Here is a 136,300-nt window from a genome sequence, read left to right as displayed (position 1 = left end):
GATGAGGCCAGCAGCCCACCCCGGCCGTCCCCTGCCCGCTGGTGCCCTCTGCTGCTGTGGCCTCAATGTCCTCTTGGGACCAGGGCCAGGGCTCACCTTAGTGGGTGGTCGGGGCAATGGAGCCCCAGGCCCCCACCAACCCCGCGATGGGCAGATGCGCCCCCACCATCTGTCTACACCGTGCCCCCGAAGAGTTCGTGGGAGGAAGGGGCACTGTGCTGGGGAAGAGGGGCTTCTTCTAGCCCCAGGAGGGTGGCCCAGGTGGCAGCACACCCTCCCCTGACGGGGGCCTGCCTTGGCCTGTGGGTGCCCAGAAAGCGAAAAGCAGTCAACAGAGATGGGCCACGAGTGAATTCAGACAGACAGGGAAAGCCGCGCAGAAGGCGGCCTGGACGCGGAGATGGAGCCACTGGGGGCAGTGGCAGGAGCAGGGAGATGGGCGCCGGGGGCCAGAGCGGGGCTGAGCGGGCGGGTGGGGCTGCCGCAGGGGCTCAGGTGCCTCCTTGATGCAAAGAGCTTGGGGGCCACGGCGGGTGCGGGTCTGCTCGCGCCTCAAGTCCCCTCTGGCGGCTGTGGAGGCCGTGAAGGAAGTGGGTGGGAGGCCAGGGGTGATGGGCTGGGTGGCGGATTTCAGAGAGAGTTTTGAGGTAGAACTGATGGGTCTGAGATAAAAGCCAGGACGGTGCTCAGGTTTCCGACCTCCTGCGGGGGGAGGGTGGCGGGAAGACACGGAGCCCACCTGAGAGGGGACACCAGGGCCTGGAATCAGGGCCCCTGGGGAAGAGCCCCTCCTCTTGCCTCTCACCACAGGGGGTCCAGAGTGGGGACCCTGGAGCTCTCAGTGTGGGGCGACATCAGTGGCTCAGCCTGGGCGAGGGGCAGGGTGCCTGGGATGACACGCCTCTCCTCCTGTCCTCCCAGCTCCGGCCCCCCCCCCCACTGGCCATGCACCAGGTGCCAGCGCCCACCTGGCCAGCAGACTCCCACCTCCCCTCCACTGTCCTCCCTGCTGCTCTCACCTCTGTTCCCACCTTCCCCCATCCCTGGCCGAGGCCCTGGGCCTCCCTCACTCCTCCTTCTGCACTTCCACCCCAGCGCCTCCCACCCTCTTCTGTCCAAATCCTGCCCAAGCCGTGCCCCTCCCCCGGGACCACCACCCCGGACCCCCAGCCCAGCGAGCTCAGGGCTGCCGAGGTCTGCTCCTCTGGGCTGGAGGGGAGGGCAGAGCACGGTGGGAGGCAAGGGTGACCCCTGAAAGGAGGGTGCCCCGAATGGTGAGGAGCTGTGCTCACAGCAGCCCGCCCACGCGGCGGGGCAGCACAGGCTCTTCCAGGGACCCCCCTGGCCTCCTGGCTGCCCGTGTGACTCCCACTCGTTGGCTGGCTCAGGGAGAGGGGCACCGCCGGGGTGACGTGGCCTCTGTCCCGCCTGTGCTGGCACTAGCTGGGTGCACAGCTGAGCTGCACAGGAGAGGGTGGCTCTGGGCACCCAGGGAGCTGGTGGGGCCGTGCCAGGCAGTGCCACGGTTTCTGGGGTGTCCCTCAGGGCTCAGCCAGACCCCTGGGCCCCGGTGAGGGGGAGGTGCCCTGGCTTTACTGACATCATGGAGCTCCCACCCGCCGTGTTCCTGGAGGGGCTCAGAGGGAATCGTGAGGCGTATTCCGTCGTGGGGTCCGTGAGCAAGCGTCAGGGGCCACTGGGAAACGGGTGGGGAGACAGGGGCGGGGGGGGGACATCAGCACCAGCGTGAGGGTCGTAGGTCAGCGAGGCGGGTCCCAGGTCCTCCTCCTTGAAGCAGGCTGAAACCTCCCTCCTCGGCTGTTCTCTGCTCAGGCCGCGGGCTTCGCCCCGGCCCACCCCCTCACCACAGCCTCTGCTCCCGCCGGCGCCCGTGCCCCCCGTCCCTGCGCCTCCTCCCGTCTCCTCTGCGGCCGAGGATCCCTCCCCACCCCGCCCAGCGCAGTGCCCCACCTGCCCGCCCGCCCTGCTGCTTGCCGCCCTGGCTGCCCGCTTCGCTCTGCTTTGCAGTGTTGTGTCGTGAGCCCGGGCCGTGCAGCCGCTGCCGCCTGTCACAGCGCACAGCGGGCTGGTCCTGACCGTGGCCCCTACCTCCCCCAGGGCCTTCGTGTACCTGAGCAACCTGCTGTACCCCGTGCCCCTGGTGCACCGTGTGGCCATCGTCAGCGAGAAGGGCGAGGTGAAGGGCTTTCTCCGCGTGGCCGTCCAGGCCATCTCAGGTGCGTGCGGGGCGGCCCAGGCTGGCTCTGTCCCTTCACCGATGGGGCCCCTGGGTGGGGAGACCTCTGTGGGCCTCGCATGGTGGTCCGCGTGCATCCAGCCCCACCCAGGCCCCCGGCCTCCTCTGTTTCTCCCTGTGGGAGAAGCCCCTGCTGCCCGGCTCCTGGCTCTAGCTTCCTGGACTCTTCCTGGTCGGCTGGGACCTCCGGGGCTGTGCAGGCCGAGCCCACGGCTGTCTGAGCCCACTCCGGCTCGGGCCTGCCACCAGGCAGCCCCAGGTGGACCCACGGAGCCAGCCTGGCGCAGAGGTGCCCCCCGCCACACCCCCTCCACCGCCATCTCTGCCCCAGGGCAGGCGCCCAGACTTGCAGCCCTTAGCTCCGGCCCCGCCCACTGCAGCCCCCAAGCCTTTCCTGACTCCCCAGCATTGCCCCCTTTGGACCCCTTGACCTCTCATGTGCTGGCCTGTGTCCTCAGAGGCCATGAACACCCCCTCCACCGTGGGCCTGGCGATACAGCCCCTCTCACTGCAGAGGCAGACACCCTCGCCCTGCCTAGTCACCTTCCCAGCACCCCCTCCTGGCCTGGGCAGCCACACAGGCCTTTGAGCCTGGGTTTGCTGCCTTGAGAATGGCGTCCGCTTTGAAGCTTCCTAGAGGCAGGAGTGCGGAGAGGTCACTGGAGAACACAGACGTGGGCGCGCTCGGCCAGAGGGCCTGGTGCTCGCACCCTAACGGCCGTTCCTCCCTTCTCTGCCCTCGGGCCCCCGGGGCCTCCACGGGACTCTCTTTCCTCTACACGTCTCAGCAGCCCAGGCACCTTGGGGCCAGAACGGGGCAGGACAGACAGAGTGTGTGGCAGTGGAATGTCTCCAGGCTGAGACAGGGAGGCTCGGAGTGTGAGCAACCTGGGTGGCCTGTGCTCCCACTGGACAGCTCACGCGACCCCACTCTGGATGTCTGGTCCCCCCTCGCCAAATTCTCACTACCCCGTCATTCCAGGTGCTCTTTCCGCACCTCCCAGTCATGTCACCATGGTGCCGAGGCCCCTGGGGACCCAGCTGAGACGGGGGAGCCTGGGCTCGGGGGGAGGGTGGCTCTAGGTGGCAGGGATGCTGGGAGCACCTAGCGCCACCTCATGCCCCGGGGCACGCTGCCCCCGCAGCCCCCGGGGGCCTGTCCTCCCTGGGCTCTCCCTGGGCCCTTCCTGACCCACTCAGCGCTGGTGAGTGGGTCCCCCTGAGCCGGCTGCCTTATAGGTCGACGCTGGCTGTGCTCGGGCCACACCTGGCGTCCCCTGTCTAGTGGCTGTGGTGGAGGAGAGGGAACGTTACAAAGCCACAGGGTGTTGTTTCACGGTCTCAGAAGCCACACCTGCCCCCGCCCTCGACCATGGCAGGGCTCGACTGATCCAGCCTCCCAGCACGGAGCCCGGCTGTGCACAGGCCCTGGGCCGGCCCTGGGTGATGGTGGGACAGAGCCACGGCCCCTCGGGCAGCCAGGGTGGAGAGCATGGTGGTGTCAACACCCCGACAAGGCCGCGGAACAGAGGGTTGGAGCCCCCTGGGGTCTGTGAAGTCTGCTGGGGTGGCATCTAGCCAGAGTGGCTGGACTTGGGGGCCAGGGAGTCTGTGGGAAGTCAGATCTGGGGTTCTTTAGGCAGCAGGAGGAGGGTTAGGGTTTTGTCCCAAGCACAGCGGGGAACCCCAAACGCTGTGAAGGACGGGGTGTGAGAGCGTGTGGGGCACTGAGTGTCCAGATGGGTGACGGTGGCGGCAGAGGGACAGGTGCGATTCCCAGAGGAAGCCAGGAGGACCTGGTGGGGCAGGCCCTGCTGAGGGGGAGGTAGGGTCCGGAGGACCCCTGGGTTCTGCTGGAGCATCTGAGTCTGGGCCAGGGCAGGTGGGGGCAGGCGGGCGGGGCTGGGGGGGAGAGGGGCAGGGGTTGAAGATTTTGTTCTGAAAATGTGGAGTTCGCGGGCCCGTCAGAGCAGGCCGTGCTGAGGACGTGGCTGCCTCTGGGCCCCGGGCTAGCACAGGCTGGGGGTCAGTGTGCCCAGGACGGCGCCCTCATTCTTCCAGAGCCAGTTGACGGTGTCGGGGTTCCCCCCAAAGTGGGTCAAAGCCCGTCCTGGTTCCCGTGCCCTCCCCGCACCGGGCAGCTCTGCCACTCCCCCCGGGGGGCCAGCTGGGCCCTGACCACCTGCTCCGTTCCCGTTTCAGCCGACGAAGAGGCCCCTGATTACGGCTCCGGCGTCCGCCAGTCGGGAACCGCCAAAATCTCCTTTGACGACCAGCATTTTGAGAAGGTAGCGTGCAGGGGTGGTGCAGCCATGGGCGCCACTGGATGGGCCTCCGGCCTGTCCTCAGCACTCCGGGCCTCACTCGGAGGAAGGGCAGACGGTGTCTCCCTCCCAGGGCTCCCATCTGTGCTCTCAGGCGAGAGGGCGGAGGAGGGGGTCCCGCTCGGTGCCCCCCCGGGGCGGGCAGCTCCTCCTCTCTCCTCTAGGCCCCTTCCTAACCTGACACCACCCAGCCACCCACCGCCCCACCCTGAACCTCAGTGCTTCTGAGGCCTTGGGCCCAGAGCCCCCCAGCGGTCCCTATCGGAGGGGTCGTCAGTGCTGGGGATGCACAGGAGGGGCAGAGGGCATCAGGCAGAGAGTGCGGGGGCACGGACGAGGCAGCAGAGGCTGTGGGGGGACCTGGCCAGGGCCCTGAAAGCCAATGGGAGAGTCTCACTGCGTCCTGCCCACAGTGGGGAGGAGCTGCGGGAGGGGTACTGGCTGGGGAGAGGGGACAGAACTTAAGGCCAGAGACCGTTTCCCACCTTCCTTTCCCACTTGGTAGGCTAATATAGGCCGTGACAGCATGAGAGACAGACCTGGGGAGGTGGGTGCCCGCCCACGGCAGGGTAGTCCTGGAACGAGGCTCCCGGGGTCCTCGACGCCGCTCTAGTGGCCGCACCCAGGCCGGCTCTGTCTGACTGTGTCCCCTGCCCACACAGTTCCAGTCCGAGTCCTGCCCCGTGGTGGGGATGTCCCGCTCGGGGACCTCCCAGGAGGAGCTGCGGATCGTGGAGGGCCAGGGCCAGGGTGCTGACGCGGGGCCCTCGGCCGATGAGGTCAACAACAACACCTGCTCAGGTGGGTCCCCGCGGCTGCTGGGACAGGCTCTGGGACACGGCCCAACCCCGCGAGGGCCTGGAGCTCCTCCTCGCCCCCCCCGCACCCCCTCCCCGCCTCTTAGCCGGCACAGGCGGTGAGGCCCAGCCCTCGAGCCCGGGCTCTAGCCCCTTCGGGTCCCGCCATGCCCCTCTGCCCTTGGCTCCCAGCAGCAGTGACCCCGGAGGGCCTCCTGGACAGCCCCGAGAAAGCCGCCCTGGACGGGCCCCTGGACGCCGCCCTGGACCACCTCGGCCTGGGCAGCACCTTCACCTTCCGCGTGACCGTCCTGCAGGCGTCCAGCATCTCCGCCGAGTACGCCGACATCTTCTGCCAGTTCAAGTGAGTCTCGTCGGGGCCGGGCTGTGCGGGTGGGTCTCGGCAAGGTGCGGGGGGCGCTGGTGACCCCCGGGAGGCTGTGGGTACCCGTGTCCAGGCCCCACACCCCCCGAACGTCTCCTCCCCATTCACAGCTTCATCCATCGCCATGACGAGGCCTTCTCTACGGAGCCCCTGAAGAACACGGGGAGGGGGCCCCCACTCGGCTTCTACCACGTCCAGAACGTACGTCCCTAGAGCCCCTTCTCCCCGCCATGGCCGGCCCCTCCTGGGCCCGGGGCCTCGTGCAGCCTCCCCCAGCCTCATTTATTCTCTCCGACGCTGCTTCTCCCTCCTCTGAGCACCAGCCCTGTCCTGGGCACCGGGGGCCTTGGTGGGTTTAAGACTGGGGGTGGGGGCAGATCAGAGCCCCCGAGGGCTCCCTGCGGCGAGCCTTGGGCAGATGTGGACGTGCAGTGTCTGGGCTGCCTGGCGAGGCCACCCTGGCCTGGCGCTGGGGCTGAGGCCGGGGCAGGGCACGCGGAAAGCTGCAGGGTGCCCGGGCAGACGCCCGAGAGGCCAGGAGATCTCCGGGCCGGGGAGTGTCTCCAAGCCAGGCTGTCAGGAGAGCAGGGACTTGCTGCTGTGAGGCAGGAAAATGGGGCCATGACGGAAACTGTCTCGGGTGGCGAGGCCTCAGGGGCCTGGCCAGGGAATGCGAGTTTGACCCTGGCCGCCCGGCTGTGGGTGTGTAGCATAAGCAGGCACAGGGGCCTTGCTCAGAAGGGCCTTGCGAGCTATGGCCTGTCCTGACCCTCGGAAGAGGGGCTCCCGTGGTTTCTAAGGCAGGGAAATGGGCCAGGGCTGAAGGTGTGCTTGGTGGACTCCTTTCCTGTTGCTCCAGCAGAGCCCCACGCCCTGGGGCTTCAACAACAAAGACTTAGCAGCTCTCGGCCCTGGAGGCTGGAAGCCCGAGACCCAGGTGGGCAGGGCTGTCCCTCTGAGGCTGTGATGGAGGATCTGTCCTTCGCTCGTAGACGGCCGTCTTCTCCCTGTGTCCTCACGTCATCTCTCCGTCCGTGCCTGTGCCCCAATGTCCCCTTCTTACAAGGACACCAGTCATGTTGGATTGGGGCTCCATTCTAACTTGATCACCTCTGTGAAGACCCTGTCTCTAAACATACGTGCGGGGGGCGGTTAGGACTTCAGCCTATGAATCAGGGGGGACACAATTCAACCCACAACTCTTGGTGAGTGGGCGAGGGCCCGAGAAGGGTCAGACCGGATCACAGAGGCCCCTCCTCCAGCTCTGTGTTCTGAAGGATCAGCTGAGCCTAGTGGCCCCCAGCCCCATCTGTCCCGGGGAGCGAGCCCTAGGGCTGCTGCCCGATGGCCTGTCCACTGGGAGTGTGACAGTAGGAGAGGTGGGCTGGACAGACCTAGGCAAGGAGCACTGCCCCCGTCGTGGGCACAGGTCAGCCCGGCTGGGGGTCTCCAATGTGGGCCTGGAGTGCCGAGTCCTTTGTGGGGGCTGAGCGCTCACCTCTGTGCCTCTCCTTCCCCCCCTCGACCACACCTCCCTCCAGATCGCAGTGGAGGTGACCAGGTCCTTCATCGAGTACATCAAGAGCCAGCCCATCGTGTTCGAGGTCTTCGGTCATTACCAGCAGCACCCGTTCCCGCCCCTCTGCAAGGACGTGCTCAGGTCAGCGGCCCCAGGCCGGGGGGTCAGGGCCTCTCCACCCCCTGGCCAGCAGGGTCGGCCCGTGCCCCGGACAAGCCTGGTGTGGCGGCCGCAGAGCCGTGCGCCTCCCACCGCCTATCTCCCGCCTACGGCGGCCGGTTTCCCGGGTCGGCAGGACCCAGAGCGGGTCAGAGATGACCCCTGAGGACCGAGGAGGGGTTTCTTAAAGGCCGTCGCTGTCAGAACCTCAGCCTAGGCTGGGCATGGACCGCGTACTGGGGCCGAGGGGAGCCGGGTGCTGGGCTGGAGGAGGCCGGGGTGGCCCACGGGGAGACGGCTTCTGTGGCCCCCCGAGAACTCCGCCGAAGGGTCCCTGAGTCCTCAGCTCCGCAGACTGAACGGGGCCCTTCGTCTGCTCCCTCGTTGCTGCAACCTGCCGGGGGCTCACTCGAGGGGGGGCGAGTGCCCTCTGGGCCACCCCACCCAGAGCGTGGGGGGAACAGCCGACGGGCGTCAGGGGCGGTGGGACCCCCTGTTGCCACCTCCGTCTCCCCTCAGCTGACACGAGGGGCCCAGAGCAAAGCGTCTGGGGTGTCGAGGAAAGACAGGGCCCAGGGAGGAGCTGCTTTCGGGGCACTTGGCCCCAGGAGCCTTGTCGGTCCCTGGGAGTGCCAAGGGGGCCCTGTCCCGGGAGCCCCTGGCCCTTGCCCCGGTTCTCGGGGCCTCGTGGGGCCTCGCAGGTGGGCTCTGGGGTCCTGAGGGGCCCCCCTCTCACTCCGAGCTGGTGGAGGGCCTGAGACCGGGCCTTCCCCGGGCCCTGTGGGAGGGAGGGAGGGAGGGAGGGAGGGAGGGAGACCCGGGCTTGGCGCCGGCAGCCTGCTAGCCTCCCCGGCCAGCCCCTGCCCTCGGCTGCCCGCTCCACCTTGGGGGCCTGCAGACACCAGCCTCTGGTCAGCTCACACGGGTGCTTCTGTCCCCACAGCCCCCTGAGGCCCTCGCGCCGCCATTTCCCACGGGTCATGCCACTGTCCAAGCCAGGTAGGCGGGGCCCTGCTGGGTGCACGTCTGGGCGAGTGGGTGCCCGTGTAGGCAGCCCCTCCAAGGCCGAGCGCAGCCCTGGTGACGGGTCGGTGCTCTCCCGGCCTCCTGGGGCCACCCTGCCCCTGCTGGGCCTCATGGGGTCCCCATGGAGTAAGGGGCTCACACCGGAGCGGGGGGCACAGGGCGAAGGTACAGGGACGTCCTTTACCCCTTGGCACGTACAGGGCAGCAGGGCAGTGGTCGGGGGTGCCTGCCCAAAGCCCCGTGAGGCTGCCCGGAGCCGACAGTGGGGGGCAGGGGCTTCAGCGGGGCAGGGACATCTGAGCTGAACCTTGCAAGATGGACGAGGTTTGGGGTGGAAGGCAGACCCAGAAGCTGGTCCACAGGAGGCTGAGGCTGGTGGTGGCCAGGCCAGTGGGGTCCCTGGACGGTCCGCACCTTGCCTGGCGCCCAGAGCCCCTCCCCGGGAGCAGGTGGGCGGAGCAAGGGCTCTTGAGATCGGTTGGGTTTTAGTTAAAAGGGGTTATAGGGTTTTTTCCTGCCCTCACGACAAGGGCTGAAGTCCAGGGACACAGTGTCTAGAAGGCTGGAGCATCAGCACGGGGGCGGGCGGTGCAGCTGAGGCCCTCACAGTCCAGGAACCCGCCTTGAGGTCGGGGGGCGTTGTCTCCGGCATGGGTGCCCGAGAGGGGCCGTGCAGGAGGTGCGTCTGCTGCTTCCTGGGCCACGTCCGCAGTGACCCTTGCGTACCCGCCCCCGAGTCCCCGTAAGATGGTGGTCTTCGGACTGAGGGCGCCGCAGGGGGGCGCACGCCAGCCCCTCCAGGCCTGCAGACCACTTGTGGACATTATTCTTGGCCTCTCTGTGGGTCTTAGGTTGGCCCCTTGTGTTTCCTGGGCTGTTCAACCTTCCCTGCAGCCTCCAGGGGGACACCCAGATGCACATTTGTGGTGGAGCGGTGGGGCTCAGGTGGGACTTGATGGGCAAGGGGCTGTGGAGGGCAGTGGGAGCCGAGGGCCGGGGCCTCTTGAGCTGGAGGCAGGTGCTCGGGCTGGTGCGGCGGCTGAGGGTGAGGGTGGTGTAGCAGAGGGTCCTGGGCGGGTTGTGCGGCCTCCGAGCAGGCAGGGCTCCTCCGTCCTGCTGCTTCTGTGTCGCTCAAGTACCGCCCTCTGCAGAGCCTGTGCCAGGTGCGCGTGGCTGAGCGCTCCTCCCGCGGGGCACAGAGAGGCCCACGGTCACGTCTGTCCCCAGGCCCATCGGTACCCAGAGCGGGGCATACCCTGGGCCCTGGGGAGGGGTCCGCTGGTGCTTTATCTTGGAGGGCAACGACCTCACTGCTCCTGAGGCGTCCCCTCCCTGGCCTCCCCTCTGAGCGCACCCTCGGCACGTGGCTTCTCAGTTTCCCATCAGTGTGTGCTTCTCCCCTGTCGCCCCCAGTGCCCGCCACCAAGCTCAGCACGCTGACGCGGCCCTGCCCCGGGCCCTGCCACTGCAAGTACGACCTGCTGGTCTACTTCGAGATCTGCGAGCTGGAGGCCAATGGCGAGTAAGTCCCAAGGCTGGTGCAGCCCACACTGGGGATGGGCTGGGGTCCTCTGGGGTTGTGGGGCAGGGAGGGGTCCGGGGGCTGGGCCAGGTGGCACGTGGTGGCATCTGGTCTCCCTGGACCGGGCCGCCCCACCTTTGATCTGTTTTCCTGTGTTCACCCCTTCTGCTCCTGGGGGCCGGGTGTGTGTGCTGTGGGTGGGGGGCAGGGAGGAGGGGCGCGGCCCTCAGCTCTCACGTCTCTCTCCCAGTTACATCCCTGCAGTGGTGGACCACCGTGGCGGGATGCCGTGCATGGGGACCTTCCTGCTTCACCAGGTGCGAAGCGCTTGCTGCTCCCGCCGGCCTCCAGCGCCCCCTCCCCCAGGGACCCCAGGCCATCTGACTGTGTCTTCTCTCCTGGTGCCTCGCAGGGCATCCAGAGACGGATAACCGTGACTCTGCTGCACGAGACAGGCAGCCACATTCACTGGAAGGAAGTGCGAGAGCTGGTCGTGGGTGAGTGGTGCGGGGGGGGGGGGGCTCGGGGGAAGAGCACAGACCACCTCCTCACCCCGGGCCCTGGCCAGACGCCTGGGTTCTAACCGCGGCTCTGCCCCTGTTGCCGTGTGCCTCAGCCCCTCACCTGAAGAGAAGGGCTTGGCCTCAGGTGACGAGTCCAGATTTCTATTTAATCGCTGTACTAACTTGCTAGGGCTGCCGTAACAAAGTACCAAAAACTGGTGGCTTAAAACCACAGAAATGTATCCTGTCCCCGTTCTGGAGGCACAAGTCCTGTGATGCAGGTGTCAGCAGGGGCCACGCTGCCTCGAAACCTCAGGGGAGAATCCTTTCTCGCCTCTTCCAGCTTCTGGTGGTTGGTAGGGACTCCTCGGCTTGTAGACACATCACCCTGCCCTCCGTCTTCACAGGGCCTAGATACTTAGATGACGGCCCACCTGACTCCAGCGTGATAGCATCTCGACTGAGCACGTCTGCCAAGGTCCTATTTCCAAATGAGGTTCTGGGGGTCAGGGCTGCAACACGTCTTTTTGGGGGGACACAGTTCAACTTACAGAAATCACCCAGGAGCTTAGACGCTTTCCTTCTGTAACTTCAAGTCCTGAACTCTTTCATCTACTGGAAACATTTCCTTTGCTGATTCTTCGTAAAGAATTTGTCTTCCCAGTTTCCGTTCAAGGATAGGGACCACGGTCCATTCCAGCGTGTCATCAGCATGAAGCTGCCCACCCCACCCTGGCCTGGAGCTGAGGCCCCGTGGGGGGCCCACCCTGGGGCATTGCTGTGGCCGGTGGGCAACAGCTCCAGGGCAGTGTCCCTGGGGCTTGTAGGGGGGGTTCTGAGGGTGTAGTAACAGGACTGTGACAAGGAACCCATCGTCCTGCACCCGAAGTGCAGGATTGTGGGCAGGGAGGTTCTGGGGGCCCCAGGACAAACGCTTTTATTTTAGACGTTTCATATCTATTTTCACACAAATCAGAAAAACAGTCGAACAAGCACACACACCCCCATTTCAGATGTTGTTTAGGGTGAGTCTAAAAACTCTGCATCAATTTAAAGAGAAAGATGAAGCAGACACCCAGCTCGCTCGCGGACGTCCTGCACGTGGGTGGGAAATGATGCCGCCGTCACCCCGAGCCTGTTCTGCCCAGAGGGAAGGGTCTACACCACCTACTGACCCGGCTCTGGTCCTGGTGGAACCTCTCCCTGACGCCCCACCCCATCACCCTCATCCCTAGGACTGTGTCTGCACAGAGGCTGCACCCTCGCTGGCCTTGGGGAGCCAGGCCCTGGTCCCAGGATCCCACCTTTCTCTCTGCTCTCCGGGCCACATCCCATTTGAAAATGCAGACAGGGGTGTTCGCCTATGTGTGTGGTGAGGGGATAAGGGTGCTATTGAAGGGGATTCGGGGAGATGCTGGCAGGAACACCAAGGCCCCCACTCTTGGGCTAAGGGGGTTGGGCTTTGCCGCTCTGGGCTGCATCAACCTCGCAGACCTGAGTGGACGTCTCGGCCTGACCGGGGCTCCGAGGGCATCAGTTTTGCAGGTGGAGCCCTGGGCAGACTCTGAGCCGACAGAGTCCCTCCGAAGAGCCTCCGCTGAAGCCCACGCCCGGGGGGTGAGGAGGGGTGAGGCTGGCACACGGGCCAGGTCTCTTCCTGCAGCTGAGCTGCCCCAGCAGGGGCCGTGTGGCCCTCCCCTGCCTTAGCCTCCAGCCATGGGGGACACACCCTTCGGGGACACGTGGCTGGAGGCCCACACCTGCCTTCTCCCAGAGCTCAAATGTTGCTAGAGGCTTCCAGGAAGTGGAGCCCCAGCGTGTGGGCTCAGAATTCTGTCCTGGTGCTGGGTCTTATTTCAACTCTGCATGGGGGGCGGGGAGGAGGGGAGAGGCCAGGGATTCCTTTCTGGCTTAACAAAGAAAAGTCAGTATTTGTTTATTCCTCGAGGAAGCAGAGCAGTGAATTTAAGGATCTCTACAAGGCACGAAATTATTACTGAAACCACCAGGAGGGAGTTCTGACTCAGTGGTTCTGGTGCCGTTTACAGTCACTCCCGCCCCCCACCCAAGTGCGGGCGCCTTGGAGGGCGCTGTTGGAGATGCTTCTTACAGGGAGAGATTTTTGATGCAGATAGTGTTTCTTTTCTTTCTTTTTTCCTTTTTTTAAGTGTAAAGAGAAAAGGGAACATTTTCTCCTTCTCATCTTGCTAAGATTTCCTTTTCCAGCAGGTAGGAGGGCCTGTGAGTTCTAGGCTGAGGGACTGGCGTCTATCAGTTGGGGTGGGGGAGATACTGCGAGAGTTATCGATGGCTGAAAGACTGAGAAACTCAGAACTTAGGCCGCAGGGAAAGATGGCAGGACGCCCACTGACAGGCGGCACCACGTGCAGGTGCAGACCCCGTGTGGGCCTCCCTGTCCCCACGCCCCCGGTGTTGCCTTTTGTCAGGTGCTCTTGTGGCCACGTGGGGAGCCACGTGATGTGGCCTCACAGGTGGAGGCTCCGGCCCAGGCAGAGGCGGAGAGCAGGGACCCAGCCCCCCACCTGCCCTCCTGGGCAGTGACACGCGGCCTGTCCCCTTTCCTGTAGGTCGCATCCGAAACACCCCGGAAACCGACGAGTCCTTGATCGACCCCAACATCTTGTCCCTCAACATCCTCTCGTCTGGATACATCTACCCGGCCCAGGACGACCGGTGAGTCCCCTGGGGGCGGCGGCAGGGCTGCTCCCGACTCCCTGGAGGAGGGTCCGCGTCAGAACCCAGGGTGCATTCTCAGCTCATCCACTTGGCCCCCCCGGCCACAAAGGGCCCAAAGCTTTCCAAGCCCTCCTTTCTGAGCCCTCCGGGAAGGGGTGCAGGGAGGGGTGCCTGTGGCTGCGACTTCCCCCGGCAGGATTGTCTGCGCACCGTCCTGTCTCTGGCTCACTCGGTCACCCGACAGAGGGGCCGCGTGGGAGTTGCCGGCGGATGAGCTGGGTCCTGTCCTCGGGAGTGTCGTGGGTGGGTGGGCGGGATGGGGCAGTGGGAAGCATGGGGCGAACAAACAGGTTGGATTTCCCAACCACACCACTGCGGGCAAGTCTGTACCCTCTGGCAGGGGTGCTGGGGCCGAGAGTCCTGGAGTTCAGGGTCGAGCTGGGTCGGCAGTCTGGCGTCCCGGGGTGGAGGTCTGCCCAGCGGCACAGCTTAGCCCACGCTCCTCGTCACTGGGCTGTTCCTTTCCAAGCTCCCAGGTGATGGCCGAGATCTCTGCAACCTGGGCAGTCTGAGCTTGACCGCATCAGGGTGGGTGGATGTGGCCCCCCGGCAGCCCCTGACAAAGCAGGCCTGTCGGGGTTTGCCAGGCCGGGCGGGTATGTGAGGCGGAGGCCTGTGGGGGCCCGGCCGGGGCAGGCAGCTCATGACTGAGAGCCGCCCTCCCGGGGGGAAGGTCGGAAGGCTTGGCTGTGTCTGAGGTGCTGCTTTCTGGGGCTTCGGGGACACGGGGAGGGCGCTCCCGAGTCCCGAGGGCTCGACCAGGCCCAGGAGGAGGAAGCCGAGAGCTGACCCTGCGCTCGAGCCATGGGCGTCTCCGTGGGCTTCGCGGCTGTGTTTGCAGGAAAGATGTCTTGAGGGCTGGGTGTGCTCAGAGCGGAGTGCGGGCACCCCGCACGTGCTGGGAGAACTGGATCCATAAGGATAAAGGGTCCTGGGACCAGACGGAGCTCAGTTTCTTTATTGACTCCCTGGAGAGTGGCTGTAGGGAACCATCCCTTGGTGTGGGCAGCTTGGGGGGTGGGGGCAGAGACCCCAACAGGGGCAGGTGTGGCTCTGGTTCCAGCCCTGCCCCAGAACCTTCCAGAAGAAACTCACCCTGCACTCATGTCCAGAGCGGGGAGGGATTGGGTGAAGAATGCTGGGGGGGTGTTCTCACAGGGGCGGGGGACACCATGACAGGCAGGCGGGGCTTACCTCGGGGCAGGGGCCAGTGAGGCACAGTGCGGGGGCAGGGGGGGCCTGTTGCCATGAGAACACACCCTGGGGACATGGCAGAGAGGGCCTGGCGCCCACCCGCACGGGCTGCCTGCAGGGACACGGGCCGCTGTGCCCGGGCCGTCAGGGGTGGGGACCCCGGGGGAGGTGGGGCCCGGGAGGGCTCTGTCTGCCATGCTGAGTGCCGCTTTGGACCTGGAGAATGACCTCAGCATTCCCCTGACCTCTGACCCTTCCTTTGCCTCGGCAATTCCTAGATTCTTGGGGCAAGAAAGGGTGGGGGGGGGAGAGAAGGGGGCGGGGGTGCCTCTGGGCCTCCCGCCCTACACGGTCTCCCTGCTCTGAGGAGGGAGACTGCGTTTCTGGGTTCCCGTCCTCCGGCCAGCACGGCTGCTGCAGGGCACAGGGGGACCTCGTCCTGGGCTCAGTCCCCAGGCAGTGGAGGGGACAGCTGCTCCTGGCTGGACCTCGGGTCAGTGGGGCTTTGGCTAAAGAGGTTCTCCCTGTTCCTGGAGGCCAGAGGACCCATCGCTGACGGGCTCTGTCCTGTTCCCTGGGGGCTGTGGGCAGTGAGGCCGGCCAGCTCTGGGCTGGTCCGGGCCCTCACGGCTCAAGGACGTCCTTGGGCTGGGGCTGTAGTCCTTGCCCGTAGCTGCTTTGCCCCCTGCTTGGCTTCTGCCCGTGCCGTACGGCCCCAGGACTGCCCCGACCCCAGCCCGGCCTGGAAAATCTCAGGGACGCTCCTCGGGGGGTGGCCCCCGGCAGGAGACATTCTGAGGCTTAGCTGGCCAGGCCGGCGGCTCCTCCCGAGGGCCCTCGTCTTCCCTGGACGGTGGCTGACGTCCGCGGAGCCGCGATGGGCCCGGCTGCTCTGCGGGGGACCCGGCAGGCCCTTCTGCCCCCAGAGACGCTGAGGCTCAGAGACCCAGGTCTGCTTGGGCCTCGGAGCCTCAGCTGCCCACCCGCTTTGCCGCGGCCTCAGCCTCCTCCCCGCTCAAAGGCGCCGCGCTTTGCAGCCTCCCCGGCTCAGAGTGGGCCTGGGGCTGCGGACGGCTTCTCTCCGCGCCGCCCCGCCCCTCTGTGGCCGCGGACGGCTTCTCTCCGCGCCGCCCCGCCCTCACTAACCTGTGGTTGTTTGTGTTTTGCAGGCAGTTTCTTGATTCGGACATGCCTAGGTACCATTTGCGCCCCTTGGTCTCCTTCCAGCCTCGCCTCCCACCCCCGCAGCCCTGAGATTTCATTTCCGCTTTTTGGATTCCTTCCACACTTGCTCACCTCTCCCTGCCGTCTCTCCCATTTCTCCTTTCATTTTATTTCCTTTTGTATTTCTCTCTTCCTACTGCTTCCTTCCCCGTCACCCTCCCCTGGCTGCGTCCCTTCTGCCCCCACTCTTGATTTTGGCCGCTTTGGTAGTTTCCTGCCCTCGGTAGACACTGGCTGACTTCCTGCTCCCCTCCCCCCCACCCCACCCCTGAGCCTTGCCCGTCCCTGCACCCCAGCGGGAGCACCCGCATGCAGGCTGGCCGGCCAGGCCCACTCCCCGCAAAGTGAAAGAGAAAAGAGGGAGGGGGGAGGGGCCGTAGACAGGAGCAGCCCGGCTGAGATCCCCTCGCTCTGCGCTTCCCAGGCCTGGGTGCGAGCCCCTTGACTGGCCAGGCGGGTGGCTCCAAGCGCACACCCTTTTTGGAAGTAGGTGGGTGGGCCCAGGCTCTGGACGCGCTCGGGTGGCCCCAGGTCCAACCCCCCGAGGCACGGGCTCCTGGGCCGGGGACAGCAGATCCCTCGCGACTCGAGTGAGGCCCTGGCGCGCGGTGACTGGGTGCAGGGTCCTTGAGACCCTGGGGGCGGACAGCCTCACGGTCCCTAAGTCAGACTTTGTCCGTGAGACTCTAGTCTGTTCTGAGCAGGGGGGTCAAGGCCGTAACTGTCTTGCCAGGCTGGGCGGCAAGGGAGGGAGAGGCTTCTGGGGGCCAAGCCGGGGCGGGCAGCTCGTGGGTCCCTGTGGATTGTGGCCAGAGCTTGGTGGCCCTGGGGGTCACTGTTGTGAAGGATGAAAGGAGCGGCAGGAAGGCTTCCAGTGCCGATGTTTGAGGCTTTAAGCCGCGGGGAGGGGAACGGGTGGCACCTGCCCCTTTGTGAGGGGGGAGCCCCAGGACCAGGTTGGGGGCACAGCAGGACCTTCGGAGGCCGTGTGCTTGTCAGGTCATGGGTGTGGTGTGTCAGGACAGATGGTCACTGTGAATGTGCCCCGGGCAGTTGTAGCTGAGGCCCCCTGGGGCAGTGAGCAGACTGTGGTTCCTGTCGGGGTGTGCCCGAGGACGTATGCACCCACTCCAGGAGCAGATCCTTGCCCTCCCTGGGGACACGCAGCTGGGTGCGGCCGAGACCTGGTCAAGGAGAAAACGGCAGTGGACTCTGTACCAGGGGAGGGTCACAGCCCTGCGGAGCCCAGAGCAGGGACCTGCCTCTCGGGCAGCCCGGAGGGCCTGCTGGAGGTGGCAGCTTACCAGCTGGTCCTGGAGGTGGAAGTCTGCCGGGTCTCAGAAGGCGCTGGGGCGGGATCCCATCGGCTCGGGTTCATCCCTGCAGGGGGCCCGATGTAGGGGCTGTTTCCCTGATGAGTGGAAACTTCCAGGCCCATCAGTACGATCGCACGGGGGTGTGTGGGCATTCTGTTCAAGTTTGCGTTTCCACAAGCAGCCCAGCATGATAGAGGGTGTTCAGGCTGGTCCTGGACACCCCCCTACAAATACCTCATGCCTCCAGGAGGGTTCTGGGTAAAATGGAAACATACCCTCTGGCCAGGAGGAGACATGGCACCAGGAAAGGAAGGAGGAGCCCCTCCTTCCCGGCAGGGCCTCCTTCGCCAGCCCCTAGACTTCAGGAGGACCTCACCCCTGCACCTGAGCAGGGGGCCCCAGCCCCCAGTTTCAGAGGTGGGCTCATCGGCCCCCAGTGGACTTGGCCCGAAGAGGAGGCTTAGGGCGCTCAGAGGGGTGAGGGGTCAGCACCCCAAGACTCGGGCTAGTGCCTGCTTCATGGGGCTGTGTTTTGCGGGGCGGGAAACCACTGTGGTGGGTGGTACTGGGGACTAGCAGAGTCCCCAGTACTGGGGACACTGGCAGTGCACGGTGACCCCCACCCATCCCATCTGGAGTGGGGTGGGGACTGGGGCTGTACCGACTGGGCTGGGGCAGCCTGGCTGTGAATGTGGACAAGTGGCAGAATCTTCTGGAACCTTGGTTTCCTTCCGCCTCAGGATGGGGATTTTATTAGGGCCTACGGTTGTGAGGTTAAATGAGATGAACGTGAAAAGCTCTTAGCAGGGGTCTTGCGTGTGGAACTTTACTAATGTAAGTTGTGTGGTTATTTTCACTACTACCTTGTTAGTATTTAATGTAAAATACTCGTAATTAATTTAAAACACACACCTCCTGAGCAAAAGCCTGTTTTTTCTAACCACTCCAATTTTGCCGAAGGGGCCCCACTTAAATACCAGGGACTCGCGCCCACCTTGCGGAGCCCCCGAGACACGCAAGAGGGGTTGTGACACAGCCTGTGACCCATGAAGAGCTGGGTCAGACCTTCCACGCTGTCCGCGCCTCTTACCCCAGCTCACGCTCCTGCCCAGGGCTCGGGTTTCCACCCGCCTGGAGCAGAAAGGGTCCTCGTGACCCTTTAAAGCACAAAGGTGTTGAGGAGAAGGCTGGGGGACACTGGCAGTGCACGGTGACCCCCACCATCCCACCAGGCGCGGGATCTGATTTCCCCAAACAGGTGGCCCAGGTGCCCCAAAGGCTACTCCAGCCTCCCCGGAAGGGCCCAGATGTGGGATCTTGTTGAGTTTCCCCTTCTGTCCTGCCATGCTGCGCCACTTATGGGGCCATGACCCTCCCTCACTCATTCATCCATCTGTCACATGTGAGCCACGTTCTTTGGGGTGTTAGAAAGGGGGATTAAAGACTAAGACCGGAACAGTCAGTCCCCAGGAAGCTCAAAGCCTGGCCCGGGGGTTCGCTTGTCCCCTCATCCCCTCGACCCTCCGTCCCCTGTGTCCCTCTGGTCTAAGAGCTCGCTCTGCGAGGTGGGTGATGCCACTTGGCCGAGCACGTGTGGCATCCAGACACAGCAGAATTCCTGAGGTTCGAGGCCGTTCCACTGCTCTTAGCCGCGTGGGCACGTCTTGGGATCACGGTCCCCACCGGACAGGAGGGCTGCCCTGGTTGCAGTCCGGGGGCTCAGTCCTGGAAACCTGCCCATCAGATCACCACCCCCAAGAACCTGGGCCACTCCTGCAAGTGTGACACTCTTTCGAGAAACATAGTTCCCAGAGCATCACGAGTTTCAGGTTGAAACCTCGAGCGTGGGGTTTAATTTTCAGATTCTCGGCAGACCCATTCGCCTTAGGATGCCCGCCACGCCGGCCTGTTGCTGCACGATGGCTGTGACGCACGTCAGAAGTTTAAACGAGCTCTGATGGGCCGTCGGCAGCAGGCGTGGTAGAGTCTCATACAGAATGACCAGGTGCTCGTGTCGAGAGCCCTGAGATTCCATCACCTCCCACCCGGGCAGCCCAGGGCCTCCCGCGGACCCACACGTGCTCACAGGCAGGGTTCCCGCTCCACCAACCCCGGGGAAAACGAAACAGCTGCAGCCTACTTGTGGCAGGACAGAAAAGATGTTTACAACATGTGGCATTTTCTTCGTCAACAAAACTTTCTGAGTTTTCAAGTTTTCCCCGTGTGGGTCCTCGCTTGTTTGAGCATCACGCTCTCGTCCCAGAGCTAATTTGGGGTGGTTCTGTTTCCGGGGCCTGCTGCCTGACCCCTTTGGCTGGAGGAGAGCCGCCAGACAGGCCTCCTCGTCCAGGAACCCCTCCCTGCCAGGCTTGGAAGGCTCGCTTGGAGTCAGGATGTCAGCCGGAGGCTCCCGGAAGTGGACCGGAGGTGTCTGAGTGGGGGACTTCTCCATGCTGGGTCCCCACTCTGCTGCAGAGGGACTGTGTTGATGGGCATTTTCCGTCCGGCTGGGGGCCCTGCAGGAACCCCCTGGGGCTCTGTTGTGGGTGCAGGCTGGCCTGCCTGCGGCCCCTTTCTTTAAAACGGGGTCCCAGGGCACGGCACGCAGAGGGAAGGGCGAAGGACCAGGATCCATGGTGGAGCCCGGCACGGCCTTGCTGGAGGGAGGGACTGGCCACTTTCCCCAGAATGGGCTGGATGCAGAGGGTCCACAGTGTGACAGGGCTGAGCCGATGGTGAAGCTCTGATGCTCTGCCCTTAAGGTGGCCCCACCCCAGCGTTTCTGCTTCTGTGAGTGCGGGGGCCCCGGAATCTGCATTTCTGATCAGTTCCCGGTGGTGCAGATGCTGCGGGTCCAGGGACCCCAAGTCTGGGCCACACATTCCCCTCGAAAGTGTACCTGGGGGCTGACTGAACTTCGCTCAGGTAGAGTGAGCAACACCGCAGGGGAGGGGCGCCTTCCGGGTGACCTGACCCTAGAGGGTCCGCTGGGGCTGCTCTTACGTCGGTCCTGGCGTGGTCTCCCCGCAGGCCAGGCACCTCCGGGATGCACCGCGGCTCCCTCCCAGCCTGCGGGGTCTTAGTTTCCTGCCATGTGACACCCTGCCCAGGGGTGCTGCTTGGGTCCCATGTCGGTGGGCTGCCGCCCTCCCGCCCTGCTGGGCTGGGCTGGGTCCTCACGCCCCGAGCACTTGCGGCGGGAAGGAGGCCGGCAGCGTCCTGTAGCGACATTTTAGGCAGGTGGACAGAGGTGGCAGCGCTGAGCCAGGCCCGGGGCCAGCGGGAGGCTTTGGGGCTGGCCAGCCTGCCAGGGCCGGGGCCTCAGGCTGGGCCGTGCCCAGGGTGCGGCTGGGCCTCCTGGGGAGAGGACTTGTAATAACAGTAATGCCTCCCAGGCCTGTCCTCAGCTCCTCCCCGGCTTACTTAACCCGCAGGACGTCTCAATGAGGCGGGGCAGTGACTGCCCATCATTGGTCCAGGAAGCAGGGCACAGAGATGTCTGCTGTCAGCCCGAGGTCACGTGCTGTGAAGTGGCATTTGGAGCTGGGCTGTCGGGGTCGGGGGGCGGGGGGGCATTTGTTCTGAGCTGCGCTGCAGCGGGCCTCTGGCTCTGTCCGCAGACCTGGGGCATTTGCGGACCCCTGGGACAGAGGGCATCCCTCTGGGTCTGGGTGGCAGCTCCAGGTGCGCCCGGCTGGTCCTGCTGGAGATGGACCCAAGGCTCTCCCTGTGGACACAGGGGAAGGGGTGTCTGCAGGTCCCCGGGCTGGGGCTTAGAGTGGGCCCCACCCACAGGGAGCCCCCCACCCCCGTGGGCCGCGTCTGGGCCCCACGAGACGGCAGTCAGCAGCTCCGCGGCTGGTGTGGCCCAGCCCCACCTGCTCCGTATCAGTTAGCTGGTACCTGGCCGGGTGACGGTGCTTGTTCTGACATGTGAATTTCTTCTGTGTGTGTACGTGTGTGTCCTGGCTGCCACCGCCTTTAGCGTTTCGTTCGGAAATGACACTAGGTACAGCTCACTTTTCTCTTCCGCGCTCGCTCGGTCTGTCCTCTTCTGACTTTCAATTTCCTTTCTCCCCCGGTGTCTCCCCGCTCTCTCTGCCCATTCTCTGGTTACCCCATTGTCCTCACGTCCTGCCTCTGGAACTTTCTCCTCAGTGGCGTGTCCGGCAGTGGCCCTGCCCTGTCCCGCTGCTTCTCCCGCGCCCCTGGACTGCGCCATGGAGAGAGGGGGTGGCCGTGGCACTGTCCCTGTCCCTCCGCGGCTTCCCTCCTCTTCCCCTGCATTGCCGGGTGGGCCCGGCTCCTCCGCAGGGGCCGGGCCGTGTCAGGGCTGCTGTGGTGATGCGTTCCTCAACTGTGTCTGTGTGAGGATGCTTGGATGGAAACCGGGTGAGGCTGGGGGCTGCCAGGGCCCACAGAGCGGCCACACTGTGCCTTGAGGCACAGCCCCAGCTCAGATACGAGGGTCCTCAAAACACGCACCCGGCCTGAGGCAAGAGTTTAGAGCTCTGCCATCAGATGCTTGAAAACGGAAGCTGTCCTATGACGGGAAACCCTGCCCTGGAGGCCACCAAATTGTCTGGGCCCTGGGCCTGCCCTGAGCTGCGCTCAGAGGGGTTTCCTGGCCCCTGGCTCATGCACTGGTCATTACTTTCCGGGTTAGAGACTCGGGACAGGAAGAAACCACCACTGCCCGCTCTGTACTACGTGGGGCCCTGCCTTTCCACGGGGCCTGGCTGAGGTGGGCGGAGGCCATGCCGTCTGGGAGAGGGGCCACCCCGGTTTTCACCCCCAGCATCCTCCCCCAAGGGCGAGTCGGTTGGTGGAGGAGATGGCCATGGAGAGTGTCGGCAAAGCCGGGCGGGCTCCCTTTGAGGCCAGGGAGAGGCCAGGGTGCCTCCTTACTCAGGCCGAGACTGGGTGGAGTTGGGCACCCCTTCCCATGGTCTCCCCACCACCACCGTCGCCTCTGCCCCCTTCCCCCCTCCTCCCTCCCCTTTGTCACAGCCCCCTCCCCTTTCCTCTCCTCCCCTCTCCATCCTCTCACTCCTGCCTCAGCTCCAGGGGACCCCTCTCCCCCTCCCCCAGGGTGGAGCTGAGAGGGCTCCGCACTCACCCTGGGGGGCGCCTGAGTCCCCCACCTGGCATGGTCCTGAGTAAGGAGGGCTCCATCCTCCCTGGACACCAACACCTGGGCCTCTGACCTGTGGCCCCAGTGGCTCTCCCTGCGGGTGGCCCACACGTCTGTCTGTCTGTGTCTGTCCGTCTGCATGTCCCCATCCCCACCAAGAGCAAGCCACATCCGACCTTCTACCTTGTCTCTGCTTCCGTCCAGGACCTTCTACCAGTTTGAGGCTGCGTGGGACAGCTCCATGCACAACTCCCTCCTGCTGAACCGGGTCACCCCTTACCGAGAGAAGATCTACATGACCCTCTCTGCTTACGTTGAGGCAAGAAACCTGCCCCCAGGGCACTCCACCAAAATCACCCGTCCCCCAAGCCTGAGCTGCTTGCCAAGGGGCAGTGAGGGTGCTTGTTAGCCCTGGACAAACCCAGTCAACCCTATTCTCTTCTCAGAAGCCTTCTTAAGTCCTTGAATTAAATCTATGTACTTTTAATGGCTGTGCTCGCAGTTAACTAACGCTGCTACCTTTAGTGTATGGGTTTGTCCTTGGGGTTGCAAGATGGCTGCAGCACCGCCAGACATTGCATCTATCTTCCAGGCAGCACAAAAGCAGAAGCCTCCCATTCCCCATCCCCAGGATCTCAGGCCGTGACCTCCCTTTGAAGCACAGGAGGAGGCTGGGGGCGTGGGCGTTTCTTGCTGTGCACAGTACTGAGGAATGGGGGCGGGGGTTTGGGGTCGGCAGCCAGCGGGATGGTAGAGACGAAGGCGTCCACCCCCCTAGAGCCTAACTACTCCAGCTGTAATATGGGGACCTACATGTGTGACTGCCCCACGGGATGAGGTTGGCTCAGGCTGAGAAAACACTTGCAGGGCTTTGCCCAGACAAGACACCAGCTTTGTCAGCAGTTATCCCGGAGCTTCGGGAAAACCAAAGAACCGGCTGTTTAAGACAGCACCTCGCTCGCTGTGCAGTCATTTCCTGTGGGGTTTGAGAGTTAAACTGTGGGTGCACAGGCAGGGTCTGGTCAGATCCTCACAAATGTTTTGGGGAGTGTGTCACCCCGATTTAATGGTGAGGCAGCTGAGGCCCGTGTCCGGGACACTTGGGGCCCCCGGCAGTGGGTGCCCCGCTGTCTCTCCCTCGTGGCTGTGGTTCGGTGCGGAGGCTCTTGTGCCCCGAGGGGGAGATGGCTAGGTGCGGCTGGAGCCGAGCCCCCTGGGTGTCCTTGGGTACGAGCCCCTCCCTGCCCTCCGCAGATGGAGAACTGCACACAGCCGGCCGTCATCACCAAGGACTTCTGCATGGTCTTCTACTCCCGCGATGCCAAGCTGCCGGCCTCACGCTCCATCCGCAACCTGTTCGGCAGCGGGAGCCTGCGGGCCTCGGAGAGGTGAGCCTGCAGGGGCGCCCTGGGCGCCGCGGGTACCAGACTGGGCTCTGCGCGGAGCAGTATGTCACGTGGTGCACTCTGGGCCGGCTGGCCCATGAGACGGAGGACCCGCCCCGGTCCCGTCGGGCCTCCGGCTCTGGGGTCCATCTCACTCGGACCGTCAGTGGACGCCGCCGGGCACTTGTGGGGACCCCGATGTCATGTTGGGGGGTGTGAGATAGCCAGGCTCTCCCCACAGGGCACAGTGGGAAGGCCTGAGGTGTCCACTCTGGGGCCTCCCTGGGAGGTGCCGGTGACCTTCCTCCCCAGGGGCCATGCGGATCTGTGCTATTGGGACTGCTCCCCCCACTCTGTGGGAGAAACTGGGTAAACATGGGGCTGGGCGGGAAGGGGGACCCTGGACAGCACTTCCTGAGAACTTGTGCTGAGCCAGTGCTCTTGGAGGCTGGGGGCACGTGGGGGAGTCGGACACCAGGACCCGCGTCCCTTCTTGCGCTCTGACCTGCATTCTTGGGGGTCACCACTGGCAGCCTTCAGTGAGGCTCCCCACGCACTGTCTCGTGGCCCCTGTGTCCCCGCTGCCCTGGCACAGCCGGGAGGAAGGGGGGGTGGGGGTCCTGGGCTGGCCATGGTCCTGTCGTCCAGGAGGTCACCCCGTGAGCGTGAGCCCCTCTCCATGAGCAGGTTAGCGGGGAGCCCTTGGCAGAATCAGTGGTCCCAAGAGGAAGGGGGGCCCAGCGGGAGTCTGGGATGGAAACCGTGTACAGGGACTGCATCGCGGGGAACCAAGCCCCTCAGCCACCTCGTGCAAGGCCGCTTGGCGTGGGCGGCTGCAGGACTCGTGCCCAGTGTGCGTTTGGTGGTGGCGAGAGTCGGTGCCTGGCCGACGCGGGGCCAGGTGGCGACGTTCCTCCTCCCATCCCCCACCACTCCTGGCAGCAATCGCGTGACGGGCGTGTACGAGCTCAGCCTGTGCCACGTGGCCGACACGGGCAGCCCAGGTAAGCGTCTGCCCTGGGCTCTCTGGTCGGGGGTGGGGTGGGGCACCGTTGGAGGTCAGGGAACCCCGTCCCTGGGACCACCTGGGTGACTTCAGCCACGCTGCCATTTGGGGGCCCCTCACCTGGAGACTCGAGTGCTCACCTCATGCCCCCCGGAGTTGCTGGGGGGCTGGAGGACAGTGAGGGGAGAGAGGAAGGGAGAGGAGGGGCAGCCGAGACCCCGCGGGACACCTGGCTCTGGGGCGGGGGGTCCTGCCTCCCTCGGGGGATAAGCCTGCAGCTAGGGACACGTCTGACGGGCGTCCGCTCCAGGGATGCAGCGGCGGCGCCGGCGGGTGCTGGACACGTCTGTGGCCTACGTCCGGGGCGAGGAGAACCTGGCAGGCTGGAGGCCGCGGAGCGACAGCCTCATCCTGGACCACCAGTGGGAGCTGGAGAAGCTGAGCCTCCTGCAGGAGGTGAGAGGGCCAAGCCCACCAGGTCCCCACCCCACCCAGGATGGAGCGCGTGGCCCTCGAGCCGCCCGTCACAGGGCTTAGGGCCGCATGACGCCACCGGCTAGGATGGGAGGTTCATTCTTTTTTTTTTTTTTTAATTTATTTATTTATTTATTTATTTATTTTTGGCTGTGCTGGGTCTTCGTTTCTGTGCGAGGGCTTTCTCTAGTTGCGGCAAGCGGGGGCCACTCTTCATCGCGGTGCGCGGGCCTCTCACTGTCGTGGCCTCTCTTGTTGCGGAGCACAGGCTCCAGACGCGCAGGCTCAGTAGTTGTGGCTCACGGGCCTAGTTGCTCCGCGGCATGTGGGATCTTCCCAGACCAGGGCTCAAACCCGTGTCCCCTGCATTGGCAGGCAGATTCTCAACCCCTGCGCCACCAGGGAAGCCCGGGAGTTCATTCTTGACCCAAGCGCAGACTGTTGGGCACGTAGATGAGACAAGAAAGGAACAGGGAGGGAAGCTAGTGGGCGGGGCGAGGCCCTTCTGTCGCTCGGGCCAGGACGGCCAGTGTCCAGCAGCGGCACTGACTGCTGACCCGGGGCGCGGGTGGGAAGCGGGCATCAGGGGCCATGTCCACCCTCTGGGCCCTTCCCGAGTCCGCAGCTGCAGCGCGCACGGCCCCCCGGAACGCAGCTGCGGGAACACAGTGTCCGTCCCGTTGGCTCACGGCGGCGCACGGGCAGGTCTGTTGGCGCCACGTCACATGCCACAGCCCAGCAGGGCGGCCGGCTCTCCCGGGCCTGAGCAGGCCTGGGGCTCAGAGCAGCCGCCCGCCCTCCCCGCCCTGGCGGGAGCAGAGGCAAAGCCACACTCGTGCTCCTCTGTGCAGGTGGAGAAGACCCGGCACTACCTGCTGCTGCGGGAGAAGCTGGAGACGGCCCAGCGGCCTGGTCCCGAGGCCCTGTCCCCCATCTCCAGCGAGGACTCCGAGGCCCACAGCTCGTCCAGCTCCCCGCTCGCGGCTGCGGGCCGGCCGTCGTCCCTGGAGGCTCCCAACGAGAGGCAGCGGGAGCTGGCGGTCAAGGTGGGTGGCAGGTGGGCGGCGGCCATGCTCCTGGCCCTTTCCTGGTGCCAGTGACTTGTCACGGCCACCAGGACCTGGGAGAATGAGTCCGTAGGGTCACCTTGACCCCACCCCCACCCCACCCTACCCACATTGGAACCCGGGGACCTCTTATAGCCTCTACTCCCCCAGGCAGTGACCTGCTCTCTCTTGCATACCTGTGCTGATGGGGAGCTCGCCACCTACACCAGAGCTGGCCTTTCAGCTGCTGGGTGGGCCACGGGGAAGGCCTCCCGCACTTCAGGGGGTGCTGGCCCCACCCCCACCCCCGCCCAGGCCCCAGGCCTGCCCCGGGGGGCTTCCTCAGACCGCCGCATTACCTGGGAGAGGTGAGGGTGCTTCCCACCTTGACCTGGGGTGCCTGGCCCCTCGGCCAGTCTCCCGTGTCCTGGGCCTGTGTCCGTGGCAGAGCCGGGTCCCGGGAGGTCCCTGACCAGGCGTTTGCTCTCCCGGCAGTGCTTACGGCTCCTCACCCACTCCTTCAACAGAGAGTACACCCACAGCCACGTCTGCGTCAGCGCCAGCGAGAGCAAGGTGGGCGTGGAGGGGCCGCCCACGGGGGGGCGGGGGGGGCACTGCTGTGGCCGAGAGAGGGAGATAAGGGTTTTCTTAGGAACATTCCTCTCCCAGCCTAAAGGGATGCCTTACAGCTAAGGGGCTGGCTTCCCGGGGCCTGAGGCTGGGGTCCGTGGAGGGCCGGGAGCGAGGGGCCCGCCGGGCCCAGGGGTGTCCACTCGGTGTCATCCCTGGCTCCCACTCTCCCCGGTCCCCGGCCCTGTCCAGGCTGGCCCTCACCCAGCTGCCTGTGTCCTGGGCTGGCCAAGCCCCCTCTCCTCGGCTTCCTTCCCTCACCTGGGGGCCCACCCTGGTCTTGCAGCCCTACACCCACGCCCAAGGCTGGGGCGGCTCTCGTGCTGGAGGCTGGCCCTGGCCCGTGTCAGGCTCCAGGCTTCCCTTCCAGCGCTCGGGCCCATCACCCGTCCCCCCTCAGCCTGGTAGACAGCCCTGCCCGGCTTTTGTGCTCCGCACCGGCCTCTCCCTCTGCCCAAACCTCCTCTTGCCGCGGCTGCCAGGCTGCGCACCCTGAAGTCGGGGCTCAGAGGCTACTCCTTCCCTGACCCCCACCCAGCGGTCCTCGCTCCGTCTTTGGGGCTCCACAGCCTCGAGGACCTCCTTCAGCAAAAGGCAGAGCCTGAAGCCCTGGGCGGGGTGGGCCGGGGGACGGTGGGGGCTGGGAGAGGGTGGGAGGCTGGGAGGAGAGCCCAGCCCGCAGCTGGAGTGGGGTTGCCCTAAACAGAGGGTAAAATGCAAGCAAAGGTGCCGCGGCAGGGATGTCCCCACCCGCAGAGGACCCTGAGGCTGTCCCTGAAGAGCCGTCTCTCCTCCGCAGCTCTCTGAGATGTCTGTCACCCTGCTGCGGGACCCGTCCATGTCCCCTCTGGGGGCGGCCACGCTCACCCCCTCCTCCACCTGCCCCTCCCTGGTCGAGGGCCGGTACGGGGCTGCTGAACTGAGGTGAGTGAGCTCCAGGCTCCCGGCAAAGCTTCCACCTGCACAAGCTGACCGACAAAACGGCTGTGACTGGGGCACAGAGCAAGAAGCCAGGGCTCGAGGGGCTGCGTGTCTGGGGACAGCTGCACACTAGGGCAGGGCCGGGCGAGGGGGTCTGCCCTGCCCAGCTGATGCGGCCCTGTCCAAGGTCATTTTCTGCTAAAGCATAGATTTAGAATACAGTCGTGAATAAAACCAGGAATGGGTCAAAACACTGAACAAAAAGCCCTTTTCAGTGGCAGCTCTCACAAAATACTCAGTGGGAAAAGTGGTGACAGAGCGGAGCCTAGAGGACACCTGAGCCCACCTGACACCTGCCGAGCAGTGTTGGGAGCGGGGCGCACGTTGCTGACAGCGCTCGTGTCTGACCCATCAGGTCGTATAACACCTCAGGCTTTCCAGATTTTCTTCTTGAAAGAAAAAGGCATCAAGCCCTCTGGGCGCCATCCTGAGTCAGGCCTCCTTGGCCACCGGGTCCGTCGCTTGGGCCTGGTGGCTCCAGTGGACTATAGCAGCTCCCTGCACGCACACGGTCCCTGAGGAAGTCGGGTCAGCTTCAGTTTAACTTTGGAGACAAGAGATGCAGAAGCCGCTTTCACAGGGGGTGGAGGTGGGGAGCCAGAACATGCCACGGGAGAAGGCGCTGCGTCGGCGTGGACCCTGCCCGCCACACAGCGCGGCGCAGCGGCGGGCCGGCCGGAGGTCTGAGCCAGCGTTGGGGGCAGGCCCAGGCAGGCGCCCTGGCGGTTCTGAGCGGGTAACGCTGGCCGTCGGGAAGGCGGGCCGGAGAGGCACCTTCTGGCAGGAGTGCAGGGGCTTCACTGTGCTTTCCCAGGACCCCACAGCCCTGCTCCCGGCCGGCCAGCCCAGAACCTGAGCCCCTGCCGGAGATGGATTCCAAGAAGTCCCCTTCCCCTGCCCGGGCAACGGAGGCCGACAAGGAGCCCCGGCGCCTGCTGGTGCCCGACATCCAGGAGATCCGGGTCAGGTGCGTGAGGGCCCTTCTAAAGCACCGGCCAGCCCGTTCTGCTCCTGCAAGGACAGCTGGGCCGCCCCTGACCTGGAACGGAGACAGCTGTATGCCGGGGGCCCCCTGACCTAGGACAGGGGACAGCTCTGTGCCGGGGGTCGGGCAGGGCCCCCTGACCTAGGACAGCAGTGGAGAATAAGCAGACATAAAGGGCAGGAGGGTGGACCAGAGCCAGAGCCAGTGCTGGGCGGGGGCTGGGCACCTGGTGGGCAGCTGCAGAAAGATGGTTTTGGGGCGTCCCCATCCCCAGCCCGATCGTCTCCAAGAAGGGGTACCTGCACTTCCTGGAGCCGCACACGGCTGGCTGGGCCAAGCGCTTCGTGGTGGTGCGGCGGCCCTACGCCTACATGTACAACAGCGACAAGGACGCCGTGGAGAGGTTTGTGCTCAACCTGTCCACAGCCCAGGTTGAGTACAGCGAGGACCAGCAGGCGATGCTCAAGGTGCGACGCGGCCGCGGGCAGGGAGGGCGGGAGCCGGGACGGGTCCTCCTCTGCGGGCCCTGCGTCTGCCCACTGCCCGACTGAAGCCGGGCCCGTCTGTCACGGGCAGGGCCGTTGGGGTCAGCCTCACTGTCTCTCTGCCTCTCGTGTCCCGGGGCCGCTCTGCCCACCCACGGGGCTTGTAGTCCTGGTGACAACGGCGGTGACGGGTGCGGCAGGCGTTAATCCTCTCCCATTTGATGGCTAACGACAGTCCCCTCTTCCTGGGGACGCCCACAGTGGGTGTCATGGAGCCCTGTAGGGCCAGCGGGGCAGTGGGCCCAGGAGTCCAGCGCCCTGTGCCTGGCTTTGCCCCTGCTCCTCTCTGAGCAAGCAGTGGCCCTGGACGTGAGTAGCCCTGACTCCTGGCTGGTGGCCACAGGGCCCACTGGGCACTGATTCCCTGTGGTGGGGGAGGGGGAGGTGTGAGCTCAGCCCGCCACCCACGCCCACCACGTCGAGGGCTCGGGCCTGAGAGAAGACGCCAGGATTAACGGGCCCCAGAGGATACATCTGGGCGAGCAGTTGAGCCAGGGTCCCCGGGGGAGGGACCTTGGCCTGTGAGGGGTTGACTCATCCCACGGGGACACAGAGCAGTGACAAGGTAGCCTCGGGCATGGCCACGGGGATGACCAGAAGATACCGGCTTCCGGAGGGGAGCCACCGCCTGCAGGGTCAGGACGGGCTGTGCGTGCAGCAGCGCTGCCCCCTCCTCGGGGTCTTCTTTTCTGCTTCCTCATCCTTGACGCTCCCCCTGGGGGGGAGGGCCCTTCCCCCCCACCTGGGCCCCGGGGGAGCGGCGACCGCCCCTAGCTGACCGCGGGAGGCCTGGCGCCCCTCACGGCAGCGCCCCTCCACAGACCCCCAACACGTTCGCCGTGTGCACGGAGCACCGGGGCATCCTGCTGCAGGCCAGCAGCGACAAGGACATGCACGACTGGCTGTACGCGTTCAACCCTCTCCTGGCGGGGACCATACGGTACGTCCTGCCTGCAGAGGGAGGGGCGCGGTCTTGAGGACGTGGATTCTTGTTTGCGGGCCGTCGCTCCTCACCGAGTGTGTAAATCCCCGACTTTCAGAACCGCCACTCAACCAGGGCGGGCCTCCACGTCGGGGACATGCTGCACCAGGCTTGGGGACAGCCAGGCCCCAGGTGGACGGAGCCCCGCCCCTAGTCAGTGACTCACAAAGGAAGCTGGGGCGGGGGGGGGGCCGCTCCCCGCGAGTCGCAGGGACAGGAGACAGAGGTTACGGCTCTTGGGCGACCGGGGAACCAGAGACGCTAATGCCGGCAGCCTGGCGCCCTGACCGCCACGTCTCTCCCGCCCCCGGCAGGTCCAAGCTCTCCAGGAGGAGGTCTGCCCAGATGAGGGTCTGAGCCGAGCCCTCCTGGACAGCCAGCAGGCCCGGCCCCGCTCTCCCACCCTCGTCACCATCTGTCGTGTCATCCGCCGCCCAGCCCTGCTCCCAGCAGACAGCCAACGCGCCCCCTCCTCCTGGGGATGCCCGCGCTGGGCCCCAAAAGACCTCTTCTGGCCGGGGACCTGCCACACGACCTGTCGTGCTCCCAGCAGAGGCCGCGTTTGTTGTCCTTTCTTCATTCAGAACGCACCCTGGGTGGGAAGAGCTGGGAGACGCCAGGAAGGCCAGAGGACAGGAGCCACGGGGGCATCGCTGCCGTTCTAATATTTTTTTAAGCATAGACAGACTCTAATTAATATACATCAGTTAGTGACACTGAAACAGCCCACTCGGAAGTTAACTGTAAGACTGTGTTTTATTTATAAGTGTGCATCTCTAATGCCCTCACCTAGACCCGCAGGGCTCAGGTGGACCCACCCCGCTTGCTCCCAAACGCACCTCCCAAGCTTCTTGGGGACACACAAGGCGGGGCAGCCGCCTGGGAAGACCACAGTGAGGTGGTGTCTGGACAGGCCGGGCGCCTCCTGGTTGGCACCACGGGGCACCTGCCCGGCCTGAGCTGAGGCCTCTGCCCAGCGGCACGTGGGGCAGGCCCTGGTCCCAGGGCGTGTGTGTGTGTGCGTGTGCGTGTGTGTGTCTGGGGGGTCTGATGCCTGAGGTCTGAGCAGCGCAGAAGGTGGGTGCATCCTCCTCGCAGGAGGGAGGACCCACGTCTCACCTGGACAGCAGCTACCTGAGGTGTGACTGTCCCGGTGACGCCGGCAGCCCGTCCCTGGCGGCATGTGGGACAGCCCGTCCCTGGCGGCATGTGGGGCAGCCCGTCCCTGGCAGGATGTGGGGCAGCCCGTCCCTGGCAGCATGTGGGGCAGCCCGTCCCTGGCAGCATGTGGGGCAGCCCGTCCCTGGCAGGATGTGGGGCAGCCCGTCCCTGGCGGCATGTGGGAGGTGAGGCAGCAGGCACCTGGCTGGCAGCTGTCCTGGTGGGAACCAAACGGGAGAGTGCTCAGGGTCCCACCGGGAGTGTCACGTGTCCAGGCCGGCTGGGTGCGGGGAGCTGTGTTTAGAGGTGGTCCAGGCAGTGAGGGGCTTCTGGTGCGGCGTCTGCAGCCACTGTGAGACCCGGGGTGAGCTCCAGGGAAGGAATCGTGACTTCCCCTCTTTGCCCCAAGAGTGGAGTTTCTGAGTCCTGGTGAGAAAACTCCATGGGGTCAGGTGAGGGCAGCCAGTGCTGGGGTCATCCGTCATCAAGGGGGCTTCCTCCTGTATCCGAGGGTGTCACCCTTGTCTTGTTCTGCCCTCTCGTGACAATATCCATTTCGTCCCCTTTGCAGACCCCATGCCTGAGGGTTGCCCGGGACCGGGCAGGAGCCAGCCCCGGGCTCAGAGTCTGGTCGTGTGTCATGCCCAGGCCATAAGCCCTTCAGAGAAACCACGGGGTCTTCAGTGACCTGTTCCTACACTCAGAGGCACATTCAGCCACCGCAGCACAAGACCCGCCCCTGCCACGTCCCCCAAGAGGGGGTGACGGAGGGTTCACATTCCAGACTGAAGTCAAACACTGTCCAGAAACCAGCAGGCCTGTGCCCCCCGCACAGGGCTTCCCTGGAGGCAGAGGCCAAGACGCAGAGGCAGAGGGGACAGCACACTCTGGAGCAAGCGCTGACGCAGGCCACCACGATGGCCTTGAGGGCAGGGAGGAGAGACAGGTGGGGTGAGTTGCTCTAAGATGGGTCGGTTCCGAGAGCCCCTCCTTCCTGCGGGGAGATTGGAGGTGCAGGGCCAGGCCACGGCCACTCAGGTCAGCCAGCCTGAGGCGGAGGCCTCCTGAGAGTCTGAGGCCCTCTCACCCCAGGCACAGGTGTCTGGGGCCAGCCAACCTGCAGAGCACCCGCTGAGTGGGGCAGGGGGCCCCCGGGAGGGTTTCTGGGAACCGCCCCCAATTCAGGGGCCTCCACGGCCATGGAGGCCTCCAGGGCTGCTTCGTCTGGGCCTTGCGCCGTCTTGGCAGTGACTCGGAACCAGATGTGGCCCACCTGGTGGCCCCTACCCGCCACCACTTCCTCCTCTCAGGCCAGCTCCACGCGAGGGCCTGGGTCCGAGAATTCCGTGTGTAGTCAGGAAAGCTGCTCTCTCGTGCCCGGTGTCACGTAAGCCAGAGACGAGTGGTTTGGGACTCAGTTGCCACATCTGTGACATGGGAGGCTGGTCTGGAGGCCCGTGAGGGTCCTCAGGTTGTGGGGTGCAGACAGGAAAGTCAGGTCTGGCTGTGGCTGCTGTGTCCTGCGAGTGGGGAAGGAGAGAAAGATCCAGAAAGCCGTCTCCCTTGGACGGGTTTCGGTTCAGTGCTTGCTGCCGCCCAGGCTGCAGCCTCATTGTGCTTGAGGCCGTGCTCGCCTGGAGAGGGCTCTCTGTCCCCCAGGGAGGGGTGGGCTCCTTCCGCTGTGGGCCTAGTAGGAGCCCCAGGGAGGGAGATGCTGGGCTCCCGGCTCCAAAGCGATCCGGCTGGTGCCCAGGGCCGGCTACTGAGACGCTCGTAAGCTTCAAGGCCTCTCTGTTCTGAGTAATCATTGTCTCACTCACCGACAATGCGCGCGCGCGCGCACACACACACACACACACACACACACACACCAGGGCGGCTGCAGTGACGTGGTCTCCCGGCAATCCTCGTCCCCCCTCGACACCTCTGGGGCGGATGTCGCAAGGCACTCGGGGAGGGTCCCCAAACGTCGCCCATGCTGCAGGCACGGGCAGGGTGGCCACGCTGGTCCTCCGTCAGCTCTCCTCAGTGTGGGGACCCCGCAGGCACCCTCCTGTATCCCTGGGGCTGGGCCACGTGTTCCCCTGGGAGAGACGACAGGCTGTGGCTTCTTCCCAGGTCCGTGCGTCCTGCGGCCAGCTGTCCCCTGAGTTCCCCTGTGGCTTGTACATACGTGGTTGTGTGGCACACCCCAGCCCCTGCACTGTAACTGCCATCCTGATGTAATGACTCTAGTTCCCTGATGTCCGAAACCCAAGTGTTAGGCTCTAAGCTCCTGTACGATGTGTGTGCACTTAAGGCTCTGTCCAGTTAAGAAATAAACATGGCTCTTCATGCAACACCAGACCCGCGGGTCTCCGCCTGGCTTTACTGATGCGTTAGGTCTGTTTGCTGGGGCCTGAAATAGCCACAGGGCCAGGTGTCCAGCGCTGTCTGGAGACAGCACGCATCTCCCAGTGGCGAGGTGGGGAGGGGAGAGAGCCTTGAGGGGTGGGAGGTACAAGGTGGTGTTTATCGTGGTCGCATCCAGCTGCTTCCCTCAGTACCTGGCTGCACCTGTCTGAACAGCTCCAGGTGCCCTTGGGTATGCCACCCCTGTACTGCCAGCCTCATGCCCAGGCAACCCCGTCATTTTATATGGTCAGCGTTACCTGACGGGTGCTGGTTAAGCCCCTACGCTGTCCCCGTGCTGGCCACTTAAGGAACGAGCGCCGCTAACCTGCTCCAAGGACCTTTCCTTGGTCCCCTGGCTGCGCCCTCACAGCCCCCTGTGCCGGAGAGGGGGGAGAGGCTGACTGACCGCGCGGTGCCGTGCCCAGCCCAGCCCAGGGCCCTCCAGGGAGGAGGCGCAACGGGAAAGAGGTCAGTGGGAGGCCAGAGAGTCCGCTGCGCAGCCGAAGGAGGCCTTGGGGCTGCCCTGCTTCTCCGCGGGGAGCGCCCCAGGCGTGGGCTGCTCCGCACCTGCTGCAGTACGTATAGGAATCAGGGCAGCCCGCTGTGGGCAGCGGGCGTTAACCGTAGCCTGGCTACAGGGCGAGAGGGGCTGCCCTCTGCTGAGGCCTCCAGGCACAGCCCTGGAGCTTTCTCTGCACCCCTACTCCTCCTAGACCCTCCAGCCCCTGATGGTCTAAACTGCCCATTTTGAAGGCAGGAAGTGATCAGGGTAGTGGTGGGAGGGGCGCTGGGGGGTGCACTCCAGGGGCTGGTCTCGTGGGCCTGCAGCGAGGGCCGGGCTGCCCTGCAACACCTCTGGCTTCCTGGGCTCCAGACACCAGGCCCGACGTCCAGGTTGGCTCCAGCAAGAGCTCCCCCATCTCCGGGCCGCTGCCCCTCCCTCCCCCCAGCACACTCCCACCCGTCCTGGCTGCGTGGGGTGTGGGAGCCCGGCTGCGGCGAGGGAGGGGTCTTTTGGAGAGGAGTCCGGTGCCTGCAGAGAGGGCCCAAAAGCACCCCTCCAGCTCCCAGAGCTTGATTTCTAAACCCATCCTCCGATCAAAGGAACCAGCACTTCCTGGAGAAATGGCTGCTTCTAGGGCTGGGGCTGGAAGTACACAAGGTGAGCCTGCAGCATCTTGTAGCGCCAGGAAGGTAGGAAAACCCCCCAAACACCCACACTGGTGGGAGTATGTCAAAGGGACAAGGACCCAGCTGAAAAGGGTCCCCAGTGGCCAAGACTGGAACAGTCTGGGCAGCAACAACAACAAAAATCTACTCACAGACTTGTGGTCACCAAAGGGGAAGGTGGGGGAGGGTAAATTAGGAGTTTGGGATTAACAGATACACACTCCTATATATAAAACAGATAATCCAAAAGGACCTGCTGTGTATCACAGGGAGCTCTACTCAATATCCTGTAATAGCCTGAATGGGAAAAGTATCTGAAAAAGAATAGATACGTGTATATGTATAACTGAATCACTTTGCTGTACACCTGAAACTAACACAACATTGTAAATCAACTAGACTCAACATAAAATAAAAATTTAAAAAACAACAACACAGGGCTTCCCTGGTGGCGCAGTGGTTGAGAGTCCGCCTGCCGATGCGGGGGACACGGGTTCGTGCCCCGGTCCGGGAAGATCCCACATGCCGCGGAGCAGCTGGGCCCGTGAGCCATGGCCGCTGAGCCTGCGCGTCCGGAGCCTGTGCTCCGCAATGGGAGAGGCCACAGCAGTGAGAGGCCCGCGTACCGCAAAAAAAAAAATAATAATAAAAAAAAAAAAAAAAAAAAAACTGAGTCAATAACCCACAGTATAAAATAAATATCCACGAATCCACGCTGATAAAAATAAAGTATCGCATAAATAAATGAATGAGGTAGAAGAAACTCCTGTGTGGAAGAATTCCAATTGACGCAGATACTCTGCTCTCAAGGAGGGGAGCCTATCCCATACTCCTTATAGGTGTGGACCACTCTTAGTGACTTCCTTCCAAAGATGACATGATGGAAAGAGGGGGAAAAGGGCAACTTTCCAGTGGAGACACCTGACATGCACTACCTGAGGCAGGTGACCGCGGTCAACACCCACGGTGATCTATCATGCTGCTAGTACGTACACCGATATGACGAGAAGCAAATAGCACTTTACCTCTGTGTCTTCCTCCCCCAGCCCACGATCCCAGTCTAATAGTGAAAAAAGGCCAGATAAATTCTAATAGGGGGACATCCTACAAAACATGTGCCCAGGTCATCAACAACGAGGAAGTCTAAGAAACCGTCACAGCCAAGGAGAGCCCAGGAGTTGGGACAGTTAGATGTGACGTGACATCCTGGATGGGATGCTGGGACGTGTAAAACTACACTATAGGAATGAGCTATGGACAGGAGTCAATAACAACAATCATATTGGTTCGTTGATCGCACCAAACGCACCACACAGATGTAAGATGCTAACGATGGGGAAGCGAGTACAGGGCACGTGGGAATTATCTGTACGATCTTCTCAACTTGTCTACAAACCTAAAACTATTCTAAAAGTAAATTCTACAGAAGAAAGACAGAAACAGAAGGAACGAACAGTAAATAAAATGGCAGAACAAAGCCCTATCGTGTCAACATCCACTGAGACGTAAATGGATCAAATACGCCAGTTGAAAGAGCCTGGCTGGATGGACATGAAAACACTAGTCCATGTCGCCTTTCACAAGCCGACTTCAACCCTCATCAGACAAGGAGGCTGAAAGTAAGAGGATGGAGAGAGATACGCCGTGCAAACATGAACTAGAGTCAGAGTGGCTATGTTCATATCAGATATAGACTGCGGAGCAAAGAGATTACCAGGGACAGAGAGAGACATTACATATTGATAAGAGGGGTTAAATGCACTAAGAAGACAAGGCAATCCTTAATATATGTGCACCAAACCGCACAGTCGCACTAGAATCCTTCCCCGTTTCAAGTCTTCCTAGACTTGTATAGCTGGACGAGCTTCTCCCTCACCCCCTTTCCCTGGACCCCCCAGAAAAACACAGGAAGCTCTCTGGGAGGAGCTGCCCGTGGCCCCTAGCACACACCGGCCCTTTGTGCCACATCTCCCCACCGCTTAGACAGCCAGTGTTTCAATCGCCTGCTCCAATTCTCTGTCAGACCATTACTCTGAAGATGAAAGTGTCTTCTCTGGCCTGAAGAAACGGAACTTGACCGTACAAACTGGTGCAAACCCTGCTGGCACTCTGAGCGCTTGCATCTACCACTGGGCCCGCAAAGCCCAGGGCAGGGTCAGCATCTGCTCCTAGTGGGACCCATTTGTGGCCACCTGGGGCCATGGGGCATCAATCTGACTTGTCAGCCCTGTGGGAGCCACCGCCAGCTGGGAACCTACCCCCAGCCGTCTGCAGTCTCAGTCTCTCTCGTTGATGGACACACAGCCTTTGTCGGCACTCAGTGCCTCAGCGGGTGCAGGAGGCCCCTGTAGAGATTCAGCCCATCTCTGCGTGGCTGCAGTGCCCACATGTCCCCTCATTTCATGGGCCCCTGTGGCCACCTTAGGCAAAAGCACCGGGATAGCCATTTGCCAATTCCGATCACCTCTGATCCTGGAAGGGGGTTCTTCTGATGGGTATCGAAATGCCCTAGTTTAATGCACCCCTTAAATTTCCATAGTGATTTGCGTGGGACTGTCTCCTTAACAGGTCAGTTTTCTGTTGGTCATCTACCTGATCGTATGGCCAGGCCATTGGCCACCACCCGCGAGTCAGTAAAAACTCAAACGCAGAGGCAAACCGCATGCAATTCAGCCCGCTGAGCTGATTCGTTTTTACCTTCTTTGATCACATGGTGACCATGCAAGCAGGATGCTGCCCATCCCCCTGGAACTGCCGTCTGTAAACCAGGCAGCCCTCTGTTGGTCTGCTGAGAGCTGTGTACAGGGCACCGTCCATGCGGCAGTGGCGTCTGGCGGCTCCTCAGGGGTTCCAAAGTCAGTGCAAGGGGGAAACAGTCTCCCTGATCATGGATGTTCCTCTGGGAGCATGCACCTGTATAAATAAGTAAATAAAATTTCCATCTTATTGGGGAGCTCTTCCGGTCACGGACCTCCCCACTGGCGGTTTCTTTGGCATCACTTAGGATGTTTCAGAATTACTTTATGTCCCAGGGTAAGAGGAGTGATCTCAATCAAAGCCCAATAGCTGACCAATCATCTCAGACGGAAATGTTCCGGTCCAGCATCCCAGTGGTCCCCGCTGGGTGGCGCTCACTGACTTTTACCCTAAGGCCCAGTCTGTGCTCCACATGGGGCAGTAGTTCTTGTGCCTTATAGTTCAATTTGTCCTTACTGCGCTCCAGCTTCTACCGGACATAATGAAGACGGTAATCCCCTTTCGTCCATCAGGCGTCCTATACTATTTCATATTAATAAGCTCTGTGGGCTGGACAATCTCACTGACCCCCACTTAGAACTCCCGATCGATGCTGGCTGAAGGCTGGGTTTACACGCCTCCTGTGTTATGGGATTAGGGGATGCCGTCCCCAGTCAGACACAGTACATATCCCCAGAATACGTTCTGCTACAGCAGATGCACCTCCCCTGCAGTCTGTTCAAGCATTCCAATTTTCATCCAAAGTTTCACTTCAATCTCATCAACTCTTGCGTTCCTTTCTCCTCCTAAGATCTAATGTTCGCTTCTATTGGGACTTCGCCCACAGGTTTTGGAAACACAGGGCATGGGCTCTAGGTCAAGGGGTCCCAGAAATGAGTCACCTCCGAGTGCCCCCACCTTCCCACGAGCTTCTGAAGATCTAGAACCAAGAGAGATGCTTTCGCCCACTAAAATCATTTTTATTTTCCCTTAGAAGGTCAGGGCTTCCAAGTTATTCCATTTGTGGGAAGTGTAATTACAGTATCTTGTTGTCGCAAACAGGGTAATAAAATAATCCAGCCCCACAGCAAGAATTTTGTTTTGTCTTCTAGAATAATCCTGATGTTTTTCTCTTTCAGTGTTAATGCTACCGCCTAAGTGATCAAACAACATCTCAAATGGGGATCTGATAGAATTATAATTCTTGGGATAGAGTTTTATAAAGGTACCTGCTATAAATGTGAATCTTAATAGTCCCCCGCTGCAGTGAGTAATAAAACAGATGCTGGGGGCTTCTCTGGTGGCGCAGTGGTTGAAAGTCCGCCTGCCGATGCAGGGGACGTGGGTTCGTGCCCCGGTCTGGGAAGATCCCACATGCCGCGGAGCGTCTGGACCCGTGAGCCATGGCCGCTGAGCCTGCGCGTCCGGAGCCTGTGCTCCGCAACGGGGGAGGCCACAGCAGTGAGGGGCCCGCGTACCACAAAAAAAAAAACCAAACAACAGGTGCTGGCTGCTGCCGGAGGCTTCCTGGTGATCTTTGGCTCTGACCTCGATGCAGGTGACCGTTTTATCAAAGGTATCGCCACTAAATCTCATGGGTGGCCATTTATCCTGACTCTCTAACGCCTTCCCCATTTCCAGGCCTGAAAGCCAACACCCGAAACTCAAGCTTTGCCTGGGGTTCTCCAGGCCCACAACCTTCCCCGAGTCTGATGCAGAGCTGCCTCGTCATCTTGACAGGAAGATAGTGACCATTCGTGGCAATATTACGTACAAACAGAGGGACCAAGGCCTGCGGTGCCTGGACCCCCAGGGGCCTTGCAGCACGTCCAGGGGATGGGATGGGAGGAGCATTGAAAACTGCTTCTCAGAGTTGCTCAGAGGGACAGTGCAGGCGGGACATGCCCTTCCCTGTCCTCTGCTCAGGTGGTGGTTTGGGGGAGTCCTCGGGATCCCAAGTATGAAAAGGGGTGCCTGAGGGAGGCCACCCTGACCCCCGTCATTCCCAGCCGGGGAATCACTCCCAGGAGTCCTGGGAGACCCTGAAGTTGGGGATATGCCTCAGGTTCCCGGGGAGCCCTGCCAGGGATGGGGCCTCCAGGCCTGGGGACCTGGGCTGGGAGCTAAGGCCAGACTCCGAGGGTTCGGGTGTAAGTTCAATACTTGGACGTGCCTGGGTCTCACCTGTACTCCTGTCCTTGGCCCTACAAATGTTAGCGGCGACCCTGGATCCAAGGATCCCAGGATACAGGCGAGAACACTGCGGCTGGTAAGGAAGCCACGCGAACCTGCACGCAGGCAGCCAGGCTGCGGGACCACGCTCTGGACTGCGGGACCTCAGGCTATCCTAAGGGCAGGTCAGAGCCTGCCGGCCCTGGCACACTGGGCTCCCAGCTGAGGCCAATAGGGCAAAGGCGGGAGGGTTCCAGAGGCTGTGGCAGGCTGAGGACAGGGCAGCTGGGGTGGAAACTTTGGAGGTGGTAGGAAAGGCGAGGGGAGATGGGCCTTCTTGTGTGTGTGCTGGCCGGGACGCAGGGAGGGGAGGGCAGGGGCCCAGGGCTCAGCTTTGTTTCTCTTGGGTAGAACTTCTCACTAACAAAGTGGTTCTCATCTAGGGGGGCTTGGAAGTTCCTAACAGACACCAGCACCTTGTGATACTGACTATGTCCCAGGCAAGCTCTAGGTGATGACCGAAGTCAAATCACTTGCCCCTTGCTATGGTCACAATGTCGGTGTGTCCCCACAATTCCTATGTTGGAATCCTAACGCCGGGTGGGATGGTACTGGGTGGGACCTTCGGGAGTTGATTAGGTCACGACAGTGGAGCTCGGGGACAGGATTAGAGCCCTTATGAAAGAGATGCCGGGGAGCTCCCGCATCCCTTCCACCATGTGAGGACCCAGCAGAAGACGGTGGTCTGGGAACCAGGAGCCTGCCCCACCAGAACCCGGCCACGCCGGCACCCGGACCAAGTGGGCACTGATGTCGGGGCTCCGCTTACAAACCACCCAGCCTGTGGTGTTCCGCTGCAGCGCCCCACCGCCCGGCAGACTGGGACAGTCCTACAGGAAGGAGTTAGGGCCGAGGGACAGTGGCAGGCAGGACAGACCCATGACCCGAGCTGCCTGTGTGCCCCGCTGGGTCTCTGTTGAGCATGCCATCCTCACCCTGTCGGTCTCCGTCGCAGTGCAGAATTCACATTCCCTTCGTAAATTAACTTAAAACCTTAAGCAGAGCTGGACACAGCTGCGTAGTGAGAGGCAGGTGAGGGGGAAGGCAAAGCCCCGGCCCTCCTCCCCCTCCCCACCAGCGCCGGGAGCCGCCCCCCAGCTCTTTTCCTGGAGCCTGAACAGTCTTTGAGGACGGAAGAGGGGTTGCACCAGAGGGCCCCAGCCCTACGGGGCGCGGAACCTCCTAGAAAAGGAGGGGAGGGGGCGGGGCGGGGCGCTAAGGGGCGGGGTCCTGGGCATGGGCCGGGCCTGGCGCCGAGGGGCGGAACCTGGAGCGGCGGGGGACGTGGGCGGCTCCGGTGGCCTGGCCCCGCCCCCATCACCGAAGCTCCGCCCCCGCCCGGCAGAGCTGTCCTGTCCAGCCTGTCCCTGCCCCGTGCGGGGCGCAGGGCTGGGACCAGCAAGTTGAGCATCGTCAAGGACAGCGATTCTGGCCTCCAGTCCAGTGTGTGAGGCGCAAAGACTACAGAACCGGTGGGGGTTCTGCAGGGGTGGGGGTGGGGTCCGGGGTGTCCTTGAGAAGAGACAGAACTTAGCGTGACCCTTGGGCAACCCCGCCCCGCTGTTCTCCAGAGAGCACCCTCCTGGTTACAGAGGGTCACTCCGCTGCCTCTGCCTGCTGCCTGCTTCCTCCGGCCCTCACACCCCTCCGCACTGGAACCAGGACACCGGACTCCTGGGGGCACCCTTTCTTCCTCCTTAGCCACGCCCCTCTAGCGTGTCCCACTGAGTCCCATGTTGCCCCTCATCACGGTCGGAGCCCTCATCCTGGCCAACCTCTGCCCTTGCCACCCTGGCCCTGGCCAGCCCTCCCTTGGACGCCCCAGCGCAGCACGAGGAGAGGCCCGCACGAAGAGCGCCTCCGGCTCCTCTGACGCAAACCCTCCCCCACCTTCAGAGCACCCGTGGAGCCCGCATCCCCCTGCAAGGCCCCATGATCCTATCTGGCCCACTTCCCAGCTTCTCTCCTCCCCGCTCCCTCCATGCGAGGCCTCAGAACGCAGCCCTTGAGGCTCCGGGGTGCACGTTTTGGGGTCCAGTACCTGTCACAGGGCTGGTTTTATCTCCACTTGCTGATGAATAAGTCAACTCGGGTCTGGCCCTCCGGGGGTCACTCGCAGCTCAGGGTTGTCTTCCAAGGCGCTGCCTCTTCACGATGACATGGCGGTGCCCCCTTCAGGAACCCCCTCCCCACCCACCGGTGGTCAGGATTGGACCCCGTGGGGCGGACTTCATGCCCTGCAGTTTCCAGAGGGGGCGATGCCGGGCCAGGGCCACACCTCCTTCTGCCAGCCAGCTGCCACTCTGGCCAGCAGGCAGCCCCGAGAGGAGACGGGGGCAGGGGCTGTGGCCGTGCTCTTGGCACCCCGAGAAGCTCTGCACTTGATCCAAGGACAGGATGGCTGCTCTTGACGTCCTCGGCCCTGGAGCAGCGGCCAAGGGCACTGATGCCGCCACCAGCCTTGGCTACATAAACGGCCTCTCTGAGGAGCCTGCTGACGGGCCATCTGAAGCGTCCCTGGGCCTGGGCCCAGAGCAGTGCGCCCAGGGGCCAGAGGTACTCACCACCTCACCAGAGCAAGTGCGGGAGGGGGCAGGTGAACTGCTGCTGGCGGGCAGCGTGGCCAGGGCCTCCAGGTGAGCCTGGACCTCCTGGCAGCGGAAGACCCCGGGGCCAGGCCATGGGTGGGGCACCTGCATGGGCAGACGGGGGTTTACCAGCAGGCCACGCTGACCACCCTGCAGGTGCAGGGCCCTGCTGCTTTGTTTCAGTGCCAAGAAGTCTGTCTCCCTCAGGTTGAGGCTGGTGGCCAGGCAGGAAAGCAGCTCTGGCCTGGGACTGCCCTGCCTGCGGCCTGTCCGCCCTCATTCTGCATGAACAAATCTCCCTGTGTGGCTGGGGAGGCCAACGAGGGGCCTGGGCCTCCCGATCCTTCTTCCAGTCACCTGGCCACCTGAGGTTCAGGGGAACCCACCGCTACTGCCCGGCCCCGGTTTGGGGGTTCCGGGCTCTAGCACGAGTCCTCAGGACGGTCGCCTTCCTGGGCTTCTTAGTGCAGGTGTTTGTGCTGATCCAGTCATTTGGTTCCACGCCAGGCCCTCTGGCCCCAGTGGAGTGGACACATCCTGAGATCCATGACGATCTGGGCATCGCAGGGTCCCCCGGAGCTTCCCCTCAGGCTGCGCTGAAATGACGCACCTGCTCCTGTAGGTGTTGACCTAGGAGACACTGCAGGACCTCGCACGGGCGGCCTCCCGGCCCTGGGGGCAGGATCCGTCCAGCTCAGCAGCAGCGGGCGGTCACCACCACCTGGTTGACCAGGTGATGCAGGTCTCTGTCAACCTACGCCGACAGTGGCAGAACACACAGTGTGCCGGGCCGCTGAGGGCAGACCCAGCGCCATGAGGAGGCAGATGGAGACACTGGTCACCACCTGGACAGGACACTCCTGCCCGTACTGCAGCCATTGGAGTCGTTCCCGGGGGCAGCGGCCACAGGCGCCGAGGCCAACGGCCTGGAGCGGGCGGGGGAGACGGTGGGAGCTTCAGCGGGTCAGGGGCCAGCACTGCCCCAGCTGGGTTGAGCTTCACCTGGGCCAGGGAGGGAGATGCCGCCGCCTTTCTCTTCCCCCTCCCCCAGCCCCTCCATCTTTCTCTCCCTCTCTCCCGCCGACTTCCAGTGCCAGCCCCAGGGCTCCCGAACAAGCTGGGTCAGGGTGCCGCTCCCTGAACCTCAGGGGGTTCCACCAAGGCCCCCTCCAGCCTGTGGACCCGCCACCTCCCCTACCCTGCCCCGTGGGACGAGGGGCCCCAGCCCCTGGCCTTGTGCCTGGGCATGGACTGTGGCATCCTTCCAGGCAGGGGGCTCTGTGGGGGGTCCTTTCTGGGCCTCTCCACCCAAGGCTTCTGCTCAGCCCAGCACCTTTGCCGGTCCGCACCTCCGCCCGGTTACCCTGTCTGCCCAGGCCACGTGGCCCCTTGTAAGTTCCATCCTCCTGCGGCCCTAGGCGTGGGGTCCCCAGACTCCTGTGGCAGGCAGAGCTGGCCCCTGGCCCTTCTTCAAGAATCCAGGACCCCCACCCGCTCTCGGGGACCCTCTGAGGGACCAGAAGGGCTCCCAGGCCAGCCCTTGGGGCTCCCGGTCTGCAGGAGAGCGTGAGGGCCTGGCGCCTCGGGGAGACCAGGCTGACCTGTCGTCTGTCTGTCTGTTAGTCCCTCGTCTCCGGCTCTGCCCTCGTGCTCCCTCCTCACCTTCCTCGGATGCCCCTTCTCGCTCTGCTCAACGTCTTCCTCAGTCTCGTCTCTGGCCGGGCCTTCTCTCCTGCTCTCCCTATCGCTCTCCCCCCGTTGCTTTCTGTCCCCCTGCTCCTTTCCTCCACACTTCCCACCCCCATTGCCTCTTGCCTTCTCGTCTGTCTCTCATTCTCTCCCATCTCTCACTTTTTCTCTATTCCAGAGATTGTCTCTGTCTCCAGGGCCTCCTCACGCCCCGGGCTGAGGCACGTGGGGCTCCTCCCACCTCTGGCCCTTACAGATGCTCGCTCGTGTCACCTGCCAGACACAGACGTCAACCGTCCCCTCCGCCCCTCCTTACACTTGGCCTGGGAGCTCAGGACCAGCTGCCTACACTCGGCACGGCCCGGGCCTGGGCCTGGCAAGGCAGATGAGAGCCAGCCCTCCAGGGCGGCCAGCGTGGCCCCTCCAGGAACTGCCAGACGGATGTGGAGTGTGGGCAGGGGTGGGAAGCAGGTGGCAGGGCCCGAGGAGAGCCCCCACGGGGAAAGCTCTAGAAAGTTACCTGGGAAGATGCCCCCAGGCCCCCACCTCCCGCCATGTGAGTGTGGGTGGCACACACAGAGCCTTGGTCGAGAGCTTTATTCCGGCCCCTGTGGGGCAGCAGCAGAAAGCTAGCCATCAGAGCTTCACAGCACCCAGGAGGCCCCACCCCCCGGCACCCCAGAGGTACCAGGCTCCGGGTGCAGCCCCACCCAGGGCCCCTGGCGTTGGCCTCGCTCAGGCCTCATCCTCCTGCCGTCTTCCCTGCCCCTCTTCGGCCCCAGGGCTAGGGGTGTCTCCTCCCCACGCTCCGTGCCTGGGCTGTTCTGCCCACCTGGGCCTCGTGAGAGCGCCCCCAGCCCAACCCCGGAGCTCCTTGTCACTGCTCACGAGTCCCCGCCTCGGCAGCACCGCCCAGGAGCCCGTGGCCCACCTCCTAGGCCAAGGTCACACACAGAGAGTCCTGGCTTTTGTGGGCCTTGGCTCTGGTGCGGAGGGCGGTCAGCGCAGATGCTTCCTGGAACTCCTTGGCCATGAAGTAGTAGCAGATGGCGTCCAGACAGCAGTTGGCGTCCGAGAGTCTGCTAGTGATCTGGAGGGCAAGACCGATGGCACAGGTGCGCAGGCCCATGGCCGCGCGCAGAGTCAGCACCACGTGGAAGGGCAGGAAGCAGACCACGAACACGGCCAGGTTTGCCAGGACCATGCGGGAGGCCTTCCGGGTGGCTTCCACCTGGACTGCGTCGGCGGCTGGCCTCTGGGCCAGGGCGGTCACCACCTGCAGAGAGCAGAAGACCAGCACGGCCAGCGGCAGGTAGAAGCCCAGCAGTGAGAAGACCACGGTGTAGGATTTCTGCCTGGAGCGGCTGGAGAAGCAGAAGCTGCCGTCCTGCATATCCAGGAACCAGCGAAGCACCAGGGAGCCCAGTACCAGCACCCAGAGCACGGCACACACGGCCACGGCCTGGCGTGGGGAGCGGAGCCCACGGGCTCGCAGTGGGTGCCGCACGGCCACGTAGCGGTCCACGGCGATGGCCATGACCAGGCTGATGCTCATGTACCTGTTGGCCAGGTAGATGCCCTGGGACAGCTGGCAGAGTGGCGAGTCTGTGCTGCTCTTCAGGAAGTGCAGAAAGAAGGGCAGGGCGCAGAGCAGGCAGAGGTCAGCCACGGCCAGGTTGGCCATGTAGACGCGGGTCTCCGTCCAGCGCAGCAGGCGGCAGCACAGCACCCACAGTGCCAGGCCGTTGAGCAGCAGACCCAGCACCAGGAGCCCGCCCGTGTAGATGAATAAGATGTACTTGACCGCCTGGGGCCCGGGGAGCTCCCTGGAGCTGCAGGTACTGTTGTTCATGGTCCTGGGGCTGCAGGAGGGGAGCAGGGTGTGAGGCGCGCAGGCCGCAGGCCGGGAGGGGAGCCCGGGCCCACCCACCTCCGGCCAGGGATGCAGGCGGTGAGCGCCCACCCCACAGTCAGGAGCCCCCAGTTCACCTTCCCAAAGAAGAAATCAAAAGGAGCTCTGAGGCACCCTCCAGGCCACCCCCACCTGCTGGATGGGTGGGGAAACCAAGGCCTTCAGAGGCCCGCGGGCCCAAGGTGCACGGTGAGCAGACCCAGGGCTGGACCCAGCTCCCCTCCCCTCTCCCGAGCCCCGTCTGCAGGGACCTGCCTGCCGCTGGGCAGAGAGCAAATCGGGAGCCCACCGTCCACCTCCAGTCCCAGCCACCCCAACTCTGCCAGCTCTCGGGTCCCAAGGACCCTCACTCTGCCAGCTCTTGGGATGGGGGGCCAGGGGGGCCAGCCTCGCCCCAGACCCAGTACCATTCTCACAGGGTGGGGGGACGCTCAGAGGCGACTCCAAGACAGGCTGAGGACAAAGCCCAGGGCCGCCTACTGCCCCCTCCACCCGCTCGGCAAACCCAGCTGCAGGTGGTGCCCGCGTCTGATCCACACCCGTACCTCGGTGGGCCGGCACCTGCCCCGCCTGGCCTTTCCTGGCTGCCGAGGTTCAGGACAGCAGGGTCTGTGGCTCAGTCAACCAGCTCTCCAGAAAACTCCAGAACTCCGTCTCCCTCCTCCCTCCTCCCTCCCTCCCCCCTCCCCCCTCCTCCCTCCCTCCCTCCCTCCTACCAGTGCTTTATCCTCTTCCTGAGGGCACAGTGGCTGGGGCCACCCCAGGCGCCAGCCTCCCTCCCTCCCTCCCTCCCTCCCTCCGAGACCCTCCCCAGCTCTCTGCCCTGAGGTCCCACTTAGATTGGCCTGAGGCCACCCTGGGGTCAGGAGTCCCCTTGAGCTCCCTACAGCCAGGGCCATGAGGGCAGCCCTGCTCCTCCGGGTGCAGACCCGTGGCTCAGAGCCGGCCTTAGGGTGGCCCTGGGCGTCGTACACCCTGTCATCAGAAGCACGCACGTGGCCTCACCCTCCGTGCCTCTCGCTCCCCTGGACATGCTCCGTGACACAGCCCAGGGCTGCTGGGATCAGCTCAACAGGGTGGAGGTGGGCGGGGTCAGCGCTCTGACATTCGGGGCCGGGGCAGATGGTGCAAAGGTCAGGCTCTGGCTTCACCTTGAGCCGGGCAGCACCCGGGGGTGCTGGTGTCAAACGTGCGGGACCACGGAGCACGCATGCGTGAGCGGCACACGCCCACCAGACCCCCTCCCATCCCCCCACCTTTGTTTCTCTGGCTGGAAGGGCCTGGAGGGGTGGGACGGGAGTGGCCTTCCTTCCCCCATGGGCACAGGCCCTGTTGGGGGCTCGCTGACCTTTAGGTGAGGTAGGGAAGGGGGTTCAGTCCACTCAGGGGAGGGCCCGCAGCCAGGTTGGTGTGTTCTGCTCCGCCGGCCCCCTCCCCACACAGGAAGGGAAGAGGCCTGGAGCCCGCGGCTGCAGTGTCAGGTTCACTGGTGTCCGGCATGCGGGCGCCCACTTCCTCAGCCACGGCCCCCTGGGAGCCTCCAGGCCACAGGCCACTAGGGAGGCAGGAGCTCAGACTGTAGCCAGAGCAGAAGTCTTCCACCAGTTACCCCCATTCCACCTCTGCTGAATTATCAACGGCACATTTGCCAGAAATTACATTGTCATGGGCCCTTTCACCGTGTATGAAATCTCTACAGCCCCTGAGGAGCCTCTCTCCTCGTTTTCGCAGGGTTCTGCTTGTTCTCGCCCTGTTCTGAGCGACACTCTGCACAGGTTCTGTGACCCCCAGACCCACGCAGGCAGTCTCCTCAGACCCCGGAACCCACTGGAACAACTGCTGGGATCCTCCCTTCCCGTCCGCCTGCCCTGCTGGCCGCAGCCAGGCCAGCTGCGTGTGGCACCCCCAGCCCAGAGCCCGCGGAGCCTACCGGGAATGTCCCCTGATTCTGCAGGCCCAGCTGCCACAGGGGGTCCTCCGTGCCTCTCCCCACCCGAGCTGGGTCCAGGGCCTGCCCCTCGCTACTCGGGCCAGTGGTGCCGCACCCGTGGGTGGCTGCTGTCTCTTCTGGATCACCCGCAGCCCAGGGCACTGCCTGGGCGGGAGAAGAGGAGGCAGGCCTGTCCCCTCCCTTGATGCCCTCCACGCAGACGGCTGCCTAGGGTCTGGGCCCCGGTGCACACACCCCGGGGCGTATAACTTTCAGTGTAGCCTCAGTGTGGCCCAATATTTTGTGCAGGAAAGTTAAAAATCTAACTGCAGTCTTTCAGTTTTCCCTTTTATAATAAAACAAACCGTCAGGGAGAAGGACACCAACTTTGCAAGCGTCTCAAGGTGCACTCGAGGCTCTGAGGAAATGCCTTGCTCGCGGCGCCTCATCTCCGTCCTTTAGGGTGAAAAAGGTTTGGGGAGTCGAGTCTCAAGGTCCAGCTCAAACAGCTTGGGGTCCCCGGAAGGCATGGCAACCAGTTGAGGCCCCTGCCTGTGCCAGGCGAGGGCGTGGGGCCCTCTGTGGAGAACAGGGGCCCCAGCTGGCCTCCTGCTTGGATGTACGGACCTGTCACCTCCACTGCGCAGCCACTGCCCTGTGGCGGCTACGGCCCCTTGCAGCACGGCCGGTGCTCAGGCTGCTTGGCTGTCAGGGGCCCTCTGCCCGTTCCTGCTGGGGGAGGCTGGCCCGAGGGGTAGGAGGACGTCAGAGGTGTCGCTTCCTGCTCCAGGGGTGACAGTGAGATCAGTCGGCCTCCCCTGCAAGACGTAGGAAGGCACCCTCTGATTATGCACTGAAATACCTTTGCTGTCACCTGGAGATAAGTCTGGTCATGTTTGGGAGGTCCGAGCACAGCGCAGCCTCCCGCCAGCCCTCCCTGCTGGCCCCCCAAGGAACCCCACAGACTCCCTGAATGGGATCTGGGGCAGAGAGTGGGCGCAGACCCCCGTTGCCTGGGCACCATAGCGACCTCTGGAGCTGGGACCCCACTTTAGAAATAGCCCAGGATCCAGGACAAGTTTCACAAAGCAGCGCTCACTGTGCTAGGAAAACCCCACTCAGATGCCTCCTCCTCCAGCTTCAGATGCTTGTCTCCACCCACGGATACATTTCAGAGACTTAATGAGGTGGGAGCCCAGGCCCTGGGAGACACCCTAAGTTCCTCTGCACTGCTGTCCACGCTCTGCCCCCTTTCTAGACCATCACCTCCCGCAGATCTCCTCCATCAGGACACTCTGCTGAGGTTCAAAACCCTATCCCAGCTCCCACCTGCTGAGACCCGCATGCCAGCCCCCACCTGCTGAGACCCCATTCCAGCCCTCACCTGCTGAGACCCCATCCCAGCCCTCATTCCGCTCTGAGACCCCTGGCCCCAGGGGTGCTGGCCTGCTGGCACTGAGCTGCCAAAGCCTACGCAGGTGCTACCTGATGGGGGTGGTGGGGAAGCAGGGCTGAGGTGAGCCGGTCCCCCTGACTGTACGCCTCCTTCAAGCCGGCAGGCGGTGGGCAGGCTGATGACAGCAGAGTCGGGGGTGACATGGCTCCCCACCACCTGCACCAGCCCCACCCCAGGGCTGCCTGGGGGAGTTTCTGGGAGAGGAAGTGGGGTGCCAGAGGCCGCCTGTGTCAACACCTCCAGAGGAGCGGTGTGCTTGCTAAGACAGCACTCGCTCTGGAGACGGCCCGAGCTAGCAAGTCTAGACCACCAGGCGGCGCGGAGGCACCCTCTCTCCCATCGTCTCTGGCCTCTCTGGATGGCGCTGAGCCTTTCCCAGGGCTGAGCCCCGTGGCTGCGGTCGGTGCCCGCACGCCACCCCGGCACGCTGGCAGGAAGGCCCTGCACCTTCGCACGCACTACACCCACGCTGACGCTGACGGGGTGACCGCGGACACATGGGGGCTTCCTGCAGCTCTGCTCCAGCCGCAGGCTCGTCCCTCCCCTCCACCAGCTGCACCTCGTCACACCCACCTCCTCAGGGGCCTTCTTTCCAGACCATCCCTTCCCCTGGTCTAGAGTGTTCTCCTCCCCCGCTCCGCCAGGCCCTCCCGGGGCGTTCTCTTCTCCCCACTCTGAGCTCAGGGCTGGGACACCCTGCTCAAAGGGTTACTCCCGCCCCCTGCAGAGCCCACCTCCGGGCTACACAGCCCTCCGCTTGGGTCCCGCAGCACCTGGCCTCAGCACTTCTCTCTGCACAGACTGCCAGGGGCTGGAAGAGCTCCGACCCCAGCCCTGCCCATCTCCACAGGCAGAAACTGAGGCCCGAGAAGGGGAGTGGCTGGCCCAGGCCTCCTAAGCCTGCAGAGACCCTGCCCAGAGGCCCCTGAGGAGGGCCCGGGCTCCACCCTCCAGACCCAGGCCTGAGGGTCCCGCCGTGGTCTCCTCCCCTGCCTTGCCTGCTCTCTGCCCGTCCCCCGACCCCCAGTCTCCCCAGCCTCCTCCCCCGGCCCCTCCCTAGCCCCCCACCCTGCCTGGCGTCCTCCACAGGGCTTCCCCTGAATGTCTACTGTGTCCTTGTTCTGGGACCCCACCCACTCTTGCGCATAGTAGGGCCTCAACAAATCCCGTTCACCGGTCAGCAGGGGCCCCAACCGGAGAATCCAACCGGGTGGCCAGCGCCAAGGAACAAGCAGATTCTTGGCCCATAGCGGGCACGCTGTAAACGGGAGTGGCCGCAGGCTCAGAACCCTGTCGGCCTGGAGTGGGATGGAGCATCTCTCCCCACCTCCCTGCCCCACGGCCCTTCTGTCTACTGGCCCTTCGGCCAGCTCCCTCCCAGTGGAGGGAGCTGGGGCTGCTCAGGGGAGGGCCGGGTCCTTTCCTCAAGTCCCACTGGATCCCCGGGGCTCCGGGAGGCCTGGCCCATTCTCACTGCCGGCTGGTCTCAAAACCATAAAGGACCCTCCTCAGAGAAGGACCGGGAAGGACCCCACTGCTGGCACCCACCGTGGAGCCCCCCGCGCCTCGTCCCAGCACCCTCCTCTCCAGCTTTGCACGTGCTAGGGAGCCCACGTGGCAGGCCCGTGGGTGGTGGCGGTCCAGGCGCACGTCTGAAGGAGGGTCTCTCCTGCCCCTTCCTCCCGGCCCCCCACCCCTCCGAACGTTTGGGGTTTGAGAGAAAAAGGCTGCTGGCAACAGCTGCAGCTGGGAGATATGCATCACTACCCACCCTATCTAGGTGAGCCTCCCTTCGAGGGACATGCCCCCCGGAGGCGGAGTCACTCCAGCGTAGGCTCTGGACGTGGCCCAGGGCCCCTACCGCACCGCCACCCGGGAACCTCACTGCTTCCCGGGCCCCAGCTTCCTCACCTCGGGTGGCAGCGAGGCCCCTGCCGTCAGGGTCAAAGAGGGGACAAAGCCCTGAGAGTGGGGGATTCAGGACCCTGGCCAAGAAAGAGGACAAAGGACCCTGAGGACACCCAGGTGGGGTGTCCTGAGCCGGGCAGTGTGGCCCCTGGCCAAGGGCCTTGACCCACCCAGGCTGTCCTCCCCAGGCTACATACACTCTGTGTCCACTCCGACCTCACTCTACACTACGGTCTGCCCCTCTTCTGTGCCCACCGTCGCCACCCCACGCGTGGGCAAGCGTGCTGGACATGGCTGGCAGGGGGCGGGGGCGGGGGCCATGGCCAGGTGGGCGTACCCAGCACGGGGCAGCGTGCAGTCATATCGCGAGGCTTCACAGAGGGCAGGTCAGGACCTGGAGGCTTCTTGAAGGAGGAGGCCCTGGAGCTGGACCTGGGAGGTGGGAGGAGCGGAGAGGGGGAGGGGCTTCCTGGAAGATGGAAGCGCGACGCCTGCCTCGACTCCGGGACACAAGGCTGGAGATGAGCCACAGCCTCTCTTGCACGATCCCCGGCGCAGCTGGGCGGACGGGGCAGCTGGACTGCCCGCAGGGGGATGTGGCCGTTGGCGCAGGCGGAGGGGGACCCCGCGCAGCAGGCACCTCCAGAGCCTGGCGGGCCGCGGAGGCTGGTGAGCCTGGCGGCCGTGGAGGCTGGTGAGCCTGGCGGGCCGCGGAGGCTGGTCTTCCATCTCCCACCACCCTGCCTTTAATATAGTGTACGCTGACTCCTTGTTCTCGTGGATTCTGCATTATCTCTGGTGTATTGAAATATCGTACCGAAGGAGCCTTTATCTTGATTACTGACTTCTGTGGGGCCTCGTAGATGTGCCGGGCCGAGGCCTCACTTGCCTCACCCTGGCCCAGGCGCCTGGCCGGGATGGCGTGGGCCCGTGGGCCCGTGGGCCCTGGCCTCAGCCTTGGGCCTGGCATCCCTGCGAGGCTGAGAGAGGAGGCGTGGGCTTCTGTCACGGCAGGTACTTTCTGTTCCCCTCTTCTCGGAAACCAGGCCTGGGAAACATCCCTCCCGCCTCCCGCTGGTTTGGCCAAAAGCCAGCCTGGGGGCCCTGTCATCTGCCCCTGCTCTCACCGTAGTGGGGCAAGGCGGGGGTGACTGCAGGACGCCACGCGGGGAGTGGAGGAGGATGGGAGCACACCCCTCAGGAAACTGCGGGCGATGGGGACACGGCTCGGGGGAGGAAGAGGATCCCCCTCGCCCTCCTCCCGCTGGCCGGCAGCCCTGCCCTGGGCCGCCCGCTCTTCCTCCCAGTCCCTTCAGCCTTGTCCCGGGTCCTCACGCCAGCCACTCGAGCTCCCGCTCAACACTGCCCCCGCACCCTGAACCGCTGCCGGCCCTGTTCGCACTGGGCGGGCTGCTTCTCCCCCGCAGGCCCTGGGCCCTGGGTGCCCCCTGAGCCATCAGACCAGCCTCAGCTCCCCAGAGGAAGGCCGGGAGAGGCAGGGGACAGACCCTTCCGGTCCGGGCTGCCCCCTCGCCCCCTCCTCTCCGGCACCGTCCCCCCGTCCCCTCACCCAGCAGCCGCTGGCCTCTAGGAGCCCCTCTCTGCTGGGTCTGCCTCCCACCCCCCGGCCTGGCTCTTCCCAGCCTCACTCCCTTTGTCTCCCTGCAGGTTGGTCGGTCTCTCTCTCTCTCTCTCTCTCTCAGGGGCAATGGATGAGCCCAGGTCCCCGGCTCTGCCCACAGCCTCACAGCCCCTCAGGGCACCCGGCGGTGGGATCCACAGACCAGAGGCACGGCCAGATGGGGCCTCGCAGGCCCAACTGCCCGCCACCTGGGGAGAGCCACCTGCGGAAGGCATCCTTCTGTGACTGGACGTTGGGAATCGGCCAGCAAGGGGACGAGGCCAGGAATCAGCCCTCTGTCCTCGGGCGCCTTCCTGGCACCTTGGCTGGCCTCCTGTCTGCTGGAAGCGCACTCAAGTGTCACTGGCTGGGGTGACACAGTGGCTGGAATTGGACAGGAGCCGGGGAGTTGATCCTCATGGGGCAGGAGACCTGGGGTTCTCTGTACTAGACTCCCTACCTTGATATACAGCTGAGCTTCCCGTAATAAAAAGTTTATAAAAATAGAGACACAGGTGCGTGGCTGGGGAAGGGTCTGCGTTAGGTGGGCAGATGAGGTGGCTGGTCAGCAAGGGCACGTGGAACGGGAGGGGCTGCCTGCCCGAGTCCAGCTCTTCGGCCCGAGGTGCCCTCAACCCAAGACTTGCCCTGTGCCAAGCCTGACGCTCACCCGGCCGCCAGCGCAGGGCCTCGGGCACGACCCACGACTCATCTCCGTGCACTGCCCGCTGGCCGGGGGCACACGCGGCAGCCGGCAGCTCTGCCACCCGCCTCCCTCCTAGACCCCACCTCCTGCCTGCCAGCCCCGCCTGGCTCAGTGGCAGATGCCACCACGGCCAGCAGGGGCCCTCCCGCGGAAGGCCTCCAGCCCCTGCCCCTGCGGCTGCCACCTCTGTCCTTCCACAAAGCCACTACGTGGCCTCTGAGGCCCGCCCTGCTCACCCTGCCCCCCGTTCGCTCATTCGTTCACCCACTCAGCAAATGTGGCTGAGCGGGGAAGGGTGTGGGCAGGAGGGCAGGGGGTGCCAGAGCCCCGGCAGCCGCCCTCAGGGCCTGGCTGTGCCGCAGACAGGGGACAGGGAGGCCAGCTCCCACGGGCCACCTTTGGACGCCCACTGTGTCACCCGCACGGGCTCGTGTTTCCCCCTCAAACGGTGGAGTCAGTGGGACGCAGCCAGAGAGGGAGAGCACCGGGCTTGGAAACACCAGGGAGGACGTGGCGGCCACTCCGCCTGCCTGCCCTCGGCCTCTGGCCTCCACTGCCACCCGGTCCCCATCCGGCCACGGAGCCCACGGGGGGCCGGCTCTGAGCGGCCCAAGGATGGCTGCCCTGTTTCCAGGAACGAGCAGGCACATCCGGGGCGGGGAGCCTGTGGTCCTCTGGTCAGACAGCCAGCGCGGCAGATGCTCTCCAGGCTCTGGAATGTCCCTCCGTCTGTGACCACCACACAGGCCAGGGGCCCGGCAGACAGAGGCCATGGGTCCCGGGCACGCACTCTGGTGCCCTGGGACGGGCATCCCTGGCGTCCGGCCGTCCCGGCGCCACTACTCTCTCACTGCAAGCTCCCCCACCCAGTCCCCCTCGTAAACCCCTGGTGCCCCCAGACAGACCCCGCTTCCGCCCTCCTATGCTCTGCAGCCCCTTCCTACCCCCGTGCTCCCTTCGCCCTGGGACCCCTTGGCGCCCAACAGAGGCCAAGCCAGGGATGTCCAGTCCTCTCCCAGCTGGCTGAGGGCAGGGGCGCCTGACGGCCCATCGGGCCTCCTCTGGGGCGGCTCCCAGGCCGCCTGCTCCGTCACCTGCCCTGAACCCCGGGACCCCTCCCGCAGGGGCGGTTGGTGGGCCATGGTGCTGCTCCAACCGCAGGTTCCTGCCTGCTCCAGGGTCTCCTTCCCCTTTCTCTGCCCAGGGTTTCTCTGCCTGGAAGGCAGCTGCTGGCCCCATGACAGCCCCCCCTGGGACTCCATGTCCCCGGGCGGCCCTCCAGAGCCAGCATCCCACCTGGTCTCGGGCTTCCCTTCCCAGCAGAGATGGCCATCCCGGCCCGCGCCGCCCCACCCGGGCATCCCCTGCCCACTCTCCGCCCTCCTTCCTCACCAGGTGGCCAGTCCCCTGCAGGGGCCCCCACTGCCCAACAGCAGCTCCCAGGCCCTGCTCCCGGCGACGACCTTGGGCTGGGGAGTCCAATGGGCAGAGAGCAACCCAAGTGTGTGCCCAGCACACATCATCCTTGCCTTAAAGTCAGCAGCTGGATTCAGAGCAGGAGGGGGCGCGTCTCCCTTGAAAGGCTCCTGTCTCTCCACGAGGGGTTTCCCCCTTCCCCCCTTCCCTAAGAGCAGCCGGCCTTTAGCTCAGGCTGGTTTCAGCCAGTCTGTCTGGGGCGAGCCCAACTTAACAAGCACCCCACCCACCTATGCACATGTATGTATACACACATGCATGTACATACACGTGCACGCACACACATGCACACACACATACATAGACACACAGACGCAACCACAGGCACAGATACATGTCTACACATATATGTATACATGCACACACACCACAGCAGTTCAGGGCGGATTCATGGGCCCTACCCTCGCACCTGCTCACCCTCACCTGGGCCACCAACCTCTGCTCTTACCTCCCCCACCTGCCCGTTCTGGGCCCCTTGCAGCAGGCCTGCCACCCCATCCACCAGCTGTTCGTTTCCCCCCACTATCTGCTGAGGGCCCTCTGGCAGCCCCTGAGCCAAGCAGCTGGTCTCCTGCTTGAGGTCAGGGTCAGTCTGCACAGCCCCATGTGGTGGGGCTGCACTTCCAGGAAGTCAGTACTGGGGCAGACTGGTCAGACTGCAGGGCTGTGGAAAGCTGCTGGGGCTGCTCCTGTTTAGATAAGCGGCCAGGAGAGGGGTGGGGCGTGCGGAACGTGCCCCGGCGGGGGCGGGGGGGGGGGTCGCTGGCTGCAAGAGCAGCTTCCGGAGCAGGACAGAGCACTACACAACTCGTGAGACCCGTCCCCAGGGAAGTGCTGCTGGCCGAGAGGATGGGCCCCTTGTCGGCCATGGTGCTGCGATGCTCCCCCCGCTGCACTTCTCCCTCTGGAGAAGCCTGGCCTGGGTCTGGCTGACTGCTTGCCTCCCCTGGGGGCCCAGCCCTCTGCAGAGCCTGGCTAGAGGACAGTAAGTGCCTCAGGCCCATACGTTCTCCCAAAAGACAAAAGACGTCTGCACGCACAGTGTCTGCTTCTCCCAACCCCTCCTTGCTCCGCCACTGGGATTTGGGACCCACCATGGTCAGCACATAGAGGCATCCTCCCTGAGGGCCCTCTGGCTGCCATGTCGTAGACCCAGCAGGCCCTGGCAGACCACCTTGTTCCATCTCCCAGCAGCACTGTGCAGAGGTGAACTATCCCTAGTTCTTTACTTTTAAAATGTTTTAATGAAACGTTAACTAGGTCTAATGCACACCAGGTACCTGTGCACAGGTAAGGGGGAGGCCCTCAGATGGCCTCTGAGGCCCCCTTGCATGCTGTCTGGATCTGGCCGCAGGACCCAGGGCACAGGCTAACTGCTGGGCCACTGCCCTTCTGGCTCTGAGACGGTGGTGCACTCGCCTTATTTTGCTCTTTCCTCTCTGGCTTCTCCTCTCACATCCCTGTTGTTCTCCATCTGGGTCCCTAACTTGGGGTTTGCTGGGGTTTGGTCCTGGGCCCTTTCTTGCCCCATCACACACTCTCCATACAGATTCACCCAGTCCTGTTGATTCAAGAATCACCCCTATCCCCTGACCCCTCTGCCAGCTCCAGCCCAGACCTCTGGACCACACATGGACTGTCCACAAGGCAACTTCTCTTGGACATATAACAAGCACTTTAAGCGCAACTTGACCAGAACTGACCACATCATCAAGCCCCTTCATCATACCCCCATGCTGTAATCTTCCTTCAGAGTTCCCCATCTCAGAGAATGATCCCTCTTGTGGCCCAGGCCAGATATTTGAGTGTCATTCTTAACACACAAATTTCCACTCCCTCCTACATCTAATCAGTCATTGATAAGTTAAATATGCAGATTGTAAGCACAATAGCAATCATTGAAAAGATAAAACAGGGAGGCATAATAAATAAACCAACGGAGGACATAAATGGAATATGAAACAAAGTACTCAATCCAAAAGTGGGAGGAAAAGAGACAAAGAATAGATGAGATAAATAGAAAACAATAGCAAGATGGTAGATCTAGCCCAACCATATCAATAATCACATTAAATATAACTGGTCTAAACACTCCAATTAAAAGGCAAAGATTATCAAACTGATTAAAAATGCAAGAAGTGACAGTATACTCTCTAAATGATATACACTTTAAACAAATAGATAGATTAAAAGCAAAAAATGAAAACAAAGTGAAAGAATGGAAGAAGATGTAAAATGAAAACACTAATCATAAGAAATTTGGGATGGCTGTATTGATATCTACGTAGACTTCAATACAGGGACTCTTACTGGAGATAAAAAGATGACACTTCATATTGATAAAAGGATCAACTCAGAAGAATAAATAGACAAATCCACACTTATGATAGGTTATTTTGACACTCCTCTCTCAGTAACTGAGAAAAAAATTATTAAGGATACAGTAGACTTGAACAACATCAATCGACTTGCCCACACTGATGTCCACAGAGCAGCATACCCAACAAGAGCAGAATACCCATTCTTTTCAAGTACACATGAATAGTCTCCAAAATAGGCTATATACTGGGCCAGAAAGCAAGTCTCAAAACAATTAAGAGGATTTAAATCATATAGAATATGTTCTTCAAATACAACACAACTAAATGAGAAATCAGTAGCAGAAGATATAAGCTATCTAAAGAATGCCCAAATATTTGGAAATTAAGCAACATAAGTATAACAAACTCAAGGTTAAATAGGTAATCAAAGGGAAATCAGAAAATATTTTGAACTAATTGATATGAAAACACAACTTATCAATATTTGTGAGATAAAGCTAATGCAGTGTTTAGAGAAAAACTTGTAGCTTTAAGTGCTGATACTGGGAAAGAGAAAAGGCCTAAAATCATTCATCTAAGATTTCACTTTGGGAAGCTATAAAACAACAACAACAACAAACTAAACCCAAGTAAGTAGAAGAAAGGAAATAAGAAAAGGTAAAAGTAATAGAAAAATTACAACAGAGAAAAATCAATAAAATGGAAGTTGGTTCTTTGAAAAGATCAATGAAGCTGGTAAACGTCTGGCTAAACTGATCAAGAAAAAAAAATCCAGACAAAGGATCATTCACTCCTTGATCAGCTGGAGGCAATGGAACTCAGACTGGATACAAAGAGACTGACTTTAAATCCCAGCGCTTGCTACTTACTAGCTGTGGCCAGATGATCTCTGTGTTCCTCTTTATCCTTTTTGTAAAACACACATAATACAAGATTATGTATTGGAGCCTGAATCAAGATGGCAGAGTAGAAGGACGTGCTCTTACTCTCTCTTGCAAAAAAAACCAGAATCACAACTAACTGCTGAACAGTCATTGACAGGAAGACACTGGAACTCACCAAAAAAGATACCCCACATCCGAAGACAAAGGAGAAGCCACAATGAGAAGGTAGGAGGGGTGCAATCCAATAAAATCAAATCCTATAACTGCTGGTTGGTTGGCTCACAAACTGGAGAACACTTATACCACAGAAGTCCACCCACTGGAGTGAAGGTTCTGAGCCCCACATCAGGTTTCCCAACCTAGGGCTAGGGCAATGAGAGGAGGAATTCCTAGAGAATCAGACTTTGAAGTCTAGTGGGATTTGATTGCAGGACTCTGACAGGACTGGGGGAAACAGAGACTCCACTCTTGGAGGGCGCACACAAAGTAGTGTGCACATTGGGACCCAGGGGAGGGACCCAGGGGAAGGGCCCAGGGGAAGTGACCCCACGGAAGACTGAACCAGACCTACCTTCCAGTGTTGGAGGGTCTCCTGCAGAGGCAGTGGGTGGCTGTGGGTCACCATGAGGACAAGGACACTGGCAGCAGAAGTTCTGGGAAGTACTCCTTGGCGTGAGCCCTTCCAGAGTCCACCACTAGCCCCACCAAAGCGCCCAGGTAGGCTCAGGGTTGGATCGCCTCAGGCCAAACAACCAACAGGGAGGGAACCCAGCCCTACCCATCAGCAGTCAAGTGAATTAAAGTTTTACTGAGCTCTGCCCACCACCAGTCCCTCCCAGCAGGAAACTTGCACAAGCCTCTTAGATTGCCTCATTCACCAGAAGGCAGACAGCAGAAGCAAGAAGAACTACAATCCTGCAGCCTGTGGAACAAAAACCACATTCACAGAAAGATAAACAAGATGAAAAGGCAGAGGACTTTGTACCAGATGAAGGAACAAGATAAAACCCCAGAAAAACAACTAAATGAAGTGGAGATAGGCAACCTTCCAGAAAAAGAATTCAGAATAATGATAGTGAAGATGATCCAGGACCTTGGAAAAAGGATGGAGACAAAGATCAAGAAGATGTAAGAAATGTTTAACAAAGACCTAGAAGAATTAAAGAACAAACAAACAGATGAATAATACAATAACTGAAATGAAAACTACACTAGAAGGAATCAATAGCAGAATATCTGAGGCAGAAGAATGGGTAAGTGACCTGGAAGACAGAATGGTGGAATTCACTACCGCAGAACAGAATAAAGCAAAAAGAATGAAAAGAAATGAAGACAGCCTAAGAGATCTCTGGGACAACATTAAACGCAACAACATTCACATTATAGGGGTCTCAGAAGAAGACAGAGAGAAAGGACCCGAGAAAATATTTGAAGAGATTATGGTTGAAAACTTCCCTAACATGGGAAAGGAAATAGCCACCCAAGTCCAGGAAGCGCAGAGAGTCCCATACAGGATAAACCCAAGGAGAAACACGCCGAGACACATAATAATCAAATTGGCAAAAATTAAAGGCAAAGAAAAATTATTGAAAGCAGCAAGGGAAAAACAACAAATAACATACAAGGGAACTCCCATAAGGTTAACAGCTGATTTCTCAGCAGAAACTCTACAAGCCGGAAGGGAGTGACATGATATACTTAAAGTGATGGACACGAAGAACCTACAACCAAGATTACTCTACCCGGCAAGGATCTCATTCAGATTCTATGGAGAAATCAAAAGCTTTACAGACAATCAAAAGCTAAGAGAATTCAGCACCACCAAACCAGCTCTACAACAAATGCTAAAGGAACTTCTCTAAGTGGGAAACACAAGAGAAGAAAAGGACCTACAAAAACAAACCCAAAACAATTAAGAAAATGGTCATAGGAACATACATATGGATAATTACCTTAAACGTGAATGGATTAAAAGCTCCAACCAAAAGACACAGGCTTGCTGAATAGATACAAAAACAAGACCAATATATATGCTGTCTACAGGAGACCCCCTTCAGACCTAGGGACACATACAGACTGAAAGTGAGGGGATGGAAAAAGATATTCCAGGCAAATGGAAATCAAAAGAAAGCTGGAGTAGCAGTACTCATATCAGATAAAATAGACTTTAAAATAAAGAATGTTACAAGAGACAAGGAAGGACACTACATAATGATCAAGGGATCAATCCAAGAAGAAGATATAACAATTATAAATATATATGCACTCAACACAGGAGCACCTCAATGCATAAGGCAACTGCTAACAGCTATAAAAGAGGAAATCAACAGTAACACAATAATAGTGGGGGACTTTAACACCTCACTTACACCAACGGACAGATCATCCAAAATGAAAATAAACAAGGAAACAGAAGCTTTAAATGACAAAATAGACCAGATAGATTTAATTAATATTTATAGGACATTCCATCCAAAAACAGCAGATTACACTTTCTTCTCAAGTGTGCACGGAACATTCTCCAGGATAGATCACGTCTTGGGTCACAAGTCAAGCCTCAGTAAATTTAAGAAAATTGAAATCACATTAAGCATCTTTTCTGACCACAACGCTATGAGATTAGAAATCAATTACAGGGAAGAAAATGTAAAAAACACAAACACATGGAGGCTAAACAATACGTTACTAAATAACCAAGAGATCACTGAAGAAATCAAAGAGGAAATCAAAAAATACCTAGAGACAAATGACAATGAAAACACGACGATCCAAAATCTATGGGATGCAGCAAAAGCAGTTCTAAGAGGGAAGTTTATAGCCATACAGTCCTACCTCAAGAAACAAGAAAAATCTCAAATAAACAATCTAACCTTACACCTAAAGGAACTAGAGAAAGGAGAACAAACAAAACCCAAAGTTAGCAGAAGGAAAGAAGTCATAAAGATCAGAGCAGAAATAAATGAAATAGTAGCAAAGAAAACAATAGCAAAGATCAATAAAACTAAAAGGTGGTTCTTTGAGAAGATAAACAAAATTGATAAACCATTAGCCAGACTCATCAAGAAAAAGAGGGAGAAGACTCAAATCAATAAGATTAGAAATGAAAAAGGAGAAGTTACAACAGACACCGCAGAAATACAGAGCATCCTAAGAGACTACTACAAGCAACTCTATGCCAATAAAATGGACAACCTGGAAGAAATGGACAAATTCTTAGAAAGGTATAAACTTCCAAGACTGAACCAGGAAGAAATAGAAAATATGAACAGACCAATCACAAGTAATGGAATTGAAACTGTGAGTAAAAATCTTCCGACAAACAAAAGTCCAGGACCAGATGGCTTTACAGGTGAATTCTATCAAACATTTAGAGAAGAGCTAACACCCACCCTTCTCAAACTCTTCCAAAAAATTGCGGAGGAAGGAACTCTCCCAAACTCATTCTATGAGGCCACCCATCACCCTGATACCAAAACTAAAGATACTACATAAAAAGAAAACTACAGGCCAACATCACTGATGAATATAGATGCAAAAATCCTCAACAAAATACTAGCAAACAGAATCCAAAAACACATTAAAAGGATCATACACCATGATCAAGTGGGGTTTATCCCAGGGATGCAAGGATTCTTCAATATATGCAAATCAATCAATGTGATACACCATATTAACAAATTGAAGAAGAAAAACCATATAATCATCTCAATAGATGCAGAAAAATCTTTTGACAAAATTCAACACCCATTTATGATAAAAACTCTCCAGAAAGTGGGCATAGAGGGAACTTACCTCAACATAATAAAGGCCATATATGGCAAACCCACAGCAAACATTATTCTCAATGGTGAAAATCTGAAAGCATTTCCTCTAAGATCAGGAACAAGACAAGGATGTCCACTCTCGCCACTATTATTCAACATAGTTTTGGAAGTCCTAGCCACAGCAGTCAAAGAAGAAAAAGAAATAAAAGGAATACAAATTGGAAAAGAAGAAGTAAAACTGTCACTGTTTGCAGATGACATGATACTATACCTAGAGATTCCTAAAGATGCCACCAGAAAACTACTAGAGCTAATCAATGAATTTGGTAAAGTTGCAGGATACGAAATTAACGCACAGAAATCCCTTGCTTTCCTATATACTAATGATGAAAAATCTGAAAGAGAAATTAAGGAAACACTCCCATTTACCATTGCAACAAAAAGAATAAAATACCTAGGAATAAACCTATCTAGGGAGACAAAAGACGGGTATGCAGAAAACTATAAGACACTGATGAAAGAAATTAAAGATGATACCAACAGATGGAGAGATATACCATATTCTTGGATTGGAAGAATCAATATTATGAAAATGACTATACTACCCAAAGAAATCTACAGATTCAATGCAATCCCTATCAACTTACCAATGGCATTTTTTACAGAACTAGAACAAAAAATCTTAAAATTTGTATGGAGACACAAAAGACCCTGAATAGCCAAAGCAGTCTTGAGGGAAAAAAACGGACCTGGAGGAATCAGAGTCCCTGACTTCAAACTATACTATAAAGCTACGGTAATCAAGACAATATGGTACTGGCACAAAAACAGAAATATAGATCAATGGAACGAGATAGAAAGCCCAGAGATAAACCCACATACCTATGGTCAACTAATCTATGACAAAGGAGGCAAGGATATACAATAGTGAAAAGACAGTCTCTTCAATAAGTGGTGCTGGGAAAACTGGACAGCTACATGTAAAAGAATGAAATTAGAACACTCCCTAACACCATACACAAAAATAAACTCAAAATGGATTAGAGACCTAAATGTAAGACCGGACACTATAAAATTCTTAGAGGAAAACATAGGAAGAACACTCTTTGACATAAATCACAGCAAGATATGTTTTGCTCCACCTCCTAGAGTAATGGAAATAAAAACAAAAATAAACAAATGGGACCTAATGAAACTTCAAAGCTTTTGCACAGCAAAGGAAACCATAAACAAGACAAAAAGACAACCCTCAGAGTGGGAGAAGATATTTGCAAACGAATCAACGGACAAAGGATTAATCTCCAAAATGTATAAACAGATCATGCAGCTCAATATTAAAAAAACAAACAACCCAATACAAAAATGGGCAGAAGGGCTTCCCTGGTGGCGCAGTGGTTGAGAGTCCGCCTGCCGATGCAGGGGACGTGGGTTCGTGCCCCGGTCCAGGAAGATCCCACATGCCGCGGAGCGGCTGCGCCCGTGAGCCATGGCCGCTGAGCCTGCGTGTCCGGAGCCTGTGCTCCGCAACGGGAGAGGCCACGACAGTGAGAGGCCTGCGTACCACAAAAGAAAGAAAGAAAAAAAAAACCTACAATGAGGTATCACCTCATACCAGTTAGAATGGAAATCATCAGAAAATCTACAAGCAACAAATGCTGGAGAGGGCATGGAGAAAAGGGAACCCTCTTGCACTGTTGGTGGGAATGTAAATTGATACAGGCACTATGGAGAACAGTATGGAGTTCCTTAAAAAACTAAAAATAGAATTACCATATGACCCAGCACTCCCACTACTGGGCATATTCCCAGAGAAAACCATAATTCAAAAAGACACATGCACCCCAATGTTCATTGCAGCACTATTTACAACAGCCAGGTCATGGAGCAACCTAAATGCCCATCGACAGACGAATGGATAAAGAAGATGTGGTTCATATATACAATGGAATATTACTCAGCCATAAAAAGGAACGAAATTGGGTCATTTGTTGAGATGTGGATGGATCTAGACACTGTCATACAGAGTGAAGTAAGTCAGAAAGAGAAAAGCAAATATCGTATATCAACGTATATATGTGGAACCTAGAAAAATGGTACAGATGAACCGGTTTGCAGGGCAGAAATTGAGACACAGGTGTAGAGAACAAACGTATGGACACCAAGGGGGGAAAGTGGAAGGGGGGTGGTGGTGGGATGAATTGGGAGATTGGGATTGACATGTATACACTGATGGGTATAAAATGGATGACTAATAAGAATCTGCTGTATAAAAAAGTAAATAAAATAAAATTTAAAAATTCAAAAAAAAAGGAAAGAAAAGAAAAAAAATCCATAAATTACTAATATCAAGAATGAAGGAGGATACATCATTTAGATCCTACAGACATTAGAATAATAATAAAGGAATATTATTAATAACTTTATGCAGAGACATTTGACAACTCAGTTGAAATTCACAAATTCCTTGAAAGTCACAACTTGCCAAAATTTGTAGAAGAAATATAAAATTTGAATAGCCTGCATCTATTAAAGTTGTTGAATTTATAATTAAAAACCTTTCCACAAAGAAAACTCCTGACCCAGATGATGTCACTGGTGAATTCTATCAAACATTTAAGGATGAAATAATGCTAATCTTAAACACTTTCTGAAAATAAATAAGGAGGAACACTTCCCAACACATTTTCAAAGACAAGCTTTACCCTCATAGCAAAACTAGACAAAGATGGTATTACAAGAAAACTACAGATTAACATCATGTATGAACATAGACACAAAAATCCTTAATAAAATACTTTTAGCTGATTGAATCCAGCAATATAGAAAACAAATAAGCCACCATGCACAAGTATCCCAGGACTGTAAGGTTTATTTTAACATTAGAATATCCATCAATATAATTCGCTATATTAATAAAATAAAGGAGAACATAATCCTCTTAATAGGTGCAAAACAATCATTTTACAAAATTCAATACCATTTATGACAGAAACTCTCAGCAAACTAGGAACGGAAAACAGGTACGCTCAAAACCACAAAATATCGCTGAGAGAAATTAAACTGTCAAAAATGGATAGCTACACCATGCTCGTGGGTCGGAAGGTCCCACCCAGTTCTCCTCACGTCCATCTGCACAACCAAACCTATTAAGGAAGCACGAAGCATCTCGTTCTGCAGGCTTTGCTTTCCAAGCAGACCACAGCACTGCCCTCTCCCCTCAGCGCCCCCCGCCCGGTCCCCGCGCACCGGGACACCCTCCTGTCTCGCTTGCAAGAAGGCAGCAGCCTTCTGGTTGGTCGCCTCCCCCCAGTCGTTCCTGAGACTCCAGCCAGAGACAGATGTCAAGCAGGCACACATGGGGCACACACTACCCAAGACGTGAGACCCCAGCTCCTGGAACGGCCTCGGGACCCTCACACGCTTCTCCAGCCTCAGCTCTTGCCTCGTTCCCCAAGCCCACTCCCCGCACTGCAGGCACAGAGAGCTTCTTTCCATTCTCTGAGGGTGCCCGGCTCTTCTGCCAGCCCCTGCCCTGCACCTGGCTGACCCCAGGCTGGTCGAAGACCACCCAGCCCCACCGCCACCCCCATGCGTCACCTATCACCTCATTGTCATGACTCTCTGGGTGACCCGTGTGCAGACAGTCCAACCTGGAGCTGCACGTGCTCACAGAGGGGCTTCAGAATGAAGGGACTAGGGGAGCAAGATGGTGGACAGGGAGCGCAGATGCCGGCGGTCCTGTCCATGGGGCTTGGGGGATGAGGGCTGAGCCCACAGACATGCACACGTATGCCCCGGCACCCCAGCATCACATCTGCCCAGGCCCCGGAACCTGCAGGGGACCTGGCCTGGCCCCGGACGGCGCAGCCCCAGCCCAGCCCGAGCCAGTGCTGGCTCCTCAGCCTGCAGCCTCACTTCCTGGGTGATTTGTGAAGGGACCAGGTGTCCCAGGCAGCTGAGGACAGGCCCTGGCCCTGTGTGTCGGGGTGGGGGTGGGGGGAAGGGGCGGGGCAGCGGGGTGGGAGACGGGAGGCTTAGGAAATCGCGCACAGGAGTGCCCCTGACTGAGCCTCCACAGCCACTGGTCCCAGGGACCCCGAGTGAGCAGGCTCCCAGGCCGGACTCGGGGCTGTGCGGTCTGGGCAGATGCAGCCTGTACTCGCCAGGGATCAGAGAGGAATGGCCTGAAGGTCGCTGCACAGACTGGACACCCCCGGGCTGCGGCCAGAACCCTGGAGACGGAGAGGGCCCCAGAGTCGCAGAGCCGAGCGCTCCTGGGACGGGCGGGCCCAGCCTGCCCCAAAGCTTGTCCTCTCAACTAGAAAGGACTCTTCCTCTGACGGAGCAGCCATGTCCTGGGCCACGTGTTGTCATAAAAACTCAAGTGTCCCCAGGAAGAAAGTGCCTTTTCCCTTCACTTCAAACGGCAGCAAAAGCTCCGTTAAATCTGTTACACGTCAGGGAAGAAAAGAAATTCAGCAACGGTACAAGAGCCATAAACGGGACACTGAACAAGGCTTGCTTAGGAACGGAGAGGGGCAGACAGAGACAGAGACAGAGAGGCAGAGACAGAGAGGAAGGGCTCGCTTAGGAACGGAGAGGGGCAGACAGAGACAGAGACGTAGAGACAGAGAGGAAGGGCTCGCTTAGGAACGGAGAGGGGCAGACAGAGACAGAGAGGCAGAGACAGAGAGAAAGGGCTCACTTAGGAATGGAGAGGGGCAGACAGAGACAGAGAGGCAGAGACAGAGAGAAAGGGCTTACTTAGGAACGGAGAGGGGCAGACAGAGACAGAGACGTAGAGACAGAGAGAAAGGGCTTGCTTAGGAACGGAGAGGGGCAGACAGAGACAGAGACGTAGAGACAGAGAGAAAGGGCCTGGAGCGTCTGAGAGCCAGGCCCGCGCACTCCGGCCCCATCCTGCCTGCTGCTCGGGAACCCTGCCCCGCCGGGCGCCCTCCCTGACAATCGCTCTCAGAGCACCAGGATCCCGACACTCACCCCGGAAGCTCTGCCGCCCCCAAGCTGACCAGGCCTAGGGAGGGAGGGAGGATGGTGAGAGAGAAGGTCCAGGCTCAGGGCTGAGCAGGACTCGGGTCCCACCGAGGAGGCGCTGCCTGCTGTGCCTGGAGCAGGAAGTGATTTTACCACAAAACTCAAGCAGACGGTTCAGGGCAAAGTCTTCTGGGAAAGCCCGGGAAAGGAGGCGTCCTCACCTGCACACCCCCTGGCCCGCCCCTCTGGGCCATCCAGGGCCACGGCACATGGGAGGGAGGCCCCCAGTGGCATGTCCACAGAACAGGGACCCCAGGCAGGGCCTGGCCCTGGACACAGCCCTGGGCTCAGCACAGGGCACTCAGCTTGGTGTGGGTTCCGTGAAGCCCAGGTGGGCCCAGAGTAGGGTCCCAGTCTGTGTCAGTCAGTATAGTGGAGGCTTGAGGCAGCAGTGGGCGCCCCCGGGGCCCCAGGCCGTCCCAGAGCCTGCGGGGGCCCCGCCTTTTGCGGTCCCCCTCAACCCGGGGGATCCTGCACTGGGCCTGGGGGCCAGCATCAGACATGATATTAGACAAGGCCCGAGGTTTCTAACGCATCAGGAGTCCCACCACAGGCGGGAGGGGGCATGGCCACCGCAGCTGGACGGGCTTAGACCCCGGAAGACCCCTGGGAGCAGGCCCCTTCCTTCACTCCCCTCATCGGCAGACCTGGGCTGCGCCGGACCCACCCGAGCAGACGCATCCAGACCCGGGAGTCCAGGGCAAACCGGAGGGCCAGCGCGCGGACACGGGACGCCATGTCGGTGTGGCCAGAGCCCGGACGGTGAGGACACTGGAGCCCAGAGGACAGAAGCTGCGCTGGCGGTGGCTCAGCTACGAGGCGACCGTGTGCAGTGGAACTGCGCCTGCCTGGCTCCTGAGGCTGGCCTGGCGCAGGCCCCCTTCAGTCGGCCGGTGGCTGGCCACTGTGAAGGGATGATGTAACGGCTGGCGCAAGCCTGGGGCTGACGGCAGGAGGCGGCCTGGTGCTTGGGGCACGGAGGCCACCCCCGACGGCGCCCTGCCTCTCAGTGCCCAGACTCTGCTTCCTCTGGCTCAGTAAACAAGGCCGGCGCCCGCTGCGCCAGCTGTGGCCTAGAAGCCCAGGTGGTGGGCGCCTTCCCATCTGCAGCGGCCGCGGTCCTGGCCTTCAAACGACCCCGCCGTGGGACCCAGACGGGGCCCTCACCCAGCGAGGGACCAGGACTCTCCCCAGACGGGCACAGCGAGGGTGTCTGGCCGAGGGGAACCGTGAGTCACCCCACGGGCTCCTGGGGAGAAGCCGGCAGCGTCCACCCTCTGCCCCAGGAAGGCCCACCCCCGCCTTCTGGGGTTCTGGGAGTCCTGGCGCCTTGCCCGGGGCGGGAGCCCAGTGGTGTTGGGGCAGCTGACAGCATTTTACTTTTCAGGCCCCTTTGGAAGGGGGGCGCTCCGCGCGGCCCCTGTCTGAACCCTCACAGGGTGAGACAGTGCACTGGCTTTCTCTGTGTTCACGTGAATGAAGCGCCTCGAAGCGAAGCAAGTGGGGAAGCGAAGGGGATCAGCGTTTGACAAGAGTTCAGACGCGGTGGCCCAGCTCAACTGCGCCCCCCGGAGGCCTCCCCAGACCGCCCCGGTGGAGCAGGGAGCCCCAGGCTGGCCCGAGGGAGAGGTGTCCAGCACACAGCTGGTCGTCCAGGCAGGGCCATCGGGTGAGCTGGCCGACTGCAGAAGGGCTTTGGGGCTGGGCAGGGACGTGTGGGTCTGGAGGTACCCCTCCATGCCCCAGCCGATCTCGGGACCAAGCTCTTCAAGGCAGTGGCGGCTGCAGAGAGCACACGCACCCTGTGGAGGCTTAGAGAGAAAGTCCACTCCAGGGAAGGCTGCGGCCGCGGCTCAAGAATCAGGAGCAGCCTGTCTCGGTCGTGCCGGGACAAAACACCGCAGGCTCGGAGGCTTAACCACAGACATTGATTTCTCCCAATTCTCGAAGCTGGAAGTCCAAGGTCAAGGCACTGGCCAATTTGGTTCCTGGCGGAGCCCCCGTCCTGGCTCGCAGAAGGCCGCCTTCTGTGTCCTCACGCGAAGCTCTGCTACCTCTTCTAAGGACACCCACGGGGTAACCTGCCGGGGAGACCTAGCCAGGCGGGGTGTAAACACCCTGCATTTAAGCCCCATGTGGGACTCCGGATGCACGTGTCAGACCTCCCCTCCTTCCCTTATAAACATCCTGCACCCCAAACTTGTTTTCGTGTCGCCTCCGAGGTCCAAGAAGAGTTGATACCATGGGGTTTGGAGCTGGATCACCCACTGCGCCTGGTGACAGGGGCCTGCCTCTGGGCACAGGTGGTGGTCTCGTCCCGTCCGGGGGTTTGAGATACACGGACAGCAGGGTGACAGGGCAGGTGGCTGGGGGCCAGGTGTGAGGCCGCCTCTGGTCACTCATGAAGGAGCTCCAGCTGCAGGGCAGAGAGAGCCAGGCCTGGGCCCATGGACTGCAGAGGTGGCCGGGCTCCAAGAGGAAGGACCCTCCCCCGACAGCAGGTGTGCACAACAGACTCCCCCAGACGCCCCCGCCCACCTGGCCTTTAGGCCCTCTACTCCTTGGCTGCGCTCAGGGAGAGGGAGGGGACGTCCAGACGTTTGCGAACCACTGGGCATTCAGGTCCTGAGCTGACACTGACCTCTGGCACGGCCTCATGGGCCCTGCCAGGGTGGGACACAGGAGGCTGTTGACAGTGGAATCTTGCCAGGACCGGCTCCCAGCGGGCAATGGCGTCACTTCCTGGTCTCCAAGCATGTAACTGGGATTCACATGTGCAAATGACCAACACCCTCTCTGGGGTCAGAGACGCCAGTCAGGAAGGCCAAGGGCGAGGCTGAAACCATCACCCACCCCAGACAACAAATCGCAAACGGTACCTCGGGGGAGGGTGGAGACTGGGACAACCCCCCCCCCCCCTTGAGCCTCCAAAGACCCCGGGGTGGTCCCGTCAGGAATGGCGGCCCCAGCCCAGCTCCACGTGACTCAGAACTCGGGGTTCCCAGGACAACTCCTGCCCCCGAGGGCAGCATCAGGCCCGGCAGCGCTCCGTGACGGTGCAGGTCAGGAGAGACGAGGACCAGCCCGCGCTTTCGCGCAATGGAACGGCCACTGGCAGTTTTTTCCAGACTGTGTTGTAATACAGGACAAAGAGACCCAACTGGCTCGACGCCCCAGTCATGGTGATGACACGGTGCTGAAGTCAGAGGAGGAAGATGGGGCAGGAGACAAACCAGGCCACGATCGGGGCACCAGAAATGGTTAGGGGTTGAGGGGTCCAGGGGTCAGAGACCTGCAGGCTATCCCCTCCCAAGTCAAGAGCAGAGGACCTCATCCCGCACCTCCTAGAAGGAAGCAGGAGACCGCTGGGCGCCGGCGGCAGCATTCGCACCAGAGCCCGTCGGCTGGTAGACCAGATGACTAGAAGGCAGCCAGGTGGGGGGCCCAGCGTGGACGGGGAGTTGATGGCAGCGTGCCGCTTCAGCCACTCGCAGACTGCCATGTGCCGCCCCTCCAATTTTCTCTCTCACTACCCACCTCCTCCTTCCCTACGCCAGCCCTGCACCCCTCGGGCCACCTGGTCACCCCCTGTGTCTCAGCAGCCAGGCGGGAGCCCCACACCTGCTCCCCCAGTGACAGCCAATGAAGCCGCTGGCTACCTAAACCAGGAGCCAGCCGGAAGCTGCTCAGTACTGATGTTTATTTATAAATTTACATCCTAAAAACGTTTCTAATAAATAGTTTTAAACAAGATCTGTCCCGACGCACCATAAGGCCTCTCTCCGGGGCCAGGGAGACAGGGCGTGGAGGATTTCAGGGAGGCTCTGTCGGCTCAGCGGCATGGAACAAAGGTGCCCACCCTGAGTTTTTCTTGCCCTTCCTGCAGCACCTGCAGGGACGGGGGCTCTTTGCCAGGACCCGCTCAGGCCGGCCGCCGCGGCCCTGGCGTGTGGGCCACTGGGAGCCCCTCAGACCCCTGGTCACCGGAGCCGACACGCAGGATCACCCGGTTAGGCTTTCATCACTGCCACGAAGGAGGCCTGCGGGAGGAGATGGCGAGGGCTGGCGGCACTGCCCTGGTTCGAGGGGTGAAGGCCCGCCCTCACGTCCTCCAGGGGCTGTCACGGCAGCCCCAGCTTCTGGGCCCCGAGAAGCTCTGCCTGGGGTTCTCAGGGGAAGAGACCAGGGCACCTCGTGTCCCAGGGAACAGCCCAGCCTTCAGGGTGGCCGCTGGGAGGAGCTAGGCAGGGGAGTTAAGACGCAGGGCACCAGGAGGCCCCAAAGCAGAGTGAGCTGGGCCCTCCCAGGCCCCATACGTACCTCCTTGAGGAGCTGCCCCAGCATCTCCTGGCTGTGAATGGAGCGCCTGTGGGAGAAGACACCGCTCTCACCCCTCTGGGTCCCTCCCCGCGCACCTGGAGAGGCAGCCACGCTCCAGGCCCGTCTGCTCTCTAGACAGCGCACTCTCCTCCCACAGGCCTCTGGGCTCTGCCAGCACAGTGAGAGCTGGGGTGTGTGCGACAGGTGGGAGAGAGCCAGGGGCGCTAAGATGCTGAGGACCACGGCCCCCCGACCGACACACACACACACACTCCCACACACGGCCCCGGCGCCCCACCTGTCTATTCTGGTCTCTACGGTCACTGTGAAGGCCCCCTCTGTGTCTGGCAGGTAGGTGGAGGGCACGATCCAATAGGTCCCCTCGGACAGGTGGCAGAGCCGGCTGACCTCCTGGGCGTAGCAGTGCGGCACACAGCTTAGCAGAGGCTCCTGGAGCAGCAAGGAGGGCACATCCTGGCCCCCGCCGTCCGCTGGGACCTGGGGGAGGCCCGGGCTTAGACCGGGCGGCCTGCCCGTGGGCGGACCGAATCGGCTGTCTCCGCCAGGACGGCGAAGGCAAGTCCCTTGTCTCAGCCTTGGCCTCGCTCCCTTCCCAGGCAGCACTGCCCTGGGTCGGGAGCACCCCGGTGCAGTCTGCTTGGACCCCGTCACACATGCCAGGCCCCCGAAGCTGGACTCGCCACTCACCGGGGCCCCACCACCCGAGGGCCGCAGCCTGGGGACCAGCAGAAGGCCCGCCCTCACATCCTCCAGCGACTGTCACTGCAGCCCCAGCTTCTGGGCCCTGAGAAGCTCTGCCTGGGGCTCTCAGGGGAAGAGACCAGGGCACAGCCCAGCCTTCAGGGTGGCCGCTGGGAGGAGCTGGGTGGGGGAATTAAGACCCAGGGCACCAGGAGGACCCCACTGCGCAAGCCCCTGCCCCAGGACTCATCTCTTTGGCCCCAGCACCGGCACTTTTTTCGAAGCGCCGGGGGGGTACCCCAGGGGTGGCCTGCGGTGGAGCGAGGCACCAGAGCACGTCCTCAGCCGTTGGGATCCTGAGGGCACAGAACCTTCTCAGAGAAGAGCCGACCCTCCGCTCCCCCACGTCGTCTGCAGCGCAGGCTAAGCGTGTCCAGCCCCATGACGGGCCCCTGACGGCACAGCTCCGGGCCATCCTCCAGCCCATGCCCTCCTCGGGCACCTGCCACTGTCCAAGCCCATCTTGAAGCGGGGTCCCCAGAAGGAGCAGGGGAGCCACGCCTCACCATGGGATCTGGGTTTGTGACCTCTGACCTCTAGCACTTCACCTCCCCGCCTTCTCCAGCTACACGTCGCTAGGTGCATCCTGTTCACGCGCTGGGAGAGGAAGAGCTGACTGAGGCCGGGGAAGGCGCTCAGGGCGGCGTTTGTGACTCCCTGGCCCTCGCCTGGCCTCCATGGTCTCCTGCCACCCGTGCCCACGTGAGCCCGGGAGGCAGCCTCTCCTCTGCAGGGGCAACTGGCGCACTTCCCCGAGCTCCCGAAGGCCGCCCCACCCTCCTGCTGCCTGGGATTCGGCCCTGCACCTCGGCCTCGCTCTCAGCTCCTACCCCCAGCTCTGTCTTCTCTTTCTGATCAGAAGACCCTCACTCGGTGGCGCGACCATCCGTCACGTCTCAGCGGGTGTGGGCCTCCCCTCCGTCCCTTTCCTGCTGGTCCCCAGAGCCCAGGCCCTCGCTGGTTCCAGACTCAGCCACGGGGTTTGGGGCGGGGAGGATTCACGCGGCTTCAGGGCGGCTCCTGCTGGACAACGGCACCCTCTGCGCCCTGTCGGGCCTCCCGGCTGCAGGTGCAGTGCTGGGGGCAGCTCAGGACACAAGTGTCCAGTGGTTCTGAGCCCGGGCGAGTGGACGAGGGGCTGCCTGAGCTGAGCCGTGACCCCCAGTGAGCTATGGACTTTAGGAATAGAAATGAGTCTTGTGTGTGACTGGATGACGCGGACAGACCCCAGGGGCCTCTCTGCCCGACCCCGGCTCACCCCACCCGGACGCCCGGGAGCAGGGGCGCCTGCCTGGAAGACGTGGAAGCCGATGGGGAGGCCCTCGTGGTCACGGCAGTGCTGGCGCAGGGTGATGCGGACGCAGCGGAGGCCCGCGCCCTCCGGCACCGAGAGGGGGAAGCGGGGGTTGGTGGGGTAGGAGGCAAAGTTCCGGCTGCCCCCCGCCGTCCGGCCGACTCTCCAGGAGCCCCGCAGCCTCACGGTCTCCCACTCGCCCATGGGCAGGACCTCCCGGGGGGCAGCGCTCTGGGCTGCCGGCTGGATGGCGCTGCCGGGGAGAGAAGCACAGGAGGCGGCCGTGGCGCACACTCACGCGGCCCTGCCCCAGTCCCCGGCCTGCCCACCACCCTCACCTGAGGCAGACTCTCCCGCTGGAGAAGACCCGGAGCAGGAACCGCCCTGGCATGTCCTTCAGGAAGGTGCTGGGCACAGCCAGGTAGTAGCCCGGGGCGAGCTCACAGCGCAGGTGGACCTCGCGGTCGTACGCGTGGCATGCGGTGCCCGCCACGGGGGGCGCAGACAGGGCCTTGGGCAGGCTGACCCGCCGCTTCTCCACCTGCAGGGGAGGCCCGTGTGCACCCGTCACAGAAGGGCCCCCCTCGAAGCACCCAGGCCTACGGGTCCCCCGCACCCCGGTGAACCCAGGCCTTCCCCTCAGCCCTGGGGTCAGTGGCTCCATCCCACACGGGAGCCTGCAAGTCCTCCTCTGCTCCGGGAGGAGACAGACAAATCCAGACAGGGCCGCGCCTGTAAAGGCAGGAGGCTGATGCAACCTGGGGACTGCCAGGCAAACGCTTGCTAGCAGTTTCTGCACGAGGAAAGCAACACCAGGCAGGCCGTGGCCGCACAGAGACGGGGAACAGTGTGATGTGAGCTGTCAGACCCCGTCAGGACACACAGGGTTAACAACCAAGCAACTGGGCAAGCCAACGGGCAGCGCGGTCCTCTGTCGGCCACCCTCCTGTCCCCTCGGAGAGCAGGACAGGGGTCTCCACGTACCTCCACCCTGAGGTACGAGGGTACCTCAGACAACCCACGAGAGCACAACAACCCCATCCCTGTTTTGTAGGGAGGTCCGGGGCTGCCCCCAGCAGCCCTCCTAATACCTCTGCCAGCTCTGCTAACGGCTGCTTCTGTGTAGCTTGCCTTTGGCCAAAGGGCACACCCTGGGCTAGGCGGAGGGAGGTGAGTCCTGTGGACTCAGATCTGAGCGGGGTCTGTGGGAAGACAGCCGGGGGGGGGGGGCGAGGGGCACGTTGGGTGCTCCTGGGGCTCAGGCCTCCTCGCCCCTGTGCCTGCATCCCACAGATCGGGGTGCCAGGCCCGGGTGGGTTACCTTCCAGATGTGCAGGCCCACGGCCTGGTAGTCCCTGCCTGGGTGGCCCGCCGTGCGCAGCTGCGGTCTCTGCAGGACGGCCACGTATACCTCGCTGGGTTCGCAGACCCGCAGCCAGAACTTGGGGTTGCTGGGGAAGCCGCTGTAGTTCCGGCAGCCTCCCGCCGACTGGCCCTTGACCCAGGCCCCGGGCAGCTCCTGAGTGTGGCACAGCACCCTTCCTGGGTGGCGACCCCCACGTCAGCTGCAGGGACGGGGTCCCCCTCCTGTTCTCTGCATGAGCAGGGGCCCCCCACCCCGCCACCTGTCCCCCCAGGGCAGGTGGGGGTGCAGCCACCGCTCCGCCCTGAAGAGAAGCCAAGGGGCAACCAGGCACCCCGCGGTGGGACGCGGGGCCTGCTCAGCCCCAGACGTCAGAGGCCAGTTGTCCGGGCCACTGCGAGCCACGAGGCCTCCCCCAGGGCGCAGGCCTCCCTTACCTGAGCAGAGGCTCTGCAGGTGGCCAGCCTCTGAGATGGGGAAGCCGATGGTGACCTCGTCAAACTCCCGCAGAAACTCATCCTCCTCCACCCAGAACTCCCCCTCCTGGAGCTGTGACAGCAGCTCAGACTGGGCCGCGGACTCCACCCGGTTCCACCCTTCACCCCTGGAAGGAACCTCCCTTCAGCCGAGGCCTCCCGCCTGCTGAGCGGATGACAGGGGGTGGCAGGTGGCAGGGCGGGGTGGGGGTGGGGATGCTGGTCCCGCCCTGCGACCCTGGGCCGGCGAAGGGCAGCGGCCCTGGGCCAGGTCTTGACGCTGAGCTGATGACTGGGTGCAGGCGTTCCGTGGGTCTGTCGCCCGCAGCCCGGCAAGGCATCCACCAGTCCGTGGGTGCCCCTGACCCAGGACAGGCCCCGACCGCCCCGGGCGCCTGGGTCGCAGGGCCCAGCACTAAGGCTCCCTCAACAGGCCATCTGGGGCCGAGCACAGAGCACGGTGGCCCACGAGCAGGAGAGCAACCAAACCCTGTCCTGACCACGGCCCGGCCTCGGACACCAGGCGCACACGCGGTCAAGGTGGCTCTGGGCTGCCCCTCAGGCCCCGCACCCCTCCCCCAGCAAGACCAGCGCAATGACCCAGAGTGCACCTCGCCACACTCACCCCTCTCTCCAGGGCCCCTGCCAACACCGCCGGCCCCAGGGGTTCTGAATCCGCAGCAGCAGGATGCTCTGACCAGCCCGATCCCGGAGCTCTCGCAGGTCCGAGACGATGAAAGCATGAAACTCCCCCAGCGCCCTGGTACCTGGGTGAGGGACAGCCAGGAAGTCCTCAAACCGAGCAGATGCACAGGTCCGCCTCCTTCCCTGGGACGCCCCAGCCCACTCAACCGCAGCTGCACAGGCACCCGGGTCCCCGCGGGCCACCAGGGGCTCCTTTCCTGACCGCTGCCGACAAGTCAGCTCCGGAGTGGCCTTATGCAGCGTGAGTCACGCTGAAGGCCTGGGTTTAGACTGCGGCTTGGCTGCCGCCAGGCCTGACAAGTCACTCCCTTCTCTGGGCCTCGGCCCTCGTTGAGGATGATGAGGGAGGTTCTCAAAAGGGCTGCTCCCAGCACTGTCACGGGCGGGTCTGTGACGCCAGAAACCAGAGAAACCTCTTCTCGGCGAGGCCTGCTAAGGTGTCAGGGGCGTCAGGTATGTCTGAGCAGAAACCGGTGGGGAGGGCTGGAGGCCCGCGGGAGACCCTCCACCTGGCCAGAGGCCTTGGGACAGACAGGCGCAGAAGTGAAGGGGCCAAGCAGAGACTGGTGGGCGGGTGGCGGTCCAGACAGGAGAAGAAACTCCTGGAATGTCTTTAAGTGCTTTGCTTAGAAAGGCACTGGAGCCGCCACTCTGGGTGTCCCGCCCACGTCCCCAGCCCCCTGCCACTTCGGTGGGTTCCAGCTGCTCTCCATCTTTGCCTGTGGGTTCCCCCAAAGCCTGAAGTGCCCAGAATTAGCCCTACCCCACCCTGGGGGCAGCTGATGCTACACAGGCCACCCTCTGAGGCAGTGTCTCGCACAGCGTCCCAGCACAGCACTCTGTGGGCTCCCCTCACCCTCGAAGTGTGCTTCCCCAACCCCACCCTGAGGCCTGCAGGTGGGCCAACCAGCCCGGGGCTGTGCTAACGCTCGCGCGCCGCCGGGCAGCACGACGGCCAACACGTGGCAGTTTATTTTGATGTTCTTATTCTTTGGACAAAAAGCCCGTTAGGAAAATAACCGTAAATATGAAAACAATTGTGCATAAAGATGTCCACTGCAGTGCTATTTATAATAGCATAAAATGGAAAGACCTTGAATACCCAACATCAAGGGAAGAGTTAAGAAGAGTGCAGCAGACACACTGATAACGTAAGACGTTGACAAAGTTTACACAGCAACACAGATAATGGCATATGATATAGAATATAAAACATATACATCTTTTTGAAAAAAAACTGAGAAGGGACTAAAAAGTCAAAAGTAGTCAAGTCTGAGTGATTTGTTTTTTCAACGGATTTCTTTCAATGAGCAGGTATATTACTAAAGTGAAAACCTGACTGTCGCTTTTGCCAGGTTACCAGCTGGGCCAGAGATGGTGCCGCCACCTGGTTCCCAGCGACCCCAATACAGGCTCCCGCCTCCCCATGGCGGCAAGCCCTGGTCAAGGGAAAAGGGGACACTTCCCTCCAGAGAAGGACGGTCAGTAGGGAAGGTCACACACTCAGACACCAGTTCCGAAGGTCCTCCTTTCCGCTTAGCCCATCTAGGACCACAGTAAAAAGCTCTGTACAGGAGGCCGAGAGGGCTCAGGTGTGCAGGCCTGCCATGCCGCCGCCCGCTCCCACCTACCTGTTCTGGGGCTGAGCACTGAGCAGCTCAGCAGACCGCGGTCCTTCAGGCTGAGCAGATGCCGACAAGTCCTGCGTTCCGCGCCCCTGGGCCTGTCCTGCTGGCCGCTGGCTCCTGCCATGTCCTTCAAGTTCCACCTTTCGGCCAGGCCACCAGTGAGGTCCACCAGGGCGTCAGCCACCTGTCCCGCCCACAGGTGCTCATAGGACCCGTAGACCCTGGGGAGACAGCCAGGAAGGCGTGAGGCTCCGGTACCAGGCCCCCTGCCCCTCTCCTGTCCCCTGTGGTCTGCCTTCTACCCACCTCAATCGCCTCTCTTTCCTCCCCTCTTTCCCTCCCATCCTGTCCTCACCAAGTCCAGACACAAGCTCGCCTCCAAGGCCGTAAGGGACAGCACCCCGCAGTGCCCTGCAGCCTCTGCCCCTGTGGGGCACCAGCGGGAGGCGGGCACGGAGGCTGTGAGCTCCCACTCCTGCGTCTCTCATGATCAAGGCCTTCGGCCCCGCCAGCGGCAGCAGTGGAGGGCTCACTCCCACCGCGGAGGCCTGCCTACCGGCCCAGCGCCTTGCAGCACGGCCATCAGCACACTCGGGGAGGAAGTCCTTGGTCTCAGGACTACGATAAACGAGCATGGTACCTCGGTGGCCTCATTCCTTCCCAGCAACCTGCACAGAGGCCGCCTGTCCCCAGTGGTGACACAGATAGACGGAGACATTTCTCTCGCTTGGGTTTGAGGAAAGAGAGAGGAAAACACACACCCTCTTTCTGGAGGCGAGGCCTTCATGCCCGACTTTGAAATGAGGGCAGGGAAAGAGGGAGTGGGCAGAGGGGACAGCAAACCACAGGCCAAGTCTCAGAGTCTCTGTCTCTGGACGGGTCGCCCCACCCAGGACTGGCCACCAGACCCTAGCTGCTGACAAGGATGCTGCAGCCCAGGGCGAGCAGATGTGCTTCCCAGGCCCCCAGCCCGCCTGGCCCGGCCCCTCCACCCGCAGCGTGCGTACTTGGCGTAGACCTTCTCCAGTAAGGGAAGCCAGAACACATCCTCCCTCTGGCACCGGGAGAAGCAGAGTCTCCCTGCAAGACAAGGCAGACGGTCATCTATGGTCACCTCCACCCAGCGTCCAAACTGCCAAACTCGACAGGTGAAGGAGCCGCGGTACGTCTGGTCGAGCCAGCTCGGCTGTCCCGGAGGAAAGACCTGCCGCGCGTGGGGAGAGGCAAAAGGAGATGGTGAGAGAAGCCAGCACGCGGCGCGCTCCCAGCATCCCGAGCAGAGCGTGACCGTGCGGAACGGTACCCTCCCGTCGCGCAAAGGATTCCACCTCCCCCGACGCCTGGCTGGCACGTTTGTCTTTTTATTCCAAATGCCTGCCTGACCCAGGGCTCGGGAGATGGCAGAGCAGGGCAGAAAGCAGCCCTGCTGGCCCCTGCGGGAGGGGGTCATTGCATCTGCGCCTCGGAGCCCCCGAGGGCCGAGTCCCGCAGGGCAAGAGCTTGGCTGCCTCCTGCTTCCTTCCAACGCGGGCAGACAGGAAGCAAGGGCCGGAGGGGAAGCCGCGCTGTGGCAGACACCTGGTCCAGGAGGTGCTGGCTCTTCTGCAGGGCGGCGCAGGCACACAGGAACCAGCAGTCCCCTAGCAGCCCTTGCTTCACCTGTCCTTCCTGAGCGCGATCTGCAAACAGCTGGGGTGTGGCGCAGATTTCCTGAAATAAAGAAAATCGTCCAGAATTACTTCATGCCTGTGGCTAGCTTTAAAACTAACAACACAGGATCTATGTGACAGGGGCTGGGGAGGAGCTTTTCTGGTCATCCACATTGCCTAAGAGGGGACGGGAAGCAGCTGGCTTCTTGCAGCCAGTATCCGTCAGCCCCTCCTGGCTTCAGATCATTGCATCCAACTTACGATTCCAGGGTCCCTGTCTCTGTCCACCTTCCTTAATTGGCAAAACTCCCAACTCTGGATGAATCCTACCCCGCCTTTCATAAAACAGTTGGTCTAGAAAACGGTTTCACTTTAAATTCATACAGGCAAGTATGAATTTGTGGGTCCTCTATACTGTTTCTCTAAAAGGCTCAGTTTTCCACACCCCTGACTAGTTTACCCCTTCTCCTTCCTCCTTCTCTTCTCAAAACACCCTCGCCCCTCTGAGCGGATGGCCACACCTGATGCTCCATCAGAAGCCCCCTGACCTGACCCCATTCCTGCCCTCAGTATCTGGTCCCTCCCACGATCCCCGCTTCCTTCCTTCTCTGCAGGGAGGATCCCACCAGCATAAGGCATGGGAGAGGATGTCTCCTCTTCTCTAAGATGCTGTCCCTGGGCACTATTTCCCCTCTAGGCCCGTCACTGACCGACTTCTCGAAAGAGCTGCTGCCCCTACTTCCTCCCTCCGGCTCCTTGCCACACCTCGTTGCTTCTGAGCCAGCCATGCCCCCCAAACTGCTTTTATCAATGTCACCTCTGTGTCGTCACCTCCAACGGGCATCCTCTGCTCTTGTCTTTCCCAACACTGGGCAGCATCAGAGCAGTGGCTGCCCCCGACCCCAGCAGTCCCCTCCTGGCTTCCATGATTCCAAGGGCTTCTGGCTGTCCTTTCCCCTCACTGCCTGCCACTTCTCAAGTCTACCTGTCAAGGCACCTGCGGTTCCTCAAGGCTCGGTTCCAAGCCGCCTCTTCTTCTCTGCCCATACTTTCTCCTGAGATACCCCTCCAGACCCTGGACAGTAAGCCATCTGTTACAGTCCCAGCTCCCAGTGGAGCATCTAGGCCAGGTCTTCCTGAGCTCCCGACTCTCATATCCACTTGCCTACTGTCAGCTCCGCTTGAACCTGTGAGAGCAAAACCCAAGCCTACATTTCCACCCCTAGCTCTCCCCCACCCCCCAGTTTCCCCAGCACAGCAACCGGGACCATCATCCCCCAGGTGCTCAGGCTAGAAATCCAGAAGTCATTCTTGGTCCCTCTTTCATCCTGACATCTACTTCCAATTGGTCACTAAGACAAACGGGTCTCAGGCCTACCTCTGCCACTTCTTAGTCCTGAGACCTTGGGCAACCTTTTGACTTAACCTTGGTTTCCTGGTCTGTAAAATGGAGATACAAGTACCAACCTTATAGAATTAGGTGGACTAAATAAAATCAAGGGCATAAATTCTGTGCATATAGAATACCTATAGCCTTTACTGGCATATAATGAGTGTTATGTAAATATAAGTTTCTCTTCCCATTTCCTGACCACCACGAACCCAGCTCTAGTTTCCAATCGGTCACTAAGATCTATCAATCCCCCCTCCAAAATCTCTCTCAAATCCATCCACTCCAAAGCCCCATCCCAACGGCTGTCACACTAATCTGAGCTCCTTCATCTTTCTCCAGGACCACTGCAATGGCCACCTTCATTCTTGCCCCAACAATCCATTTCACACCTGGCAGTAAGAGTGAGCTTCTTAAAACGTAAATCAAATCGAATCACTCCTCTACTAAAAACATTCTAATGGCCTCCCATTGTCCCTAAAATCCACCCCCCACACTTTTTTTTAACCCAAATTCCACCGGCATGGCCGGTCAGGCTCTTTGGCTCTTGGCACCTCCATGCCAAACAGGCCCTCTCAGTGCTGCCCACGGAAAGCACCTCAACAGGCAGAGCCAGGTCTGGCCTTCTTCCAGGGCTGGTGCACACAGATGTCCCCACTAAGACTGCATACACTCAGGGAGAGACGGTTCCTTGGACAGTCTTATTCAGCTGATACACCATTTCTAAAGATACCAGCATAGCACTAGGCCGGAGCATCCCTCTAAACTAGCACCTTGAAATAATTACATCTGAAAGTGCAAGTGCACGAGGTCCAAGACAGGAACGCGCAGAGCAAAACGGCTTTGCTTTGTAGGCTCAGCCTGGCCCTTCCAGAACATAATGAGAAACAGAACGAGACCGCTTGTGGCCAGAAGAGCCATGCAGACTGGAAGCTCTTCAAAGCAGACGCAAGTGGGGCTGAGTTTGCGTCTGTTAAAACGCCCCTCTCGCTGTGGCTTGAATCTCCTATTGAACAGAGCTCTCGCAAGGAGGGGCCGTAAACTCGGGTCCAGCACACCCCGAGTGGGCTGGGGAGGGGGCCTGGCAGCCCACTCAGGAGGACAGCGGCGGCAGACCCTGCCGACCGTCGTGCATCCAGCCCCGGCTAACCGCGGCCGCCGCGCTCGCACCCCTGCAGGAAGGAGCGCCTGGAGGCCTGGCGCGAGACTCGTGAGACCCGCGCGCCCCCCTGCCCCACCTGGGGCCGCCTCCACGTGATTTCCTCCCGGAACTGGGCCAGCGGCGTGGAGAAGCTGGAGAAGAGCGAGGAGTCCGAGGCCGGGAAGGCAGCGTCCCGGAAGAGCTCCCTGGCCGGCACCCGCATCTTGGGCACCCCGAGCTCCCATCTGCTGCCCGCGCCCCGGTGCCGAGCGCAGCCGAGGGGGCGCGCAGCCCCGGAGGGAGCGCGAACCGGCCGCGGTCCCGCCTGCCTCGCGCCTCCCCCGTCCGGCCCGGCCCCCCAGCCCCGCTGGACCCACAGTACCACCCGGCCCCGGTGCCCGCCCGCTCCGTCGCCCCGGTAACCGTCGATCTAGGCTGCAGCCAACCAGGCGCGTAGCCCCTGATCACATGACAGAACGGCCCAATCCCACTCGAGCGTTGGGAAGTCCGCGCCAGATTCCCAGCCCCCAGGGGGCGTGGCTCTCTATCTAGGCTCCAGCGAAGCCGGTTAGTCGCCTTGGCTGCACTTCTCTTTCCAGGGCCGGGGGGCTCGAAGGTGTCTCAGCGGAGACTCACACCTGGGAAGCCGGCAGCGTCTTGTCCTCGGGCCGGTGTGGTTCGGGTCGGGGCGTCAGGACTGCCTCCTGAGGCAGAAGGGACCAGAGAGGCAGTCTCGGCCGAGGTCGGGCCACGAACTACAGGTCCCAGCATGCCGTGCTGCCTCCAGAATGCACTTCTTCCGGCGGGGGCGGTGGGTCCGGCCACCTGGTGTCGGGAGAGCCAATGAGAGACTCGGGAAGGGGAGCTGTGGGCCGTCAGGGACCGTGTGGTGTCCGCCACTGTTGTGGTTGTGTGCTGGGGTCCTGGGGAATGTTACGGCCCCGGGAGGGCCTACCCAGGCCTGGGAGGCTGTCTCAGGGCAGGCTGGGATCAGACGCGCTAGATCCTGAGCCGGGCAGGCGATGAGGCTGGAGCATCCTCCGGGTCCCCAGATGGCCGGGCATCTGGTGCTGGTGGGCTGCACAGTGACCCGCTGGAGTTGCGGTTGTAGCTCATGGCCGCTCAGTGCTGCGGGTTGGTGAGGGCAGTGACTTAAGGATCTGCTCAAGGATTCACCTTTGCTGCAGGAGCCTGCCCTTCCCCGTCCCCATTCCTAGGAAGGAAGGCAGGCAGCCAGCCAGAGGCTTATTCTCTGACTGCCTCTCCAAGCCTGCTTCACTGTGGCTGGAGCCTTCACAGAGGGCCGCACAGGGGAGGAGATGGGGTGGGGCACAATCCTTCTAGGACAGCGCTCTGATACCTACTAGAGCTTCTCAGATTTTGTATCCGCAGGCCGCTTTTGCCCAGCCTCCCAGATAGGAAGGGTGGTCAGATCGAAGCCCTTCTGCAGTCTGATCCATGCTGATGAGAAACGGAGCCTGGTCCAGGAGCCCCTGCCCCGGCGTTCTTGCTCCAGAGCCCCCGGTTGCTGTGACAGCTGCGGCTTCTCCCTCTGAGAGGCCCAGCAAGGCCTGCATGAGGAGCAGCTGTTGGTGGTGGCATGATACGGGGGGGTTTGGAGGCCTAGGGTCCTCATCTCTGCTGAGGTTCTAGAGAAGGGAGTAACCGCATCGTCTGACATCTCTCTCTGGGATGCTCATTTCATGACCCTTGCCCCCGTGGTGCTGACTCTCCCAGAAGATGTTTATGGCAGGCTGGAGGCTGCACCGTAGCTGGATGGAGTCAGGAATGGCCTGGGCCCTGCTTCATGTGGGTGTCCTGAAGGACTAAGAGAAACTTCCCTGACCTGGGGTGTTGGGCGACTGGTTTGCTCCAGGTAACACGCTGGGGTGGTGAGCAGCGGGCTGGGGCCAGTCCAGGATCTGGACTCTAAGTGGGGGCCTCTGCTGTGCCACTTACCCAGGCTTGCAAGCTCTGGAGAGCAGGCAGTGTCCTGTGGGCATGTCGGTGTCCAGAGCTGGGCCCACGCCCAGAGAAGGGGCCAGCAGACAGTTGGTGCTGGGTAGGCAGCAGCCCAGGCCTGCAGTGTTGGTTTGTGACCAACACCGAGACGGCATGAAGGCATCTTTCCTGTCGGCCTGCGGGCACAGCTCCTCCTGGGCCACACTTACCCCACAAGCCCTGTGGTGCCTTTCCCCACCTCTGGGTGCAGAGATGACCCCTTGGCCAATTAGCAGGAGTCCCCTCTCCCTCCTGGGCCCACCCCCCAGCCCTGTGCAGAGTGGAGCCTCTGGCTTGGGGTATCAGGAGGCGACGGAGGCAGCCTGGGGTGGGAAAATGAGGAGGTGTTCTGGGGGCTGCTGGTGCACAACCCGTCTCCACAACCGCAGGTCCCGGGATGGGCAGTTATTTAAAGTCTGACCTCAGGGCCCTCGCTGTAAGGCGGGAACACCAGCTCCATGTCATAGCGCTGTTTGACGGTTACAAGTGAGACATGGGGAGGCCCCGTGGAGCTGCAGAAGGATTGGCCTCGGGCCCCTCAGGTGAGGAAGCTCTTGAGACACGTTCTCAGTTGCATTGATGCGTCTGAATTGCAAGGCAGTTTCAGGCCCGCAGAACAGTGAAGGCCACGTGCCCGACCCCAGGCAGCCCGAGGCTGACTCGCGTCCCGGGCCTGCGGGCGGTGGGGCGGCTGTCCCTCTGAGCAAGCCCTTCTCTCCGGGACTCTCCTCCTCAGGGGACGGGACAGGTGGGAGGTCCCCTACCTTAGCAAGGCCCTGGGCGCACAGGACCAGCCTCCACCGCGCACATCCCAGAGCTGACTCTGGCCTCTGAGCACCGAGAGACGGTGGGAGCACGGGTGTCCGCCCCCCGGGGCCGGGGGCACGCAGAGCAGTAGTCCAGGGCCCCCGAGCCAGGAGCACCCTGAGGTCACCTGAGCAAGAATCACTGGAAACCTGGCCCTGCTGGGCGGCTGTCCCAGCTGCTCTCTGGGCCCGTCTCCAGCTGCAGGGACCCTGGGGCGGGCTGAGGATTACGTGAGAAACAAGGCTGGGCCTGGGCCGAGGGGCGTCAGCGAGGGCCACGAATGTGGACTGTTTCCCTGTGGGACGGTCTTCGCTGGAGCGGAGCGGGAGTGCGTCCTGGAAGCGTGGGTCTCTCCCCTGCCCCTGTCTGGAGGTTCCAGCTGAAGGAATCTCCCCAGGCAGGGCTGGAACAAAGCCATCTGTGTCTTTCCTGCAACCCGCAATCAGTTCAACAGAAGTGAGGAAGGTCCCGCCCCTAAGGGCTTGAAGGGTCAAATGCACTTGACAACGCTGAGACGCGGAGTTTGTACGATCCCCACGCATCTCAGAGGTAGGTGTTACCGTCCCATTTTACGACAAAGAACCTTAACTTCAAAGGGAGGAGGGGGCAGCCCAGGACCCCACAGCTATACGTGGGATGGAGCCAGCGTTCCGAAACCAGGCAGGCCTAGGTCGCTTTGCTTGCTGACAGAGGAATGGATTCTTTTGCGGTGATGTTTTAGATTGTTTGGGTTTTTTTTTTTTAACCTCATTGTTAAAAATAATACACGCTCCTGATAGGACTTTCCCCCTTAACTACTGCTCCAAAGTGGTCATGTGTTCTTAAGTTTTATTTTGAACACAATACAGGTAATTTCTTCTTGACTTCACTGCTCTGAGGTGACCGGATTTCCAAGTGGGATATTTTCTGCACTGCGGGCGTTGCGTCCTCTAGTCCTCTCTGCTTGCTCGTGCGTTTTTGAACAAGGAAGGATTATCTGGGCCTGGGTGGGTGGGCGGTAGCGCTCTCCACCCTGCCCTGTGCTGAGAGCCCCTGCCGGATGCTGGGCTATAGCCCTGTGGGAGCCTCGGCACAGCCCGTGTTCAGGGCGCACCCTGCGCTTGGCCTTCACCCTCCCAGCATCTGGTGATTATTTAGAGAGAAAGTGAAGAAAAAAACAAAAAACAAAACCCGTAACAGCTGCCGTCAGAATCCTCTTGATGAAAGGACAGCCTGTGTTAGGGGATGTGGGTTAGGGAGGCTGCCAGGGGGAGGCGGCCTTAGGTGGCCCAGCCTGGCCGGGGAGGTCTGATGGTGGGTAGAGGGGGGCAATGGCTAAGGAGAGGAGGCTGGAGTCCCGGTCGTGTTGAGAGCGAGGATGCCTTGATCAGTCTGAGCTTCTTCGTGCGGCCCAGTCTTTCCACGACCCCGGGTCTTGGGCGAATCCTACCGCTTCGCGCTTCCTCTGTTCTTTCCCTTCGTCAGGCCTTTGCTGACGTGAGGAGGGCTCTTTGATGCTCCAGTCCGTGAGTCCCGTCTTCACTGTGACCATTCTCGGGTTGCATTTTTTTTTATTTAAAAAGTTGTCCCTTTAAGAAACTTCCAAGGTCCCTGACTGGTTCTTTTTCTTGACTCCTGGTCATCTCACAGGTGCCTATTCCTGTCTTAGGGTTTATTTCAAACCACCCCCACCCCGCCATCGTGTGGCTGAGACGTTAGTTGTGTTCTGATTCCTTTGTCAGCCCTACTTCCCTGGGGGTCCGCTTGGGCCGGGGAGTGTTGGCCGCTGAGCACGTGGTTGGTGCTCTCCTGGGTGGGTGCTTGACTCGCCTCATGTTTACATCTGAAGCTCTGCCCAAGGCACCTGGCCTGAGAGAGGGGGGCTTACCTCCAGTAAGTCCCAGTAAGAGTGGGGGAGGGGAGAGAAGCGCCCCCAAGGCAAGTCTGGACCACACAGGACACGGCTTGAGGGACTCGAGACGCCCGTACCTGGACTCCAGAGAGGCTCCAGGCAGCGCGGGGCTCTATACACAAACCCTCACGGGTCAGCTCTCCACACACCATCTCTCCTCGCTGCCCCGCCTTCCTTGGCCCCAGCAGATCCGATGCTCACGGCCACTCCCATCCCCATCCTGGACATCACCCTCCTCGGCCCAATTCTCCTGCCTGACTGCTCCCCTCTCTGTCCCGAAAGTTCTGTCTCCCAGCACTGCCCTCAGCCCCTATGGTGGTCAGTACTGCCACTGGCCGAAAACCCCCACCTCCATGCACGTGGCAGGAGCGGACAGACGTGGCGCATGGCCCCAGCGCGTCTGACTGCTGGTGTGAGCCCCTTCACAGCCCCATCTCTGACGAGGTGCTTTCGTCCATCAGCATGGGTCCTTGAGGAACGAGAGACAGGAAGCCCACACCCCCGCCTGGCCTGAAGCGGACACAAGGCACGAGTGAGAGATAAAACTTCGTTATTTAAAACACTGGTATTTTAGGGACTTCCCTGGCGGTGCAGTGGTTAACAGTCCACCTGCCAACACAGGGGACATGGGTTCGAGCCCTGGTCCGGGAAGATCCCACATGCCACGGAACAAGTAAGCCCGTGCGCCACAACTACTGAGCCTGCGCTCTAGAGCCCACAAGCCACAGCTACTGAAGCCTGCGCACCTAGAGCCCGTGCTCTGCAACAAGAGAAGCCACCGCAATGAGAAGCCCGTGCACCGCAATGAAGAGTAACCCCCGCTCGTTGCAACTAGAGAAAGCCTGCGCGCAGCAACAAAGACCCAACGCAGCCAAAAATAAATTAAAAAAATAAATAAAATAAAATAAAACGTTGGTATTTTAGAGCTGTTTGTTGCCAGAGCACAGACATCGGCCCCAGAATAGGTGTGAGGCTGTATCAGGACATACGATGCAGGCCGGGGGCTGGCATGGGCCCATCCCTGGAAGCTGTGGTATGCAGCCACAAAACATTTGGTAAAACTCAACCGTGACGACCCATGAGGCAAACGATGTCCAAAATAACTCACAGGTCTGGTGGAAGAGGTTGGGAAACCCTGGCAGCCTGTGTTGGTCACAGGCTGCGTTTGGCAAGATACCACGAGGGAGAGATAGCCTGAAAACACATGCCCGGTTTGCAAGCTGGGAGGAAAAGGAATCGAGAAAGGCAGGAACGCAGGGACTCGTGGGGGTGAGAGGCCACCTGCTCATCCCAGAGGGCAGATCAGTCAGGACCATGTGGCAGGACGACACCGAGCTGTGGGTGTCGCTCCCGTGAGACTGTAGGGCTTGCTTCTGAGCCTCGCAAGGCCGGGAGGGGCCGGGGGGGCGGGAGCGAAGCAGGCGCCTCGGGCGTGGCTGCACGCCCACAGAGGCCACGGCAGGACCTTGGGGGACCACAGCGCTTTTGAGAGTTGCACTGCCGAAGAAACCAGGAGGCTGGGACTAAAAAGTTTGTGACTAGAGACTTGAAAATGGTCTTGGTGGAGAAGAGGCCGAGGAAGCAGTTCAGCCCCCAAAGAGGGCTTGGCCAATGCCATGATCAGGCGTGACCAGTTAGACAGGAGAAGGGCGGACCCTTCCCAGGGCAGAGCCAAGGGCCACAGAGAACCCAGGACTGGGGAGCCTGGCCCAGGATGGGGCCCCTGGCAGGCCTCTAACACTGCTGTGGGGCGGGGGCTGCTGGTCCCCCGTGGTTCTCCCTCCGCAGGGGTTTTGTTGCTGCCGCCCTGTCCCTGTTCCCCGCGGGCGGGTGACTGGCCTTCCAGCTCGCGAGTGGCTGGGCCGAGTGGAGCCCCACCAGGCCCTGGTGCTGGGACAGCCCCCCGAGACCCTGGGCCGTAACTGGGTGGGGCCAAGTCACCTCCTGGCTGGGGCAAGGGGGTGAGGTGGAGGGGCTGCATCTTGAGTGCAGGAAGGAGAATCCGTGGGACATCTGGTGACCTGGGGCCGGATGTGGCAGGGCCAGGGCTGCTGGCCCACCATTTGCGGTCCTCCCTCGCCCTGGCCCCTTGGGTGGGGGGGGGGGGCTCTGTGACTGGGTCCGGCCAGTTGGTCAGGTGACGTGTCACTGCAGGGCCAGAGCGCGTAATGCTGGTGGGAGACCCACACCAGAGGCGTGCCACCCCGTGAGCCCAACCCCGCGGGCAACCAGAAGGACCAGGGCCCGACCGCTGCCCTTTGTCGCAGTGGCTGCATCAATCCCGGCGTCCACAGCTTGGCCATCCTTCGTGGCGATGCCCCAAGTGGAGTCCCCGACCTCACTCCCTCTTCCAGCCCCACCAGTACCTGCAGCCTCGACCGCACCTGTGCTTGCAGACATCCTTCCTTCTCCATCCCCCGAAGTCACACTCACCTCTTCCTTTACTCCAGTTTGGGATGGGGGACCACTGCTGAGAAAGGCCCGCAGCAACGGTGGTCAAGTGGCCTCCTTGCTTTGGTGTTTGGGGGTCCGGGGTCGGGGGGAGGGGCTGGGGAGGGTGGAAGGTGCCGCTGGCGCTCAGACCCCCAGGGCTGCCGGGCAGGATCGGGGGCTTCCGAGGGCAGAGCCAGGATGGTCAGGAGGGGCTGGGGGGCAGAGAAGAGCCTCAGCAGTACCCCGCCCCTCCGGCCTCTGGCCTGCGTGTCTGGCGGTGACCAGCTCAGGACCCCGCCCCCCGGCAGCTGGGCAGGTGTGAAGGAGCTGGACGAACAGGCCGGGAGGTAGTTTGCAGAGTGGAGGTTTAATGGGACAGTCACGGCGACCCTGCACAGTGGTCCCCCGGGGGGCCCGGCTCTAGGCACTGGGCTCCCCAGGCCTCTTCCGGCAGGGTGGGCCTAGAAGGAGCACCAGCGCCGCCTGCCCCTCCCTGTGTGTTATTGCTGCACTGGCCCCAGGCAGCCTCAAGACAGACTGTCCTGTCCCACTCCCCCTGGGGCCTGGGATCCCGTGTTCCCTGAGGAGCTAAGGCTTTCCGGGGGCCCCCTCCCCAGGGACATCCACCCTTTACTCGGTGTCCCTTGCCCCCCACGCGGAGGGCATGTCTGCATCCTCTGCCGGAGGCCAACCGAGGCTGCCATCCCCGGGGGTGGGGTGCGGGGGCCGCGGGCAGGAAGCATGCTGGGGGGACAGCATGGTCCGGGCCCCCGGCAGATGTAAGGCACGGTGTGGCGGTCGCCATCGACCCAGGGGCAGCGCCTGGCAGTCAGTGTTGAGACAGGAGGGTGTGGCATGTGCTGGCCGCTCCAGGCCTGCAGTGCAAGAGGGCTGCGGGGACCAGGTCCCCGGGCCTTGGCCGGCCCCGGGGGTGCCCCCAGAGAGCCTGCAGGAGGGGTGCGTGGGCCAGGCTGGGGCACGGTCACGGTGGGCCGAGGCCCAGAAGGCACAATCGTGGTGTCGAGCAGTCAGGGCTAGGCAGACACGTTGACATCCCTGAGAGAGATGGCGCTGCCGGGGGCCTCGTCCCCGAGCAGCAGGGCTGGTGCGTCTGTGTCCGCCTCCGAGTCCGCTCCGGCTCCGCCTTGCTCCACGCTGGGCTCTGTGCCGGGGCCCAGGCCCTGGGACAGGATCTGCTGGATGGTCCGGCGCAAGTTGGGGTGCAGCCGGCCCTGTGTCTGGTAGAAGACCTCCAGGGCGAAGGACTTGAGGGCACCGGTGCAGAGATCCTCGTACAGCGGGATGGTGTACATGCGGGACATCTGCGGGTGGCCGCTTGTCACACCGGCCGCTCCCCGGCCCCTGCCGCCCACGGGCCCCAGGGCTGCACTCACACTGCCGCAGCGGGGGCCCCACTGTCCTTGCCTCCACCACTGCAGGCCTCTGTAGAGGCCCCGTCTCCAGGGAGCTCGGGCTAGGGGGGCACTGCCGGGGGACAGGTCTGGGGAGTGGGAGGCCGGGCCCCGGCAGGCCTGGGGTCCTAGGGCCTCTGAGGAGCTCAGATGCGCCGGCTGTCCACGCCCAGGGCCCAGTGGGCCCAGACCCCCACCCCGGCCTCTGCTCCCGGCCTGGCCCTCGGGCACCACTGTCCCAAGGCCCGGTGGGGTCTGTGCTCTTCCCCCCACTACCAGCCCGACGCCACATCTTCCCCACCCCATTCTCTGGGATGCCCAGTCTGAGTGGGTGGGGATGGGGGGAGGAGGGGTGGGGGAGGGGGGGAGGGGTGGGGTGGGGTGGGAGAGGAGGGTGGGGGAGGAGGGGTGGGGGGAGGGGTGGGGAGGGTGGGGGGAGGGGTGGGGGAGGGGCGGGGCGGGCCCGCGCTGGTGGCTGCACCTGGCTCTCGAGGAAGCGTCGGACCCTGTGGAGGTCGGGGTAGTAGTCGTTTCGGACGACGATCTGCAGCCAGCGGATGCGGATCTCGGCGTTCATCGAGTCCAGCAGGGAGGAGTAGCACTTGGACAGGCTCATCACCACCTCTGCCGGCCACGGGCAGGTCAGGCCAGCCAGCCCGGCCCCTCCCCTCCCCCACCACCCCGGTGGCTGCAGGACTCACCCTGGGGCAGCAGGACTCACCCTGGGGCAGCGGGGACCCGTCCAGGAGCCGGTCCAGGAAGAGCGCTGTCTGGAAGGTCCTCCACTTGGAGATGTCGATGGTGCTGGCGGACGCGGCCGCCTGGTCCAGGGGCTCCGCGGTCCACAGCTGGAAGAGGGCCTCCACGGGCCGGGTCAGGCTGGATCCCTGAGACAGGTCTGGCTCGGCCAGCGGGGGGCCTGTGGCATTCAGCCAGCGCTCAAACTCCAGCCCTGCAGGGAAGACACCACCCTGGGGTCCCGAGCAGGCCTGCCTGGGAGACACCAGACCCCGAGGGTGTGCCTGGGTGTGACTGTTCCGGGCCTGGGAGCCCCGAGAGTGGGGGCCGTCTGGGGACAGCCGGGGTCACCTCTAGCCCCTGCCACTCCAAACCACTGGGGTGGCTTTGGCGAAGGGGCACACAGAGGCTCGAGCTGGTGACTGAGGGACCCCCGGCCCCTCCACGCCTCTCCTGGGTAGGAGACGAGGCACTGTAAACCCTTGGAAGGGAGGTGGCGGGATAGGCTCTGCCCCACGAGGGTGTAGGGGACACCACTCTGGGAAAAGGACGTTCCTGCTTTAAAACCCAGGAGCTGGGCAGCCGTGGGGGCAGGTTCTGCCCATCGCCCGCTCTCAAAAGCCCTTGGAGCACCTACCAAACCTTCCCAAACACAGGGTCCCCCTGCCCACACCTCCCAGCCACACCTCACTGCCCTATAGCAAGCCCTGGCTTCTCCCAGACGTCAGACCCTCCAGTCTCTTCTTTGGCCCCCAAGCCCTTGGACCAGGCACAGCCCCACGAGCCTCACAAGCAGGCCAGCTGCCTTCAGCTAGCTCTCAGGCAAACCTCTCTCCGTGTCGCAGATCCTGCCCCAGGCCCTTTGCACAGTTTCCGGGGACCTTTTTCTGGGACTGCTTAATCAGGTCTGCCTGGCCTAAGTACCGCCTCCATGCTGGGAAGCACACCCTCCTCTCTGCTCCTACGGTGTCCAGCCCGAGGCCCACACTGTCCAGCGAGGGTGGCTGCAGGAAGGATGCATGAACCCGAGGGAATTTCTTCCAGGCAGAGGCGTCATCTTGTGCGGCAGGCCGAGGGGCTAGCCGGTTGCGGACCCGCGGCAGGCAGTGGGCCTCACCTGCCCGGCAGTCCACACTCTGCTCCTTCAGCTCCGGGAAGAAGGTCAGGAAGGAGTCCAGCAGGTCCTGGGCTACCACGCTGGTGAACTTGTATTTCTCCACGTAGGCCTGCTGGGGAAGGGGCAGGGCTCGGCAGGCCTGGGGGCTGGGCACACCATCCCCATCCCACCACCCGCGCCACAGCTGGGGCCTGCACAGCCGGAAAGGGCCACCGCACCGAGGCGTCTGTACAGAGCGGTGTGCAGGGCCCAGGGCGGCGCGGAGGCACCCACTGCTGCCACATGGGCCCTGCCAAGTGGTCAAAACCGGGAGGGAGGGAGGGAGGGAGGGAGGGAGGGAGGGACGGAGAGGAGGAAGCACCCCAGGCACTGCCCGGAGAGAAGGCCATGTCCCAGCTCCGCCCACAGGCCCCCGCCACTCCATCCTCACCACCAGGAGAGAAGGGCAGCCCTGGGAGTCGGGGCAGAGAAGCGGGGGCGTTCGGGGCCTGTCTCGGGGAGGCGGCTGCTCACTCGGAGAAAGCTGTCAAAGCGCTGGGGGTCCCCGCAGAGCTGGGACAGGTAGTACACGAAGCAGTAGCCCTTCTCGTAAGTGAACAGGTTCATCAGGTGGCTCGGATTCACCCCTGCAAGGGGAACACCCGTGGCTCTGGGCGGTGCCCTGACCCTCCCATGTCCCGAGGGACGGGGGCAGGATGGCGGTCAGGTGCTGTGTGGAACGGGAAGCGCTGAGGGCCGCCGTCCCTCACATCTAGATGTCCTAGGAGTGTGGAGACGGGGCCCGCCTTACCCGGGGGGCCTCGGTGGAGACCTCGGTCCACACACCACGGTGACGGGTGCTCAGAGCCCGTGAGAGGCAGTGGCAGGCTGAGGGGCCCCTGACCTGGCCTCTGCGGGGATGCCACGGTGGGGACAGGGACGCCCGGCCAGAGTTAGCCTGGGCTGGGCAAGGAGGCCCTGCAGGATGACGTGTCCAGGGCCCGGGGCAGGGCCGGTGGGAGTGGGTACCTGGCTCCAGCTTGACCTGCAGCTTGCTAACTGGGCTGTCCTCGCCGAGGAGCTTCATCTGCCTGTGCAGGGCGTCCAGGCGGAAGGCTGTCTCCAGACAGGTGAAGGCAGCACCTGGACGGGGCAGGTGCGAAGCTGCTGCCCTTGCGGCTCCCTGCCCTGAGCCTTGTGGAGATGACCCCTGGCCACCCGGCTGGACACATGCACGGCAGGGGGACCGCACCCCGGGGGCCAGGCTGGGCTCACACAGTGCCCGGATAGCCCCGGTAGCCCAGCCTGCACAAGGCCCCGGCGGTGACCCTGCCGCCCCTGCCCCAGCCCGGGTGGTACCGTAGGTCTCGGTGGTGATGCGGCGCTGCGCGTAGGTGGCCAGGCCCTCGCTCAGCCACATCTCCTCCCATGTGGCGTTGGTGACGGCGTTGCCGAACCAGCTGTGGGCCACCTCGTGGATGACGTCGATGATCAGGAACTCGTCACTCTCCAGGATGGAGGAGATGATGAAGGTGAGGCAGGGGTTCTCCATGGCCACGATGGGGAAGGAGGGGGGCAGGAAGACGATATCATACCTGCCCAGGGTGGGGGGTGACCGTGAGAGGGCCGGGGCCCGGGCAGTGAGCATCACTTCCTTCCCAGGAGGTCAGACAAGGCCCCCCACCATGGGCTCCCGTTGCTTCCCGGTAGGGTGGGGACTTGCCCTCTGAGCCCTCCTACAGTCAGCCAGGCTCCCAGGGGCCCCAGGACGTACCTGCCCCACAGGTAGGGCCCGTAGAGGCGCTCGGCCGCGCTCAGCCACTGCTCCACCGCGCCGGACAGCTTGCTGGTGGCCGTGGGCAGGAGGCATGGCTCAGCCCACACGCGGCTCCTGTCACAGGGGCGAGGGTGGGTGGGGGCCGGCCAGTCCCCATCCCTCTCACCCCACTAGGCCTTCCCTCTGCTTCTGGGCTCGAACACCACCTGCACCTAGTCTGGCCTGGTCCACCGCCCAGCTGCTGCCCTCCGCCCTGCCTCACTCACTGCCACCACGCAGGCCCTTTGCGCAGTGGGGGCCGGGCCACACGCGAGGGGCCGCTGGCTCCTCCTGTCTCTGAGTCGAGGGAGCCCGCACAGGTGTGAGGCTACGTCCAGCGGCGGCCCGGCCCGGCAGGAGGACCAGCTTGCGCAGGGCGCTGGGGAGGCCGGAAGCCCAGCCTCCGGGTCTGGGGGTGCACGGGAGTGAGCGGGCTCCTCTCTCACTGACAGGGGCGGCCCCGGGTAGTGGTGACATGGCACGTGGGGTCCTCCGGCAGGTGGCTGCAGACGCGGGCCGCACACCCAGCCCACGGTAGGATCTCCCCGAGGCCTGGACTCCGGGCAGCAGCAGCTGCAGGAAGCAAGAGGCGGCCCTACCTGGGCCCGATGTCTGCCGGCTGGAGGTCCCCGGCCACGAGGGCCACGAGGTAGGCGGGCACGGGGTGCTCCATGTGGAAGCGGTAGACGCCCTCCTCCTCCACGTAGGTGCTCTGTGTGGCACTCATCAGCACCTGCACCCCCGACGGGGCCTGTGTTCGAGGAGGCCCCACCCATCAGGGCACCCCGTGTCCTCGATGGGGAGCCCCACGCCCCGTCAGGGCACCCCGTGTCCCCACTGGGAACTCCATAGCCCGGTCAGAAGCCCCACATCCATGGTAGGGAACGCCACGTCCCCGACGGGAAGCCCTGCCACCTGGATCAGGTAGCCACGTCACTGTCGGGGACCCTCTCAGCCCCATCAGGGGTCCCCCCACACTATTCGGGGAACCCGACGCTCCTGGTCTGCACACCTCTTGCCCCAGTCGGGAGTCGGGTGGGTGTAGGGGTGCTGCCACGCTCAGGCCAGGAGCCCTGGGACCCAGCGACTCCGTCTGTGCCCTCCCCTCGTCAGGATCCTATTGGCTCATCCTGGGTCCAGGACCCCGACCCTATCAGGCTGCCCCCTCCTGCACAGTGAGGAGGGTGGGCTCCTCCTAGAGCAGTGGTCCCGGTGGCAGCCGGGGCCAGGCTTGGGCAGGTAGTAAGAGTGCGGAGCGGGGCCTGCTGGTGGGCGCTGACCTTGACGACGGCCGAGTAGGTGCACTTGACAGCGGGCGTGTCGAAGCATGGGAAGAAGGAACGGTTGCAGACGGAGTGGCCCTGGGTGAAGACGAAGGGCTTGGCACTGCCGTAGGTCAGCTCTGGGTCCAGCCACCAGATCTGCAGTGGGCGGTGGGCAGGGTATCAGCCGACGGCCCCTGGGCTCTGGCCCTTGACGCCCTCCCCATCACGTGGGCTGAGGCCTCCTGGAGACCAGGGCTGCTGGCTGATGGCCCTCACTGTACCAGTGAGGCGGGGGCACCTGAGGCACACAGGGAATGGGGGGAGCCTGGGGGCCCTGCCCCACAGAAAGCAGCACGTGGGGACGCCAGAACACCCCTCCCTGCCAGCCCAGCCTTGATTCCTGAAAGCTAGGCAGAGTTTCTGGAGAGGGCAAGGCCTTGGGAAGTGGGCCCCAACCCCCCTGTCCTGCTCAGGCTTCCAGGCCCAGGACTGCTGGGGCAGCGGCTGGAGAGGGAGGGCATGAGGAAGGGCCCAGGAGGGGACGGCCCGACTGGGCTCGTCCAGGGCCAACAGCAGCTCCTGGGCACCATCGCTTGCCCACCCTGGGCAGGCAGGGCGGCTGACCCAGAGTGTGGCCTGTGCTTCGCCACCAGGGCCAGGCCTCTCTCCAGGTGGGAGGCCAGGCACTCAGGGAGTCCCCCAGCCTGTGCCCCTCACACCAGCTGCCAGAGGGAAACTGAGACGGTCAGAGCACCTGAGTCCAATTCTCACAGGCAGGCGCGAACCCGGTCTCAGCAGGGAAGGGGAGCCGGGAATGTGGACGTGTGGGGAGAGCAGTGCTTCCTGGTGACCCCCACGTGCGCCTGAGCCCAGGGCCACCCCTGGAAATGGGGCAGCCTCACAGGGAGGGATCCCCCACGGGGAGAAGGGCTCCCAGCCAGGGCCCGTGGGCAGGGAGCTCAGGCTGGGCTCTCAGAGAGGACGCACGGGACAGGAGCAGCCCGGGGGGAGGGCCGCCGGGGCCACGGCCAGAGCACTGTGGACAGACCCCGCAGCGGCCACCAGCACCCAGCCACCCACCTCCCGGGCGGGGCGGCACTGGTGGGTGCCTCGCTCATCTGCAGGATGGACGGGGACCTCCGCACAGGACCTGACACCACACACGGTGTCCTCGGGAAGGGCAGCCGTCAGGGGTGGGCGTGGGCTCAGGGCAGGGGTGGGCGTGGGCTCAGGGCAGGAGTGGGGAGGATGCCCTTCAGAGCTTCTGCGCAAGGAAACGGCCCCTGCCTGGAAGATGCCTCCACCGCACAGTGCCGGTGGCCCGGGGAGGCCACGGGGGGCCGAGGATGGGGGTGCTCTTCGGTGCCGTGCTGCCTACCTGCTTCCACGCCTGCCGGACACTGTCGCCCTCTCAGCCAACCTCCCCCCAGATGCCAAGGCCAGGCCCCACCCCCACTAGGGAGCCCTCCCTCGCACCCTCGTGCCCACCACTGCCCCCAGCCTCCCTAGGGCCATTTCAAGACACCCCCTCTCAACTCCGGCCAAACATTCCAGGGTCTCCAGGAAGGTCAGCACGGAGCCTGGGGGAGCTCCCCCAACCCAACCGCAGTCATTCTGTGGGGCCCCAAATCTGTTCTCACGCCCCCTCTGCCGGGACGACACGATCATTGAAGCCAACTGGACTGTTCCGTGTCCCCACTTCAGTGACCGAGTGCACGCAGGTTCTCCCAGGGCCATTATGGAAGGACCCTAGCCCCCTGCAAGTGACAGGTCTGAGCAAACCACAGCTGATGGTATCCACAGTTGCTTGCCACTGGGAGTTGTCCATGCTGAGACCACAGAGGTGGAGGACCCCAGATCCAGTGGGGCTCCCTACCCCACAAACCCCAGACCCCAGACCCAGGAGGGGGCTGGCTCTCCTGCAGACCCCAGATCTTAGCAGATGCCCGGGCTCAGCAGGGCTGCCTATCCAGTTCCTGCAGACCCAGCCAGACCCCTGTCAACGTTCACAGACATCTTCAAAACTTCCTTTGGGCCGCTATGTCTCTGTCCTCTCACGGTGAGAAGTGTGCAGTGGTATCTTCCTTTTCTGCTGACCCCTAGGGCTGCCCCAGATGTTTAGAAGGCCTGTCTGGGGAGCCTGTTCAAAAATGCAGACTCCTGGGCCCTGCCACAGAGCTTCCTGGGGCTGGGACCCAGGAATCTGCATTTAATGAGACTCCCCCCGCAGTGCTTCTGCAGGTAGCCCTTGGCTCATGCTGGGGACAGGCCCCCGTGGTCAGGCTGCTGGGGATACGGTCAGGCCAGCAAGGGTGGCCTGTTATGGGCCCTAGTCCCACCACTCTGCCAGTCTTGGGTGGACCAGACACATGAGCTCCAAGTTCACAGATCAAGGTCCGGGAGGATCATACCCCTTTGTTCTCATGGCTGTGGTGGGAGGCATACGTGCCGCTGTCTGAGATCCAGGCTACCCCAGCAGGTGCCAACCCAGCAGGCCAGGGGCCAGGCCAGCACACCCACGGAAGCTCACAAAGGAGGTGAGGTGGCAGCTGAGGGCTCCTGGGAATCATACAGGAAGCCCATAGGTGTGTCTGCTCTGGGCTCTTCCTGTCCAGATGTCACCTTGATGGCTCCGGACCTGGTGCCTCTGTGCCACCTGTGCATCACCGTATCCATTTACATGCCGTGGGCGCTGACACATGGAAACTTCCGGGGCCTCCCAGAGCTACGTGTATGCTGTGTGTGTGTGTTTGGAGGGAGAGCAGTGTCACAAGTGTGCTGTCCACGCGGAGACCCAGGAACCCCCATGCTTCCAGAACGGAAGGCCCTGCTCCATCCTGAAAGCCCTCCTATGGTGGAGGGGTGCTGCAGCCCCAGCACCCAGCCTGGGCCACGCAGCCTTCCTGCTGAGCCCCTGGGGCGGCAGATGCTCCACGTCCAAAGCCCTGCAGAGCCTACGTGTGTCTGTGTTGGGGACACAGGGCAACCCTGCCACCGCACCCGCCAGTCCCCACAGGGCCAACCCGGGCCTCTCCGCCTCCCACTCCGGCAGGTCCGTCCCTCTTGCCACTTCCAGGGAACAGTCCTCTGAAGACCAGGTCACACGGAGGCCCTTCCACATCTGACACTGCCTGGCCTGCTTCTCAGTGCCAGGCTCCCTCAGATGTATGGCTTGGCGTGTGCTCACCAGAAGCTGTCCCTGTCCCCAGGCAGGGACAGCTCCTGCACACCTGAAAGGAGAGGCTTCCCGTGGTGGCATGCTGTCCCCTGTCCCCACGGTCCAGGGCCAGCACCCAGGCTCTCGCTCGGTCCAAGGTTCCTAAGGGCTCCCCGGGGCACCAGCTGGGAAGCACTGCAGGCACCTGGCCAGGATTCCGGAGCCAGGTGGGGAAGTGCCAGGCCGGCCCCATCTCTCCGCAGGTGCCTCAGGAGCAGAGCCCACATTAACGCCCCCCTAGCCTGGCGGCAGCGTGGGGACACACCGCCTGGAAACGACCCGGCGACCAGCCCACCGCCCCAGCGCCCACCCGGCGGGGGGGGGGGGACTCACGGCGGGGGCGTCGGTCGAGGTGTAGCGCAGGATGACCTGGAAGGGCTGGTGCGCCTGCAGTTCAGGCGGCAGCGTGACGGTGAGCGAGGAGCCGTAGTCCGTGAAAGGGTCCACCCTGAAGGCCAGCGGGCAGCATGCGGGCTCCGCGCCGGGCGCCTCGGGGAAGGCGGGCAGCGGGGGCGGCGGCGCGGGACTCGGCCCGGGTGCAGCGAAGGCGAAGGCGCAGGGTGGCTCGCCGGCGGCGGCGGGAGCGCGGCGGAAGGCGGCCGAATGCAGGCGCAGGGCCGGGTGCGCGTCGAGCACGAGCGCGCGGGGCGCGGGGCGCCGCGCGCACAGCTCGAGCACCAGGCAGCCGGCCAGCTCGCGCGCCTCGGGCCGCAGCTCCAGGCCCAGCTGCAGGTGGCGGAGGCGGAAGAGCTGCGCGCTGGAGGCCGAGGCCACGTCCAGGGCGGGCGGCGGCTCGGGCGGCGGACGCGCGGGCGCGGCCTCGGCGCCGGGCGCTTTGCGGCAGCAGCACTGCGCCGCCATGGCCGCCGCGCTAGGTGAAATCCATGGGCGGCGGCCGCGCCGGGCCGCGGGGAGCGGGTGAGGGGCGGCGGCGGCGGCGACGGCGGCGACGGCGGCGGCGGCGGCGGCGGCGGCGGGGCGAGGGCACAACAGGAAGTCGCGCCGGGAGCCGCCCGGCCCGGCCCCGCGCCGTGCGCCGCCCCGCTCGGGCTCCGCTCGGCCGCCGCCGGGGGCGCTGTGCGCGGGGAGACCGGGGAGCCGGGGGCGCAGTGAGCGGGGGCGCTGTGAACCGGGAGACCGAGTAGCCGAGAGCGGGGCTAGGACCGCGAGCCCGGGGCGCTGTGCGGGGCGGGGGGACAGCGGAGCCGGGGGCGCTGTGTTGGGGCCGGGGACGCTGTGCCAGGGCTGAGGCCGAGAGCCGGGTGCGGTGCATGGGGCTGCGACTGCCGTGTGCAGGTGGCCGGGGCACTGTGCTGGGGGGTGGGGAAAGCGGGAGCCGGGGGTGAGGGGCGGGACGCTGTGTGCTCGGGGTCCGGGGCGCGCCGGGCGGAGGAGTGGCCCTGCGGTCTCCCCACCCCTTTGCCCTTCCTACCCGGCTCGCGTCTGGGAGACCCCGGGAGTCAGGATGCCCGATCCCTCAGCGATGCTGCGGGCCAGGTTCCTGGGGCAGCGACTGCTGGGACACCTGGGTCAGGGAAGCTGGGAAGTGTGGCGTTTGGAACTCAGTGTTATTCGTCCATTTGGGAACCTCTGGTCCCGGGGAATGATGGAATGATGGAATGATTTCCATACACCCGACCCACTCCCCTGTGAGACCAGTGGTCTGTGTTACGTGCCATATGGTACATGGCGGTGCTCAAGAACCTTAAGGCTGTGCTGTCAGATAATTGTAGCTATTTAGATTTAAATTAAATTAGAAGTTCAGTGTCTCAGTTGCACTAGCCGTATTTCAAGGTCTCCGTGTGTGTTTGGAGGATAGTGTCTCGCTAGTGGTAGCCATCCTCGACAGAGCAGATATCCCATCATTGTAGAAAGTTGTGCTGGACAGTGCTGCCTTAAGACCTGTTGGGGCCCTGGAGGAAGATTGTATAGGTGAGTGCTGGTCAGTAACAGGACCTGGCCTGCCTGTCCCCATTCCACCTCGCCTAGGCCTGTCCAGAGACTTAGGCCCAGAGGGGATGCCTGCAGACCAGCGAGGGTGCTCAAAGAGCTAGCATCAGGGGGATCTCGAAGCCATGGAACCAGAGGGGCCACCAAGATGTTGCTGTCATCATCGCGTAAGAAGTCAGACCCTTAGGGAGAAGGGGCTTTTTGGCCTGGAATCCCACCCACCTCTCTCCCCTGATCAGTCTCCCTGTGGCAAAGTTGGGGCCTGACTCACAACGCACTTGACCTCGATGGCGTCCCCGAGTAGCGTTTGATCCTTCTGGGCTCAGTATCCCAATCTGTCACCCATGTGATCCTGCCTGCCCTCCTCCCCTGGTGGGGGGCTGGGTGGGAAGGACGGCTGAGTGGGAGGACACATGTTCACTGATTCAGAGCATCTGCACTGAGGCATCTCTTCAGTTTTTCCTATGTGCCATCTTAGCTGGGGGGACACAATCTCCTTGTCGGGGCCCCACCCCAAACTCGCCAGTCACCTGGAGGAGGGGTTTCAGTCCTGCGTCCGAGACTCAAGAGGGAAGAGAACTGGGGTCTGATCAGTCCTCGAGGCCTTCGGGTGGCCCAGCGCCTGCCCAGGTGCCAAGGGCAGAGTGCTTTAGATGGTACTCCCAGTTTGACCAGCCTTTTGGAGCCACACCCCCCCCACCAGGCCGGTGGGGTTGGAGTCAGAAGACCTTCAAGAGGACCGTGTGTGGGCACCCACACTAGCCTGCCCTAGGGACCCGCAGGCAGGTCTACCAGCCACCTGCACACTCAGGGTAAGTTAACATCAGGGGGCTTCTTGCCCTCCTGGTCCCCTGGACTTGGGTGAGCAGGGATTGGGTCTCATCCCTTCTCTCCTGGGCACCTCCCAGCGGCCAGTTCTGCACACGGAAGCGGTGGAATGGGGCAGTCCTGCAGGTCCAGAGGAGCTGTTACCACTTCTGCCCACCCACCCCCAGCGGGGGCGGTGCCTTCCACCCCACATTTTTTTTTTTTTTTTTGGCACGTGGGCCCCTCACCGCTGTGGCCTCTCCCGCTGTGGAACACAGGCTCCGCATGAGCAGGCCCAGCGGCCATGGCTCACAGGCCCAGCCGCTCCGCAGCATGTGGGATCCTCCTGGACCGGGGCACGAACCCACGTCCCCTGCATCGGCAGGCAGACTCCCAACCACTGCGCCACCAGGGAAGCCCCACCCCACATTTTTGTAAGGAACCAACACAAGCCAGTCTTACGGGAGCAAACAGACCTGTACTATGGTATTAAAGGCAGCCCACCAAGGCATTTGTGAACTGTGCGGGCCACAGGGGTCGTCTCCACTCTCCACCCTGCCCTGTCCTGCAGAGGACAGCGCCTTCAGTGCTGGGGGACGGGGGCACTGCCTGCCGACAAAGGTCCAGGGTGGCTGCAGCGTAGTCCTCCTGTCACCCCACCCCAAACCACTTAGGGGAGAGGAATCTGAAAGCCGGGACTGCTAGAGGCTGGGGCTTCTCCCATAGGAATTTTCATACACCAGCCTTTTGATGATCAAATGCTGGCTGGCTTGGGTGGGCTGATGCAGCTGACACTCCGCCTGCACCCCAGCTCTCCCCTGATGCACGTGGACTAGGTACCCCTATTCAAGTGCGCCGGCACTGGGAGGGGAGTGGGTCCCTGGCCTCACCTGCCAGCAGGTGGACTCGGAGGCAGGAGGGCTTCCAGGAAGCCTGTGGTGGTCAGCTGGGGGCTGTGTAGTCCCTGGGTCAGAGGTCCTAGGGATACCTGGGCCTCTGGTGGCAGCCGAAGCTGGATGGTTCTCAGAATGGAGCTGGTGGGACAAAAGGCTGATGGGACCCACAGATGTCCTTCAGCCTGGCCCGGGCTCTGACATCCTGGCAGCCCTGTCACCCAGGGCCAGGTCAGCAGGTGAGGGGGTGTACCAGCAAGGATGTCATGAGCACACGGGGTAGAAACGTGGGCTCAGGTCCTGGCTCCTGACCTCCTAGCTGGGCAAACGGCTCAGCTCACCTGAGGTTACAGACGGAGCCACCGGAGCCTCACCTGCCACGTGGAGGCAACAGCAGGAACTTGTTTATGGGGTTGATGAAAAGTGACACGAGCTATGGGGGGCTTGTGGCGAGTAAGTGGCAGCTGGCAAGCTTCCAAAGCTGTGTGAAAGTCGGGTGAGCCACGGAGAGCTGCATTTGCGTTATGACGAGGGCTGTGGCTCTTGGACGTGGGGGCTGCTGACTGGTGACATCGCACCGGGCTGGGTGCTGACCTGCAGGGTGTGGTGTATGCTCTGAGCCAGGGACCGTCACAGCTGGAAGCCCAGATGTGCAAGAGGGTTGGGAGGAGGAAGACCCTTTCCCAACCGCCCCAGTGCGTCACTCGCAGAGTGTGAGCGTCCCATCCCCACAGCTTTGGGCTCTGCTGGGTCAGAGGCCTTCATCTGCAGGTAGGATGCTTCCATGTGGGGACACAGCTGGACGGGAGGCTGAGACACCACTTCACCGTCTGGGGCTCCACAAGCCTCAAATCGGGAGTTGCTCTGCTGGGTGAGGTGACTGATCGCACCATGCAGCTTGCAGGATCTTAGTTCCCTGACCAGGGATTGAACCTGGGTCCCAGGAGTGAAGGCACCGACTCCTAACCACTGGACCGCCAGGGAATTCCCTGATCCTGACTTTCAAGGGGCAGCAGGGCTTTGCTGCTGCTCAGGAGGGCCAGGAGGAGTATGCTGGAACTCAGGGCATTCTCCTGATGCCTCCCAGTACTCCTTGGTTGTATTGCAGAGGTCACAGAGGCCAGAGCGCCAGTGCAGGCAGGACCACTCAGGGCTCATCAGACACCCGACTAGGAAAGACCAGGACCTGAGGCATTGGCTGAGGGTCAAGGAAAATGATAAACATCAACTACAGTATTTTATTCATAACCTTGTTATGTACATATTTGTATATTAACCAGGGATTATGTTATCTGTAACTCATATGTGTTACCCAATTTTTCCTTTACTCTTTCCCCACTATCTTATTTAAGGAGTGTTGGTGGTGATTAGTTTTCTAGTATAGTCTTTAGGCTGTAGTGTGTCCAGGCGGGGTGTCTGTGAACCAGAAGAGGAACCAACAGGCTCAGAGACATGGGTGGTCATTGCATTGTTGACATGACCTTGGCTGCAGGATGTTAGGCTGGGACTCATTGCTGTTGCTGAAACTGGGAGGCCAGTAAGGTAGGAGGTGGGTACGGACACTGAGACCCCCAAGGGTGCCCACATTGGGTGGTCTGTCACACAGCCGCGAGCCCTCACTATGTGTCACAGCAGCTACAAGTCTGGAAACTGGGCCCGCACCACCTGAATCGCATGTTGCGTTTTGTGATGGGGCCAGTGTGAGGTTTGGGAAAGCCACTGTGGCTTGAGCAGGTGGCAGGCATGAGGTTCTGCCAGCAGCCCCCCAGAAGCCCCCCACATCAGAGTGGCAGGCAGCCAGGAACAGGGTGGCGGGTCTCCATGACTCCTGTACTTCCCCATCTCCTGACCTTGGCTCCCTGGCCTCCATCTCTCTGTAGTAAATGTGTTTCTGGCTAGAATTCCTCAAGTGGTTTTGACGTTCCTGACCAAGCTCTGTCTAATAAACCTGCTGACGAGGGGCGGTACGGTTCTCAGTTCTCTCCTCGGCGGACACACCCCAGCCCTACCGTCAAGGCGGGACAGAGACCTTCAGGAAGTTGCAGAAAATAAAAAATCCGTGGGACGTGAGGCAGGAGAGGACAGACCACCCCCCAGTCAGTGCACGAACTACCTCTTCCCACCCCGAGGCTGCAGGAAACTCCAAGCGCCCCGCTTTGGGGTTGGGCCGTCCTCAAGGGCTGACCCATTAGGGCTCAGTCGGGCCCGAGGGCTCCCCGGGCAGGCGGGACCACGACTGCAGGGTCTCCTCGTACTTCTGGAGCTGGGACCAGAAGCCCGGGTTGGGCTCGGCCACCGGGCGGGCGCTCTTCACAGTCTGCAAACGAGAGGCTTTGGCTAGACACCGCGCAGCGTCGGCTGCAAGCTCCGCTGGCATTCCCAACGCCCGGAGGCCCCGCCCCAACGAGCGGGCCCTCCTCGAAGCCCCGCCCCCACGGGCGGGCCCCCGCCCCTGCCTAGAGCCTCGCCCCTCCCAGAAGGCCCCGCCTCTTCCCGCCGGAAGCCCCGCCACGAGAAAGTCCCGCCCTACCTGGAAGGCACGCTCCCGCGTGAGGCTGCGATGACGCATGAGATAGGCGGTGCAGACGGCGGCGGAGCGGCTGCGGCCGTTCTTGCAGTAGACGAGGCAGGCACCACCGGCGCGTACCGCGGCCTCCATGGCGGCACAGGTAGGCTCCAGGTGCGCCAGCAGGTCCTCAGCTGGGTCGTCGAATACGGGCACGCGCAGCTCGGTCACGCCGGGCGCGCGGGGGCCGGGCTGCTGGCGCGAAACGTTGACGCATAGGGTGACGCCCGCGCGCTCCAGCAGCTCCGGGGCGGCCGCGGCCTTCGCGCTCCCGAGGAAGAGCGAGGGGGCGACGCGCACGAACGGCGGCGGGGTGGCCTTGGTGGCCCCGCGGCGTCCGGCTTGCTCCGCGTCCATGACCGGCTCTCGGGCCCCCAGCACGGGTGTCTATTTTGGGCCGTCGGGAGGCCGGCCGGGCGCCCCCGGGTCCTAGAGGCCCCCGGGGTGGGCCCTGTAGTGGTTGTGCACGAGCGGGCACGCCCGCAAAGCCCTGGCCGCCTCCTCATTGGGCAGGTCTAAACGGGAGAGGCCTCCTCTGATTGGCTGAGGCTGGGGGTTGCGGCCGTTGGCTGGCCTGGTGGCCATCGGAAGAGTCTGATTGGCCGCAGTGAGGTGGGCGGGTTCGGATTGCTGTGAGGAATGGGCCTCCCCTCGCTGGATACCAGAGCCCCGCAGGTTGCAAGCCGGGAGATCTGAGAGTAGCTGGTGCCTGTCCCTGCGAACGTGGAGGTTTCCAGCTGGGCGGGGCTCGGGGAGGTGCGCTTCTCAAGCTGTGGCTGGTGTGCAGAGGAGCAGGCGACCCTGTCATCTGGGCACTGACCAGTATCCGCCACATCGTTTTGTAGGTAGGCCCCTTAATAACTGATTCTCTTATAACCGCATCGCCAGGTGAGGTGCCCTTTAGTATAGCTTTATGTACATTCCTTTTTGTTATTTGTTTGCTAATAAATCACTGTAATTTCTGCATTTTATTTTCCCTTTTATTGTAAAACATGGTTCATATAAAATAAAGCTACTTATTGTTAGCTTTTCATCATTTTTTCACAGACCAATATTTTTGTTTTTATTTTTCTCAATTATGTTTTTTTTGCATTACTACTGTAACTTTAAAGAATTAATACCATTTAATTACACAGTTGCCGTGTAAGAAGCCCTCTTCACTAGATTTTTCTGAGGTCCAGTGTCTTTCAGGGGCTGGTTTCAGTGAAAAGTTAACTGTCTTCCAGTCCCGCATGCATCTAGTTATTGCCATTTCAATTCTATGCTAATAATATGAAAACATTTTTTCTGCTTCACCTGCATCATTTACTTAAGATTTGCAATCCGTTCTATCAGAAATTATTCTCCAGTACACCCATGCCCCCCCCACACACAGAGTACTCAATAAACCTGACAAAATGAACCTATACAGTCTCTCTGGGTGACCTTGATTCTCTCCATTCTAGCCAAAGCCACCAAGCATTGGTAACTGTCAGATCTTTTTTGCTACCTGGGGTTCTCCCTTGAGCTAAAGATTCAAACGTTGGTGTGTAACCAGGTCTTCACTGGTCTTCACAGGTCCAGACATCACCTACGTAGAGGCCTTCTCGGCATCCATTTCCTTCTTCTGTGGCCTAAGGAAGGATTCTGACTTTCCTGGGATGGGATTCCCATTTTTCCCAGAGTTCACGGGAGCCATCCAAGTAGGTGGAGATTCCCTGTCCCCCAGCTCCAGAATCGGGCTTCTGATTACGTCCAGTCAGTGACGCCTATACCCCCATGACTGCTTCGGGAAAGGGCTTGGGCTGCCATGTGAACCAGAGAGGAGAGAGGGGCTTGGAAACCTCTGTCCTCTCCTTATGAGCACAGAGGGAAGCCAGCCTTGGTTGAAAGCACAGCTGAAGAAACGGTCCTCGAAGATATTGCTGGGCCACTGGATCAAACCAAACCTGAAGAGCCTCCAGCTTCTGGACTGTTTGGTTTCCTGAGCCATCCAATCACCCTTTACTGTTGGATATTTGAGGTGGATTTTCTGTTCCAAGGCCTCTTAACTGATAACCTCACACTCCTTCACCCCATTGAGTTAATGAATCGGTAACGAGTCATCCTGCGTATCTCAGATCCATTCTGTCCACCTTGATGCTGTGTTTGCTTTGGGCCACCCTCTTCTGGGCTTGGCACCAGCCTCCTGAGGGGAGCCTCCCAGCTTTCCTCACTGGAGCCGGAATCCGCTTTTGAAAGCAGTGCTTTTCTGAATGTCGGTCCTGGCTCAGCAAGTTGTGATCCGTTAGTGGGTTGTGAAATCAGTTTTGTGGGTTATGACCTATATTTTATTTTTAGTAAAATGGTATAGAAAAGAACAGACTACATGAGAATATTAGAGTGCGTGCATGTAGCAGAGTGAGTTTTTCCTCATAATTTTTTGAGTTAGTTTGTACTGGCTCATGATATGAAATGGGGGTATTACAATGGGTCCCAGGCAAAAAGTCTTGAAACCTCTCAGAGCACACATCTGACTGCACCGCCCTCCTGTTTAAAAATGTCTTGCTGCTTCTGTTTTTAACCTGGCGTTCAGGGCTCCTCCTGCTTTGTCCTGTCCATCATCCTTTCTCTCTGTTCCCTTGTCACCTACAAATTGGCACTGACCATCTACCTCTACAAGGATTAAATTGTGAGCCAATGCAGCTGCTGATCTTCAACACCTCCTGACAGGAATTCAGGGCAGAGATCAGGAATGTGGCGCTCCGTACTCTAGGAAAAACTGGCAGAACAGTTCTTCAGATGGTTAGATATTTTCAGGAGAAGATTTTATGAGCCCACTTTTTGATTCTCCTCTTATGTAGAAAGGCACTAAAATCCCTCATGGTGACGTCTGCTCCTCGTGACGAGCAGAAACCTGCAAAAAATACGTGCTTGACTGCATGTCCTCCCCCTTCACCAGAGTCACGTCTGTACTGACCTCCCCGCTACCTGTTCAGAGCAGTTTCTCCGAGCTATCTGACATGCTGCCTCCTCGGGTATTGTCCTCATTTTGCCCCCCAAGAAACTTAACTCGTAATTCTCAGGTTGTGCTTTTTCTTTTTTCAGTCGACACCACCTGCCCACCACACCATGGCCCAGTGGTTTTCAAAGCGTGGTGGGAACTTGGTAGCAATGCACATTCTCAGGAGTCCACCTACTCAGGACCTGCTGAAGCGGAAACCCTGGGAGTGAGACACAGGAAGCTGTGTGTTGCCATGCCCTCCGTGTGATTCTGATAAAAGATAAAAACCTAACCATCATTTAGTTGATCTAAAAAGTAAGCAAGGTTTTTACCCACTTCCTTAAACATTGTATTTTGACCTACTGCCTGTCATGTATATCCACTTACTTTCCTCTGATGAGTCATGATCACACATATACATCTGCTCACTTTTTCCTGTGGGTCAGCTGAGGCGATACTCAGTGGCCCTCGCTGCCGGGCCATGACTTCTAGTTTCCCTTGCTTTCCTTCATGTGAACTTAAAAGCACTTGAGAAGCAATCAGCCAGTAGAGTCCTTTTGGAATTTTTTAAAATATTCTTTTACTCACAAATCTTTTACAGTGTCTCACATGTATCTAATTTGATCGCAGTTTTGGGGTTTTTTTTTTTGCGGTACGCGGGCCTCTCACTGTTGCGGCCTCTCCCATTGCGGAGCACAGGCTCCGGACGCGCAGGCCCAGCAGCCATGGCTCACGGGCCCAGCCACTCCGCAGCACGCGGGATCCTCCCGGACCGGGGCACGAACCCGCGTCCCCTGCATCGGCAGGTGGACTCTCAACCATTGCGCCACCAGGGAAGCCCTGATTACAATTTTTAAGTGGCTTTTGTTGACTTCAACTGAATTTTAATAGAAATGCCACTCTTCTTCTCCATGCACAAGTCAGCAGCCATATTTCACTAAATTTCATAACTATAATCGCAGGTTCAGATTTGCTAACACCATCACCGGTCATTTGAACAGCTAACTTGCTGAAAGCCAGTCATCCTAAAGGTCCGTTTGCTGAACTACTAATTTGCTGATTTTTGCCAAGTTTATTCACCAAAAACTTTAAAAACTAATAGTCGTGAATATTGTCGATGAATATTAATATATTTTTTATGAAAACATTCTCTTGGAATATATTGTTCAGCATCATTGTAGGACTTGTATCAATTTGTGGAAATAGGGCTTTTTAATCTTTGTATGCCTGGTTTTTAAAAATACCAGTGCATATATTCTTAAGAACATAAGCAGAATTTCAGCATTTCATATTGCATTTTTTTCCAGTTTATAGAATTTTCCAGAACACCTTTTTTGGGCCACATGTTAGTATTTAGAATTGTTTTGCCAGCCTCAGGAAGTTGTCAGATTTGCTGAAACAAATAGTTGTAGCTGCTGTTAAGTCAGTCTTTTATTCTGGGTGATGTGTGAGTTTCCTAGAGTCAACGTAACAAAGCATTACAACAAAGCCATAGGCTGAAAACAATGGAAGTGTATTCTGCCCTCTGTGTGTGTGTCTCCAAATCTCCCTCTCCTTGTAAGGACACTAGTTATTTGGTTTGGGGCACACCCGAAGCCAGTCTGACCTCTTCACTTGATCGCATCTGTAAAGACACTTTCTGTATAAGGTCATTCCCAGGGGTTAGGACTTCAACTTATCTTTTTTTGGGGGGGGCGGGGTGGGCACTGCTCAACTCAGCAGGTGGGATGGTTTAACAGGCAGTTTTAGTTGACTGCTTTTCTTTCTCTTCACAAACAAATTTTAAAGACAGCACGGTTTGTCTCTGCTTAGCTTCGCAAGCTGCAGTTGGAGCAAAGCAAAGACGGGACCTGAGGGGAAAGGATAAGAGGTAGAGAGGGGACCTAGGAACCAAGGTGGTACTGGGGGGCTGAGAGGGGAGCAAGGGAGAAGAAAGAGGTGAATTGGGAGACAGATCGCAGGGTGGAGGAAGTGCCCCTGGAACCCTGGGATCCTGGCACAGCTGCCGCCTTCCCACCACTCCAGCTCGTGGGGGAGGGCCTGGTCGTCAGGTGTTCTTGTCCCTTTCCCCTGTTCCAAGGGGCGGTCTGTGTCGAGAACCCCAATCCCTGTGCCTCCAGAGAGCCCCTCGTCGCTCGCTCTCCAGGCAGCCACAACTGCTGCGGTGGCAGAAAGGCCTCATGCTCTTTCCCACCCTTGTGTTTTTGCACGTACTAGTCCAGTTCCCTGAAATGCGCTCTCTTCTGTTGAGAGAGCTCCTACTCATCCTCTGAAACCCCACTTAGGACTCTTCTCCCATAAAGGTTTCCCCAGTGACCCCTCGGTCCAGACAGCTAGCCCTTCTCTCCCAGTGACCCTCGGCACCTCCCTCGTCTTTTTCCCCAACCAAGCCATGAGCTCCTGCTCTGTGCCTTCCACAAACACTAACTGAACGGAAACGACCGGCTTTGGAGTCAGGCAGGGCTTGATCAAGTATTGGCCCTACCGTGTGCTAGCACGTGACCGTGGACAAGTTAATTTACTCCCTTGTGCCTCAGTGTCCTCAGGTCTCACGTGGGGCCTCTGCGCTCTTCCTGGGGGGCGTTGGGAGCTTTTAGTGCTATCTCCCCCGGGGAGGCTGACCTGCCGTCCTCTGCTTGACCACGAGATGGGTGTCCGAGGTGGAGACCGCCGGCCCAGGCTCAGCAAGCCGGTGTGAGCGTCTCCGCGGGGCACCGGGCGCCCCGGTGGGATAGCTATGCAATCAGCTTCGGGGGTTGCTGGTTGAGATAAGATGGTGTGTGGATCTCGGTACCCAGTGGCCCTAGGACCTTCAGCCAGCGTTGGTCTCCCCTCCCCCTGCTCTTCATCTTCCTAGATTCATCCCGGAGGCCCCAGAGGGGGAAGAGGAGGAGCCCGAGGGTCCCCTTAGGGAGCAGGACCTGAAGGAGGCCTGCATCGAGCTCGCCCAGGGTGTGCAGGAGTGGCAGGACGGCTGCGTCTACCGAGGAGAGTTCAGCAGGACATGAAGCTGGGATGCGGCGCATTCTCTCGGCCCACGGGCGAGGCAAGTCGTTCCTGGTGCTCTCCCCTCTCCGGCCCCAGTTCAGCCAGCCACGGCCTGTCCCTCTCCTTCGGAGAGGCACGTGCTGTGAGCTCATAGATCCACCGATGGGAAGGATGCTAGGCAAATGTCCTTCCTATTTGAGAAACACCCAGAGAGACTTCTGAGATCACGTCCGAGGTTCGCCTGGGTGTCCACAGGCTGCAGCTCGGGAAACTGTGACTTCAGAAGATAAATTCTTATTCTAGGCAAATATTTTAAAATTGTGAATTACTGTCGTGAGTTGTATATTTGTATTGATGAAATTGCCTTGTATTTAAGCTCAAACAGAAAAAGTGGATCTTCCTAAAAGTGAAAGTGCACTTTTGCGCCCCTGCAGCAGGCGGTGTCAGGACCTCAGTGGGGACTCTGAGGGGCCCGTGGCAGGAGCTGTTGGCGCCACCTGGCGTCCCCACGAGGGTGGAGCAGCCGTGCGTCTGGCGAACCTGGGGGTATGCTGTGGCCTGGGGGCTTAGTGCGCCTCCCCCAGGGGGAAGCTGGCTTCTGAAGGCTTCCCAACAATGTGCTGCAGGTGCGCTGGTGGAGGATTCTGCCCTGCTTGCAGGGTTGTGTGACTCAGTGGAGACTTAAGTGCATCTTTTGCTTGCAGATAATAAAAACCGTCTGGAGGCACTGTAGGGGTGTGTGCGTTTGGGGGGTTGGAAAAGCATCAGAGGGCAGGACACCTGGCACTGAAGCTCTTCTGGGAAGCAGGCGCTGGCTGGCACAACCTCCTAGGGGCTGTGTAGGGTTCCGGCTCTGCCCCTCTCTCTTCCAGGCTTGGTTCTGCCTGTGGGGCCCCGGTTCACCTGGTTTTGGCGCCCAAGGCTGGGGGACCTCGCCCAGCCCCTCACCTCCTGCACTTAGTCTCCCGAGTCCAGGGGAGAGCGGGGCAGGGAGGCGAGCGGGGGTCTTGGGATGGAACCTGGGGAGCGGTGGGGGCAGGGAGGGGACAGCAGGAGCAGCGGCAGGCAGAGGCGGAGCTTCTGGGCCCCCAGCCCAGTCCCCCTGGAGTGCGCCCCCAGCACGGAGGAGCCTCCAGACCTCACGTGAGGACAGAGGCCGCGACCCGAGCCCGTGCTGAGCTTCTGCCAAAGAATGCACGGCATCGTGACCCCGATGACCAAGCGCTGATTTTTGTTCAGCATCTGTTTCTTTAGTCCTTGGCTACTTCCTCTTTTACCCAACACTGTGGTGTCCAGTGGTCAGACAGCCTGTGTTCCCAGCCGTGGTAGGTTGGGGCCCACTGACCGGCCCTCCTGGCCCCGGGTCCTCGCCGTGCAGGGGGACCACAGCAGGTGGAGCCTCGGCTTTGTCACTGCCTGGGGGGACGTCTGGGTCCACTGAGCAGGTGCTCCTGCAGCCACGGCGGCTCCTGAACCAAAGAGGCCAGGAGGACGAGAGGGCGTGCAGGCCGAGAGCAGCGGCTTTAAACGTGTCAGCTGTCTTTGAGGAACGGGCCCAAGCGCATCAGTCCGGCTGGTCAGATGAGGCTCCGGCACCGTGTGGAGGAAGGATGGAGAGGTTCCTCCAAAGCTGCACCCTCCTGGGAGTGGACAGAAACCCTCTCTCCTGCAGGCGAACCGACGAGCCCCCGGGGGGGTGGATTCTCCTCACAGTTCTACACAAATGGTCTGCAACGTGGGACTTCTTTTCAGTTGGATAGACTCTGATAGGCCCCCCCAAATCATACAAATGGAATGAAGGTGGGCATCAGATGGGCTGTCCCCCGCCCAGCGCCTCACTGCTCATTGTGTCCCTGCACTGGCCAGGAGTAGTAACTGGCAGGACCAGGTCCCCCCACATGGGACTGGAAAGGACCCTTGTAGGCTGCTGTAACTGCAAAGTCCACCTTCAGGGCTCACGCAGCCTCAGGCTTGGCTGGGTCCAGGGGTTCCAGCGACTCTGTCAGGCCCTCTCTCTCCCATCTCCATGTGGGCAGCCAAGTTTGACCTTCTGCCATGAGGCAGAAGAGGGTGGTGTCGGTGTCACACCTTCCTGCAAGAGAGAAAGGGCCCTAGTGGACACTGGTGAGACTCGGGGATGCGTCCCGTGGCCAAACGCAAGTCAAGGCTGGAGGCGGGGGTGGGAGCCCTTCGCTTGGCCAGGCCTGGCCACGTGTGCTGGGGCTGGTGTCAGTCCTCCGTCAACCTGTGGGGACTCGTCTCCGTCACCAGAGGAAGAGAAGGGGCGCTAAGCAGGCCGCAGTCACCGTCCCTCAGGCGCAGGGTGGCCTGTGAGCACGGCCGCCGGCCGCCTGAGAGCCCAGCCGCCTGCTTCTGGTGGGGAAGGCGGCTGTCTGACTCGCGTGAGAGTCAAGTCTAGTGACTGAAAAGTGCTCGGAATGGACATGGCGCTCTGATTTCCTCCTGGGGCCCCAGTAGAGGGGCACCTGCACCACACTCCCCCCCCCCGCCCGGGGCTCTGGACCCGAGCACAGACGGCCCACGTCCATGGCCTCAGGAGCGAGCAGTCTTAAGTTAGGGCCACGCCAGCGACCCCGGGGCTAGCGGCCCCCCACTCTCTGGGCCAGCCTGCTAACGTGGACCTGAGCGGGGGCGACGGGGTGAGAGCAGAGCCCGGCGTGGGGCTCCCGAGTGGAGACAGCTCCCGCCCAAACCCAGGCAGTGCCGACACCTCCCCAGACTCCCCCGCCTGAGCCGGGCAGGAGGGAGCGTGGCCATCGGGGGGCCGAGCGCCTGGCACCCGCTATGCGTGATTCGGGTGACCCCTGGCACTTGAGGGGGGCCTGGTGGCCCGGCCCCCTGTGAGCCCAGTGCAGCCCCGCAGCCCCTGTTCACTGTGGCCCAGGCCTGGAGGCTCAGCTGGGAGGGCGTTCTGGAAGGTTCTGGGGCGGTGCAGGGCGGCTCCTCCAACAGAGCCGCTGCGGAGCTCTCTGTTCACAGTCCTACCACGGGCAGTTCTGCCGGGACCACCGCCACGGCCTGGGCACGTACGTGTGGCCGGATGGCTCCAGCTTCACGGGCACGCTTTACCTCAGCGCCTGAGAGGGCTACGGCACCACGTACCTGAAGACGAGGCTCTTCCAGGTGAGGGGATGGCCCTGGTGTTCAGGCCACCGGACAGCAGCACAGGTGCTCCTGGGGAAGATTGTTTGTTTGACGAGAAGTAGCTTTCTTGGTCTTAGTGAGTATAATAGTATCGTCACAAGGCACAGTCGTAAGATGCGTGAAAAGAAAATGAAAACAACAGGAAAAAAAAATGAAAGCTGGTCGCTGTTCTGCTCCCCGGAGCAGGGACGGGCTAGCAGCACGTCGTGTATCCTTAGGTTAAACAGTAGACTCACCGAAGATATTTACCTCTTTACACATAAACTGGCTCAGTCTACACTTACTGTTTTGAGACTTGCCCTTTTTCCTGGAGAAGATTCCTGGTTTTGCAAATAGAGATACCTCCCCCGCCCCCATCTTACTCATTCCAGGAAAAGCCCCGCTTCAGCACACAGAGCTGGAAGCTCTGACAGCATAGAGCTGTGTGACAACCACCACAGTCAAGGTGCGGAACAGTCCCAGCAGCCCCGGAACGTCACCCGTGTGCCCTTGGAGCAGCTCTGTCCTCCCACCCCCAGCACCCAGCCGTTGCGTTTTTGCCTATAATTTTGCCAGGTCATAAGACTGTCATGTGTCTTCTTCTGCGTTTATGGTTTTAGCTCTTACCTGTAGGTCTGTGTTTGAGTTAATTTTTGTGTTTTTGTGTGAAGTAAGGCTCCCTCCTCCTCCTCCACGTGTGGACGTCCAAGTGTTCCAACTCCATCTGCTGAAAAGACTCACTTCTCCACCGCCTAGCCTTTGCGTCTTTGTGAAAAATCACATCTGGAAACTATAAAGCATCAGTGAATGTAAGGGATGATTATTGTTCATGGCTGGCTTTTTTTTCTTTTTTTCTGAGTTGTAAGAAAACTTAGCAATTGCCTGCTCCTCGGATTTTGAACCTGGGAACCTTGGATTGGAGGTGTATGTTCCCAGACTCCCTGAAATCGTGTGCAAAAATTAGTGGGAATGGGCATTTTAGGGGAAGGAGGATCCATCGCCAGCAAGTTTTCAGAGGGGGCTGTGACCCAGGAGAGTTAAGAACCACAATTCCTTTGCCACGAGGAGGAAACTGAGGCCTAAATGTCATTTGGGACCCGTCGCAGCCAATTTGAAATCTCTGTTGAATCCCTGGGATATGTGAGCTGTTCTCTGCATATTCAGGGTAACGACACTCCACTGTTTGGCTTCTATTCTGAGTCTTTTCACCATGGGTCGCCTGAGGGGTGGTTGACGCATATGGTACGGTGGCCCCCAATATAAAGGAGCTGAAAGAAGGAGTGGATGTGTTCTCTAGGATCACGAAGCCTGTTTAATCTTTGGGCCAACAGCTTATGTTCTGGTGCCTGACTACCTTCCTGACTGTCTCACTGACCATTTTCCACGACCACCGTTGCCATCGTTCCTCCTGTTTTGTATTCTTAGTTTGTGTGGTTGGCAGTGAGCAGGCTTAGTTTTAAATGGTGCTGCCAAGTCCAGCTAATTAATGGTGCAGGTGGGTTTTAGCAAGCTGGCTGACTGGGCAAACTGAGCCAGGCATGGAATTCCTGAAGATGTTTGGGGGTTCGTCTTTATTAATCGAAGGTTAACATTCTCTGACAACTTTTGTTAGAACTTCTGCTGAACCTCAAGATCAGTAGGTTGCAAGTGTTTCAAACCTTCACTTTTTCCCGGCCTGCTTTGTGTATTCGCTTTGCTTGCAAGTGTGTTTACTCAGATGGCCAAAAGGCCCGTCCGTGCTTCTTTGTTCATTGTCAGCTGCTTTTATCAAATTCCAGGCCATTATCCAGCAAACACTAGAGAAATTTGAACACTTGGATTTCAAACATTTTTTTCAGTTTGTGGAGTGGTGCTACCAGTGGTACCGTTCTAAGCAAGCAGGCACAAAGCCACGTAAGTGTTTTGTCTGTTTAGGTATTAGCCGGTTCTGCTCTTTCATACAAACATCTGGAAAAAATCCATTGACTGTTCTCTTTACCTAGAGGGCGGAGACAAAGGATTTCGGTTCCAGAGAAGTGACTGTTTTGGAGAAAAATGTGTTGGTCTTTTAGCTCTTTTGTAATTAAATCTGGATGTACCTCAGAAGAATCTTAAGACTGTGTTGATAAGATGCTTTCCTCAGGAGAAAGGAGGAAAAAAGCAACTGGAACTCAAAGCTTGAAGTTCTGTGACAACACATGAGCTGTCCAGGATAGGAGGTTGACAGGGTTTCACTACAGCGCTCTGCTCTTGCTGGAACAGATGTCCTTCAGTGTAGTCACGGCGTGGACTCCAGACTTCCAGATTTTCAAGAACTGGATCAGGGACCTGGAAGAGATTATCAAAGTGTGACGGGAACTTGGGAGCTGGATTTTTTTATATTTGAATTTGGGGACTGTTGTCCTTGCTCTGAGAAAAGAGACAATGACAGCGAGCACTGCCGCCAGCGCTGTTACTGGGAATTCGGAGACCTGAGTTTTCGCCAGACGCTCAGTGCAGACTCTGGCGATGCTCCGCCCAAAGTGAACTCCGCCTGCAGATGTGGCCCCTGGACTTTCGCCCATGGTGATTCTGCCACCTTACTACTGAAGAAGGCGTCATTCCAGTGGACCACGTGACCCAGGAGGCATCCAGCGAAGCATCAGGATGTGGCCTTCACCTCCACTCCCGTGCTGTTCTACCCGGATTCAGCACAGCCCTTTGTAGGGAAGTCAACTCCTCAAGCCAAATAGCTGAAGCTATTTTATCAACAAAGGCTCCATTTCTTCCATGAGTGTGCGTTTTGTTTCTTCAGTTAAAGCCTTCAGAGACACATAATACATTTGGACCAGGGGATATTTAGTTGTCAGCACTGTCTGAAGAATGGCAACGTCTTTTTGAGAACCACATCGGACCATGCCCCACTATCTTAAAAGACTGAAATTCAGGAAATATCTAACCTGCACCCCATTCTTTTTCCGCGTCAGATCTGTAGTAGCCTGCTGAATGAGTAAGCAGATGTTCTGACCCACTGGGATTAAAACAAGGGCACAGTGAACTCCCAGCATCTTCTTTGCGATTACTCAGGAACCAGAACTTTTCACACAAATGGAAGAAATTCTACCAAGGAATCCGTTTACCTAACAGCATCTCACAAAGCTCCAATCAGATTCCAGAAAACGCCTCTTGATACATCCAGCACTTTGTGAACAACTTATTTTTGTTGTTAAACCAATTAGATCGTGGGTTTTCCAAAGTCTTTGTGGCCATGAAGCCCTTCGAGTGAAAACTTTATGGAAGCCCAGAGTAAAAGTGAAGCTGCTCTGGAGGAAGCAGAAGTGGGGGCCTACAACCTGCCACAAGCATCTTACTTTACCACCATGGTGACATCTAAGGAGACTTCTTTACAGCAACTAGAATTCTTCAGAACACAGTTTGAAGACCACTGCCCTAGACAACAGTATGTTCGACCTGAATGGCATTCTGTCCTGTACCTGTACCCAGCACCGTCCATGTTCAGTTGATGCTGAACATTCTTAGGAATAGTTACCGTGGGCAAACTCAGAAAAGTGCAGGAAGATGGGCATACCTTTGCCCCCCAGAGTAGTCATACGGGCTGAAGAGGTGGCATCAAATGGACCTAGAGTAATAGCCCTCTACCCACAGATGGACTGCCAGTGACTCCTGGATCTGATACAGCCGGAGGGCACCCCATCCGCACCCCACCCTGACCCCCCACCCGCACCCCACCCTGACACCCCACCCGCACCCCACCCTGACCCCCCACCCTGGCACCCCACCCTGACACCCCACCCGCACCCCACCCTGACACCCCACCCTGGCACCCCACCCTGACACCCCACCCGCACCCCACCCTGACACCCCACCCTGGCACCCCACCCTGACACCCCACCCTGACACCCCACCCTGACACCCCACCCGCACCCCACCCTGACACCCCACCCTGACACCCCACCCTGGCACCCCACCCTGACACCCCACCCGCACCCCACCCTGACCCCCCACCCTGACCCCCCACCCTGACCCCCCACCCGCACCCCACCCTGACCCCCCACCCTGACCCCCCACCCTGACCCCCCACCCTGGCACCCCACCCTGACCCCCCACCCTGACCCCCCACCCTGACACCCCACCCTGACACCCCACCCGCACCCCACCCTGACACCCCACCCTGACACCCCACCCTGGCACCCCACCCTGACACCCCACCCTGACACCCCACCCGCACCCCACCCTGACACCCCGCCCTGACCCCCCACCCTGACACCCCACCCTGACACCCCACCCTGGCACCCCACCCTGACACCCCACCCGCACCCCACCCTGACACCCCACCCTGACACCCCACCCGCACCCCACCCTGACACCCCACCCTGACACCCCACCCTGGCACCCCACCCTGACACCCCACCCGCACCCCACCCTGACCCCCCACCCTGACCCCCCACCCTGACACCCCACCCTGACACCCCACCCGCACCCCACCCTGACACCCCACCCTGGCACCACACCCTGACCCCCCACCCTGACCCCCCACCCTGACCCCCCACCCGCACCCCACCCTGACCCCCCACCCTGACCCCCCACCCTGACCCCCCACCCTGACACCCCACCCGCACCCCACCCTGACACCCCACCCTGACACCCCACCCTGGCACCCCACCCTGACCCCCCACCCTGACCCCCCACCCTGACACCCCACCCTGACACCCCACCCGCACCCCACCCTGACCCCCCACCCTGACACCCCACCCTGGCACCCCCCACCCTGACCCCCCACCCTGACACCCCACCCTGGCACCCCCCACCCTGACACCCCACCCTGACACCCCACCCTGGCACCCCCCACCCTGACCCCCCACCCTGACACCCCACCCGCACCCCACCCTGACCCCCCACCCTGGCACCCCACCCTGACACCCCACCCTGACCCCCCACCCTGACCCCCCACCCTGACACCCCACCCTGGCACCCCCCACCCTGACACCCCACCCTGACCCCCCACCCTGACCCCCCACCCTGGCACCCCACCCTGACACCCCACCCGCACCCCACCCTGACACCCCACCCTGACACCCCACCCTGACACCCCACCCGCACCCCACCCTGACACCCCACCCTGACACCCCACCCTGGCACCCCACCCTGACACCCCACCCGCACCCCACCCTGACCCCCCACCCTGACCCCCCACCCTGACACCCCACCCGCACCCCACCCTGACACCCCACCCTGGCACCCCACCCTGACCCCCCACCCTGACCCCCCACCCTGACCCCCCACCCGCACCCCACCCTGACCCCCCACCCTGACCCCCCACCCTGACCCCCCACCCTGACACCCCACCCTGGCACCCCACCCTGACCCCCCACCCTGACACCCCACCCTGACACCCCACCCGCACCCCACCCTGACCCCCCACCCTGACCCCCCACCCTGACCCCCCACCCTGGCACCCCCCACCCTGACCCCCCACCCTGACCCCCCACCCTGACCCCCCACCCTGGCACCCCCCACCCTGACCCCCCACCCTGACACCCCACCCTGACCCCCCACCCTGGCACCCCCCACCCTGACCCCCCACCCTGGCACCCCACCCTGGCACCCCCCACCCTGACCCCCCACCCTGACCCCCCACCCTGACCCCCCACCCTGGCACCCCCCACCCTGACCCCCCACCCTGACACCCCACCCTGGCACCCCACCCGCACCCCACCCTGACCCCCCACCCTGACCCCCCACCCTGACACCCCACCCTGGCACCCCCCACCCTGACCCCCCACCCTGACACCCCACCCTGGCACCCCCCACCCTGACCCCCCACCCTGACACCCCACCCTGGCACCCCCCACCCTGACCCCCCACCCTGACCCCCCACCCTGACCCCCACCCTGACCCCCCACCCGCACCCCAGCTTCTTTCACAGCCACCAGAGGCTCCAGTGGCGCTTGAGACACATGACCTTGAAGTCTTGCTCCTCCTTGGGTACGTGAATCACCAGGTACTGGAGCTGGCGTTGATGCTGATGTCTCATTGAAGCCATATTAGACCAACTGCACATTGGACCTCCCGTCCTCAGCCATGGTACTCTACTTCGTGTGCAAGGGCTAACCATAAACTATGAAAGCAGAATTCAAAGACTGGCAACATTACCTGAAAGGGTACCAGGTCATTATTCATCTTCTCAAACGATGTCACTATCACTCCACCAGTGGCAGTTACACTTCTTGGTTTTTATTCAGTTTAACTGCTGTTTCCAGGGTGAATGAGCTAATAACGGTTGAAAAATCGCTAAAACATTTCCTCCATCACTGGCATATCTGCCTATTCTCCAAAATTATGAATACTCAGCTCTACCTACATGTAATACCTGAGCCACAAGAGACAATCTCTGAACATCCTTTCTCGTGTGTGTGATTTAAAATGTGGCCATTTCGAACATTTTCTTCCAGCCAATGAGAGATTTTAAGATGGATCTTTTGATGTCTGGTACCATTAACTGTTGGTGTTAATGATGTTTGGAGGTAGGCCTTTTGACCAGGCCGTGGTAGCTTACTTGGTGGGCATCTCACATTGCGTATCATCTGCCTTTTTGCTGGAAATGTAGACTGACTTGAAATCTACAAAGCCTGCAGCTAAACATTTTATCAGTACTCACGAGCTTCCTGCTGGTGCTTCCTAATGTCACAAGACCGCAGTCCCCTGTCCTTGTGGATGTTTTCATGGAATTTCATCTGTCTCAGTGCTGTGAATCAGAGTGGCTGACTTCATTCCTTGCCATGAAATACTCTCAGGCATGAAGACAACTTACCTGTTCAGAAGGGATCTGACTCACGAACTCCCAGACCAGATCACGCAGACTTCGATTTGTGCCACGGGAAAAGCCACGCTGCTTTACTTCAGCGTCGACTTGAGGACCAGCTGTCCTCAGCTGCTTCAATGAATGCACTGGTTAAATGTCGGAAATGCTTCTTTACATCTTTGTCTCTTATCTTCTAGGCTAATTGTGATTCTATGACTCTGTATAAATCAGTCTATAAATCACCAAACAAGGCCTAAGTCTGGTTACTCTGTACTGCTCACCCTCAACAAATAAAATCTGATGACTAGCCTGCTTGTATATACAACTGTTATTTGTAATGAAGAAGTTATCTACAAGCTCAGTTCTTCTACTGCCTTCAAAATGTCAGCTCGATTTTCTTTTTCTCCTATACTTGACCGATAGAGACCTTGATCTACACTGGCAGTCATTCCCTGTAATCCTGTCAAAATGAGGGACGAAAGGTAAAGATGATCGTCTGTTCAAGAGTGTGAAGTACACTGTGTATAAGAATTGATGGTGGAAAAAGCGTAAACTTCCAACCTAGTATCTTACTGTCTCCACGCCTCAGATCTCATCTTTCAGCAGTACCATTCAACCAGTCTGAGGCCTTCACTTGTTGATGAGATGATTCTCAGAGTTGGGCTGAGTTACAGAAGATGGAGACTTGATTACCAAAGAAAGTAGGGCCAACCTTTCTCTCCCAACCCTATCGCTCCCAGATATAGAATGGGCTTCTAAACAGAGCCGCAAGTCTGGATTAAGGAGATAGCCTTCTCCTGCGCTGAAGGTTCTTGGGCAGATGAGCAGGAAAATGAAAGTTGCTGTACCTGACTGGCCCTTTAAGATCCAGTTAATCCATAAACCCTGTGGACTAACCCTGGAGTACTCAGGGTTGAAACTAATGTACAGAGCTCTGATATTAAACTGCCTGTTCTAGCTCATGGGCTGCCTATTGACATGGCTGGCCCTGCTGAAAGTACCTTACCTACTTGCCTGTTTACCTGACTCAGCCCTTGCCTGCTTTTTTGACATGGCTGCAATCAGACTGGCTGTCTTGAGAAGACTACAGCTGATCTCGGTCTTTCTTATACCCGGTTCCACCAAGGGGTTCTGAACAGAAGCAGTCCGCACCTCACCCACCAGGACTTAATGTTCACAACACGAAGGACTGTGCTGTACACTCCTTGACCAGCAGCTTTTTTTTTTTTTTTTTTTTTTAAACTGCCGAGTAAGCCTCTATGCCTATATATATTAGATCATCTTCAGCACTTGGAACTCTTTCCACCAGATCTGAAGGAGTAGAGCAGATTGAAATCACTGTCCATTCCCCTCTTCTACAGTAATACAGAGATGAATCTGATTTGCCAGTACTCACAGAAATGTACCAGTTCAACTTGGCAAAAGCCTTAAAGGAACATAAGAGAACTTTTCCAGTGAACTTAAAATTTACCCCTGACTTGATGAGTATCACAGAACCATTTGCCAGTGGGAGGCTGGTTGTCCTGCTTCCTGTCAGCAAGACAGTTGGGCTCTCAAACTCATGACCACTGAGTTTACTTACATTGGAACTGTATAGTATCACCCAGAATATGCTATTGGACGTGATTATTACATTCAAATGGATTACAGGCCTCCTGAGTAGAAGACAAACTTGCTCCTCGTGATTTTTTCCAGATACATTTATTGTCAAGGAAGGAACCAATGCCAGCTGTTACCATTCAACTTTATAAGCAGAGATGAAACTTTTTCAATATCTGGTCTTACCAGTGACCAGATCAATCAGCACAGTCCATCTCCTTGACCATAGTGATTGGTTCAGGAATGGTCATGTAATTCAAGTTGGTCCAGTGATACCCAACCCTGAGAGGTTTAGTGAACTGTGGAGGAGAAGCTCAGAAGCTCTGCTAAGTTTGCCTAGCTCTGTAGGATGAAAAGCTCAAACCATATCTAATGAACCACTCAAAGAATGAAGCCAGTACAGAGGAAAGCAGAGCCAAATGATGGAGAGACTTGGGTCCTGATGACAAGGTTTGTGCCCCTGGATCCAGCCATGCCTGAAGCTAGTATATCCCCTGGACTTTTCAGTTATGTGAACCAATAAATACCCCTCTTTGCTTTAAAAAAAAAAAAATCCTTCATCAACTCTTTGGTGACCTTGAGGTAGTTTGTCCAAGAAAGGCAAGATAACATGATCTTTCCCCTTTCTTTATTTCAGAATAATACATTGATTTCCTAACAGATTTCAATGGTGGTCAGTGGGGGTTAGGTTTTTTTTAGTATCTTTGTCAACTCCTGGATGTTAATATGTATGACATGTTTCTGTCCATTGCAGTCATTATGCTTTTTGATGCCCAGGGCCTGTCTGTGGTCAGGGAGAGCCTCTTTAGTTTAGTTCTTGCAATTCTGACTCAACACCAGCATGCTTTGGTAGCTTTCTTGCCCCCTGCTCTGCAAGGAGTTCCGGGCTCATTCAGACACTTCCTGCCCTGCACCCGGGGTCGACTGCTTACATGTTGAGCCTGGCTCCTTCAGTGGGACGTGATAGTTAGAAACCACGATCTGTGTGCTCATCACTACTGCATTGGTTGGTTATTATTTTTAGGCCTTTTCAATAGCAGATCTGGAAAACACACCTAGAAAAAAATTTTTTTCATGGATTATTTATAACATTTTTTCTTTTCTTTTTAAAAACATTTAAAATCGAATGATTTTTTAAATTCCATAGTGCTTTACAATTTTCAGAAGTTTCACACACGTGATTTCATATAATCCCACCATAACCCTTTTTTTGGTCCCCTACCCCTATATTGCCCCAGCCCCCTCTACCCACTGGTAACCACTAGTTTGTTCTCTGTACCTGTGAGTCTGCTGCTGCTAGGTCATAAACCCACAAAACTCTTAATAAATTTGTAGGGATAGAAATAATACAAATTATGTACTCTGGCCACAGTGGAATGAAATTAGAAATGAGTAACAGAAAGAAGTTTGGGGAAATCACATAAAACAACACACTCCTAAATAACCAGGGGGTCAAAGAAGAAATCAAAAGGGAAATTAGAAAATGCTTTGGTATGAATGCCCAAGAAGACACAACTTACCAAAACTTATGGAATGCAGCTAAAGCCGTGATTATAGGGAAGTTTATAGCTGTAAATGCCTGTATTAAAAAGAAAAAAAGTCTCAATCAGTAACCTAACCTTCCTCCTTAAAACATTGGTGGAAGAAGAGCACACTAACCTAAAGTAAGCTCGTTAGTAGCCAGATAAACGTGTGTCTGTTAGAGCAAACATTCATGAGACAGAGAACAGAAAATCAATAAATTCAAAAGGTGGTTCACTGAAAAAAATCAGCAAAACTGACATATCTGGCTGCACTGACCAGGAAAAAGTGAAGACCCAAATTACTAAAATCAGAAGTAAAAGAGGGGACATTACTACCAAACTAATAGAAATGAAAAGGATTATGAGAGAACACTGTGAACAATTTTATGACAAAAATTGGATCACTGAGATGAAATGGACAAATTGCTGAAAACACATGATCTACCACAACTGATTAAAGAGGAAATAAAAAATCTACACAGACTTATAACAACTAAAAAGATTGAAAAGGATTAAAAAAAACTCCCAACAAAGAAAAGCCCAGGCACAGATGGCTGGTAAATTATACCAAACATTTAAAGCAGAATTAACACCAATCCTTTTCAAATTCTTTCAAAAATTAAAGGGGACACTTCCTAACTTATTTTATGAAGCCAGCATTACTTTGATTCCAAAGCCGGACAATGACATTATGAGAAAACTACAGACAGATATCCTTTATGAATATAAATGCAAAAAGCTTCAACAAAATACTAGCAAACGAAATTCAGCATCATGTCAAAAGAACTATTGAATATCTGACATGACCAAGTGGGATTTACTCCAGAAATGCAAGGGTGGTTAAACAACAAAATAATAAATGTAATACACTATATTATTAGAAATGAAAGAAAAAACTATTTCAATTGATGTAGAAAAAACATTTGATGTAAAAAATCCAACAGCCTTTCATGATAAAAACACACAACAAAGAATAGAAGGGCCTTTCCTTAACCCAGTAAGGGGCACCTGCAAAAAACCCCGTAGCTAACATCAAACTCAACGATGAAAGACTAGATACTTTCTCCCTAAGATCAGGAAGAAGACAAGAATGTCTTCTCTCACCATTTCTATATAGTATTATATTGGAGTTGTTAGCCAGTGTAATTAGGCAAGAAAAATAAATAAGAGGCATTCAGTGGAAAGGAAAAAGTTAAACTCTATTTGCAGATATCATCTTACAGATTGAAAATCTTAGGAAACCACTTTAAAACGAACAAACTAGTATTAAACTATTTTGACTAAGTATAAAAATATATTAATCTAAAAATAAAACTATTACACTATTAAAAGTAATAAATACATTCAGTAAGATTGCAGGATATAAGATCAACATACAAAAATCAATAGTATTTCTATACAGTTGCAGTGAACAAACCAAAAGTGAAATTTCAAAAACAATTCCATTTACTATGGCATCAATAAGAATAAAATGCTTATTAATGCATTTAACAAGACCAGTGTAAAATTTATACTCTGGAAAGCTCAAAACATTGTTAAAGAAATTAGAGGAGGCCTCAATAAGTGGAAAGACATCTCCCTATCAGAATCTCAACTGACTTCTTTGTACAAATCGAGACTGATTTTAAAATTCATATGGAATTGCAGGGGTCCCAGGATAGCCATAACCATTTTGAAAAAGAACAAAGCTGAAGGACTCTGATTTTCCAATTTCAAACTTACTGCAAAACAACGGTAATCAAGATAGCATGACACTGGCCTAAAGGTAGACATATAGAAACAATGGAGTAGAATAGATCCCAGAAATAAACCCATGTGTCTATGTCAACTGATTTTCAACGACGGTGCCAAGAATTTTTAATGAGAGTAAGAACAGTGTTTTCAACAAACGGTGCTGGGACTACTGGTGATCACACACAAAAGAGCGAAATTTGACCCGACCTCACACCACATAGAAAAATTAATTCAATTTGGATTGAAGAGCTAAATGTAAGAGCTTAAACTATAAAACTTTGAGAAGAAAATACAGGGATAAATCTTCATATCCTTGGATTTGTCAATGGATTCCTAGATATAAGCAAGGAAAGAAAAAATCAAAATTAAAAACTTTTATGCTTTAAAGGATTCTATGAAGAAAATGAAACATAACCCACAGTATGGGAGATGTTTTGAAAATCATATATCTTGTAAGGGACTTGTATGTATTTAGGATAAATTTTAAAATCTTACGACTTAATAATAAAGACAAACAACCAAATTAAGAAATGGACAAAGCGTATGAATAGAAATTTCTACTAAGAAAGATACACAAATGGCGAATAAGCACGTGAAAGGATGCGCAACATCATTAGCCATCAGGGAGATGAGAGAGATCACTTCACAATCGCTAGTATGGCTATAGTCGAAGTCAGTAAGTGTCGGTGAGGATGTGGAGACGGTGGAAACCTCGTGCGCTGCTGGTGGGAATGCAAAATGGCGCAGCTGCTGTGGACAACAGTTGGCAGCTCCTCTAATGTTAAACATCGAGTTACCATAAGACCCAGCAATTCCACTCCTAGGCATATACTCAAGAGACATGAAAACATATGTCCACACAGAGATTTATAGCAGCATGATCCATAAAAGCCAAAGAATGGAAACCACCCAAGTATCCATCAGTTGATGAATGGATAAACAAATTGTGGTCTACCATACCATGGAGTATCATTCATCCATAAAAAGGAATGTAGTACTGAGACACCCTACAACATGGATGAACTTGAAAACATTATAGTAAGCAAAATAATCTAGTCGTGAAAGACCACATATTATATGATTCCATTTATATGAAATGTCCAGACAGGAAAATACACAGAGACAAAGTAGATGAGTGGCTGCTTAGAGATGGAGGGGTAGGGGAATCGGGCATAAAAGCTGTCGGGCTGGGAACCGTTTTGGAGGATGAAAATGTTCTAAAATTGATTGTGGTGATGGTTGCACGGCTGTGAATGTACTAAAAGCCATTGGATTGTGAATATTTAAATGGGGGTATTGGATGGAATATGAATTAGGTCTCAACAGAGCTGTTCACAAAAGAGTCCCAGCATTCTAACAGACATGCCCGCTTGTCACTTCCGTTTCCTTTTAAAGAGGTGATGTGTGACACCGAGAAGCCATCAGACCCACTTTTAAGTTCTGCTTTATTGTCAGCCCTCCCAGAAGCGTCGCCCTGGTGCCACGTGGTCTTCAGGACGGTGGCTTTGGCCCTGCACACTTCGTCACACAGCTGCCTTCCTGACCCACGTCCTAGTCCCCAGAGCAGCATGGGGAGTGGCTCTGGGTGCTGGTGGGCGCGGCGGTTGACGGGGGGATGAGGGGCTCCCACCTTCTCTACTCTACTCGCCAGCAGGTGTTTCTCTGTGAAGTTCCTGCATCTTCAGGGGTGCTGGCGAAGTGGAGGATGGGCGACCTTTCTTGGGAGGACTGTGCATTGCTTAAGGGCAGGAAGGTGGAGGGACATGGTTGAGCCTCTGATGATTGTCGGGGGCTCGCTGCCCTCCTGTCCCCCAGCCCACTGTGCCTCCTGCCACCAGTGGCCAGAGAGCAGAGCCAAGAGTCTCCCCTCCAGAGAGGGGTGTGAGCCGCCAGGCAAGGCCGGAGAGAACCTGATGCTGCCCAGTGGCCTTTCAAGGCGTGGTGAGCGGACACAGAGCCGGGGCTGGAGGCTGCAGGTCCGAGGGCCCGGATGCAGGAGCAGAGGGATGCCGCCAACACCGAGCCCCACTCTGCGCCCTCAGACCTGCTTGGGGGCTGTCCAAGGCTTGGGGCGCCTGCCTGCCTGCCTTGCCGCACAGCCAGGGCTGGGCCCACCATGGGAGGGTGGGCGAGGTGGGCAGCTCAGAGCCCCCTCCGCGTGTGGCGTCATGCGTGACCAGGAGGGCCCGTGGGGGCTAACGCGGTCTCTCGGTGCAACAGAGCCGGCCCCCTGTCGCCGGCTGAAGCGGAAGGGCACCGCCTGCCCGAGGGCCTGGGCTTGGACGAGCAGTGAGTGGCTGAGGGTGGCGGTGGGCTGGGTGTGCTGCCAGGCCGGTCCCGACCTGCACTGCCCCAGACAGCACGGCTCTCGAGTGGCCTGGCCCTGCTACGGGCGGTGGGCGTCCTGGACGGCGCCCGCCCACTAAACCCTGGAGGACGGGGCTGGGGTGGGGCGCGGGGGAGGCACACCCACCGGACTCACTGTTCCCCTGGGGCAGGTGCCAGGCCCACTCCCGAGGCGCGCCCGCTAGGAGTCTGCTCCCCCCACCGCAGCCTCCTCCCCACTCCCACGCCGTGGTGCGGGTCCCCAAATGGTGTGGTGTCGTCTCCTGCCCAGTGGGGCCGGCCAGCACCCGGATGGCTTCCAGGGCACGGGGCTTGTTTCCTGTTCCCAGTAGCACCGCACTGGACACAGGGCAGGCCCCGGGGCTCAGGGCCTCGGGCACAGGTGACGGGTGCCTCCCGACGGCCCACGTGGCTCCCCTGCAGGATTTCCTTCTTCAAGTTCTGCTACGAGTGTGGCCGCTCCACTGGGGTGCGCCTCGCACCCTGCACCCGCTGCTACGGGATCCTGACCTGCAGCAAATACTGCAAGACCAAAGCCTGGACCGACTTCCGCAAGGATTGCCACTCGCTGATGGCCATCGGTGAGTCCAGGTGTCGGGCTGGGCTGCTCCCAGGACACAGGCACCGGCCTGCAGGGTGGCCGGGCAAGTATCCCCCATCATCCTCTGAAATTGCTCAAATTCAAGCCACTCTGCAGAATTCCCAGATGGGTCTGTGCGGGGACAGGGAGGGCACTGCCCCCGTGTAAGGTGGCGACGCCACGCTCAGTGTGCCCGTGGCTCCCTGGAGGTGTGACGTGACACTGGGGGCTCCGCTGGACACCTGGGGGCTCTGCTGACACCGGAAGGCCCTGGTAGACAATGGCTTCCCCGGACTGCAGGGCACTTGGCCTTGGGGCTGCTTCTGGAAGTTTTCTCCTAACCCGCTCTCCCGGGTGTCTGTCGCAGCAGGAGTCTGCTTCTAGAAGCACCCTCCTCTCCCACCCTCCCCACCCCCCTCTGGTGGGCTGCGAGGGGAGCTGAGGGTGCGTGGGTAGTGACTCTCCGCTGGCCCTGTGCTCCCGGTGAGGCGGGTGGCGAGCAGAGCTGTGTGCAGACTGTCCCCTGGGACGTGGCCAGGAGGCCCGGGCCTGCTGGGGGCCAGGGAGGGGGGCAGGTGTTGCCTGTACTTTCTCAGGGCCTGCTCTGGGAGCAGCAGCCACCGGCCCTCGAGGGCGTGCGGGCCCCCGGGGGACGGCCCGGGCCCCTCACCTTCTCCTCCTCCCTGCCGGTTCCTTGTGCAGGGGCCCACCGGAAGGACGAGGACTGGAGGGTGGAAGGATCTCAGTGGCGGAGCCGCACCTGGTGCCGAGGCTGCTCCCTCTGGGGGGGCCGGGCTGCCTGTTCTCACCTGCTGGCAGCTGCCCCTTGGGGTCGCTTCTGGGCTCCTGGCCCCGAGGAATCGAGGGCGGGGGGTCTGCGCCTGTAGGGCTGTGCGTAGCAAGGTCTCCCTCCTGACCCCCAATAAAGCGGCGGCTCCTGGGGGTGTTTTTAACCCTCTCTGCCCCTACCCGGGCCAGGGGCTCCCCGTCTGTGCTGGCGAGCTCACTGGGCCTGTGGGCCTGGGCCGTCTGTCAGGAGGGCCGGAGGGTGCGGCTGGAGCGCGCTCTAGAGATTATCGCTGGGATGGGGGACCCACAGCCCTGCTCTCCATCTGGGCTCAGAAGGGATGGGCTGGGTGTCTCACGTTTCTGCCCACGGGCTCCAGGCTGTCCGCTGGTGTCTAGCGCGTTCACTTCTTCCTCGTGCATTTACTGAGCGTCTGCTTTGCCAGGGGTGTTCTAGGGGGGCTGCTGGGTGTGGACTGAGACGGAGGAGGAACTAGAGGGCGACCGTGAGCCAGGAGCACAGAGTGAGGAGGGTGGGCCCCTGGGGGGGTGCGTCTGCTCTCGTGGAGGGTGTGGGGGGAAGGGGGTGGGGGAGGGCGTGGTGAGGAGTGAGGGCAAGAAGGTGCTGATGTTTCCAGGGAGGAGGTGGCGGGAGGGGGCTCGCTGCTGAGAGCAGAACCGTGGGGAGTGGGGCAGGGCGGGGCATGGCAGTGGGCAGGGAGTCGGGGCTGGAGCCCCGCAGGTGAGGACCCCAACCAGGCAGGCTTTTTGCTGGTCAAGGCGGCATCTGCAGCCGTGGTGGTTTTGCTTGACTTTCCTAGCCTCTTGTGGGAGACGGGGCTCCCTATGTGGGAGGTGTGCTGGGGGCTGTCCCGACCGATGCTCCTGTAAGGGGAGAGGAAGGCCTGTGGGCAGAGTGAGAAATGACCTCGTGTGTCGCTCTGGAGCTGGGCTGGCTTTTCAGAGGGGCTCTCCATGGAGGCTGGGGGCTGGGCCTTTGTAGCAGCCTCAGCGAGTTGTGGCTGCAGGCCCCCCGGGGGGACACATAACATGGCAGTGGAGGGCCTTCCTGGGGAGGGGAGGGGTGGGGGTGTGGCCACCTCCCACTGCATCTGCCAGAGGAAAACATCCTAACAAGGACTCTTGAAAAGTTAGAGAACATGGGTGGGTGCACGAGAGTAAGAAATAGCGAACGACGACTATTCCCGACACCCGGAAGTTACCATGGTCGGCACTGCGCTGTGTGTCCTTCCAACTTCATCTGTGTGTCTGCAGACAGCACACACACAGCACAGACGCACATGCGTATCTGAAGTGGGAGCACGATCGTGTTCTAAACTAGGCCACGAACATCTCTCTATGCTACTAAATGCTCGCCTGCAGCATCATTTTCCCCGGATGAAGTTTGTTTTATTCTGGTTATGCACGATGAACTCAGCGTAAAGTATAACTATGCTAAACGTGTTTAGACTTTCATCTGTGCACGCATGTGTACATGCGTGTATGTCCTCAAGCACCCCGTGCACACATGTACTTTATCATGCACTCCATCCATTTACGTTAATTGAAACAAAGGTGAACTTTACGACTTTAACCTGCCTTCCTAGAGCACCGCGTGGTCCTGTCACTTGCACGCAGGAACCCGAGCACGTCTGCCCGATGCCCCTGTGAAGGGCGTTTGGGTTCACCGTTCACCTGTGAGAGGGTGCTGCACACACACCGTTGGCCTATTTTCCCCTTTGTCTAAATTCACAGGCGTTAACTCTTCACACCTTTGGTTTTGCGTTCTGGGAGGTCACCGCGCGTGTCCCCACACCACACCATCAGTCACGGGCTCTGGCACTGTCGCCCTGTCCGGTCCCCTGGGGAATGCTTGTACCAGTGTGAGCACACTTCCGATTCAACATTTGTCTTTCCTCTTGCCCTGCTTTCACTGGAGAGCTTTGCTCTCCCCGACTTGTGAGGACTCTTCCTAAAGCACATTCCCTCTCCCTCTCCTGTGGAAAGGGCCTTATCCCAGTTGAACTTGGCCACGTGGAATTTTCTACTCTTTTCTTCACTTCGTCTGTTCTGTCCTTCAGGGTCCGGTTTGCTGGGCTGCTTAGGGAGCAACCCTGGACGAGATTATACAAGGGTGTGCCCAGATTTTACAAGCGATTTTCTTGCACTATGGTTTTACCTGTAATTTTATAATCAGACTAGAATTCATTCTTGTGCAGGACCCGAGAGCCACCTAGCTGAACCTCTCCCCCCAGGATTAATGGTGATCGAGTGTCCACTTCTGTTTGCTGCCCGGGCACACGTGCTCCTGGGTGCTCCAGGCTGCTGGCTCTACTGTCCCCGGGACAATCCCACCAGGGTTCTATTCCCTCTGAAATGCACTAGCTGTTGTCCGTACGCAGATGAATTGTAAATTGTTAGGTTCAAGAATGTGTTGCTGGGACTTTGTAATTATTTTCAGTGTTTAGTTTGATCGGGAGACAGCATCTTCTGTATGTTGTTTTCTAGGCAACAATATGTTGCTGTTGAGTTTGATATTTTCCGTTACAAAGGCATCACCGTCAACCTCTTTCACACCTCACGTCAGATCTTCAGCAAGTCTGATCAGCTCCGCCTTCAGTGTGCGGCCCAGGGCCATGTAGCTCCGCCCTCCACCCGCACGCCCTCAGAGCCCTCGCGCCTCTGGCCGCTGCGTCGCCACACCCACCCTGGCGCTTGGCTCCACCCTCTGGCTGGACCGACCTCCCGCAAACGTGGTTCATTCCCTCCCTCCCGACCCCAGATGGGTGCTGCGATGTCCACTCCTTTCTGGGCCAACACGTGCACTGAGTGCGTCCCCGCTGCCCAGCATGCTCTGGGCACCCAGGACACCAAAGAGGACAAGGGCACCGGGTCCCTGCCCTGGGGGGGGCCCACATTCCAGGAGGGAGAGCTGCTGTGTGGGGGAGGGCCACGGCTGCCGGCCTCCACAAGGAACTGTGTGCCAAGCCGAACCGCAGGTGCCACAACAGTGCCTCAGTACCGTCCACGGGGGACCCACCCGCAGGCCCCAGCGTCCGTCTTACACATGACCTGTGCCCGCACCACGGATGAAATCGGGCAGCCGCGGCTGCTGCTTGCCCCCAGCTCTCTGGGTGGTCGGCCACGGGCTCCGGAGATGGCCATGCCTGGGTCCGTCCCTCCCCGGCGTCTGTGGCTCTCTATCCCTTCCCCGGCGCGCTGGCCGGTGCTGCAGTGGTGCTGGATGACGTGGCAGCGGCAGGCCACCTGTGACTTTAAGGGAATGCTTTCAGCCACTGATTTCTTAAAAGGATACGCGGCATTCCATTCTACGGTTGTTGCGCTTTGGTCGTCCCAGCTTAGATCTTACCTCTCTGCTCCATTGATCTATCTAATGGATGCTGTGCCTCTGTGTATTTTTACTTGTGTGGTGAAGCATCTCCCCATCACCGCCACCCTCAGGCCATGGGCCCAGCGCTGTCCTCTCCGTCCCTTTCTCACGCGGAAGTTCAGCTGCGTCTCCAGTATATACGGGAACCCATCACCTCTCACCTTGCCCTTGGTGGTCCCTGCAGTGTCTGGGAGGCTGTGCCTCATGGACCCCTCCTTCGTGCCGGCCATTCCCCTCCCACATTGCCGTCCACGGAGACTCCGACCAGAGCAGGGATACAGCCAAGCCAATGGCCACCCCCTCAGGTCCCGAGTGCCTCGGGCAGCCGCCGGTCGGGATTTCAGACACAGGGGTAGCTTGGGCTCTTGGCTGTCCCTGGGGTCAGCTTTCCCCTTGACAGACTCAGAGCCGGATGGCACCCGGCACTGCCAGTGTGTGTGGAGCAAGGGGGGCCCCGTGCTAGGGGCTTCTGCAAAGCAAAGCTCCCTTTCCAGAAAGTTCTGTGATGTTGCTGAGACCCTCTGCCTGCTTCTGTTCTCTGAGCGTGAGGATGTGCCCCGAAATCCCACCTCCCTTCTCCCGGCCGCAGTGGGCTGGGCTGGCCGCTGGCCCCTTGGCTCTCTGCGAACTTGGAGTTCTGGTCGCTTAGGCCCCGCAGCAGGAAGACGGGCCCCAGGAAGCTAGGGAGGCTGTGTCCAGGCTGCACTCTGGGCCCGACCTGTGCCCCCGACGACACCCTGGACCTGGAGGAGGCTGCCCGCCCCTCCCTCGTGGGTCCCACCCCCTCGGGGGGTCGTGGCGTCGCTGGGACTGCTGGTCGCCTGCTGGAGGCTGGTGGGAGGGGAACGTCCAAGGTCGCTGGGGCAGCAGCGCTCGGGGTGAGACCGCCATCGGGGGGTGGGCTGAGGCCAGGGAGTACGGTGTGCGAGGCCTGGTGACTCTCCGGGACCTCGGTGCCCCAGAGGGAGGAGCTCCGAGGGCCTGGTGCTGGGTCCCTCAGGGGCTGTGCTGGGTGTCAGGGCCACGAGGGCAGGAGGGGGACCAGCCACGGTGGGGGGGGGGCACAAGGCAGCGATCGACGGGTCTAAGTGACGGGTCAAGTTTTGGCGGGAGGGGGTGCAGGGTCAGAGCTCAACGTTGAAACGCTCAGTCCTGGGCAGCTGCAGGAGGCGGAGCTGCAGAGAAGCGCACGCTGGCGCCGGGAGCACGTGGCAGGGCTGCCGGGGTGGACGCGTCAGCCGTGGGCGGTCACTGGAGCTGCGTGGCTGGATGGGGGGGTGCGCGGCCTCAGGGTCAAGTCCTGCGTGTCCCGAGAAGTTGAGGGGGAGAGCGGACTGCCCACGGCCTCAGGAAGGGGAGGCAGCACGGTGGGATTTCTCCTGCCCCGGGCAGCTGCGGAGGGGGTGTGTGTCCGTGTGTGTCCGCGTGTGCAGAGGCGGTCACTGCCAAGTAGGTGGAGGGCCGGGCTGCCCGGGGGCTGTGTCGCCGGGCAGCCGTGAGGGGTGTTTGCTGAGGCTGCTCCGACGTGCTCCCACCCCTGCCTTCTCACTTCCCCCAGCCACGCCCACCCTTCCTCTGGCTCAAGAGTGTGCCCGGATGCCCCCTGGCTCCCCTGCGACCCTCGCTCGCAGCTCCCCCCACTCCAGGCTCCTCTCGGCCAGCCACCTGGACGCTGGGGTCCTCCCTCAGGCTGGTAAAAGGGGCCCTGCCACGTGCCTCGCCCCAGGCCCACACCGGGGACACTTGAGGTGGGGCGGGGCGGGACGGCGCAGGGGGGCGGTGGCCCAGGGGGACCGTGGGCGACCTCAGAGCGAGGGTGGCGGCCGTGGCCTCCGGGGTCCAGACTCAGTGGAAGAGCAGCAGGCCAGAAGTGCAGTGAGGGAGGACGGCGGAGAGCGTGCGTGAAGGGGGGCGCGGTGCGGGCGGGGGAGAGAAGGGGCGGGAGTGCGATGGGCTGACGGCCCCTCCTAGGGCCCCTCCTAGAGCGGGGGAGGAGGGGTGCGGGGGACAGGCCAAGAGGATGCTATGAGGGGAGCCCATGTTCTCAGGGCATGAGCGGAGGGGACAGTGGGGGGTGGCGGGCCGGAGCCTCTGGGCCGGAGGGACCAGGCCGGTTGGTAGTACCCCGAGGGATGCCAGATAAGGTCTGGGGAGCAGCCCGGAAGCTGGGAAGGGGAGTCGGGGAGCCCAAGAGGGGCACAGCCTGGGAGGAGGCCTTGGGATGGGGAAAGGGCAGTGGCATTTGGCCGGGAATGTTGGTGGTTGAGATAAAGGGCCTGGAATTTGGGGTGCTGGGGTTCTGCCCAGAGCCAGCGTTCTATGCTCTGGAGAGATGGGGTGGGGGGCAGGGTGAGTCCCAGGAAGGATGCAGAAAACAAGTGCCTGGAACCTCAGGTTCCTTCCAGGCCACAGAGCCCCCGCCAGCCCCCGCTTGGAGCCTGGGGAGCTGGGCACCTGCCCCTCCCCCCTCCCGCCCGCTACCTCCTCCTCCTCCGGGTCCTGGGGAGGCTCCCAGCTTAGTTTCCTTTGTGGTTTGTGTTCTTGTTTTTAAAGAGACCACCCTCCACCCCCTTATAAGAGCTTCAAGGCCCTGGATCCGACCTAGTGCAATGCTGGAAATTTTAAAAAGTCAACAATAAAAGGAGCCCCTCCCCCTCCCCCCGGTGGGACAGGTGTCCGCACAAGCGTGTGGACACGCTGGCCTTGCCCAGGCCACCCACAGGTAGCTCCCTGTGGAGCTGGCTGATCTCTGCCCGTCACTGTGGGTCGGTCAGGCTGTCTGTGGCTTCCTGCATCCCCATGAGGAATGAACGGGGCCCAGGAGCCAAGGAGGGGGAGCCTCTCGCTGCCCAGCACCTGGCCTGGGGTGGGCAGGGCTTGGGAGCTCACGGGTGGTCCGGGGCCGGGCCCAGGGCTGCAGGGACAAGGCACAGAGACCCCCGAGGTGGGCGCCCTCCCTTCGTGCTCCTGACCCATCGGCTGTCACCTCCCCTGTGGACTCCTTTCCCCCGACAGGGAAAATACATCCAGCTCTGTTCACAAGGAAACCTTTGAAGCAACGTGGCAACGAGCCACAGAAGTCAGACCCTGAAGCTGCCACGCAAGTCGAGGTGCTTACGTTGCACCTACAGTCACGAGTGAGCGTCTGGGCGCCCACCTGCCTATACAGGGCTCCAGGAGGAGCTGGGCCAGCAGGAACGGGGACCACCCCAGGACTCATGGAGGGGTGGGCGGGTGAGCACGCAGTTGCTGCCCGGCAGGTGTCCAGGGAGGCCTGAGCTTCGCCCCAGGCCCAGCAGGAGCTGCGACCCCTGCAGGACTCCCTCCGTGGAGCTGCATTCTCCTCCCAGGGTGCGCCGCCTGGCCCCCCCGACCCCGTGCTGGGGGCCCAGCTCCCTGTACTCACGGGGCCCAGGGTCCTGGCTGCTGGTCCTTCAGTGGTCCAGGGCCCCAGGAGACAAGAGAAGCTTTGCGGAACATTTGACTGGCAGCCACTGTGGGCTGCGACACCCAAATAAAGTGACCCTCGGTGGCTGCCGCCTCTGCGTTGCAGCCTCTGGCTGAGGTGCCGGGCCCTGCACTCGGTGCGGTGCTGCAGAGGCCGGTGTCCAGGGGCTGCAGGGCCCCCCGGGGGCAAAAGTGGGTCTGGCAGCTTCACTCAGGGATCCCACGGGACTGCCTGGGGAAGGGCA

The 136,300-nt window shown here is 60.1% G+C and overlaps 5 protein-coding genes and 2 long non-coding RNA genes across 44 annotated transcripts in view; 3 read left to right on the top strand and 4 right to left on the bottom strand.

Moving 5' to 3' along the window:
* Window positions 1–33,658, top strand: part of KIF1A (kinesin family member 1A) — an 89,220-nt gene extending 55,562 nt beyond the window's left edge. For 7 of the 23 annotated variants that reach the window (XM_049711985.1, XM_033423822.2, XM_033423814.2 and 4 more), the window contains 24 exons: window positions 2,119–2,237; window positions 4,460–4,545; window positions 5,244–5,382; window positions 5,574–5,742; window positions 5,874–5,964; window positions 7,305–7,423; window positions 8,385–8,440; window positions 9,881–9,989; window positions 10,240–10,306; window positions 10,402–10,486; window positions 13,081–13,186; window positions 15,613–15,639; window positions 20,969–20,992; window positions 22,322–22,436; window positions 23,372–23,505; window positions 24,445–24,506; window positions 24,819–24,964; window positions 25,834–26,028; window positions 26,524–26,601; window positions 27,458–27,582; window positions 28,454–28,606; window positions 28,899–29,091; window positions 29,991–30,109; window positions 30,466–33,658. In XM_049711985.1, coding sequence (XP_049567942.1) covers window positions 2,119–2,237; window positions 4,460–4,545; window positions 5,244–5,382; window positions 5,574–5,742; window positions 5,874–5,964; window positions 7,305–7,423; window positions 8,385–8,440; window positions 9,881–9,989; window positions 10,240–10,306; window positions 10,402–10,486; window positions 13,081–13,186; window positions 15,613–15,639; window positions 20,969–20,992; window positions 22,322–22,436; window positions 23,372–23,505; window positions 24,445–24,506; window positions 24,819–24,964; window positions 25,834–26,028; window positions 26,524–26,601; window positions 27,458–27,582; window positions 28,454–28,606; window positions 28,899–29,091; window positions 29,991–30,109; window positions 30,466–30,508 — 2,560 coding nt within the window. In that variant the 3' untranslated portion in view covers window positions 30,509–33,658. The remainder of the gene's footprint in view (window positions 1–2,118; window positions 2,238–4,459; window positions 4,546–5,243; window positions 5,383–5,573; window positions 5,743–5,873; window positions 5,965–7,304; window positions 7,424–8,384; window positions 8,441–9,880; window positions 9,990–10,239; window positions 10,307–10,401; window positions 10,487–13,080; window positions 13,187–15,612; window positions 15,640–20,968; window positions 20,993–22,321; window positions 22,437–23,371; window positions 23,506–24,444; window positions 24,507–24,818; window positions 24,965–25,833; window positions 26,029–26,523; window positions 26,602–27,457; window positions 27,583–28,453; window positions 28,607–28,898; window positions 29,092–29,990; window positions 30,110–30,465) is intronic. The other 16 variants (XM_033423838.2, XM_049711981.1, XM_033423833.2 and 13 more) reach the window with 3 other exon arrangements.
* An 11,045-nt stretch (window positions 33,659–44,703) lies between these two features.
* On the bottom strand, window positions 44,704–77,811 carry GPR35 (G protein-coupled receptor 35). 3 transcript variants are annotated; one of them, XM_033423905.2, is made up of 2 exons: window positions 77,706–77,811; window positions 44,704–45,983 (listed from the first exon to the last, which is right to left on the bottom strand). In XM_033423905.2, exon 2 carries the CDS (start codon window positions 45,971–45,973, stop codon window positions 45,056–45,058), a length of 918 nt encoding a protein of 305 aa, XP_033279796.1. In that variant the 5' UTR covers window positions 45,974–45,983; window positions 77,706–77,811; the 3' UTR covers window positions 44,704–45,055. The 3 variants fall into 3 exon arrangements, with proteins under 3 accessions (XP_033279796.1, XP_004262580.1, XP_012388025.1); XM_004262532.4 differs by lacking the exon at window positions 77,706–77,811 and adding an exon at window positions 67,101–67,231; XM_012532571.3 differs by lacking the exon at window positions 77,706–77,811 and adding an exon at window positions 58,907–59,617.
* CAPN10 (calpain 10) lies at window positions 70,838–82,312 on the bottom strand. Of its 9 annotated transcripts, XM_033423862.2 has the most exons (13): window positions 81,980–82,311; window positions 79,281–79,412; window positions 78,710–78,906; window positions 77,706–77,923; window positions 75,995–76,136; window positions 75,331–75,497; window positions 74,852–75,072; window positions 73,869–74,071; window positions 73,528–73,783; window positions 72,743–72,833; window positions 71,773–71,972; window positions 71,475–71,520; window positions 70,838–71,194 (listed from the first exon to the last, which is right to left on the bottom strand). In XM_033423862.2, exons 1-13 carry the CDS (start codon window positions 82,103–82,105, stop codon window positions 71,157–71,159), a joined length of 2,037 nt encoding a protein of 678 aa, XP_033279753.2. In that variant the 5' UTR covers window positions 82,106–82,311; the 3' UTR covers window positions 70,838–71,156. The 9 variants fall into 9 exon arrangements, 6 of the variants coding, with proteins under 6 accessions (XP_033279753.2, XP_033279760.2, XP_004262581.2 ...); XM_033423869.2 differs by lacking the exon at window positions 72,743–72,833 and having other exon boundaries at window positions 73,495–73,783; window positions 81,980–82,310; XM_004262533.4 differs by lacking the exon at window positions 72,743–72,833 and having other exon boundaries at window positions 81,980–82,309.
* A 145-nt stretch (window positions 82,313–82,457) lies between these two features.
* Window positions 82,458–87,571, top strand: LOC117200594 (uncharacterized). 3 transcript variants are annotated; one of them, XR_004482198.2, is made up of 3 exons: window positions 82,458–84,425; window positions 85,088–85,239; window positions 87,043–87,571. It is a non-coding gene; the product is annotated as an uncharacterized LOC117200594 (long non-coding RNA). The 3 variants fall into 3 exon arrangements; XR_004482195.2 differs by lacking the exon at window positions 87,043–87,571 and having other exon boundaries at window positions 82,458–83,758; window positions 84,273–84,425; window positions 85,088–86,271; XR_004482196.2 differs by lacking the exon at window positions 87,043–87,571 and adding an exon at window positions 85,539–86,271.
* A 1,791-nt stretch (window positions 87,572–89,362) lies between these two features.
* Window positions 89,363–99,553, bottom strand: RNPEPL1 (arginyl aminopeptidase like 1). Of its 2 annotated transcripts, none has more exons than XM_049711993.1 (11): window positions 98,892–99,553; window positions 95,357–95,497; window positions 94,676–94,827; window positions 94,035–94,151; window positions 93,620–93,855; window positions 93,290–93,403; window positions 92,795–92,907; window positions 92,282–92,393; window positions 91,148–91,378; window positions 90,908–91,050; window positions 89,363–90,336 (listed from the first exon to the last, which is right to left on the bottom strand). In XM_049711993.1, exons 1-11 carry the CDS (start codon window positions 99,417–99,419, stop codon window positions 90,049–90,051), a joined length of 2,175 nt encoding a protein of 724 aa, XP_049567950.1. In that variant the 5' UTR covers window positions 99,420–99,553; the 3' UTR covers window positions 89,363–90,048. The 2 variants fall into 2 exon arrangements, with proteins under 2 accessions (XP_049567950.1, XP_049567951.1); XM_049711994.1 differs by having other exon boundaries at window positions 92,282–92,390.
* A 3,879-nt stretch (window positions 99,554–103,432) lies between these two features.
* On the bottom strand, window positions 103,433–105,273 carry DUSP28 (dual specificity phosphatase 28). The gene is made up of 2 exons (XM_004262904.4): window positions 104,739–105,273; window positions 103,433–104,525 (listed from the first exon to the last, which is right to left on the bottom strand). The coding sequence occupies exons 1-2, from the start codon at window positions 105,129–105,131 to the stop codon at window positions 104,397–104,399; spliced, it is 522 nt and encodes a 173-aa protein (XP_004262952.1). The 5' UTR covers window positions 105,132–105,273; the 3' UTR covers window positions 103,433–104,396.
* Window positions 104,738–117,552, top strand: LOC117200596 (uncharacterized). Of its 3 annotated transcripts, XR_004482203.2 has the most exons (5): window positions 104,738–104,877; window positions 106,332–106,776; window positions 107,841–108,051; window positions 110,594–115,761; window positions 115,851–117,552. It is a non-coding gene; the product is annotated as an uncharacterized LOC117200596 (long non-coding RNA). The 3 variants fall into 3 exon arrangements; XR_004482204.2 differs by lacking the exon at window positions 115,851–117,552 and having other exon boundaries at window positions 104,779–104,888; window positions 110,594–114,722; XR_004482200.2 differs by lacking the exons at window positions 104,738–104,877; window positions 115,851–117,552 and adding an exon at window positions 105,294–105,619 and having other exon boundaries at window positions 110,594–114,722.
* The last annotated feature ends 18,748 nt before the right edge of the window (window positions 117,553–136,300 follow it).

This window comes from Orcinus orca, chromosome 7 (assembly GCF_937001465.1).
Source record: "Orcinus orca chromosome 7, mOrcOrc1.1, whole genome shotgun sequence".
Classification (NCBI taxonomy): Eukaryota; Metazoa; Chordata; class Mammalia; order Artiodactyla; family Delphinidae; genus Orcinus; species Orcinus orca.
The sequence above is the reverse complement of the archived record's forward strand: the minus strand, read 5'-3'. Positions and strand labels throughout refer to the sequence as shown.

Coding starts and splice junctions, on each gene's coding strand:
- GPR35 (XM_033423905.2), bottom strand. CDS start 45,973: ATGAACAACAGTACCTGCAGCTCCAGGGAGCTCCCCGGGCCCCAGGCG.
- DUSP28 (XM_004262904.4), bottom strand. CDS start 105,131: ATGGACGCGGAGCAAGCCGGACGCCGCGGGGCCACCAAGGCCACCCCG. Junction 104,526..104,738: donor CGCGGGAGCGTGCCTTCCAG/GTAGGGCGGGAC, acceptor TCTCGTTTGCAG/ACTGTGAAGAGCGCCCGCCC.
- CAPN10 (XM_033423856.2), bottom strand. CDS start 82,105: ATGCGGGTGCCGGCCAGGGAGCTCTTCCGGGACGCTGCCTTCCCGGCC. Junction 78,907..79,280: donor GCCAGCACCTCCTGGACCAG/GTGTCTGCCACA, acceptor CACGCGCGGCAG/GTCTTTCCTCCGGGACAGCC. Junction 75,073..75,330: donor CCTGCAGAGCCTCTGCTCAG/GTAAGGGAGGCC, acceptor GTCGCCACCCAG/GAAGGGTGCTGTGCCACACT.
- RNPEPL1 (XM_049711993.1), bottom strand. CDS start 99,419: ATGGCGGCGCAGTGCTGCTGCCGCAAAGCGCCCGGCGCCGAGGCCGCG. Junction 94,152..94,675: donor CCGGCAGACATCGGGCCCAG/GTAGGGCCGCCT, acceptor CCCCTGTGACAG/GAGCCGCGTGTGGGCTGAGC. Junction 93,856..94,034: donor GGGCCCTACCTGTGGGGCAG/GTACGTCCTGGG, acceptor CACCCTGGGCAG/GTATGATATCGTCTTCCTGC.